The sequence below is a fragment of the Colius striatus genome, chromosome 9, assembly GCF_028858725.1.
Source record: "Colius striatus isolate bColStr4 chromosome 9, bColStr4.1.hap1, whole genome shotgun sequence".
NCBI lineage: Eukaryota > Metazoa > Chordata > Aves > Coliiformes > Coliidae > Colius > Colius striatus.
Genome location: NC_084767.1, coordinates 840858 through 981343, shown reverse-complemented (window position 1 = coordinate 981343; position 140486 = coordinate 840858). Strand labels below are relative to the sequence as shown.

The 140486-nt window shown below is 48.2% G+C and overlaps 5 protein-coding genes across 26 annotated transcripts; 2 read left to right on the top strand and 3 right to left on the bottom strand.

The window, feature by feature from the left end:
- Positions 1–32485: 32485 nt before the first annotated feature.
- MRPL22 (mitochondrial ribosomal protein L22) lies at positions 32486–41101 on the bottom strand. 3 transcript variants are annotated; one of them, XR_009819259.1, is made up of 8 exons: positions 41047–41101; positions 40918–40963; positions 38856–38991; positions 36960–37025; positions 36713–36790; positions 35839–35908; positions 34300–34702; positions 32486–32770 (listed from the first exon to the last, which is right to left on the bottom strand). XR_009819259.1 is itself a non-coding variant. In XM_062002433.1 (8 exons), exons 1-7 carry the CDS (start codon positions 41072–41074, stop codon positions 34494–34496), a joined length of 633 nt encoding a protein of 210 aa, XP_061858417.1. In that variant the 5' UTR covers positions 41075–41101; the 3' UTR covers positions 32490–32770; positions 34475–34493. The 3 variants fall into 3 exon arrangements, 2 of the variants coding, with proteins under 2 accessions (XP_061858417.1, XP_061858416.1); XM_062002433.1 differs by having other exon boundaries at positions 32490–32770; positions 34475–34702; XM_062002432.1 differs by lacking the exon at positions 32486–32770 and having other exon boundaries at positions 32778–34702.
- Positions 41102–41201: 100 nt separating this feature from the next.
- Positions 41202–59169, top strand: GEMIN5 (gem nuclear organelle associated protein 5). Of its 2 annotated transcripts, none has more exons than XM_062002356.1 (28): positions 41202–41360; positions 41583–41737; positions 42225–42406; positions 42983–43137; positions 43335–43463; positions 43630–43762; positions 44215–44374; positions 44967–45179; positions 45825–45910; positions 46417–46511; positions 47017–47150; positions 48292–48365; positions 48755–48936; positions 49039–49178; positions 49596–49767; positions 50244–50471; positions 50971–51084; positions 51530–51658; positions 52226–52321; positions 52616–52753; positions 53263–53410; positions 53534–53653; positions 54178–54388; positions 54945–55202; positions 55836–55998; positions 56583–57159; positions 57578–57674; positions 57978–59169. In XM_062002356.1, exons 1-28 carry the CDS (start codon positions 41213–41215, stop codon positions 58131–58133), a joined length of 4593 nt encoding a protein of 1530 aa, XP_061858340.1. In that variant the 5' UTR covers positions 41202–41212; the 3' UTR covers positions 58134–59169. The 2 variants fall into 2 exon arrangements, with proteins under 2 accessions (XP_061858340.1, XP_061858339.1); XM_062002355.1 differs by having other exon boundaries at positions 43332–43463.
- Positions 59170–60374: 1205 nt separating this feature from the next.
- Positions 60375–67517, bottom strand: CNOT8 (CCR4-NOT transcription complex subunit 8). 6 transcript variants are annotated; one of them, XM_062002853.1, is made up of 7 exons: positions 67500–67517; positions 66456–66655; positions 64681–64874; positions 63099–63260; positions 62049–62193; positions 61296–61406; positions 60375–61030 (listed from the first exon to the last, which is right to left on the bottom strand). In XM_062002853.1, the coding sequence occupies exons 2-7, from the start codon at positions 66570–66572 to the stop codon at positions 60881–60883; spliced, it is 879 nt and encodes a 292-aa protein (XP_061858837.1). In that variant the 5' UTR covers positions 66573–66655; positions 67500–67517; the 3' UTR covers positions 60375–60880. The 6 variants fall into 6 exon arrangements, with proteins under 6 accessions (XP_061858837.1, XP_061858835.1, XP_061858839.1 ...); XM_062002851.1 differs by lacking the exon at positions 67500–67517 and adding an exon at positions 67404–67491; XM_062002855.1 differs by lacking the exon at positions 67500–67517 and adding an exon at positions 67404–67471 and having other exon boundaries at positions 66456–66582.
- Positions 67518–67794: 277 nt separating this feature from the next.
- Positions 67795–87531, top strand: FAXDC2 (fatty acid hydroxylase domain containing 2). 13 transcript variants are annotated; one of them, XM_062002599.1, is made up of 11 exons: positions 71979–72054; positions 72212–72351; positions 74886–74967; positions 76042–76089; positions 79079–79170; positions 79276–79379; positions 80036–80157; positions 80477–80682; positions 81411–81516; positions 82536–82702; positions 83628–87531. In XM_062002599.1, the coding sequence occupies exons 4-11, from the start codon at positions 76042–76044 to the stop codon at positions 83782–83784; spliced, it is 1002 nt and encodes a 333-aa protein (XP_061858583.1). In that variant the 5' UTR covers positions 71979–72054; positions 72212–72351; positions 74886–74967; the 3' UTR covers positions 83785–87531. The 13 variants fall into 13 exon arrangements, with proteins under 13 accessions (XP_061858592.1, XP_061858580.1, XP_061858584.1 ...); XM_062002600.1 differs by lacking the exons at positions 71979–72054; positions 72212–72351 and adding an exon at positions 68243–69420 and having other exon boundaries at positions 74903–74967; XM_062002598.1 differs by having other exon boundaries at positions 71975–72351.
- LARP1 (La ribonucleoprotein 1, translational regulator) lies at positions 84919–131097 on the bottom strand. Of its 2 annotated transcripts, none has more exons than XM_062002594.1 (20): positions 130662–131097; positions 114021–114047; positions 101161–101222; positions 99551–99616; positions 98638–98806; positions 97910–98041; positions 97569–97712; positions 96763–96925; positions 96358–96502; positions 95996–96170; positions 94877–95046; positions 94225–94584; positions 92946–93069; positions 92224–92429; positions 92042–92148; positions 91547–91698; positions 91182–91326; positions 90833–90942; positions 90236–90363; positions 84919–89659 (listed from the first exon to the last, which is right to left on the bottom strand). In XM_062002594.1, the coding sequence occupies exons 1-20, from the start codon at positions 131011–131013 to the stop codon at positions 89438–89440; spliced, it is 3159 nt and encodes a 1052-aa protein (XP_061858578.1). In that variant the 5' UTR covers positions 131014–131097; the 3' UTR covers positions 84919–89437. The 2 variants fall into 2 exon arrangements, with proteins under 2 accessions (XP_061858578.1, XP_061858577.1); XM_062002593.1 differs by having other exon boundaries at positions 98638–98809; positions 130662–131096.
- Positions 131098–140486: the final 9389 nt, after the last annotated feature.

The window sequence follows — 140486 nt, the reverse complement described above, 5'->3', positions numbered from 1 at the left end:
TCTAACACCTCCCCCATCCCCTCCCTCACCCAACAACAGTTCTCTCTACTATATCAGCTGTGTGGGAGAGGAGCATCCTTCCCCTACCAACAGGACAAAGATAACCTTTCTTGTCTCATGTCCTCTTTTGGTGTCTCCAGTGGCAAGCTGCTCTCCTCATGCAGACCTCAGACACCAGCCTGGCCACCAGTCCAAAACACAACACAAGGTTTGAGTTGCACTGCAGTACTGTTGTCCTAATACAAACCCATTCTACTCCCTTTAAAGCAGTCTCTTGCAGGGCATTTTGATGCAGTTGATTTCTTGAGTAGTACCAGGCTCTGTCCAGCTGAAGAAATTTTTGTCATGAATATTTTGGGCGCATCCATTCCTTCACTGTCATTTTGTGACCTCTAGTTCTTGTTTTTGATACCAATTCAAAGACACCAGGAGCATCTTTCATTTTTATTCCCATCAAAAACATGTGTAGTTCAAAGACATGACTTTGGTGTCTGTGCTTCTTCAAACAACAGCGGCCTCGGTGCTACACCAAAACCCATGTCAACAAATCAGCCTGCTCGAATCTCTTCGAAATCTAATTCTTTCTAAATCTAATTCCCACAGATAAAGAGCAGAATAGTTTTATTCAATAAGCATTAATTAGTTCTTTTTTCTCCACTCTCCTGCTTCACTGCACTTTTAGTGTCCTTTAGCCCACAGATACTCTTCACTATACTGCAGCTCCCAGATTCTCCTGATTATTTATTAACAATAAAACTCAAGCCCCAGGTGCCTTTCCCTGATTTACACTCAGATCTGCAATTACGTGGCACATGGTCGCAGTAAACTTTAAACCAGAGATAGTTGGGGTTAGTAATTTAGAGGGAAGCAATGAAAACCCAAAGAGGTGCCAGCATCCTGGCACTACCCTAAACAGAATGTCTAAGGGAGGAAAAAAACCCACCACTAACAACCTGCAAGAGTTAAAGACGCAGCAGAGCTTTGGAGATGGGGTCCAAACCTGACCTTTGCATGGTCTCTACTAACGACACTGCTGCCTCAGATTCCTACTACTGTCAGCTGAAGGTCTGGCATTTTTTAAGACACGAGGGCAAAATGGTCTTGTCCATTTCAAGGCTAAAAAATAGAAATATTTTTGAATCAGCTGCAAATATTTACCAAGGTAATTGCTTGGTATCATTAGCAGATAAAATCTTTCATGTTACTTAAGTCATGCAGAGAACTTCTGGAGAGAGCCCAGTGCAGGGCCACCAAGATGAAGCAGGGACCACCAAGAAGAGCAGCTCTGCAGAGAGAGACCTGGGAGTCCTGATTGATAATAAGCTAAATATGAGCCAGCAATGTGCCCTTGTGGCCAAGAAGGCCAATGGCAGCCTGGGATGCATCAAGAAAAGTGTGGCCAGCAGGTCAAGGGAGGTTCTTCTACACCTCTACTCTGCCCTGGTGAGGCCTCATCTGGAGTCCTGTGTCCAGTTCTGGGCTCCTCAGCTCAAGAGGGACAGGGAACTGCTGGAGAGAGGCCAGTGCAGGGCCACCAAGATGATCAGGGGACTGGAACATTTTTCATACCAGGAAAGGCTGCAGGAACTGGGGCTGTTTAGTTTGGAGAAGAGGAGACTGAGGGGAGATCTTATTAACATTTATAAATATCTAAAGGGTGGGTGTCAGGAGGTTGGGACATCCCTTTTTTCTATAGTAGCCAGCAACAGGACAAGGGGTGATGGGATGAAGCTGGAACACAAAAAGTTCCACTTAAACATAAGAAAAAACTATTTCCCTGTTTCAGTGAGGGAGCCCTGGCACAGGCTGCCCAGGGAGGTTGTGGAGTCTCCTTCCTTGGAGGGCTTCAAGACCCACCTGGACAAATTCCTATATAACCTGATCTAGGTGACCCTGCTTCTGCAGGGGGATTGGACTGGATGATCTCTAAATGTCCCTTCCAACCCCTACCATTCTGTGATTCTAATCTAGGTGAATTTTTCTTTGCCACTTTGAAAAAAAATGGTTAGAGAGCCTTGCTTTGACAAATTCCTCCCCACCAGTCTTCATTTCTCAGCTGAAAACATCTGCTGAGTTCCCCACACGTTTGCAGATTCTATCTTCTAGCTCACCATCCTTCCTTAACGAATTGCTGCCCCCAGTTACAGCCCTGCCCAGTGTTGCATGAGGATATTATCTGTGTTGGTAACAGAAACCTTTTTTAAAACGCTAGTAGGCAAAGAAGTTCTTGATCTCATGATAGCTTATGTTCCTAAACAACAACAGGAATGCCTTAACTCTCAGTCTTGGTGCTCAAACAGTCCAACTGAAACCAATTGATGTATTTGCCCCATCGAGCAAGAAAAACTCCAGAAAGCGCAAGGGATCACAACGTGGCCTGTGAGACTCAAACAAACTCCTTAAAACAAAAAGGAGCAATCCCATGGGCTTCTGTGGGAATTCAATCCAGTGCACAGTTTACAAGGCACTTTCACCAAACGCCTTTCATTCGAGGCTCTCTACAGGATTGGTGCATCATTATTTCCTGTAACCCCAGAACCTTCCCCTGTTCTGTTTTTCACTATGATTCATTCCACTCTCTCAACGTATTCCCTAGCTGTGCATTTTCGTCCTTGGCATTGTTTTCTGTCCTTTGCATCCTGTGTGCTGTATTCCTCTGCAATTATTTATAGAAGGGACTCATCCACCCCCAGATCTGTGCCCCCAGATGCATGTCAGTACAGCTCCAGCTCTTTGTCTCCCAGGAATTCGATCACCTTTCTGCTCACAGGCTGTAGCTTGACATTCATGACAACTCATCCTCTCTGCTGAAGCAGAGCTCATTCTCTCAGATATAAGATTTCCATTTAGCCTCCATGAAAGCCATTTCCACATGGAAGTTTGAGCCCTAAGCATGTAAAAGTGGGGTCTGCAGCACCCATATTTTAGGCTATTAAACCTAGCACAACATTGAAGTCCTACCTTACTCTAACATAAAATTTGGCTCTCTATTCATCACAACAGAAAGTCTTATTTTTATCATGAAAGCACTTGTCATTATAAAAAAGCAGCTCTGAAAATCCCACATGCCCGAACACACCAACCTCAACATTGGGACAGACTCAGTCCCACTTTGCTACATAGACAGTCGCTTGTTCTTCTGTTCCATTTGATTTTTTCTGTTACTTCTTCCTTTCCCCTCTAGCCTTCTTTGTCTGTAAAAGGAGGAACAATTTTTGCCTTCCAGTGGAAGCTTGCAGCAACAGGGAAGGGAACCCATTAACAATGGGAAGGCAAGGACAGCCAAATACATTGGAAATGCACCAAAAGTGCTGACTCTGCTCCTGAAAGCCAGGAACAGCCTCCCAGCCACGATCCATAGCTCTGACCAAGAAGGATGCCCTTTCTGCAGAAGGCATATTGATGACAAGTGACCTTCCCATCACCACCCCTCTTGGCAAGAGGTCACTGCAAAACTTCCTCTCCTCTCACTCGCATCCATCTCTGACTCTGAGGAGATCCTGCAGATTACAGCAGAGCAACTGTATTGTTCTGGCTAATGAGAACATAATATTTCATTGCCGACTGCCACAGTCACTTAAATCTATCTATATCCAATTAATTTCACAAAGTAAAAAGAGACTAGTCAAACTCCACCATAGCCTGACAGCCAGTAAAATTATGTCAGTTAATGTTTGTTCAGAAAACAGACCAAGAAAATGTAAGGGAGGAGGGCAAAGAGGAAAGGATGAACAAACTACTCCATACGGGACTGACTGAATCAGTGCAAAAGTTGGGGAGGGCAGCCATGGCATGCTTTGACACTGCTTTTCAGCTAACAGGGAGGACAGACTCTTGTGTGGGTTGGCACAGCATTTTGAGCACAAGGACTCAGGCAACGACCACCAGAACTATGGGACTGACTTGGTTACAGCCCTAAGTTTCCTGTCCCATGGAAAAGGAGAGGTTGGCACACGTCAGACAGAGCCACTGTCATCTGCTGCTACCCACATAGGGATTTGTGAGCACACAGGAGGCAGAGACACTACAGAGACCCTCTACAATTGACATTTTTAGTAACATACTTGTAAAGTCTTGAGCTGGAGGAAAAGAAAATCCAAAACTCGCTGCTTCTTACCCCAGCCTTTTTACTTCCAGAGAAATATTTTGTGTTCCTCATCTGCACAAAAGCCAGCAAGTTGTTAGACCTACCTTTTCTCATTTAGAGAGACAGCACGTCCAAAAGCACTCAGAAGTCAACGAAGGGAACAGACTTCATTAAAGGGGTAATTAACAAAATTATTCGCCAAAACTTTGCCCTGAGCCTGGGATAGGTAAGGCAGGTGGCTGCATAGCTGCCTGTGTCTTGCCCTGAGCCTGGGATAGGTAAGGCAGGTGGCTGCATAGCTGCCTGTGTCTTGCCCTGAGCCTGGGATAGGTAAGGCAGGTGGCTGCATAGCTGCCTGTGTCTTGCCCTGAGCCTGGGATAGGTAAGGCAGGTGGCTGCATAGCTGCCTGTGTCTTGTCCTGAGCCTGGGATAGGTAAGGCAGGTGGCTGCATAGCTGCCTGTGTCTTGCCCTGAGCCTGGGATAGGTAAGGCAGCTGGCTGCATAGCTGCCTGTGTCTTGCCCTGAGCCTGGGATAGGTAAGGCAGGTGGCTGCATAGCTGCCTGTGTCTTGCCCTGAGCCTGGGATAGGTAAGGCAGGTGGCTGCATAGCTGCCTGTGTCTTGTCCTGAGCCTGGGATAGGTAAGGCAGGTGGCTGCATAGCTGCCTGTGTCTTGCCCTGAGCCTGGGATAGGTAAGGCAGGTGGCTGCATAGCTGCCTGTGTCTTGCCCTGAGCCTGGGATAGGTAAGGCAGGTGGCTGCATAGCTGCCTGTTTCACATGTACCATTGTGGGCTTGAAGCAAGAAGAGGGTAACAGATGCAGTTCTCAATCCAGTGAGACTTACTCGGGTAAAATGAACTTTTGTCTTGGCCAGGAATGCAGGCTGACATCTCACAAGGGAAGAAACCCCCAACTGACCCACTTCAGCTCTGTAGAAGCGGCACCACTGTCATCCTGCTGTTGAAAGGCACAGAGGCTTTTACGAGTAACAAACTGAATATATGTGAGCTAGCTGGACCTAAGGCAGCCACAGCCCATCTCAGAGAAACAAAATTAAACAACATTAGCAATGACCCATTTCCTCACTCAGCAGGGACTGGCAGAGCTAATCTGGCACCAGGAGGAAACATGCTGGTGTCTTTCCCACACCGAGAGACCACTCACCACAAAGGCACACAGCACATCCACTAATCCTCCTCGCCCCAGAGCGGTTGACCGTTTCTGTCTAAAGAAATAAGTGGGGATTAAAAGGAGGAAGCCTGAAATCCAACTGTCTCAAAATTAAACTGGCAGGGAAAGCGAGCTGCTGAGAAACAGCAATTTGCTCTGGAAAGAGATGCAGAGCTGCTGTGGGTCAGGGAGTTGTGCAGCGAGCGTAGCAGTTACATCCAAACAGACCCTGGACAGCATGGGGGTCTGCTCACTGAGGTTTTGTTTTCAGAGGTGAGGGGGGAAGCAGAAAAATGAAGTTCCTTTGTGTTCACCTCTGAGGGAGTGGGCTTAAACATAGCTTTAGCCACAAAGACAGAACTTCCACTTGTGCTTTGTGTAAGTGCTGTCCCTCAAATAATCTAAACTGCAGTGATAGCTGCTTCAAGTGTTTGCTGTCATCCTCTCCTCCTCACGCCACACTTTTACTTCCATGCCTAAATCTACAGCCATTTGTGTCCTATTTCCTACACAGTCACGTTTGCCCATATTTGCCTCTAAGAAGCAGACACCAGCTCCTCAGCTGATGCCGACTGGCAGAGACCTGTGACTGTAATCAGAGCAATGCTCATTTATTGCAGCTGAGGATCTGACCCCCAGGGCTCCCAATGTTTCAGCTGTAATAGAAATAGAACCAGACCAGGTCATTCCATGTCTGGGAGATGTCCAAGGCACTTTCAAGTGGTACAGAAAGCCATGCCAACAATTTTGCAGCCCGGAAGGATTTTACCCCTCTCTGAATCAAACAGGGGTCATCAGCACAGCGGGTATGGCTGCACAGGGACCTTACCCAGAAAGCTTATTCTTTTGATTTACATACATGCCAAGGCCTGCCATAAGGTTTAGTTGCAGGGTTAGGAGTCCAGGGACACACACCAGTCCTTTTTATGTTTCAAGGCTTTACTTCTGTTCAGGTATTTTGTTTTCAGTCCAAAAAGCAAGAGTGACCCTTTAAGTCAGATAGCTTGGGTGGCACTGCTGCACAGGCCAAGATCTTTAATGTGTGTCACTTTTGGCAAACAGGGCCATTTCTAGATTCAAATGTAAGTTAAATTTGGATCTGACAAGTTAAATTTGAAAGGAAGTTGAAATTACCTCAAAAATCCAATCAAAGGAAACATCTGAAACAAGAGAGGGGACACATTTCACAGCCAAGCATCCAAACACAAAGGCTTCACACACTCCCTCTCTTTCCTTCAGATTGTACAGTTTTGTCCCATTATCATTCCTGTTTCTATGAGGGAAAGACTGCTCATGACAAGAGGACCAAGACACTGCCTAATCATACATTGAACAGCTATATTTCCAGCAAGAGCATGTAGCAATTCTATTCATGACCCTGAAAGATGGTCTTCATTGATAGACACAGGCCAGTCCACAACAGACTATTCTCCAATATCTTTGGGGCTTGCCCAGGCTCAAATCTTTGGGCATAATAATGATCATCTTCCCCACAGTTATATCTGGCTATGAGACACTCCATGTTCTGCCTAATCCCCTCTACACAGAAGTCAGAAAACCTTCCCTTGGATATTAAAACACTTTAAAACTGCCACTTCAACTTTGTTTGACTGCTCTGACTAGAACATGCCACTACTATTTGTCTTGCAAAACACCTTATTGAGCAAACGAAGAGCAGCACAGGATGGCAGTAACACGGAATCAGCCTCGAACCAGAGCCCTGTATCAGTATGTCACTGCATACACATACCAGCAAAGAGCCTGACCCTGCAAACACTGGCAGCAGTTTTTCCTTACAGGAGGAGAATTCAGCCAAAACCTGACAAATACAATTAACAGGTGAGGAGAGATGTGTCCAAGAACAAATCCGTTTATTTGTACGGTTATTTTTCCATTAAGATGATGGATTCTGGCACAACTTGCCATATTCACCATTTCTGCCCCTTTCTTCAATACCTCTGCAAGTCTCCCTGATAGACCTGGAATAGGAATACAGGGTTTTTTCTAAGCAATCTCATTTCTTTCTTAGTTTGTCTATCGCTACTAATGTCTTGGGTAAACTAATTGAATTTGAGTTGCTTAATTGAAACATGTTAAGTGCAGTGCCTGTTGATAATGCAGCAGGAGGGGGGGAAAAGCCAAACACCCAAAGCAATGAGTTTCAGAGCTGTCTGCATTTGTCAGCAGTATATTTTTTTACCTTGACGTACAACAGGATGCTCAGGACGATATTATGGAGACTATTCGAATTTCTACCTAAGAAGGAGAGAGAAGATATTCCTTTTGTACAACACCACTCCTGTAAATTTTGTTTAGCTTGCGTGGGATACAGTTAATTACAGTAATTTATCAAACTGGCACAAGGTGGTATTCACACACAAAGTTTTTTCCTACAGTCAGAATCCTTAGTTTTATATGAGACTGGTTTGTGCTAATTGAATTTTCACTTGGGTAGATAAAAATCTTTAACAACTCCAGAATAACTAAGTGCTCTTTGTTCAATGATGTGGATCAGAATGATTTACAGCACCTTTCACATAATCATGCTAATTTTGCTTTCATATGATTAATTAAAACAATATGTTCTTTCTTCGTAAAATAGAATTAGTGCACCCAAGGAGACAGGTTTTATTGCAAACTTCTTCCTGGCAATAAAAGCAATTTTCATGCACCATCTTTTTGGCAAAGCTAAGTAAACATGCTTAAGTGGGCAAGAAAACTGCAGCTGGGGTCAGGTCCTTTCAAGGTGTACCACAAAAGGGTTTAGCAGATTGCATCAAAGATAGTTTAGTCCCAGTGCTGTGAAGCAGAGCATAGCCAGCATGAAGCTGCCCTGGACATCCCAAAGGCAAAAATCCCCTCCTACTGACAGAGTTTCCTATAGTCAGGCTCCCTCTCATCACATCTAGAGCCAAACAGAAGGGACATATCTGTAACAAAACAGGAATTCAAATGCCAAATTGGATCATGCTTCTGGTCCAAGCTCTGGATTCAGCAGAACCATGTGGTCTTTCAGCACCATTCCAGCACATACACAAGGATCAGACTGTGTTGGTCAAGCCAAGCCTGACCAACAGGTTGAAACAAAAATAAGGAAGGCTTAAATGGTGTTTGAGAAATCATCTGGTAAAACAAAGCTTACGTTCTGACTCCTTGTCTCTCTGCTCAACTCTAGGCATGCAAAGCCTCACTGAGCCCTACAGCTATTGGCAGGTCAACAGGTCACTTGAGCTCTTCTATGCCACGTGGCTCCAGATGGAATATTGGTATTCCCCAGCAAAACCAGCAAGCTGAGAACATCAAATATTGTTAGCAGCATTAAAGTGCCACATCTCATCAGTGCTGGGCGATAGGAAAGGATCAGCAAAAGGGAAAAAAACCATAAAGAAAAAAGCACGTGAAACTATGGACTGTGTTTGCTGTGATCTCTCTCACTACAGTGTCATGCCTCCTCTGCTTTGATCAAAAGCACCACTGTATTAAAATTCATTGCAGAAGAGTACAAGTGACTCCCAGGTCTGATCAGGAATGCAAGGAAGCAGAGGGGAATCATCCACATTCAATTCTGCAACTTTCCCTGCACAAGGCTTAGTCACTCCAGGTAAAAGCCACCAGTTCATCTTACATGGGTGCAGTCACTAATGGTATGAACAAATGATGAATTTTAACAAAAGACTTGGCAAAGACCTGAAACCATCTAGTTGCTGATGATCAAGTTCAACACAGGTTAATTCACCCAGAAAAGAAATCATGCTGAGCCAAAGTGTCAGACAAGAGCAGGGCACCAGCTTATTTTACAGCCTTTAAAGAAAGCAAAGGGGCTTCTCCTAATGCTGTAACCCCACAGACACACACACACCAAGTTTCTTCCACTTTCCTAATAGATATGAAAATCAGAATATAAAATGAGGTCTGTGGCATTAAAGTAAGAATGGGAATCTAAGCAAGAAATTCCAACAACGGGGACATGACTGTCTATGTGCATTCAGTCCTCACTGCCCTGGGTGGTCCAGCAATTTCCCAGCTAATCTGTGCCTGGAGGCAATGGACCACTTCACAACAAAGCCACTGACCACTATGAGAGTGGAAATTCTGGACAGCGCTGGAGATCACAGAATGTTTTGGATGGTAAGGGATCTTTAAAGGTCACCTAGTGCAACCCCTCTGACACAGACAAGGACACCTTTCACTAGAGGTACCCCTCGGCAGCTCCTGCTGCACACAGATCAACTGATAGGCACCACTCTTCACCTCAGATGGACAGATTAGCTCCCTGGGCAGAGAGTCTGGCAGTCTCCAGCAGTTCCTGCTGCTGAAGTGACCAAATTGTATGTGGGTAACTAAATTGTCAGTAGAAACTGTTCCTGCAGATACAGAAGTGGTCACTTAAAACACATGCAGGGGATGCAAGTGAACATGACAGAGCCTCACTCTGTGTATTGGGTACCCAAGAGGAAACTGTCGCATATTTACTTTTTATTGTCCCTTCCAGTATTCATTATTGTGACTTGGCAGGATTATTTAGATCTCCTCCTTACGTTAAATACTGATGAAATACCTCAGATGAGACCCATTACAAGAGAGTGGTAAAGTGAATCCCATGGGAGGGCTCTGGAGAAGAGGCAGGTTCTCTGGCTTATGGCAAAAAGCGAGGAGGGAACCTCAAGAGATGTTCTCATAGCACCAAAGGGGTGATTGTGCAACCTGATGCGTAGGAACATAGATTCACAACCATCATTACTGTTAATGGCAATCATGTGGATGGATAAACTCCTCAGATAAAGTACCTAATATTTACCTCAAAGTGCTCCCTTTAGTCTTATTTCACTTCAAGCCTGGATCGGGATGCTGGACAGCCATAGTTACAAAACTAAATGTTCTGAACACGTTAAGGTCATGCTATCACATCTCTGACTGCACACCTGGATCTAAGACTTTAATGCATGGAAGAATGAAGAAAGTCTACAGTGCTGAGTTACTTTCACTTAACCAATTAAAGATAGTCAAAACAAAAGAAGTTTCTTTTTGTCCATCACTCAAAGATCTCAAGTCACTTTGTCTGAAGTAACCATGTACACCAGTAAAAGAAAAAAAAGTCACCCTCAACTGTCAAACATGGGGGAAAACAGATTCGGGTGGCTCTGCTTCTTAAAGCAGGTGCTCTCATCACAAAAACAGTATAACCCATCTCACAGAAAACCAATGCAAGTCAGTAGGGGCTACACACGTGTATATCTAATCCTTGGAGCTCAGATATCAAGAAATACTGTGGTGGCAGAAAGCATTTCAAGAAGGCAACCCACCAAGCACACAGAGAAGCCTGCAAAGAGACATAAATACAAGGAGATTGAAGTCCAGCCAAAGCAATCACTTTGTGAACAGGAGGGACGTGGATCAACGCTGGACAGATTGAAACAGAATATAACTAGTACTTGAACCTTACACCAATGCTAAAATATAGCTGAAAGCTCGAGGCAGAAAACAAAATGCCTCCTGAAAAGCAACGATGAAAAATTTAGGCATCAAACAGAAATGGTCTGTCAGCAGGTAAGGGAACTCAAGAAATCAATCAAATTTAGGAGACACCAAGTATAGCTGGAACAAATACATCCACTGGTAGAGGGAAACACGAGCCTAGAAAAAGGCATCTTCTCAGGAAGGCAGTGCAGTTGGTATGGACACTGAAATGGAAATATTTAAACCCAGTTCCAATTCTTTTATCAGAGTGAGATGCAGAACAAGCAAGAAAAGAAATAAAAGGCAAAAATTTGCATACATGTGTTTCTGTACCTATCAAACTGTCTGCAAGGATGACTGAGTAGGTTTATCTCTAACAAAATAAGGGGTAAATCCTAGGATACTTTATCTGGAAGAGAACCTCTCAGTTCTAGAGTAAGTCTGACAATTGCAGGGGGCATGGTCTCCCCTTGTTCTAGTAATTTGTGAGCTAAAATATTTATATTGATTTTAAATGACTAGAGAATACCTTTTAGCTATATCTGTAGTTTTGCACTTGTCAGACTGTTCTACAGACAGACAGATACCATACTGGGGTCAGTGAAGTATCCATGACTGTATTTCAAAGTCATATTTGACTTCTAGAGTGAACAAACTTTAAAAAACAAACAAGCATACCTCACTTGCACGTGGCTTTTCCAGGTGTTCTGGCAAGCAACTGGTTAGAAACCAAAGCAGGTGCAAGCCTGCACCATTTGTAACTACATCAGCAGTTACCCTGGTTTTGGTGGAACAGCCACAATATGGAAGGCACATTTATTTTGTAGAATTAGGCACAGAAGGCAGCATCTTCTCAGGAACTAGTCAGAGCCCATGAAGTAAAACAGCTTTTGTGTGATTAAAGGACCATCACTACACTCTCTGCTTCAAGCACCTCCACACCTCAGCCCACTTCCTCCAGCAGACAGAAAGGTGTAAGGTTGGTTGAAAAACTCCTACCACTACAAATAACTCATCTTGCACACAGTTGTCTCCAGGGCAGAGGAGGAGCAAAACAGCAAACTGCATGTGACAGGTCACTTAATGCATTTCACAGCGATGCTCAGGGCTGCAGTCAAACTATCTACCATCAGACTCTTCTTTAGGCGTCACGACAACTTCTCTTCAGTAGCTGAGAAGCAAGTTGTTTTCCAGGAGCCCTGGCCAGCTCGCAGTCTCTGTGGCTCATGCCATACAACAGCTGTGGCAGCTAAGGAAGCTGCCCTCCCACACTATTGTGCTGAGAGCACTATAAAAACCCCATCTAGAAAAGTATGGGGAGAACAGAGTAAGGGGGCTGCTGCTAGCTAAGGGTGTTCTGGCCACGGCCAGGGGTGAGACAGCACGGGCAATCTGTCTGTCCTCTCGCTGCCTCCACCACAGTCCCGCTGGAGCCAGAGCGGGCTGTGTGCTATGCACCACTACCACCTCCTCCAGCAACTGGCATTTGCCACTCCTGTAAAATTAATTTGATGACTGAATTAAGCTAATAATTGTCTCATTCCCAAATATGGTCTCCAGGTGCACTTGTCTTAGAACGTGCTCCTCTTGGGAGGTACCAGGGAGATCTAGTTGTATTACTTAACAGAACTTGGACTAATTGAATTAATTTTTGATGGAAAGTGCTCGGTTTTGCAGATGGTAGCTGTCTGTTTCTTCTGTAGTCAGGACCACACACAGTTGCTGATAGCTTTCCACTTTCCCTTGTGATGCAGGATATGATAAAGGGCCCAATTAATAAAGTCACCTTGAAAGAGAGGCCTTCTGTTCATGGGAGAACCAAAAGTGATTCACCATTCAGGAGAACTCTGGTTTCCTTATTTCTATCCTATCAACCACTCACCCACTCACAATATGTCTCCTGAAAACAACTGAATGGGGAACCCATATGTCCACACTTCCACGGAGGCTTTCACAGCAAGGTAAGGATTACAAACACAATTACAGATGACATCCTGGATTTGTGCCATTTGCCTCTTTCACTGAACATCTCATTTGGTTTCACTTGCTCCCACGGGAGCTCGCCAGCCCCTGCTCACCAGCCCCACAAGCAGGAACAAGGCATTCACATCCCGAGTCAAAAGCCTGGGAACCTGAGTGCTGACCATGTAGAAACTGTGTACCAGAGCAAATAATAATAAACATTTGTTTCAAAAGTAAGCCTGTGCTGTTCAATTAAAGTTGATTTTACACTCCCCCCAGTCAAAAAAAGACATCACAGATCTCAACCCAGGAGCATCACACTTGCTTTCTGCACCACCCCCAACGTCCACAGCAGCCTCAAAGTTGTTGTCAGGGTTTCTAGGAAGCTCCCTAAGGAGGGCTGCTCCTCCTCCCTCTCTGCCTTACATTCCCTATGGAAAAGGGCACATATTTTTATTCCTTACCCTCTTGTCTCAGCTACCCAGACCATTTTTTCCTGCAAGACAAATCACAGCTCACAGTAGTTACATACAGCATCCAGTACTGCAAAATAAGAGGGGGCTCTGATTTCTCATGGGATAAGATACCAACAAGACACAAGCCAAATTAAATTGACCCAGTCAGCACTTAATGGTTAGTGACTTGTCAGCATGCTGAAGTGAGGTGGAGAGTATCATCTCATCCCCACAGCTCACAAGAAATCCTGACAGGCACTTCATTCTGCAGAGCACAAAACACGACAGTAAAGATGCATCTCGGAGCCTGGGATTTACTCTCCAGGGCAAAGTGGTTGAGTTCTGCTGAACCATGCCTAGCTTTGAACAGCATGGAGAATAGCAGAATCAGCTCAGCTGCTTTCTCCAGAAAAGATGCACCATATCTAGGTCATCATCTGTCAGAGACAGGGAGGAAACCTTCCCAGAGAAAATTAGCCAGAGGAGGAGAAGGAAGTCAGGAAGTGAAGATGAAGATTTTCTGCAAAAAATGAAGGGTAAGAAAGAGCTCTCTACGACAAATCACAGCTCTGGAGAAGAACAAAGTGATGGATTATGGTGCCACTACAAGCTGCTGAATGGTTTCAACCCCACTGCCAAATGTGGGTCGTTTTATAACTGACTGTTATTCCCATTTAAATCTGTTCTATGGTACCAAACCAAGATTTGTAGGATTTTATCCCCCCGGCTCTCTCAAAGCACTCAGTGAAGGAGCAGATGCAAAGGAAAGGGTGCACAGTGCACTGTGCCCAAGCCTGGCCTTGGAAACTCAGACATGCTCCCACGAGGCACTGGCTGAAGTCTGCCAGGGAACACACACACATCAGCAGAATTTAGGACATCTCCATGGCTTCTGGCATCTTCACAGCAGAGTATTTCACCGTGAAACCCTGGCAGTTATAGTTGATTTTCCACACAGTGCTTTCCTGTTTATTAGAGAGGCATAGGAGTCATAGAGTAGTTTGGGTTGGAAGTGACCTTTAAAGGTTATCTAGTCAACCCCCCCCCTTCCCCCAGAGTCTTGAGATAAGTGTTCATGCTGGACATTCATTTCTATCAATAAGGCTCAGGACCAGAAAATCCAAAACCAGAAGAGTGAATGCCCACACCCAGCAGCATCCACACACATTGGCAAGAGCCAGCCTGGTATCTCACCACTCCCCTTGGGACACAGAGGAGGGCTCGAAAGAGAAAAGATCAATCCAGCAGCACTGACATTATAAGACCTCTTGTACAATATTAAATTAGAGGCCTGGTGCTCCCTCTAGGACCACATACTGTTATTTGTAATACAGTTGAGCTGCACTTAAAATGAGGACTTGTGAAAGGAATGGACTGCCATAAAAAGAGTTCATTTTCTGTTCTCCAGATCAGAGCTGCAGCACTCAAGTGAGTCCTTTGGAAATGAATAACCAAAAAGCAATAAACCTATTAAAAGAATAAACTTTTACTGCACCAAAAGGGTGAAATAGTGACCTGCCACATGAACAACTCAGTTAAATGAATACATTTTCTGTTTTGCAAATCAAAGCACATTTCCTAGGCAAATGGATCTTTTTTAAACAACTGCTTCTCTTAGGATTAGGCATGTTGGAACTGAGGCTTGGACTTTACAACATGGCTGTGCAGTAAGCAGATTTTTATTAGAGCAAAGAAGTTATGGATGTAGTTAGTCAGCAAAAATTAAAAGAGGATGATCAGAACAGTTAGGCATTAAAGACCAAGAGAGAGACCATTCTGCATGCAAAATGCTCTGGAGCTGCAGCCTTCAGCCCATGGCAGAGCTTTGGGTGGAAGCACAGACCATTTTGAAGACAGGTATCCGATTTCCCAGTGACTGTTGCTGTCACCTGTTCTTTCCCAGTGACAGCCATAGAGTTTGCACCTATGGTAAGGCAACAGCAAGGGCACAGCCAGTTTAAATAAACCTCTGTTCCCTAAGTCAGCAGGGACTGACTGCTTTCACGTTCCAGGTAGGGACCTCCATCAGGTTACACAGGTCCTGTGCATCAGCTGTTCATCCTTTCAACATTCTTAGCCCCACTGCTCCAAAAGTACATGCACTTAGACAAAAGCCTGATGACAAGAAAAGCTTGGCTTTCCACCCAGCCTGTTGCAGACAGGTTGGATATTCACAATCCACCCATGCAGATGAAGGCAGGACATGTATCTTTAAAAACAAAACAAAAAGGTCATGTCTAGGAGCAGCAGTTTTCAGAAAGACACCAGGTAAGGACTCAAAATTAAATTGGCAGTACCAGCAATGGGTACACATACCCAAAACATCCTCATGGTGGTGAGAAGAAAGCCTGCCTCACCCATAGCCCCCCAAGAACTGATCCAGTCCCTCCGTTCTTCCCTAATGACTAGAGTTTATTTACAAAGGAAAAATAATAAGTATCCATATTTTGATGAGCTCTTGCTGCTTTTTAATCTGTCACTCAGGGAGCTGTTCTTGCAGAGTACTTGACACTGAGAGAGAGGCAGCAGTGCCTGGCAAAACCTGACTTGCCTGTTTTCACGGAGGCTGTGTCTGAGCATCCCTCAGGTGTGCTGCTCACACAGCCCAGCCAGATGCTGCTCTCTGGAAAGTCTGGCAGACATCAGTGTTGTCTCTCAGAGTGTTTTTTTTCTTCTCTCACTACCCAGATGAAGGAAAGACCCGAGGAGACAGTCATCCTTCCTCCCCACATTGCTTTTGCACCTCGCAGTTGTGGCATTACTGACTTCCACAAAGTTTCCATCTTCGGCTCGCTCTGAATGTGGAAAGGCAGAACAGTTTTTTATTCCACCTTTAATAACATGGAAACTGGCATTTAATTTTTAATGTTAGCTTAAAACCCAGGTGGTTGCTAGGCTTTACAGATCAGCAAAATCAATCTCCTTTTGGGCCATTTAGAGAGTTCAGGAATCGGACACTCCTGCCTGCAACTAATCTCTTCCTCCCAGCTCACTCAAACACCCTTTCAATTTTGTTAGACTAAAGGCAGGGGTAAGGTCAGACGACCAGTAGGGCTCCTGGGGTACTGCAGAGGCCATAAACCAACGGGACTTAAAGCAGGGTATGTATGGCAGGTTATCAAGCCCATTTCCTGGCCAGCACAGTTTAGTGGCCCACTACATATTCCCTTGTGCTTTATCTCCAGCTCTTGAATAGACCTTGCTACTATTCATTTCTGGTCACTAGGACTCTGCAGCTCTTAGAATGACCTGCAGGTTGGTTTGATCCTGCCTGCAAAGGCTATCTTGTCTCAGGACAAGGAAAAAAAGAAAGCACTTCAGTGTACAAAGGAATAGATGAGAACATATTCCTGCAGAGATGAGTCCCTGAGGTTTTAAGGTTTCATGTGCTACCAGCAAGTTCATTGCACTTGTGAGACGTGTCCATACCACCAGTGTTTTAAAACCTACATTAGAGGACAGACAGCTTTTTCTTCTCTCTGTATTTTCTAAAGGGAAAGATAAAGAGACTGAAGTGGAAGAGAGGGGAGGTGGTGGGGGGGAAAGCCACAAACAGGACTGGTTCCAAGAATATCAGCTACTTGTCAGTGCTGCAAAACAGCTGTTAATTTATAGAGGAGAAGTGTGCAGGTTCTTCCAGAGCCATACGTCAAATCTCTCTCACTACCAGACCTGGCTTTACTCGGCCTTCGTATTATGGACCAAATTGGATTTCTGTGGTTCTGGATGAACTGCACAAGGGTGATGTACACTGTGATTTATCGCCCTAAGCGCTTAAAATGCCTCCCACTAAATTTGTTGTGACCTTATCACACTATTAAAACCCAAAGTAAATAAGTGCACTGAGCAAAGGTTAACAACACACCAAATAAAACAAACGGCAAGCAGCGGGGAGAGATCGACCCGCTCCCACGGCTGGCACAGCTCCGGGCAAGGGAATCACTGCCTGTCCCGGGGAGAGACCGACCCGCTCCCACGGCTGGCACAGCTCCGGGCAAGGGAATCACTGCCTGCCCCGGGGAGAGGACAGACCCGCTCCCACGGCTGGCACGCTCCGGGCAAGGGAATCACTGCCTGCCCCAGGGAGAGGACAGACCCCCTCCCACGGCTGGCACAGCTCCGGGCAAGGGAATCACTGCCTGCCCCAGGGAGAGGACTGACCCGCTCCCACGGCTGGCACGCTCCGGGCAAGGGAATCACTGCCTGCCCCAGGGAGAGGACAGACCCCCTCCCACGGCTGGCACAGCTCCGGGCAAGGGAATCACTGCCTGCCCCGGGGAGAGGACTGACCCGCTCCCACGGCTGGCACAGCTCCGGGCAAGGGAATCACTGCCTGCCCCGGGGAGAGGACAGACCCGCTCCCACGGCTGGCACGCTCCGGGCAAGGGAATCACTGCCTGCCCCGGGGAGAGACCGACCCGCTCCCACGGCTGGCACGCTCCGGGCAAGGGAATCACTGCCTGCCCCGGGGAGAGACCGACCCGCTCCCACGGCTGGCACAGCTCTGGGCAAGGGAATCACTGCCTGCCCCGGGGAGAGACCGACCCGCTCCCACGGCTGGCACAGCTCCGGGCAAGGGAATCACTGCCTGCCCCGGGGAGAGGACTGACCCGCTCCCACGGCTGGCACAGCTCCGGGCAAGGGAATCACTGCCTGCCCCGGGAGAGGACTGACCGGCTCCCACGCTCCGGGCAATGGAATCACTGCCTGCAGTGGCCGCGCTAGGGGGAGAGCCTAGAGGATGCAGAGCTGTACAGAGATGAGGAATGGGGCTTAACTCCCTAGACCAGCCCCTCACCTTGCTGCCATCAAGCAGAACTGCTTTACAAGTCACTTCCCCCACACAGAAGCCCCTGGGTCAGGCCCCGTAGAGAAGGGTATCCCTCAGCTCCAGCCCAGGCTGGGTAAGGACAGAAGCGTGGGGGTTCATGGGGCTCCCTCTGCACAGAGAGCTGGCAGCTAGGATCAAAGCCCTGAAACTACTGAAGCAGTCTCTTTATGACAACATTAAGGATTACATGTACTGCCAGGAGGCCAGGGACTAGCAGACTTTGAGATGGACCTGAAGGGGACTGGACAACTTCTTCGCCTGCATTAGCTGAATCCCTCTTCCTAAGGGGTGAGAGGCTTCCCTTCCAGCCCACAGTACTCAAAGCAATGAGCCCGAGCAGATTCATGAAAGCACACATACCACAGATCTATTCCCCTTCTTCCCAAACAAGATTCCCCAAGCTAGGGGTTCCTCACTTCCACGCCCTCATCCAGCCAGCCCCAAAGGGCTGCACTCCTTACATACCAGAGGCGAGAGGGCAGAGCTGCCTGTTTCTGGAGCAGGCTTAAACCATTAGGTAAATAAACACCACAAAGTTACTGTGGTCCTCCTTTACAGAACACCAGCCAGTACTCCTCTCCAAGACAGAGCAGTAACTTCTTAAGCAATAAGTTTGCTGCCACAAGCAGATCCTTTAGAGAAAGGAACTTTACACTGCTGTCTGAAGATAGAGTCGTCAGGAACAAATCTAGCCCAGAGTTTTAAACAAGAGAATTTCCCTAAAGTAATTGGTTTAGGTTGATTTTCTAAAAGACCAAGCCTAGGTCATGCCTTCTACTGTCTCTCAAAGATTTACAAGTTATCAGACAACTGAATAAAATTAGTATCAGGAAGCAGAGAAGCATGAACAAATGTAGACTCAAAGAGAGAATCACTTAAACCTCTGATTTAAGCAGATTCCCTGCTGTTTTGTAGAGGGAAACACTCTCATCTCCAAGTGCTCATCCTTACAACCAGAGATAACAATAAAGCTCCATGCAACTCAGGACAGCATGATACACCTTCCCAACATCAAAGATTGCTCAAATGAAAACCAAAGGCATTTTTAATTAGAAATCTTAAAAAAAGTGAAGTCCTCAAACACAAAACAAAAAGGAAAATCCGAATAAAAGCTGAAGCAGGTTTTAGTGCTTTGGCCTCTGCATTCAGACTGGTTAGAAGAGGAGTTTTGTTCCAAAGTGAATATTCATTTCACATTTCAGGTGAGTTCTGAAAGTTTCTCTGCAAACATGAAACTGGCTGAATATAAAATCTAGCACTCCAAACCACATTTTCTTCTGATATATGAGCAAAGTCAGGCCATTACAATCTCTTTCCTTCTTATTCCAGCAGCAGTTGTGATAATAAGTTTATTTTCATAATTGCTCCATTATAATTTAGTGATAGGTTTGCATTAATTTCAAGAATCTTACTATGAGGCATTATCCAAACAAAATAAGAAACAATTAAAATTAATTTAATCTAAAATCCTACTTGTGAGGCATTACCCAAAGTAACATGTAGCCTGAAACTTCTCTAACGTTCTATTAAAAAATACAGCTTTGAGGCCAAGAAAAAGAAATGTACCTAAAAGCATTTTGTATTGTTGACTTTTTCTGCTGTACTTTTAAAGTGAGAGCAGATGGCCAGTCACAGTGCTCCAACAGAGATGCTGGGCAGCCACAGAGTCCTCCCCAAGGCTGATCCTGGAGCCCAGCAGCAGCTCACTTGAGCCCCCTCCACTCACCCAGCTTATCTCACCTTCTCAAATATTTTCCTCTAGGAATTCAGGAATAATACCCCACTACTCACTTTTGCCAGGGCAGATGAGGCTCCTGAGGAAGCTTCTTTGCAGGCTCCTACTGCCTTCAAGACTCAGGGCTGAGAAATTGCTTCTCTTCAGCTGCAGAAAGCACCATGGCTGATACTTTCCTCCTGCCAGCCCCAACAGATAACCACAGCCTTTCCCAAGCTGCTTCCCACCCCCACGTAGCAGGTTATCTCCATGCTGCAGGACAGCTGTGGGGAGAAGCTCTCAACCCCTGATCACAGACACCTGGTTTCACCTGTGTCCCACTTAGAACCAGAGCATTTTGAGGAGGAAAGGCTTTTAATCCACGGGAACTCGATGCACCTGTTTGCTTTGTGGTCATGCAGAAATCACAGCTGATTCTTATTTGTTCTCTAGGGCTTTTGAGATCTTTGTGGCACCACCTACTATCTTTAACCATAAACTGCTTTTTTATGTGCTGTTTTGAGGAGCAAGTAGCAAAGTCCTGCCTTGGGCTGCTCTTTTGAACATCCCTCCATTAGACCACAGCCACTTCTAAATTGAAACCCTGATTTTTCTGTTTGCCTGTTTTAAGCACATGTTGACCTGTTGTTGCTGGAGAGGGGTATTTTCTGCACAGCACTGGAACTTGTATTCATGCAAAACCGCCTTTTGTGTAATGAATACATAGTAACCCTAACACATTTCTATAGTGTGTCTGAATAACTAGGTCATATATACCATTAAAAGAAACACTACAAGATCAGATTCCCCTCTGCCATGCCCCATGAGGGGAATTGACAGCATCACTTTACATGATCCCAGCATCCAGTTTAACATTTGAGAACATATGTCCATGTTCAGAAACATATTAAAGCAAACATTTAACTCCACCCTGACAGTTACCTCCTGTCTTTGCCTCCCTGAAATGAGTCATTAACTGCATTTCATTCGTTCAGTTCCGAAATCCTCAAATTCAGCTGCAAAAATGGAACCCCTTTGATCTTAGATTGCCACTAATTCATAATTGATAACCCAGTCTGGAGGAAGGGAAAAGCTCTGTCTCCATTAGTCGTTTCACTAAATATGTTCTGGTGCTTCAATTATGCAAAACCCAACTCTCAGGGTCTGACTGCCTTCCAAAATGTAAGTCAAGGGGGGAAAGAAAAAAACCCAGATGGAATTATTCCAGCTGTAAATCTTTGTAATAGCATAGATGTCACGAGTGATATCCAACACTGAGCAGTTCTGTTTGTTTTCTGAGCTGTTGCTTTGTGGAATTCCCAAGGCATCCATTAATGACTTCAGAGAGCTCTCCCTCACTCACTTTTTGGTTTTGGCCGGGTCGTTAGGCTTCGAGCTGTAATGACCCTTTTTGGCCCAAGGCACTAAAAGCCTTGAAGTAATGTATGACCTGATAAGTGAGAAGGAATAATTAACACAAGTCAGTTTGCTCTTTAGTCTGCAGAAGAAACTGTCACATCTTTCTGAAGATGTCTGAATTTATAAATGTTAAGAATACGAGCACCATGAAGAAAACAGTAACATGCAGACATCACTGGGCCAAAGCACGTTCTACTGGGAGCCACTGGCAGAGGCAGGACGATGCACCAGGGAACTCAGCTAAAAAGGCACATATGCCCCCATCACCTCACATGAATAACCAGCAGTCAAACAGGTATATGACTGCACTGGTGTTCTGTCACCTGTTGGGCTTAAAGAAGAATCACTCGACTTGCATTTCCCTCAGACAAAACTGCACAGCACAGAGGTGCTGCTCAAACAAAAATAGGACATCCCACCGAAAGCAGAGGGATCACCTGCTCAAGACTTTTTCATAGTCTGACAGAATTCACTCTCATTAACACAAAAAGAGAAAAGGTAGATTGATTTTCTGCTGGCTTGTGTCAAGTGACTGCTAAGACTTCATGCTCTAGGAAGCTGTGAACTCCAGTTGGAAGTTTCCTGGAGCACAACCAGGACAAGATCTCTTTTCTGGAGGTCAGCACAGCTTTTGTTTTTCAGGATCTCTACACTATTTGTCACTGATTTTGTACAGACTTCATTCTCTTCCTCATTTTCCCCATCTGTCAGACTTGGTCAATGGGTCCCCACACTACTGGCAAGTTTGGGAGATACAGAGAAGGTTTGGGAGATACAGAGGGCAAAAGCATAAGCTTTTTTTTAACTTAACTATGCTAAGGAAAAACACAGGTATTTTGCAACAGAGATTCACATCCTCTTTTTTTCTCTCCTCTGATGTACAGTGAGTTTCCCATAGTGACAAAGTCAAAGGCTTAGAGAGCAAATGGAGGAAATATCTTCACATTGCATTTACTGCCAGAATATGTCAAAGCCATCACATAAACCTGCTTGTGTTTCCTAGTACATTTTAAGGGCTGAGCCATTAACCTCTTACAAGGCTCAATCTATTGAATTCTCCAGACTTCCCTTACTCTGTTCTTACTTCTCTGCTGAAAGCCTTTCAGTACTTGGCAATTGCAGGGCAGACCATGTCCTTTATAAATAGACAGATGCGCTTACAGACCATCCCCTTTTCACTTTTTGTCACCTGCTATAACCCACCTGCTGTTACTTTTGCCCTCCTGGCATTCTTATTCTCCTCGGATTTCCCCTTATTTCTCAAAAGAAAAATATGTCTCAGCCTTACAGAGGTTGCTGAGAGCAGTGAAAGGTCAGTGTGCTCCCTGGGGCAGTGCAGAGCCTTCCCCAGACCCCAGGACTGGGGCTATCCTGAAGGTGACAGGGGTTCAGAGCTCTGGCTTTGCTGGCAGACTTTGGGAATCCTGCCTTGTGGCCAGCAGGACTGGGACCCCTGATCCAGGGCCAGTTCTTGCCTTACATTTTGCATCTCCTTTGTGGCATATTCTCGTTTGTATTTCTCACAGACTCTCGGCAAAAGAAAACCAACCCTGAACCTCACAGACATTTTAATAATTCATATTCAGCTTCAGTTACTGAAAGTTTAATAAAAAAGTACCTATTAGAATACAATCATTTCTTCTTAAAGGCAGTTTTTAGGAACAAAATCACAATAATTACCTGTAAGAATGTGTGTGAATAATAAATGTTCAGTCCTCTGTTTTCTGTTGTTTCATTCATTTGCATGAAAGTCTTCCCCACTGTTCCCCTTGCCTTCATTTTCGCAGAGATTTTGCTTTTAATTGGACTGAATATTCAGCTGGGTTCAAACCCAAATTTGTATGTAAAAGAGCTATACATAGCAACCAGCTCATCCTAGAATCCATTAAAAACAACAAGAGGGATTGAAATGAGATTATTTCAAGAGCTCTCTTGCATTCATAGGAAAACAGATTTACTGCACTTGCAGAGGAGCTCTCAGCTCTCCCACATAAGGGACATAGGAAAGGGTGATAACTTGAGTCCTCCTGGCCTTTCCTCTTGTCCACAAAGCAGAACTTTGTGAATTCCCCAGCTGATTTCACCGCTGAAAAGCAGCTCTCTGGGTGCTGATAGCCTGCTACCTGCTTCTGCACCCAGAGCAGTGTCACTCTGAAGCAGACATAGTGACACTGTCCCTTTCCACCGCCTCCTTCCTTCAGCCCTCCCACGGGATGCTTTGAAGCCCAGTGGCCTCAGCACCAACACAGGGGTTGACCACATCCCTGCCACTCCCCCTGGCAAGCACAGTCGTCCTCTCATGGAGCTCCAATGTGATTTGGGCTCACATCTAAAATGCAGCACTTTGCTCAAAGGGCAGACCACAGTGCCAAATTGCAGCCTGCCACTCCAGCTGCCACCTCTCCAGGAGAATGCAGGCTGTGCTTTCGTTCCAGGGGAGGGTTTTTATTATTTCTCTCAGTTAAGAAATACCTATTTTCATAAAAAGCATCTTTCTTGCACTCCCACTCACAGCAAAAAAAATAAGAAGAGGAAAATTGACCCAGAGACTTTAGGTTTCTCCTCGTAGCACTTGACAGAAGTTTCTCAGGGAGAAAAAGAAACTCCACTTGAACAAGACAATAAATTGGGGTTTGGGGATGTGTTGTGGAACTGTTTAACCCAGGAGAACGTGGGTTTCTCACCAGGGACATACAATACCTTCAGAAGCCAGAGGCACACACCCTGAGGCTGTGGGTGAACTTTTGAAGGGCGAGTCTCGCACGAAGACTTGCCTTGCTGGTTGCCCTGCAATGACCTCATACAGCAGTCCCAGAAGAGACTCCAAAGTCATCATCTGCCAAGGCACAGCCTGGGATGGGCCTCCTCTGAGATAGCCTGCCTTCCTGAGGAGGACATACATTTAACTCCAGGGCTACAAACAGAGGCCAGGGTGAAGCAGCAGCATGTTCTCCCGTGTCAGGTAAAGAAGAGCCTTTCAAGTTGCTCTTAAAAGTGTTTTCCTTTGTACTACAGAGGCTTATGCAGCTCCAGCTTGGGTTACTGGCAGAAGGTCTGTGCTCAGAGAGGCCGTGATTAGAAGCCAAATGAAATAGGATGAATGTGTGGTGCTTGTAAGAGCTTGTTTTACTGTCACCCACCCTTAAGTGTTGAAAGTCTGTTCATCCCAAAAGGTTCAAGCCACTAAACCAAAGTCACAGGAGCCAAGGTTTTTGTCTTTGAAGTCTTGCTTCTAGTTATTTACAACTTCCAGCTCTCAAACTAAATGAGGTGAAGCTTGCCTCCCTATAGATAAAGGTACATCTGCACTGTACCAAAGGAGCTCCCAGAACACAGAGTCATTCCTCTCTGCACCATGCAGATTCCTGCAAGAGTTAATCACTGTAAAGCACTATGGGGACTTTAGGCGAGAGGCACTAAAGAAGCCAAGTTCCATTTTGTCCTTACAGGTTTCACATCTCAAGCTTGTTTGAGAGTTGGGTTGGTCTTTTTTCTTAAAGGAAACTGAAATGAATTGAACATTAGTGTGGCTCAGCTCTCTAGATCTGATACAAATTAGGAGCTGTGACCCATATTCCTAGTTCACATCTTGCCAACCCCGAAATGGGTATTTGGCTGTGGAACACAATCAAGACAACTACAGTTACCTACACAAGCCTTGGCCTCAACAAGGTTAAGGACTCATCAATTTACCTTCATTTTGATAGTCCTCACTCCAAAACTAGAAGAGGGAAGAAGTTTTTATTTCAGTATCTTAGCATTTGTTCACTCTCCATCTGGAAAAAAGGCAACATTTTACAAGAGCCTGGGACTTGTGTCTTCTGCCAACTCACTGTCCCTGCTGCATTGGCATAGAATCATGCTGGGGAAATGGAAAAAAAAACCCCAACAAAAGTAACGGCCCTGTTTGGATCTAACCCAGTTTGGGAATCCCTGGGATGCAGAGAAGTTTGAACTGGCTGCCCACTTACAGCTGTGTGAAGAAAAAGCAGCTCTGGCTCCTTTTTCAGCTTATTTATGTTCAGATGAAACAGACAGACTTCCAAGTGCTTTCCTTTAACTTTGATGTCTTCATCATTGACAGTAATCATTTTTATGTGCATTTAATATTACTTTTTTAGTCCAAAATGCTACACAAAAAGACCAACTTCATTTGAAATACGCAGCATTTTTGCTGTTTGAAAACTCTGCCTTTTTGTTTCTTATCAGCAGAGTGCTTCTGGGGTAAAGAGAACATCAAGTTTTTAATGCCTTTCAGTTGATTTAAATTAATATTTTATGTTTGTATTCAAAAGAGCTGGCTAATAGAAGGGTACTGACACTTTTTCACACTTTTCCTCTGTTATGTGTTATATGCAAAGCAATGGTTCTCTCTCAAATGTTTGGTGCTTTATTTTGCAATGAGTACCCAAAAGATGACATTTCTACACAGTTTAATCTCCTTGGATCATTGCTCCAAAGTCCTGTGCCCAAGCAGGGGAGGAGAGGTACTCCAACCTGCCAAGATTAATGTTTAGATAATATGTATCAACCCTTTGCTTCAGATACAAATACCCACCTTTGTGTGCTTGAAAGCTCCGTCCCCCCAAAACCAACAAAGCAGGGGAGCAGTTCCCTCTGTACATCTGTATTTCTGCCAAGCTCTTTTCCAACATGACAGAAAACCAGAGATAAGAGTGAAGCTTTTAATCAAAAGGGGTCTGGATGATTTCTATTGCATTTAATAACCACTTCATCGCTGCCACTAGATGAAAGCGTTGTATTGCATCCCACGGCTGACAACAGCGGTGAGGTAGAGAGTAGTCTTCAACTACGAAGCTATACCCCTCTCCTTTTAAAACTGATGGAGGAGGACAATATCTGAAGTTACCTTTTCTCTGCCAAAACCCCAGCTAGTTTTAATCTAGGTAGCTCAGAGGCTCAGGGGCTGGCAGCAATCTAGTACCAGCAGAGTGGAGCACAGTTGGTACTTATCAGAATTCAGGTTAGAGTGATGCCACGCTCGTATTTGCCCAGAAGTCTTCCAAGATTCTGTTAAGAAGACAGTACTAGATGACTAGATGCTAAGGAAGCTGGAAATCATTTCCAACAGGCATCTACTATCCAGAAAGTCTCTAAGTTAACTTAGTACCACTTAAATACCCAGATTTAACCTAAGGCATTTGCCAAACAGAGATGAATCCTGGGCTTCCAAAACCAGCTTTTTACGTCGAGACTCCTGTTTAGAGCACAACAACAAACCTTCAGTTCACTGAATCAAGAACACACCTTCAAGCAGGAAGAATTACCACTCTGTTCCTGATATACCCACATATTGTACCAAACATTTTGTGTTTGTCTATATGCACTGTTGCAGCCCTGAACTTCCCCATGGGCCTGACTACTCTGAGAAAATAATGAGCAGACACACTGGTTTTCATGTTCCTCGGCTGAAACTACTGGAGCCAACCCGGATGAGCTGCTAAAACAAGTCAGCAGAAGATCACCACCTGCTTTGCAAAGTCCATGCTGAGCATCTCAAGAGGGGAATTTCAGAAGTGCTCTGGAAGCATTAACTCTTCTGTCACTTCGGTTAACAGGGAGCAGTTGAATAGCTTGGAGAGGAGTCAGCAGAGATGGAAGCTCTCAAGCTATCCCTGCAAGCTCTCAAGCTATCCCCGCTATACCAGTCACAGGCTTTACAAATAGTCTGGAAAAGGAGGGAACTTGGAGGAATGTAACTCCATAGCCAAGTCCCATGCAGCACATTTTTAAACAAAGAATCCATCTATGCTATTATTCAAGAGGATTGAGTACAGGGGAGAAAGTTTTCCTCTCGAGGGCAGATGAAGGAGGAGGAGAGCACTGAGAAGCAATCATTAGTAAAATAATTGGCTGCCTGCTTTTCACAGTTGCCTCAAGATGTTTACATTGTCAGTCCCATGAATATGTTGGCCAAGGTCACAGCTGTGCCAAGAACTGGGGCTGCTGTAGCATTTCACCTTGGAGGTACACAAGGCACCCCTGGGTCATTGCCCCTATTCCCCTGCTGTCTCCTGGATCAAGCAAGATATATTAGTAGCCTCCTTCTGAGATCTAGAATTCTGGCCCCCATGACTCCTATCAGGAACAAATACACCATCTCAAATCCCCTTTTAAACAATGAAGATACTATATTGTCTGATAAAAGACCTGAATTAAGGGGCTTTCTTTTTAAAGTAGGAATAAGTCAGAAGTTTCTGTGTCAGAGAACAGGAAAAAGACCTGTGGGGTTTTTTTCCTGCTGTAGACAGAAATATGAATGTCTTGCATTCAAGGACAACAATCCTGGGTTTATTGTACTGTGTTGGACTAGGGTACGGGTGTTACTTCATGGAAGTATTTTTGTTTGCCTTTCCCCCTTGTTTTCCAACTAACTTTAACAAAGCACATCGTGAAGAGTGAAGGATGCCTTTGTTTTGTCTCAGAGATGAGGGATTTGATTCTGTGTGTGACAGAAAAAAAACCTCCAAAGAGACTCAAAAGGGGTTAACTGAGCAGAGGCAGTCATTGCAAAAATTTCATGAAGAAGCCTCACTTATCAGAGAGAAATCATATTAAAGAAGGACACGGTTTAGGAAGGAAAGATATGCACCACACAGTAACTTATTCATACAAGTCATGTGTAAAGAAAGCTTCTAAGAGCACAGTCCTGAAAGATGCTGCAGGCTCCCTGCAAGTTACTGCTGCTCTCAGTCAAGCATACTCAGCACACTGCAGGATTTACCTCTAATGGCTATCTGATCCAAAAGCCAGACTGTTAAATGAATAAAATCCCTGCATGCTAGCTCAGGACATGAGAAGATTGCTTGCGTTGCTGAGAGATTAAGATTATCAAGTGAATAAATCTAGCATGTGATAGATAAAAAATACCCATTAAAAATATAAATCTCTCGGCACTGGGAAGAGAAATGCATTCCCAGCACAGACTCTGAGAGCCTTCAAAAAGACAGGCATATCCAGCATCAGAACAGATGGAGAAGATGAACAATAATTGCTTTCCAAGCATCCATCCCCACAAAAATAGTGAGCACAGGCCCTGAAGACAGATAGATAATAAAAGCCAAAGGAAAATGAAGAGTATCTTTGAAATATCTAGAACTTGATGAGAACAGGTGGGAATCTCTGCTGTGAAATGTGACACACTACAGACATTTCAAGCTACTCAGCCAATGTTTTACCTGGTTTTGCCTTGGTCTTGGACACAGATATTCACTGACTTTTGGAGGCGAGACAGTTGTAACTGTACCAGACCTCTGACCCTCAGTCAGCCCAAGGTAAATACAAATTCCATATCATTTTATCCCTTCCCTGACTTTGGAAATCACTTTCCCCGTCTAAAGGCACCACAGTTCTGGTTGTTTCACACTCAAATTTTTCCAGATGTGTCTTGGTCAAGCAGATGCCATTCATGTTCCCTTCTTCAACTGTCAGCAACCTCATTGCTACACTGACCTGAGGCCTTGGGCACACTCAGGATAAAACAGCTATAGTGTTAAGAGGTTGTTACCAACAGGGAACTTGGTTGGCTTCCCCAACCACACAACAGAGCAGAAAAAATGTAGCTTAGGCACGTGCAGATATGCTATTATCAGCACAGTTCTTCCACTACTATAAGCTCTAAGAGGAGGTCATTCCCAGTGACTGAGCCTTTCCAGCTCAAGGTTCAGTCTCCACCTTGTCTTTTTCTATCAAGAACCACATTCCAGGCTCCAACCTGGGGCAAATCTGCCCCAGCACCGACCGTTGCTGCAGCCTGTGCTCTGAGCTGACAGAATACAGACCCATCCAGGCAGCCTTCAGCCCCAATATTGACTCAGCAAAACCCTGAGCCCAGTCCTGCTGGGACTGAGTGACAGCCCAGCATTCAGACTCGTTGAACTACTGACACATTTCAGGCCCAAAAGACACAGAAAAGGACTTAAGCCAGAGGAGAGAACCAGAACCTCAAGGCAGGTGTGCCACCTCCATTCTGCACCACAGCTACATCCTCTTACTGGTGAAAACTTCTGTCTCCTCTGATTTGCAGCCCTTTTAAGAATTTTCCAGTACACCTTTCTGTACCAGATTGATTCAGGGATTTCAGATTCCAGAAGAGAGAGGGCAGCAGGATGAGGCTCATTATTAACGATTTAATCAACCATTTGTGGGGGGTTCTGGGTTTGTGCCAAGTCTATCTTCAGTTTTAGGACACACACAGCATGAGAGGAAGTAGGACTTCTGTGCACTCTCTCAAGCTGTTCCATTACATCCAATTTATAGCATGGCACTGCTTGTTCTAGCCCATAACCTTGAGCTTGTAAACTACACAGGGGAAAATTTACTAACTCTGAGTTCATCTTAATACACTATTAGGAACTTTAGCTGGGGAAGAAAGACAACAAGGAACTGGGGGCATACAGAAGAGTTGATTTTGAAGAGCAGTCCTTTAACAGCCCACTGCAGTGCACCTCCCAGTCCACTCTGTTTCCATTTAAAGTTTTAATTTACACAGCCAGCATACAGTAAGGACTTACGTTTGTCTTGCTCTGAAGGAGATGATCAATAGCAGAGAGAAACACACATTTCACCACTTTTTAGCTGCATACACTGATGGAGTTTACCACAATACCATGTACAAATGCCCTTACTCCATTCTTAGGCAGCCTAAGAGTCTGATTAATAACAGAAGACAGAAAACTGGTTTGCAACTTTCCTACTAGGAAAGAAAATCATCATCCACATAACAGAACAATTTCCCAATGGTAAAGGAATCCTCATTAGTGTACACAGAAAAGCAACAAGAGCTGGAGTGCCACAGGTACTCACTGCAGTTCTGATGAGCCACCTAAAAAGGACCTGGGACTTGCATAACCGTCAGGCTGAATGTGAGGCAACAACACGCTGTCATCACAGACGCAGCAAACTGCATACGTGGCTCCCTTAGCAGCGTGGCCAGACGACCGAGGAAAGTTATCTCCTTCTCATCAAGTGCTGCTGAATTTGGTTTTAGGTTCCCCACAGCAACAGAGACAGGGAAACTGGAAAGGGTACAGCATAAGGGCTAGAGAACTAGATTTATGAGATGTTGAAGCTGGGCTTGTTCATCCTGACAAAAAAAGGCAGCTAGCAGAGCAATCTGATAGCAACAGGAGAGGTATAATGCAATCAATCCTTGGCAGCATCAAGCAAGAGAACAAAGAGCAACTACAGCTTGAGAGGCTCAGGCTGGGCTTGGCAGGAAGGAGTAGGGTAGCACTAGTGCAGCCTACCAGAGAGGTGGCTGGATTTCCAATATGGTTAGACAGAGACATGGGTGATAATGGTGCCAACTCCAAGCTTGTTTAAAATAAGGATATCACACAAACACAAATATGCTTTAAGTCTCCATTTCACTTCTTTTGGAGGACAGAGGAAAGAAAGAGAGCCTAGGATCTTATGTGACAAATTCATTTTACCATGCAAAACTCAGTGTCTCTACTGCTGTGCAGTACATAGAAGCAGCACTCACAGATGCAGTAGTTACTCAGATGCTCTGCCCCACCTTTTGTCTTCAGTTTCAAGAAAGCTCTGTCCAAGTGTACTGCATTGACTGTCTGATTCATTTCCACAGCTATTACTGAGGTGGATGCCTAATTTGCCCAGTGTAAAGTTACACTCTCCTTGGCTCGTTCTCTTCAATGGCAGCCTGCCCTCTGTATAACTTCCCTGAAACAAGAAGAGCTTGTTGGTATTATAGAGCAAATGCAAAATTAGCTCTGCATTTGCTGACTACTCCCAAGAGATACCTTGTTCCTTACTTCAGCCTGAGTACTCAAAAGTCAGTTCCTGAAACTTTACTCTTCTTTCACGTTATTTTCCCTAGGTAAGGCTCCAGCAAACAGTAAATTGTGTGATTATTATTGCTATTATGGTCTCTTTTTTCCATTTAATTAGTAATTATTTTAAATTACATGGCTGAAGTGCAGCTGGATAAATGTAATTCTGCAATAAAGGCTTGTTCTTTGAGAAGCTGGAAATAGGGGCAATTTCAGCAGGACTACAGCTCATATGGTGAGGAACGTCACATTTTGTTTCTCCGGTTCATTGAGGACATTAGGAGTAACCTTATTTCTATTTAAAGGATAATTCTGTTCCAAATGACTTTCCAGCATCCCAGCTGTGGATTCTCATCGGGACTGGCAGAAAGTAAACAGCGTTTCCTATGGTTCCTTCACTCCAGTGTCCAAAGGATTTCCCAGGCAGCCGCACAGCGCGGAGGCGCCAGCGCTGTCAGACACCTCCATTTGTGCAAACAGGGGAGATCTGCACTCCGTGACCTTGGTCCAGGCAAGCTCATGCCAGGTGGAACACCACAGCCAAAGCACTGGGCAGAACGTGGCTGGCTGTGCCCAGGTGCCACCTGAGCCCAACTCACAAGAGCAATTTCCAGTACAGACCTGACCAGAACCAGAGGTTCTTTACTGACCACTCATTGTCACATTCACATTTCTCCTCCGTGTTTTTAAAAAGGCTGCTGATCCCTTTGTAACTATATCCATGAGTCTTTCCTTATTCTGCCTCTCATGAACTACCTCCTCAATAACTGCCTGGTTTTAAAAAGGAAGAAAAACCCCACACCCAGAAAGACATCCAGGCTGCCACACAAATGGACTTTCTCAATGGAAACTTTACAGTGTTTATGAACAAGTTCACTAGCAGGTTTCTAAGTTTTCCCCAATTAAATCTCACCAATTAAACTGCTGAGCAAAACTCAGAGTCCTGCTCTCTTCAGGTTTCCCTGAAGCCTTACCACACCTCCACACATACCTGCCCCTTCTCTTGTTTCTGTAACAGCAACACATACATGCACAAGTGGTGAGTTTGCAGTGTCTCCAGATGTGACTCAAAATCAGCATCAAATAGAGGCCTGGGTGCCACTCCTCCTCCCTTCTGCTGACAGGTCATTTACAAATGTGCATTTATTGGAGGTCACAGTAATAAACTGGCACCTTCTGCTAAAGACTTGTTGCAGTTAACAACAAGAATCTCCTGCCTGAATCCACATCAAATACCTACCTGAAGTGTAGATATGCTAATTAGCCAGAAAGCACAGGAGAGTCAACATGCTCCCCTCCCCAGTTTTACTTATGTGTAGAACTTGACAGTATAAAGCTTTATCACTACATCTTATTGAATTTCTAAAAGGTTCAGCCAGGTTCCCATTCCAATGTTCTGATGTACCTATCACAGAAACACTTACCATCCCACCAGGGAAAGGAAGGGATCGAGTCAGTTCAAGCCCATCTCACCACAACTCCCATCATTGTATGATTACAGACATGGTTGTGGAGCTTCCTTAGCAAACACTGTAAGGGCACACGATGGGTTACACATCTTCAAGACAGAAAAGAGTTCTAAGGAATAAGAGGAATGCTGAAAAGCATGTCAGAAGGGTCTTCCAGCTTACTGTTTTGAGAAAGAAAACAAGAATGACAAGCAACAACCTTGTTTTTTTGACTGAAAGATTTTAAAAGCCCAAGCCTGTTTAAAGGTATGTCAGGGCATCACAAAGAAGCTGGGAGACACTCGTCACATTTGCACTTCTCTCCCTCTCTGCAGCTTCGTAACTAGAGCGGTGATATCCGTAAGGATGCAACCTTGTCTGGAGGTCAAGTAGAGGTCCAAAGTGAAACCTACGGCATGCAAGAGAAACAAGTGCTGGAATAAAACAGAAGCCAAGTTTTATATGCTTAGATGACATGTGCTTATAAAGCTTGGATTATTCTGTGATTCCTCAGCCTTCTCTGAGATCACTGACCCCAGAAAAGATTAATTCACTCACGTTTGCTACGAGATTCAGTGTGACAGAAGTTTAAACAGCAGCTGGCACAGCAAAGCACAGCTGTTTATCCCAGTACACCAGAAACAGTTCCTCAAACAATCATCAGGGACTACAGATATAGAGAGTTCTATCAGGAATGTACCTCTCTGACAGAAGCTACTAAATTGTGCCTTTAAAGCAAGTAATGCCTCTGTAAGTGCACTGCAGGATATCAGACTGCAAATAAGCACCCATTCATGGTTCTGAGCTATGCATGTACTTCTTGTGTAACTTCACAGTCCCCCAACACTCTTCAACACCATGAGATCCTTTCCTTGGCAGCAAAAAGAAACAGTTGTATGCAGCCCTCATTAGGACAACAGAGGTAATTTGGTTTGTTACAGGAACTGTCCCTTTGCCATCATTGAAGCAGTGATGCAAGTAAATGCAGTAAGAAAGGCTGCCACCAGTTGGTGTGGGAAAGAGACTCAAATGAGGCAGTCCATCTATCTCACACTCCGGAAAGCAAAAGAAAGGTCTAAATATCCAACATTTCCATAAACAGGCATCTGCTCTGTTTTTAAGCTGATGTGCATGATCTCTGGTCATCTGAGTAGAGAATTTGACAAGATGAAATGAAATTCCCCTACTGACCTCAGCCTTGTTCTCATCAAAGAGGAAATGATAAAAATGGGAGTGTTCTCAGAAAACTGAAAGATAGATTTGTATGTGCAACAAGTCATTCTATATTACATCCACAGAGCACTTTACTCTCCTCTATGTTATAGAAGCAATTTGTTTCCAGACAATGCAGAATAATTAGTTCACTCTTCACCAAGACAAGGTTTTCTCCATATTGTGCCTGTTGTTGATCCTCAGTTTCCACAGAGAGTTGCCTGAACTCTGTGCACTTAGACTATTAATGCCATGGTCAGACTCAAGAACAGTTTCAATACGCTTTAAGTTTTCACTGTTATTTCCCCTCTGACAAACTAAACATTGCCACCTACCGACAAAATCTGAACTTGGGATGATTCTTTTTGCCCCACTCGGACACAATGCCCAAGTTGCACAACAGAGGCTGTAAGGAAGGAGCACAACAACCTAGATAAAGAAACCATAAACTGATGCCTGACAATCTCAACTTGTTGTTACTTGTTTTGCTCCATTCTTGTAGCTGCTTTAAGACGTCAAATTTTAGTAACTTTAGTCCACATCTTCATGTTGCAGTGTGACTGCTGGGCACATACTTTTACAATGAAAGACCCAACCATACATAACAGAGACAGATACATGAATTTGAAGACAACCACAGTTCCTCACAAGCTTTGTAATGGCATCACATGTTCTAGATTTGACAGTCCAGGGAAGAGTTTGAATGCTGTGGTCTGAGTTACTCACAAAAAGTATCATCTGTTGCTGCTTTTCCAAGACTTTTCCACACCTCTGGCTTAACAGATTAAAAAAAAAGCCTACGGTCATCCCCACATCATTCAGCTGCAGCAGCACCAAAGACACAATTAAGACATCCTTTTAATTATTCCTGTATATAGTTACATTGTTAAACAAGAAATACCTATATAGTCACAAGTTTGTCACAGTGTATTAACAAGGGTTCTGTTTCGTAGCTGCTGTATATATTCCTTGGCTTGGTCAACACCCGTCTTTGGTGGCTCTGGAGGAGGAGGACCTTCCACCAGCTTCACAAAGTAATGGCACCTGACGATTTTCATGATGCCAAACATGCCTTTGCCATGGTAACGAATCCGCTTCACATAGCGGCCTCTGCCGGACATTGACTCCGCTGAAGGGAAAAGCAGGTGGGGAGAGAAAACTATTCAGTCAGGAATAAACAATTACACATCTGCAACCCAAAGGCTGTCTTGCCAGTGTGTTTTTTCATGACTGCATATGAAAAGTTAATTCTACCCAGGATTCTCTTCTCTGTCTCTCTTCTATTACATTTAACAGATCACTGCCAGAGGAAACCATGAGCTGAATTAACACTTCTCAGGAGCAGCAAAAAGGTGAATTTAGAAAGCACACATGCAAAGATAAATATGTGGTAAAGGACAAATCCAAAGGAAGCTTCACTGAGCACTTACCAGATTAAACAGTTCTTCTGAAGCTGGTATTAATTCCACTGCTTTTCAGTAGTTTGTTTCACGAATTCCTGTACAAGTCTTACAGACTTCATTTTCTCTCCTTTCTCCCTTTATTGCACTCATCATAGGCATTTTCATTATCTACACATCCACTCCTGCACTAGCAGATAAACCTTCTTATGGCAGAGGCCTGGAAGGCTGCAGAGAATTCTAATCAAGTCTGCTCTACAATCCAACTTTCTTTAAGCTTATGAGGTCAGCTTAATGACCTTTATACTGTACTTGGCAAAATGGGATTTTTTTCTTCGAGCCTAAAAACACCTACAGGAAAACGCTTCTCTAATATTTTTCCAGACAAGAAAGTGCTGCACTTATTACAAGTTTATCCTGTAATCATCTACAGCAAAGCTCTTTTAATAAGTCCACTGTTAATAGTCATTTACTTTTACACTCTTTCTTACAGAAATTCAGGTTCTGGTCCTAGCCACAGACAAAGCTTCCAGCATCTATGTTCACTGTCAAGACTAAACAGCAGTAACAGTTTGTTTCTTGATGTCTCGTCAAGCATCTTCCTCTTCAAGACTTTCTGTTCATGTAGGGAGCAGAAATACCACTGAGGAGAATGCATTTAAAAACAATGCATTTAGCACATCCCAAACACCAGTCAGACACCAGCTATAACAAACTCATGGCTGAATGTTCAACCACACTAAGTTTACTGGAGACTATCTTCTATTCCCTTTTGATTTCATGCAAGAAAACCTTAGTAAAGAGAAAGGTTTTTTTGTAGGGTAGAGTGACATTTTTCTGCACTGAATTAAGAAAAAATATGTACCTATGTGTAAATTTGATTTGAATTCCACGTTGTGTTTTCTTACTGCCAGTTCCTGTGCTTCTAAGAGAACCTGTAACAAAAGGGGTAAGAAATTGAAATACTAGCAATGCTATTTCTTATCTCTATTTCTTATCTTGCTATTTCTTCCATGTTGTTAGTTACAGGAAAAGTATTCTAGAGAGATCAAAAAAAATTGTTAAAAGACAAAAGACTTCTATGTAAGTATGTTCTCTATATAGAGACTGAAAAGGCTTCAGGACAAGTGTATGACATTTTCAGGGCAGAAAGGGAGTAGAAAACATGGTTCCCACCAGCATTTGTCAGCCTTCCATACACTGACCTTTGACTAATTAAACATGAGACTGGAAACAAATTCCAAGGTAGCTGAAAATATTGAATGGTCTATGTTCATTTTGCCTAATACAGGATACTTTGTCATTGTTATGCCAGAAATCAATGCTTCAGCCAAGAAAACGAGTAATTTGAGAGACTCCTAACAACTACAGTGTATCAAAAGCTTTCATGCCTTTGCAGAACTCAGTCCGTTCCCTATGATATCCTTCATCTCTTACAAGTGTAAGAGCCAAAGCACGTTGATGTAACAGCTGTTAGTGACAAAGATTCTGCATTATTCACCACACACCAAGTATTGTCAGGAAGGATAGCCACATTTATTACCATTACAACCCAAAACAGCCAGCACAGTGACCCCTGCTTATTTCTAAGTCACAACACTACCTGACTGCTCCAAAAACATGTTTGTGTGCTCCCAGTGGGCTTGAAACAGAAACACAGAAATATCTCAAAATTTCTAATGATCAGTGTTTATTTTAGTTTTATTGGAACTAGAGTGTTAAAGAATACTGCTACCTACCTCTTTGATCACTTTTGCTCCTTTCTTATCATTAAATTCCAGCTGAGCAAGAGCCTGGTCAATGGACATACCTTTTATCTGCAAGCAAAGTGTTCACGTTAACTTCTGCAATTACAAATATTTCCCTCCTCTTATTCAGAAGACAGTATTTAAAAGATTTTGTCAGTATAAAGAGCAAAAACACTTTAGTTTCTTAATTACCATTTCTTCAATGTAATATCTTATATACAAAGCACTTCTTGCTTACCAGTTTGGCCAGATACCACATCTTTTGATTGCTGTATTTTATTTCCCTCCGACAGTGATATATTTCCTAGGTGCAACAAAAAGTTAAAGGGTCAGTAATTTCGCTGCAAAAACAAGAATTCAGCATACACATCTGCTCTCCAGCCTATTTGCTTACTAGGATTAAATGACTGTCCCTGCTACACAATGACCACACCAAATCAGGCAAACCTCTGGCATTTGAAAGTAAGAGCATTAAAAAAAAAACCACAGGAGCGAGCAGACAGAAAAAAATTATAAACTAATTCTCTTTAGATTGTATTAACCAATGTCCTGAAAAGGAAAGGCAAAGGATTCTTCATCATATTTTCCTTTCCTCTTCCCCACCTTTTGAAGTCATCTAAGACTGACATGCCCATTAACTCTTCAAAATATTACTCTGCTGTCAAGTCAAGTTATGAGGACAGCAACTAAACAATATTACCAGAAAGAACTTAATTAGCTCTTCAGCAGTTAAGAGAGTCTCAGGTTTGATTGGCATGAAGCTGTCTCCAAAGACCCATTTAATATTATTATTGTACCAAAAGGGATTAAAACCAGCTAGTAAAATTTAACATCAATACAAATTTGAAAGAGGTGGCATTCTTTATGAACAGGTAAAACTCTGATTTAATCAGAGAGCTGGTCGATAACTGCATTTTCACATATATTGCATTAGTCAGCAGAGTACACAGCAGGTATTTCTGTGTCCTAGGCCATAATGTTCACAGAAGCAATAAATGCTCATGGCCCACAAAAGCAAGTGCCAATAAAAAAAAACCTCTCTACTTTTTGGCATGTAAATATTTATTTTGCTGCCTAGTATTCCCAACAGAGGCCACAACACAGTAATTCCCAATGAAGAGCAATTACAACAATGAATTCCAAAGCATCAGTTCTCAAGAGTGAGGAAATACTAAGAATTAACCTAAAATTCTCCCAGGTTTTGCTGTAGAGAAAGCAGCACCGATTAGTCTCTTCAGTGCCCAAATACACAACACTCAAGTTGCACATAAAACAGGATTGCTTCTGTTCCCATTTAATTGTACTTCCCACTTGTAAAATGATCAACGGGAGGAGACAAGGAGAAACAGGCATAAACCTGCTGTTATCAAAAACAAAACACTATGATTTCATTTTAAAATCTGACCATGTTACTCAGGCTGACCTTTCCAAGAGTAGCCTTGAAGAGACAGCAAAAGGCCCTTCACTGAGCATACAGGTAACAACAGGAGTTTAGATTCTTTGCTTCAGTTTATGGCTTAGTAAAACGTTATTGTGCAACAGACTGAAGAAACATCCCCACTGTACAGAACATATCAAATGGTTTCCTAAGAAGACTCCCAGAATCACATACCATACCTGACTCACAGCAAGAGGTAGCATGTTATCTGAGAATCCAACATGCAGAGAAACTACAAAATAGAGTTACTATTGTAACTATATCAAACAGGCACCATCAGCTCCACTAGTCAAAAAAAGTTCCATTTACATTTTTGCACATAGAAGCAACAATACAACCATGTTCTTCTCTAGTTACTTACTGCCAGTACAAACAGAACAAGTGTATAATGATACATCCTAGGTAACTTCTACCTCCTGATAGTTCAGACACTTCTCCAGAGGATGGTACCTTTGCAGCTTGCATCTTATGACAGGCAGATGATCAGCTGCAAGCAGTCTGAAGCTCCAACATCATTTAGAAATGGAAAACATTCAAAGTGATGTTAACTTGTACAATATAAATATGCCAAACTGACTACAATGTTAAATAACAAACCAGTAAGATGTCTACCCAGTGCCTTGTGGAGTCATACAGAGACAGTGACAGTCTGTTTGCAAATTGCTAAACTTGAACAGGTAACAAAACAATCCTTACCGCTGGTCTGCGGGGCTCTCCAGGCAGCTGCGGAGGGTAAACAATCCTGTTCTTTTTCTCCCACTTCCCCAGTTTCTGCAGGTATGTGCTCATGGGGATACATGACAGGGGAAAAAAGCTCCTGGCCGCTAGCCACCTGCAAGGAGAGACCGCAATCTTTGCTGCTGAACACCAAGAGTTCTTTGTGCCTGCCCAGTTTACCTGGAAAACTGTGAACTTACCTGTCTTGACAAAGAGAGCTGACACATTTGACTACTCACTAAATAACTCACTGTTCAAGTCCTCTATAGTTCCTATTGGATGGGATTTTTAACTTGACTAGAAGCTTTAGGCTCCTCAAGCAAACCGTGAGCTGTGACAGGGGTGCAGTGCCACGTTGAGGTATGCCCACATCGTCACACAAGACGCCTCTTTGTTCTTAGTGGGGGTTGTTACTCACACAAACAAGTTCTATATCTTTTCCAGGACTGGACAATACTTAAGTCTTACCATCAACGCTTTTAGCAGTAAAAGTTTCCGGTTTTTCAAAGGATTGAGTACCAACAAAGTATCAGAAGTTTATAAATGTTCTGAACTTTGAAAGGAACGCTGTTCTAGACTACTTTCAAAATGCAGTCCAGGCACTACATGACAGCCAGTAGCAAAAGCTCAAGTTTTCAGTTCGCTCAGCTCAGAGAAACAAGCTACATTTTGCCCCCTGCTGACTAGATAACGCAGTACTGGGCAACCACTGGTAACTACAAGAAATAGATGGGTTCAAGACCAGGTGTTGCTTTACTAATGCTTGAATAGCTTCATGTAGATAGTGCAAAGTGTTTAAAGAAAAACTAGTAAACAGAACATGTTGATTAGTTTCACAAAGGCACTGCACATCTCAAAGTTTTCACCTCCTATCAGTAGGTGATAGCATAATGTACACATTTCAATGTCATGGATTTTTTTTTCAGAGATTTACCAAATCTGGTTTATTTGCTTAACACTTAAAAACTTCATTCATCAAGACAACATTTCATCATCACCAAACATAATACCATTAATACAGGAAAATATTTCACAAGCTCACGAACATGACTTTACAGTTTAACAACTTCAGTAGTCACTAAGTAAGTATTGTCTTCCTGGTATTGGCACAACACCTTAACACATTCCACAAACTAAGGAATCTTATATTCCTCTACGTTAAGATAACTCATAACTTTAAGATGAAAGAAGATGCAAACATATTGTAAGCAAAGAAAGAAAACAGGCAAAAGCAACAAACAAAAGCACATTATAGATGGGTAATTAGGGGGAATAGAAAAGAGAAAAGCTGAAGACCTTACTAGAAAGGATCATGCACAAGCAGCAAGTGAGAGACACACGGACTAAAAGAACTAAGCTAAACAGTTGGCATGTAACTTTGCCCGACTACAAGGCAGGAAGCAAAGCATGGGCAACATAAGCCTAATTCTTCTTCCTTCATTGACATAGGTTTCTGCAATTTGCCTCCACAGGCTCTAGCAGAGCCCAAAGCTCTGCACTTTGAGAATCCACACCCATTTCTTCCGAAGTCAAGGATACAGTCAGCAGTGAATGATGTTTCCCCTCTGTCAGTACCACTCATAGAACCGTAGAATGGTAGGGGTTGGAAGAGACCTTTAGAGATCTAGTCCAACCCCCCTGCTGAAACAGGTCCACCCAGATCAGGACACACAGGAACGTATCCAGGATGGCTTTTTAAGACCTCTGGAGAAGGAGACTCCACAATAGCCCTGGGCAGCCTGTTCCAGTGCTCCATCCCCCGCACAGAAGAGCAGCAACTACAGAAAAGTAACGGCTAGAGAGAGCACGGAGGGGAGGTACTACATTGCCGTGAGCCACACCACAAAGCCAGAGGAAACCTAGACACCCAGTAGAAAAGGGTCGGGAGCGAAAGAGACGTCCATCGTGCCACAGTCTCCTAGTACACAGAAACACGCTACAGAGGCAGGGAGCGACCTGTCCCCACAGCTCCAGGGCAGGCCGATGCAGGCCACCCGGCTCCCAAGCTCCCGGGAGCCCATGAGGCGCCGGGATCACTCACCTCTCTGGCCGCGCCCAGCCGAGGAGCCCGCGAGCCCAAGCGCTACCTGCAAGGAGACAGCACAGTGAGCAAGGTGCAACGGCGTGAGAGCCTCGCCAGCGCTCATCTCCGCCGCGTCCGCAGCCGTACCCGCTCCGAGCGCCGTGCGCGCCGCCATGCTCGCCGCCGCGCTTCACGGCCGTCGCGCGGGCGCAGGCGCAGCCGGGCGCGCTGCGGGCGGCGCTTGGTGGCAGTTCGCGGCGGTTCGCGACGGCGTGCGCGGCGCTCGGCGGCAGCGGCGGGCGTGTGCGCGGCCATGGCGGCCGTGCGGGTGCTGCCCGCCTCGCCCAACTGGTACAGCAGCCGCTGCAGCGATGCCAGCGGCGACGGCCGCCTCTTCGGCTTCGCGGCGAGGCACCGCGTCTGCCTGCTGGATGTCAGCGCCGGCGCGCCGGCGTTTTACGGTATGGCCGCAACCCCCCATCTTCCCCCGTGCGGGACCCTGGGCCGGCCGGCGGCCTGCCCCGGCCCCTCGCCGTTTGTAGGAGCGCCGCGGGGCCGCCGCTCGGCCCGGGGCCGCCGCTGGGCCCGGGGCTGCCGCTCGGGAGCCGGGCGGGGGCGGGTTCGGGAAGGTGCCGCACGCTCACGCTGCGGGTCCCGGGGCGGTGTCTTTGCCGTGGCTGCAGGAGAACTCGTCGGGCACACGGAGAGGATCTCTGGGTTCACCTTTTGCCCCTGTGCCGGGCAGAGCAACCTCTGCGCCAGCAGCTCCGACGACGGGAGCGTCAAGATCTGGGACGCGGAGGCCCTGGCCGCGGTGGCGGAGTACAGCCGGCACCAGGTAGGGTGTCCTCTGCGACCAGGTGAAACGAAATGAACTCGCAGGGTGGGCTGCGTCTTTGTAGGTCTTGCACGCAAAGCAAGGTGATGTTCGTGAACTGCTGGTGGAATTGAAACCGTTGAATACTTCTGGCCAGGGTTTTCCTCCTGCCTTAGGCCTGCAGCAATGTTGTGTCACCTTAATAAGCTGTTGGTTACCACCAAAGCCTCAGTCAGCGAGTGTGCTTGTAGTGCGTGCTCATTGCCTCTTAACCCAGCTCGCTTCAAATCTCTTCAGCAAGGTATTGTTCCACCCAGGACAGAATAAGAATATACATTTCAACAATTACTGTGCCTCAGGACACCATATTTATAAATGCATCCATTGTGCCAAAGCTTAAAAGAACTGCAGCGCTTCAGCTGATGTTTGGGAGTACTCACGGGTACTTTTCTGCCTGTTATTCTGTGTGGTGAGACATCTTTAAACGTATTCAATTCTCTTTCTTCAGAATGCAATCTCAGCATTGCACTGGTCACCTCTTGTGAAAGATCTGATTGTATCTGGTGATGAGAAAGGTATCGTTGTTTGTTACTGGCACAACAGAAGTGACAGCCAGCAGTTCTTCCCAGAGCCTCGGACAGTTTTTTGCCTCACTTGTTCTCCTCATCATGAAAACCTGGTGGCAATTGGGTAAATATTCATTAGCATTTTGTTTTCTGTCCTTCCTCTGCAAGAACCTTGTGGTGAATTTTTTACTATGCAGTTATAAGATTAATTTCAAGAGGTTTTGGTGGCTGTGTTTTCTATCTGGTGTGCAACAAATTAGAAGTAAGATTCAGATTTGGTAGACCTGCAAGACACAGAACTTCACAACAGTGTAAGGGTCTGGGTTTGGTTTGCATCTTTCAAGTTTCTTAAGGCTGGGTTGTTTTTTTTAAGAAGACTTGCTTGAAATCTGTATTACAAATGATTGCTGTCATTCTAGAAGCCAAATGTACTGGTTAATCATCTTCAAAACGCAATTGCTGCTCAAGATTTGGCTTCTCTGTCTGTAATACAGTGAAAACCCACCTGGACGAGTTCCTGTGTGACCTACTCTAGGTGGTCCTTCTCCGGCAGGGGGTTGGACCTCTTTTGAGGTCCTTTCCAACCCTCAAAGTTCTGTGATTCTGTAATAGTGATCCTGGTAAAGAGCTTGGAGATAAACTCAGGTATTATCCACAAGGATCCCAGAATCTCTTCATTAATGTAAGGCTCTGTTTTTAGCTACAAGGATGGCATGGTGGTTATCATTGATATCAGCAGGAAGAGAGAAGTACTTCATCGGCTAAGAGGTCACGATGATGAAATACATTGCCTGGCCTGGTGCCCTGTGCCTGGTGAAGAAAAGTTCTCTGCTTGGCAAGATGAGCTGCTCCAAGGTATGTAGAAGTGATTAATAGTTTCTGAAGTAATTTTTAGTTCATGTCAACATCCTTGTAGAGAACCGTGTTCTTTACAGAAAGTCGGTAGCTGGGCAAAGGCAACTGTTCAGGGAAGTATCTTCTGATACAAAACAATATCTTTTCAGTTAATTCTTGTAAAGCTTTGAGTTTTAAAGTATAATAACTTTCAGTAGGTCCTTCAGAAGAAGGCAGAGTTCCAAATGGGGAGCTGACACAGGACACAACCACGAAGAAAGGTTGTTACCTGGCTTCGGGAAGCAAAGATCAGACCATACGAATATGGAGCTGTACTAGAGGCAGAAGTAAGTAAGGTTAATAATGTGAGCTAAAGAGTCACAAAGTGTTGGAAGAGCTCTTCTCTAACTGCAGCCTTCATTTGCTACATTGATAGTTTAAAGCATGAGGAGCTTCAGATTCCCAGGATTCCTTTTTCTCTGAGAATTTTGGTGACTTCTCTTGGTTCCATAGGTGTCATGACTTTGAAGTTGCCACCCACAAAGAGGAGAGGTGGAGCCATTGACCCTGCTGTTAAAGAGCGCATTTGGCTGACTGTTCACTGGCCTTCTGGTCGTTCCGCAGAAATTGTATCCAGCTCTTTTGGGTAAGTAGGACACCCAGGGACAAGAATACTGTCAGTAACTGCAGATTCAGTTCTTGATGCTTAACGAAGAACTGGGTGGGAAATGTTGACACCCTCCTTCCTTCTCAGTATAGCCGGAGGGAAGATAAGCCAAGAGTTAAAGTGGGAGTTCAGACTTCTAGAAAACTACTGTTTGTCCCATAATTTGTCTGATAATCTAACTTAATATTGACTTCTAATGTACTAATTGTGGGTTTGCTCATTACTGGGAGAAAATAATATGTCGGTTTTCAGTGTGGTTAACTATGGGTATCATTTGTAGGGTGATACTTGCACGTATGGCTGTGTGTAGGCATGTCTGTCTAGCTATAGTACTCTTATACTTGTGGTATGTACACATGTAATAGAGTCTGTTTATAGCCTGTATTCTTCTTTTGAAGTGAATAATGAAGTACACACTTGAAATTTTGCAGAGGAGAACTTCTACTCTGGGATTTGACCCAATCTGGAAAACGCAAGTGGACCCTCCTTGGATCTTCAGACGGACAAAATCACTCCCGGATTGTGTTCAATCTGAGCTCTGTGAAGCATCAAGACAAAGAGCTCCTTTTTTCCATCTCAATGGACAGAGATGTAAGAACCATTTCTAAAATTAACATAAAAATAGCCATATCTGTACAGTCTGACTGAGGCCACAGATTTTCTCTCAAAAGGGGGGTTTATTGCAGCATTTTAAAACTGCATTGCTTTAATTGTGATCTGTGGATAGGTTGTATATATACATGTTGGTTTATAAACTCAAGCTCTTACCACAGTGGAGTGAATGGTGATGACATTCTGAAGTTGAATGATAAGCATTTAGTAAAGGGAGTTTATCATGTTTTTCCTGTATGTTTCATTTTGGAGAGGTCTATTTTCCCTTCTTAAAGTCATTCCTGCAAACTAAAGCAGTGATGTGTTTATTTAACTTTTTGCCAAAATAGGAGAACCTCCTGCCTTGGAGTCAGAAGAGAACCATACTACTGAAATAGAGTCACTTTGTCTATTCTGTTAGAGCATTCCAACTGTTGCAGACCTGTCTGTGACCCATAATCCTCTGGGTGTAGCTCACATACTATGCAAAGCATTGAATTTGACCCTCCAATTCTTCATCTCACTCGGGCTTTGTTTTGTCATACCAGTCACTCTATATTTAATCATTCCCTGTTCCTTAAATACTCTCCAGGTGAAGTGCTGGGACCTGTCAACTCTGGACTGTAGCTGGACCATGCCCACACTTGGAGGATTTGTCTATAGTCTTGCCTTCTCCCCTGTGGACACGGGCTGTCTTGCCGTCGGTGTTGGAGACAGCATGATCCGGGTGTGGAATACTTTGTCCATGAACAATATTTATGATGTTAAAACCTTCTGGCAAAGCATAAAGTCCAAGGTTACAGCAGTAAGTATACTTTCAATTTCCCCTTCCCCTTTTGTTTTTCTTATCTCCTTTAGAATCTCTTTTTTATCTCTTTTTTTAGACATTTTAGAATCTGGCATCAAATTTTTAGGCCTTTTATAACTCTAGACACTTGCATTGCATCTAGTGAAAATGAGCTGGTGTCCAGCTGGCTGTTACATTGTGTTTTCCTTTTATCCTCCTTGGTAATCCTTCTGTGCTTCACCCATGGTTGCACTTGCTCTGCTAGGAAATTTGACATGCACAAAAAGCAACATGGATATCTTCAGCTTGGCTTTAATCTGGAGTTGGCCCAAGGCTCCTGCCCAGTAAAATTGCTGGCAGCAGTAATGCATGGTAGTTATTCACACCTGAAGTTTTGTCACCATTTGCCATTCCTATTTTGCATTGTAGATGTAAAACAGCATTTTAACTATTTTAGACCCTTTCATCTTATCCCATTATAGCTGGTAGGGCAGAACCTTTGAAAGCCGTAACAGTGATCAAATCAAGTCTCTCTTTTTGGAAGGGTGGCTATAACAGGATGGAGGTTGCTCATCGGTTTCAACCATTTCCTTTTGTTTTTTATTTATAAATAAAGTGTTAGTAGCTTCTGTTATTATAGGTCTCTGTCTGTTTTACTTGTAGTTATCTTGGCATCCAACTAAGGAAGGCTGCTTGGCCTTTGGAACAGATGATGGAAAAGTTGGCATATTTGACACTTTCTCCAGCAGGTAAGAAAGCTTTCACATCCATTACTGTCAGATCCTGCTGGTGTATTGCCATGCATAGGTGGTGTGGTCTTTCCTGAAGTATATCTTTACTGCTAGACAAGAGTAGGATTAAATAAAAACTAGTCAAATGGTTTGATTTTCAGGGCATCTTTTCATCTGTCTGTTAGTTTTGGGAGCTTCCAAAGTAATCTTTATTTAAGATAAACTTAAACTTGCAAGACCACAGATCACCTGTGAAGGGACATCAGTCAAAGAAATCTTGAGCCAGAAAGACATTTTCAGAGAATGAAGAGGTGATGCAGGTGATGATGGTCATCAGGACAGTTTTGCTGTGATTTTAGTAGTGTTCTACAGGAGATGTTAAAGAAGGCTTGACTGAGCCGTGGCTTTAGTATGTTAAAGCACCAGGTGTCTGTTTTTATCACTGAAAATATGTTGCTTTGAATTGTATTTTTTTCCCCTTTGCTGAAAACTGACTGTCCCTGCTTCTTTATCTTCCTGCCTAGTGCTAAGAATAAGCCACCTCAGATTTCCAGTACTTACCACAAGAAGACTGTATACACATTAGCCTGGGGCCCTCCAACTCCTCCTCTGTCTTCTGGTGAGTCTTCTAAAACCTTGTGACAAAGTAGAACCTCCTTGCAGAGTACACAGATGCCAGGAAGTTGATATGCCGTCCCTTAGGAAAAGGAGCCCCATTTGCTTGGTAGCAATCCTTTCTAGCAGCATTCTGCTCGAGGAATTGCTAATAGTTTTGCAAAACAATGTCTTCTAGTTTTGAATTCTAATAGGTTCAGGAAATAGGCAGGAGTGGTGTACCACAGCACCCTTAGCTCTTCTTACACAACATACACTGTTTTCAAGGAGCAAATGTTAAAAGGGAATTGTAATGCTTGCAGTGATTGTGCTATGGAGAGATCTGTTGGTAGAGATGACAGATCCTTTCAGAGGATTGTATTACAAGAATCTCTTGCTGCTGGATCCCAGGCAACTGAAGCACATGTATAGCCTTTTAAAAGAATGTTTTGATCTATAGTGGGAGTGATTACCTCTGGGAAGACTGGTGAAGAACATACTGTACTTAGCTGTTTTTCTCTGTTGGATAGGAGAGGGTGAAGGACCCTCTGTAACTTTATATAGTTGTGCTGGAGATGGTATTGTTTTTCAACACAACCCCTGGAATCTTAACGGAGAGGCAAATGACATCAACAAAGTCATCCGAGACACTAATTCAATCAAAGTGAGTATGATTTTGAGGGGGTTTTAGGGACTTGTGGTAACCATGTCGTAGTTTCTATGGCCATGTAGATTTCTGATTTTGCCTTCAGGATGTATCTGTAACAACTCACAGTTTCCACAGATGAGCCTGAAAAACACTTATTGACTCAAACCATTTAAACAGTTTATGTGTTTGCTTCTGAAAAGGGTCTTTTTTTTTCCTCCCATTGTCAATATGGCACATCTGTTCCTGAAATCAGTTACTTCATTTTCTACCGTGTCATTTACTTAAACAGAAGAGTTGAATTTAAGTATAGAGTATTAGAGCTATGTGTCACTGTTCAAAGTAATTAGATCACACAGAGCTTTCCAGTTTCAAAGCACCTCAGGTAATATCCTGAATAATGTCATAGCTTAGATCATGTGGTAGGCATGCCTGAGTTAACTACCTCATCTTCTCTAGTTCTCTTGTTTCAAACATTAACTTTTTATCACAAATTTTGCAGTAAAGGCAGTCAATATTCTTCAGGAGTCTGCAGCTAATGCAGAGTGCTTGGTGATATCTCACCACAACATCTTCTCCAGTCTGTTCAGTCATTTCTTAGTTGAATGCACAAAATAAGTGAAGTACGTAGGACCTTCAGTTGCTTCAAGTTAACATAAGACAAATGAAGTCAATCAAAATGTATTGATTTATATCAGCTGGGTTTTGGCTTCTTGAGTAGAAGACCCACTGGGGATTAAGAGACTAATGTCACAGGTGACAAAATCATCATTTTTAGATGTGTAAATTTTAGATGTGTAATTTTAGATATTTAAATTTTAAGTAGCTTTCCTCTGATTTAGGAATAACAGAAATAATTACAAGTAAAGTTTTCTTTTGAAATATGATAAAATTGATTTGCAGTGTCTGGAGCTTTCCAAGAAGCTTAAGGAGATCAAGCATCAAGGTCCTACTGGGATCCAGACAAACTTCCCTTCAAATGCTTCACCAAACCTATCAAAAAATAGTCACTGGTTCTTGTATTGTTTCATTCGGTCTCTTAATTGTTCAAGCTTCTGTCAGACTAATTACAACTCTGTCCAGTTGCCAGTCTTGCTCTATTGAATGTATGCAAGAGAGGTTTAAGAGTTTTGGCAACGGTTGTGTTTTCTTTCTACAGCACAAACTGCCTGCACATACAGAGATCAGCTGGAAACCAGATGGCAAACTCTTGGCTCTTGGCAATGAAGATGGGTATGTTTCACTCACAGGCTGAGGTGGTGTATGTGCTGATCTTGACTAGAATCACTCTAGTGAAGCAAAAGTCCTTTTTGCTGCCCTGATTTGCCTCTCTTCACTGTCAATGTATTTGAACTGTGGTAATATAGCATTCCTTGCTGTTGCTGCTTTAGCTGCATGGAGGATCCACATCATCATGTTAAATTATTTGTCAAGGATCCCCTCGTGGTTGAAACACACTTTTGCTGATGTGCTAAAGGAGGGTTTGAGTTGAATCCAGAACATAAGAACTCATTTAGTTACTCTATTTCATGTTCTGTTATTCTGCTCATGCAGGATAACCCAAAAAAACATCCCATTTTCACCCCTACCAGAATTCTTATACTGTTGTTCTTACATTTCAGCTCAATTGAAATATTTCAGGCACCGAACCTGAAGTTACTCTGCACTATCCAGCAGCACCATAAACTGATTAACGCTATCCGTTGGCATCACGAGCATGGGAGCCAGCCAGAGCTGAGTTACTTGATAGCTTCGGGCTCAATCAATGCCACCATTTATGTGCATAATCTGAAGAGCGTCGTAGGTAACAGTTTGCAGATTATATTCCAAGTCTTAGCATCTTGTTTTCCTTTGCTCCCTATTTGTCATGCTGGCTACACTAGATCATTTCCTTTTTCTCTCTCAGAGAGCTCTTCAGACGGTCCTGTGACAATAACAGAGCCCTTTCGAACTCTGGCTGGGCACACAGCTAAAATCACAAGCCTTTCTTGGAGCCCCCACCATGAGGGAAGATTGGTATCTGCTTGCTATGATGGCACTGCCCAGGTATTGTTCCAGAGCCACATTTCGTTTAGTTTCAAGCTGTCCATTCTACAGTGTTTTAGAACCATGCTGACTAAACAGCAAAGCATCTTTGTGAGATAAACTGTTGAAGTACTGCAGATTTACCCCGGTAAGCATTTCCTGACTGCGGATGTCTGCATGCTTTTGCAACTCCCAGATTGATTTGTAAGTCCAGGTGTTATTGTTTCCACATCAGCACTTTTGGACCCTTGAAAAAGAAAGGTGTCATGCAAAGGTATCAAAGGAAGCCCTGAATTTTCTCTGTTTGCATGTTGATATTTGAAATACGCCAGTCACACCCAGATAAAAGCTCCAAGTGCAAATCCCTGAAGAGAAGATGCAGAGTATAAGGGGAAGATGAGACTGTCTGAGTAATTGCATTTCTTTCATGTTTGTAAGGTATGGGATGTTATGAAGGAAGAGCCACTCTGCAACTACCGAGGTCACCAGGGCCGGCTGCTGAGTGTCCAGTGGTCACCAGTGGATTCAGATTCTGTTTATACAGGAGCAGATGATTTTTCAGTTCACAAATGGCACATCTCAAAGCAGGAACATACACAGCCTCCTCAGGGTAAGTATGTTCAAGCAGAAGATCCTTTCCTAAAGATGAATTTGGAGCTGGGAAACAGAGTTGCCATATTAAAATAGTGTGATAAGTCTTGTGCTGAATTCCAAATCTACCTGCTGCCTCTTCTGGAATGAACTGTGTCTAGGTTTAAATCAAGTTTTATCCTTCTTTGGAAACTAAATGTTGATCTTGTTGATCTCGAAGACCTCCAAGGAATGAGACTCCACAACCCTGTTCCAATGCTGCCCAGAGGGGCTGGGGAGTCTCCTTCCTTGGAGGTCTTCAAGACCTGCCTGGACACATTCCTATGCAACCTGATCTAGGTGGACCTGCTTTTGCAGGGGGGTTGGACTGGATGATCTCTAAAGGTCCCTTCCAACCCCTACCATTCTGTGATTCTATGATCTTGAGAGACAGACAGTTAATGCACTAAAAACCTCTACAGATAATATCAAGGTAACTTTTGCAACCTTTTACAGGCAAAAAAAGTATAGAATTAGAGAAAAAAAGAAGTATGCAACCAAAAGTGAAAAGCAAGAAGAAGAAGAAGCCAATAGGAAAGAGTCCAGCCAAGCAGGATCTAAGTGATGCCGTGAATGGAGATGAGAGCGCAAAGGAAACATTGCTAGAGGAAAATGGTGTGTCAGACCAGGAAGGAGAAAAAGCAGCTGAGGAAGCAGAGTTGCCTGATAAAGCCTCCACAATTGGTAATAATCAAATCACCTTAATGGGTCCCAGACTGTTTTGCCCTCAGAGTGTCACCAGGTTTAATATTCTTGTGCAGATTTTCTCATAATTGGGTTTTACTGAAACAGCCCTCTTGAAGGAAATACAGTTCTGGAATGCCTTTCATCATTTTCTAAACTAGTTTGGGACTAATTGTCTTCACCAAGATTCTAGCCTAACAAACAAAGGTCCTTTGGCTTGAAACGACATCATTTGTGATCAGTGTTGTCTTCAGGTAATAAGTCTTGTAATACTGGTGGACTTTCATTAGTATCTGTTTACATCTTCTTTTAGCTTTCTGACAGTTCTGTAATGTTTTCTTACTCTTTCCTTTCCTTAAAAGGCTATTAAGTTCTATGGCAAAGCAAAGCTTGGTTTCTGTGTATTTCAGAATTGATGTAATAGAATATGAACATGTCAAGTCTTCTGCTGTGGGCTTTTCCATGTATTATTTTTCTTTTTAATCATGTTAATCCACAGTGTCCAAGGATCCATCTTCATCTACATGTGATTACTCTTCATTCAGCTTGCCAAAGCCTTTTGTGACACAGAAAACCACTCCTGTGAAAAAGGATCCACCCAAAGAGAAACAAAGTAAGTATGTTGCAGGGATTTTTAAGTGCTGCAGCAAAGCAAAGTTCCTTATGCTGGGCTTCTGTTTAGCTGCAGCTTCCCTTCCCAATGTCACATCAAATAAATGCCAGAGAAAAGAGGAGCTTGCTTTCAGAATCTCTTAAACTAAGTTGCTTCTTTTTACATTTGCCCTACTTGTCAGGTCAGTTGAGCAGCTGTTTAATCTGGGCTTGGATCATGCCTTTTAGTTGCTAGTTTCATTCCAGGCAAAATGGACAGAAAAACCTGCAAAGCAATCACTGTCCAAAAGTCAGAGGTGTCATCATGGAGATTCACATGGCACTTGAGCACCTGGTTTTTGTTTTCCTTTGCCAGGAGGAGGGAGTTTTGGAATACATTGGAAAGTTCTGCTGTAGGAGACTCTTGTAGCTGCCCAGCAGCAACTAAAACGTGTCTGATTTTTCAGTTTCTGACGCCTCTCTGAAGAAGAGGAAGCCCCGTTCTATTCTACCCTTCAGCACATTCATGGATCACAGATCAAAAGATGAATTGTATCAGGACTGCTTGAAGCTGGCTACGTGTCTGAAAGCTAAAGGTATCAGTCTAGAACTAACATACCTAAGAGGGTAGGTGCTCTAAAGGATCCGCAGTCTTGTATCCAAGGACTTGAATTTCACCACTGGGCATTATTTTTTCTCTAAATCCTACCTTTATCAAAGTGTGTGACTAGTTGTGGCTTGTTACCTAACTTCCCTTGCAGTAGTTTAACACTCTGTAGCCACTCCAGGATCCTGTGTTGTGGAGGTGGAGTAGAATTGTCAGTGCATATGCAAAGTGGTTTTTACCTTCAGAAGTACAATATGAGCAGGAGAAAATAAGCCACGAGGGAGATGTTTGTCTTCTCACAGTATTGTTCCTTAGAGCATGCAAAGGAACATGCAATGTTTGATTGAGAATAAGTGTTCTGCACAAACATGGTCCTTCTCATCAAACTTAGATCTAAATTCCAACTGTTGATCTGCAAATCATTCAATCTGCTCTGCAGGAATGAAAGTAGATGTAAGTATTTGCCAGCAGTTGAGTGTAATGGAGTGGTACAGTGACTTGGCAGGTCTCAGTCTTGCACCAAATCTTAAATATGCATTCACTTTATCTGGTTCAGATAATAATGAAGATGTGTCCCCTGACCTGAAGGATCGCATCCACTTGGGGCTGTTCACAGACAGGGCTTCTCTGCACAAGATGATTGACGTGGAAGGTAAGTGAAATAATGAATCCACTTTGACAATACTCCCCTGTAACTTACTCCAAGGAGAAAACAAATCAGGAAAAACGTTTCTATTTTCTTTACTGTGCATTAAAGCAAAGGATTAAGAATGCAGGGTTGTGTGTAAAAAAAAGAAAAGATGTATTTTTCCCCAATAGTTTTTACATCCTTCAGATGCAAACCTGTCATACTTCTAGCTTGAAAAATCTCACTTTTGCCAAGTTATTTTACTGTAGCAAATAATGCTATTGCACTCATGCTGATAGGGGTGTTCGCTTCCAACAGGAAAGCATCACTTGGAGAATGGGCATCCAGAGCTCTTTCAGCAGCTCATGTTGTGGAAAGGAGACATGAAGGGTGTCCTCCAGGCAGCTGCTGAGAGGGGAGAGCTAACAGACCAGCTGGTAGCCATCTCACCCATGGGTATGTTTGTTCCTGTAACTCAGAAGCAGCTGGAATTGGCTGCTGAGGGTAGCCTCATTCTGATTGTTCTGTGTGGGAAACTTATCGTTGTTCCAGAGTGGAGGAAGTTGCTTCTTTAACATATCCTATTTATGATGAAGACCTGGATGCTCCTGTCAGCACCCTTATGTTGCGATTACAGGAAACAGAGTGGTTTTGGGACTTCTTGAAGGAGGAGCCCCATTCTTTCAAGCACCAAGTTGGTTCTTTGTAATAAGTAGCAGTCTTTCCAGCTTGCTGTTGGTTTAGATGTGTTTTACTTTACTGGTACTGAAGTCCCACGGTCGTGTTCAAGCCCTAGCTTTGCCCTGTTCCATTGCCTCAATGACTTACATTAGGATGGTTAAGAAACAAGAAACCAAACTGGCACAAAGAGGTACATGTTGAAGAGACCAGTGATGATGTCATCCCACGGGAATTCTTCCAGTTTTAAAACTTTGCCTCTAATTCTGTTGCCTTCTCTTTTGCAGTTGGATATCAGGCCTGGGTTTGGACAGTAGAAGCCTTTGCGAAGCAGCTGTGTTTCCAGGAGCAGTATGTGAAGGCTGCCTCCCATCTCTTGTCCATCCATAAAGTCTACGAGGCTGTTGAGCTCCTGAAAGTGAACCATTTTTACAGGTTGGATATATATTTATGTTTAGGATTTGCTCTTGTTTTCTGCTGGAGGAGATTTGAGAGTTTGGTTCACTCTTTGTACACAGTCAATTAACTTTTCTACCTGGTTTCTCTTACGTGCATTAGGGAAGCAATTGTAATTGCCAAGGCCCGGCTGCGTCCAGAAGATCCAATTCTGAAGGATCTCTACACCAGTTGGGCAGCTCTGCTAGAGAAAGATGGTCATTATTCCATGGCTGCCAAATGGTGAGTGCTACTGGGAAGAAGACAGAAATGCCTGAAACAAAGAAGGTCTTTGGTTTTGTATCAGCTGAAATCTGTTCACTGGTCTGTTTGCAGCTACCAAAATTACTAGTAACGCTTGAAATACTTTGGATGGAGCAGTGCCTTTTGCTTGATGCTGGTCTGGCATTGCTGAGAGTTTTGAAAGGATTCAGATGAAATATAGGGAAATGTTTATCTCTCAGATAAACTACTGCACATAACCTTTGTCTCTCGAATCATATGATTTCTGTTTCTCATCCAAGCCACGTATGGTACGCACACCACACTTGCTATGTCAGCCCACACTTTTAAGCTCTGTGACTTTCCCTGTTCAGATGCCTCATGTCTGTAGTAAACTTTGGTAAGGCAAAGGGAGGAGAGCTCTGAGATCCCATGGAAAGTACAGCTTTGATCTTTGTGTGCATGTTTGTGCGGTTGTGTCACAGTACAATTTCAAAACGGGCTTTTAGCATTAATCAAGTCGATTTGCTTTTATCTCTTTTCAGTTATTTGGGTGCTTCCTCACCCTATGATGCAGTTAAGGCCTTGTCCAAAAAGGGGGATGTGACATCCCTTAAAACTGCTGCTGAGCTTGCACTGATATCTGGGGAGGAGGAGCTGGCAGCGACTTTGTCTTTCAGATGTGCCCAAGACCTGCTGTTATCCAGGAACTGGGTGGGAGCTCAGGAAGTCCTTCAGCAACATAGAACTTTATTTGTGAGTCTGGTCATTTCCTTTCTGCTTTCTTTAGCATTGTCCCTCTCCAGATCAATTTGATTAATTTGGCACCACTTCCCCTTTGTTTGTAGTCCACAGGTTGTCAGTCCTTTGAACTGGTTTTGTCTCAAAAATGGCATTTACTACTGTGACACAATGAAAAAGCCTCTGCATGGGTCGGCTCTGTGCTGGGCGTTTACACGAGAGGCAGTTTTTTTCCTAAGTATGTAATACTAATCATAAGTAGAAAGAACCAAAGGAAGGTATTTGCTGCTTACATTAAAAGAACAGATGAGCTGTAAGTTCATCTATTGGAGGCTTAATCCACAATGTTTGTGTGGACTGAGCAGAAGCTACCTTTGCTCAGTCTGAGATTTCCTTCTGAAATACAGTCTCTTGAGTCTTTCAGCACTTTTCTTTGGTAGCTGCAGTTGTGAAAGAGTCTCTCACAAATCTGCCATGATGTTCTTGGATTTGTCCACCTGCTGTGGTCAGTAAGGGATTGCTTTTCTATCAGGAGCAACTCAGTCTTCTTTTTTTCTCTTCCTTTTTAAAGGGACAAAGACTTGTTTTCTGCCTTAATGAACTGCTTTGCAAGTGCCTTAGTGAAAGAAATCCCTGTGACAGAAAGAGCCCTGTGCCTCCCTGTTATCACACCTGGGAGCTGAACAGGGAGGCCTCCTTTATTGACATGGTGATAGAAGTATGGCAGAATGTATTTGGCATGGATTCCACTGAACAAGCCACATGTGCACAGGAGCAGCTGCGCAGTATTGAGCATCCTCCTTCTACCAACAACACACACCCGAAGCAGGTAAATGGATTTTACACCTTACTAGGGCACACGCAGGGAAATGCAGACACATCATGGCGTTGTGCCAGCCATTCCCAGGGCACTGAGCTCTGTGCCCTGCTGCAGGATAAGGTTATAGTCTGGGAGAAGTAGATGACAGGCAGGTAGTGTGTAGCTACCAGTTGGTTTCTGCATTTGTTTCTGCACAGGGTAAGTGTGATGAGTAGTGCCAGTGATGAGCACTGAGGTCAGGAGATGTGCTGGCTGGGGGAGCAATTGCCAGAGCTCAGCAGCAATTTAGGGTTTTGGGAGAGGCAGGGCTGCTTGTTAAAGTATCCTGGAGTTCAGAAGGTTTGTTCACAGCCTACTGCTTCTGCAGCTCTGCTCTATGTAGTGAGTCACTCACCTGGGGTGTGCTCCCACTTCTCATCTGTTTGGTTGGACACATGCAAGCACAGCTGCTCATCCTACAGTTACAAGTAAAGTAAAAGTACTCTGCCTCCTGTGTCAAGGAGACTATGTAAATTGCACTGTTATTAAAATTGCTTTTGGTTAAGTCATGTGCTTCTGGGCTCCTCCCCAGTGGTCATAAGCTGTGACTAATTCATACTTTGCAATACAACTAGTAATCATGCTCTCTCGTGCTTCCTGTAGGTGCTTTTCCACATTTCCCATGACCTGGCCCTTGCAGCCTTGAGCTATCAGACTGCAACCTGGGATGAGGCAGTGAAAAGTATTCTTGGAGCCGTGACCCGCAGTTATGATGCTGGTAATTTTACTCTGATGCAAGACATTTGCAGTATCCTCCTTCCTGAAGGTGAGTCTCTTCTTGCGTATCCCCTGGCACTGACAGACGGGAGATCCTTGGTGTAAGCAAAGCTGTGTGTCCATTGATATTACTAGGCATAGTAAAGCCTGGAAGGAGCAAGACATACCTGTATGTATGGAAACCTGTGGACTTGGGCTAGTGCGAGGGCTGCTGGGCAAGGTTCCAGTCTGTGCAAGGAAGCTCAGCAGTGCCAGCTGGTGGGGTGATGTAGGCAACTGAGCAAATTATGTTCTGGAAGAGAGATGGAGACATTGGAAACCTGTGTTCATCAAATCACTCCAGCTGGCCCTTCCCTTTATTCTCTGTGGAGCACACAGTGCATTTATTTTGTAGCTCTTGATCAGCTTGGGACCAAGGAAGTTTGCTGTAGTTGGTGAGAACAGGCAGTCTCATGCTAGCTAGAACAGTGTTGTGTTTAAAAAGATGCCACAGATGTCTGCCTTTGCTCTTTTGACTCCTGCACTTCTCAGCAGCATCTGAGGCAATGTCTGGTTTGAGGCTTCAGGACAGCTGCTCATTTACTGGATCAGGTCTTTTTCTTTGGAAATCTGTAATCCTTTTTTCCTTACTAGGCTGTGATAACCTGAGACACAAACTGGACAGCACCAATTCTCAGAGCATGGCTGCTTGCAGAAGCTTAGAGGCCTTTGTGGCTTACAGCCAGCTGTATGACCTGTGGTGGAACCCACCCAAAGAGTCCCTTGTCTTACAAAAGGCTGCTTTGGATCCTGTGCTGTGTCCCAGTGAGCAGACAGCACTCGAGAACAGTTACATTTCAGGTCAGTCCTCCTCTGAAGAAACTTCTGATCAAACTGCACTTGAGACAGATGAAAAGCTCTACAATACAACTGAAGTCTGTAGGCATGAGACAGAGGGCGATTCAGGAACTAGCTCGGTTGATTTGACAGACAGACAGTCAAAACTGAATGCCTGCAAAGTGCTTCTTTCAGAAGAGACTGCTGCTTTACAGAACACCCAGAGAGACATAGCTGAGGTCCAGCAGATTTTAGCAGATATGATTCACCAGCACCAGCAGCAGAGGGACAATCTCCAGGAAAACACAAATGGAAGCACCCAGGAAAGCACCATACAGCAGAGGTCAGAGACTGAATCAGACAAACCATGCTCTGAGAGCAACCAGATGAATGGGTAAGCTTCAGCCAGGAAAGAATGGATTCAAAGGCATGCAGGGGGGTGGGGGGTGTTTGTGCAACCAATTTCTTGTTTAGTTCAGATTGCCTCTAATCTCAAGCTTATCACCCAGGGATACTTCTAAATACAGCTCCAAAGTCCTGTATTTCTCTGGGGCTGAACTACACTGTGCATAAACTCAGTAGAGCTAAACACACAGGGTGTGTTGGTACAGTGAATAAACAAGGCAGGTTGAAAAAGGGAGGATAACAACAAGAACAAGCATTATCTAAAAGCCTGTTTCTTTGTTGAACAATTATTTGGGACTAGAGCAAGAAAAAGCCAGTGTTCAACACTTGTCTAACTCTCCTGTCCTCGCTGTATGCAGTCATTTAAACAAAACAGTTACTCATTACACCTGCTCTTTTCTTGACAGTAAAGATGAAATAAAGGAACCAATCACACTCCCTGAGCTAACGAAGCAGCTTCTAAAAGCAAAGCAGAAACTAGCAGAATTTCCAGACAATTTAAAGGTAAGTTTGCAGAAAAGGGTTCTGACAAAGACAGTCTCCCTTTCATACACAAAGGAACAGGGACTCTGTGATCCTGTGGCAATTTTGAGAGAGAGCTGACACATGACATAAGGGTAGTGTTTTTCTTCCAAGCATAACTTTTCTCCCTGCAGTTGGAAAGCACAGGTAAAGCTCCTGCGTGGGAGAACTCAAAGGGATGTTCTGTGTGAATCCCTCCCATGAATTTTATAAACAATCCCTTGCTACTTAGAATTACATCTTTTTAAAAACAGTAGACATCACCTCGTGTTCCCTTTTTTGCAGGTCTTCTCATTCCCTAACGTGCTGGAGTGCTGCCTTGTGCTGCTCCACACTGGATCCCAGTGCCCTCGTGACCTACACGAACAGGCACTGCATCTCCTGAAGGAACATGGTAGTGCTAATACTTACAAAAAGGCTGTCAGGAGGTTCTTGACATGACATTTCGAGACCCTTGAGCTGCCTACAGCTACGTGACACCAAGGCTGCTCTTTCTTCAAGTGAAGGCTTGTTTTGCTGGTTGTGCTTATTTTGGATACCAGGTTTATATACAGACTTGTGGTCAACTTCTACTACTTTAAGGGGATTGTGTTAAAAAACTGAAAAGCAGCAGGTTGTGGCCCTGAACCCTAATACATGATTTTTGTATAGTCTCCTTATTTGTTGGCAGTTACACTAATGAAAGAGCTTGCTATTTACATTGTAAGAAACAGTTTTGAGCAGCTCTATCAGCCTTTCACCAGAGGAGGAAGAGTAGCTGCCCTCAGGAAAAACAATGGTTTCAGTAAGCAGACTGACTCTTAAGTCAGTATTGTTCCTAAAAGCATTGTGATTTCATTTTCTCTCCTATAAATAAAGTCTCCTACCACCATGAATTGGTATTTAATTTGATGGATAGAAATAGGTATGAATCAAGGGCAGATGCATTAAAAATAAGCTTGTTTGGGTTTTTTGTTGCGTGTACTACACAAATCAAACTCAGTAGATAAAATTGATGTGTGTTGTGACTTACCTTTGCATAGTGAAGCCGCCTCTGCAACTTACAAAGCGAAGGCACGATCTTTTGTATTTGTTCCCAGCACGACTAGCAAGAGAAGGGGTTGCTGCAGGTCAGAAGTCCTTTCTTTTGGCAACGTCCACGGCTGAACAAACTGCTCTTTGCTACAGTGATGATAACTTTGAAGTATGATCAAGTTCTCTCACAGCTCTTCTAGAATAAATGTCAACACCCAAGCCCAGATTCTGGAGTCCTGAACATGCAACGATTCTAACAGTGCTGCAGCTTGCCCAAAAGCTTTGCCTGTCATAACCAGCCTTCTTCTTTCCTTAGGAAGAATTTTTCTAAGTCCTAGTGAACACAGCATCTATCTTAGTAATTCTTAGAAACAAGCTGTGAAATGCAACAGCAAAGCTGACAGAGTGAGTTGTGGATTTAGGAAGTTTGTAAGTAAAATAAAGATTATTTTTTAAGAAAAAAGCAGAGAGGATGGATTTATTTTAGATCAAGAGCTGTTCAAGAGCTTGCAATCAAGAGCAGATTGCAAGACTTGAATACTGATAGACTTCATGCTCCAAGCTGATTAATGCCTCAGAACACCTTGAAGAGCAGTAGGTGAAAGCCTACTTCGTTCTCAAAGACCCTTCTGTAATGGGTGAACTGCTGCCATTAACTCAAACTTGCTAAATTCTGTGCAAAGTACTTGAAAACCAGGAGGGGGAGCTAGGGCTTCTCCAGACAGGTCTCCTGCACTTAAAGCAAGAACCACTAGTTTAGATAGAGCAGGAAAATTTCACACAGGACAGATAACCAAAACAGATTTGTCACTTCCAATGGCTCTGCTGCACTGCCAGAACACTGCAAGCTGTGCTGAGAGACAGACAGAAAATAGAAGTCCCCCAAAGAGATCTTAAGCTCAGCTTTCATCAGCTAGGGTACAAGGTATTACTAAGAGCTACCCCAGGGGCATATCATAAATGGTAAAAGAAGAAAAAGACTCTTCAAGCAGGTATGACTTCCATCCAGATTCCAAAGCCTGAACTGATGGGAAATCCAAAACAAGGCCTGGTTAAAAAAAATTTATTTTACAAGAGTTAAAAACAAGTACTATTTACAAGCATTTTAAATACCAGCTCCAAACCTCAGCTCCTAAGAATGGGTTGGGTAAGCGTCTTTAAAATGCAAGACGGCCTTAAAAATGAAGTTTGCCACGTCCCAAAGGGTTTTTGTTTTCCTTAAGAAATGTCATTAGAGCTGTTGGGGAGGGGGGAAAGGTCCTGTAGCTCATTTTTTAAAAAGTCCAAATCCCAAGTTGTTCTTCCATCCTCTAACTACTTCCCAGATGTTTATAATGAAGAGAAATGGAACCAGTTTGCCTGGTGTTAAGTATGTAGTAAAACCAGGGTCTGGAGAAGGATGGGAAGAAGAGGGACAAACACTCATCTGCTGAACTACTTTTGTTGAAAGGAGAGGAATAAAATTTGTGGGTTAACTTGAAGAAAACTGAAGGCAGAGTATTGGTCCAATCCCCTGTCTGAGGTGAACCTCGAGGCCGTTTCTCAATACCCCTAAGATCCAAGCTGAGGATCAGTATGGGTCAAACCTGTACCATGAAGAATTAGAAACTAGGGAGGGCTGATGAAATCCACTCCATTACCACTGTTGTTAAAGCAAATCTCTCTGTATCAGCTGCAAGGATCGTTTTTAATGTCGCCCATTCCCAAACCTCTGCAGTGATCAAAGGGAGCGATTTCCACAGACTACACCAAGATAAAAAGAAGCAAACCATGAGGTGAAGCAGTCACCCTCACAACATGCAGAAGTTTTAAAATAAGCTTTATAAAGCACAGTTTGCAAATTTGTGTGCGTGTCTGTGTCCATTCTCACTGGATTTCCAGACCCTTAGCTCTACCTCATGTTCTACCATTAAGTCTTCCTTGCAGATTCTGTACTGTATAAAGAGAAAAAAACAGAGGTATACACAGTGGGTTCTGTCTTTTGTCCTTGGTATTAAAAAGATGGCAAAGCACAAATGCTAGCATTAGGAATTCAGTCCACTCTTCAGCAAAACTGCAGTCATTCTGCAGGCTGTGTACTGGAGATGCCTTTTGTCTGAGACACTTAGGGGAAAATGGTTGAGGATGGTAGCTGCCAATATGGTAACCACGGTCTGCTGAGGGGGTAGCACTTATCACGGCTGCATGTTGTTGATAATAGCCAAAATGCTCATTTTCTCTTGGGCTGAGTCCACATCTTCGTTTTGTTTCTGAGCCACTCCTGTGCCAAGGCCATAGAGCCGCCCACAATACTTCGCATCATCAATCGTATCCTCAAAAAACAACTGCAGATTAAAAAAGAAACAGGCGTTGTTTCATTGTGCCTCTAAATCAGAAAGCACCCCATCCACGTTAATGAAACAGCTTATTTGAAGTCAGACACCTCTCAGATGCAGTGTGTGAATTAAAATAAACACATGAAGGAGTATCAACAATTCCTGTTACTGACAGCTTGAAGTACGAGAGTCACACGGCTCAAAAAAACCCAAACCAAAAACCATTTGTGGACAGGAATGGGAGGAAGAAGAGCCAGAAACGGCACTGCAGTACCTCTTTCATTCTGAAGAATGCCATTCCTGTGAGCAGAGAGTCCGACCCTGCCTGGTGTTGTCGGCCAATTCGCTGCAAATCCAGCTGATCTGCCACTTCTTGAAGGCCACCCTGCAGCGAGAACACAACAGGTTTTATTTTGGAAGATCCACCTCTTACCAAAAATTGCCATGCTTCTCCAAAACGTGGGGGCACACACTGTCTACAATGAACTGATGCACATTCCAGCCATGCACACACCCACCAGCTGTGACTGAAACAGCGGCAAATACAAAAATGTTTATATACTCTTCTCAAATCTAAGTACCTTGCTTCCCTACTGCAGATACTTCAGATGACTGTAGGTACATTCATACAACTGCTGGCCTCTTCCCTCTCTTTCCACAAACAAGGCTGTGATTCAGTAGACAAATTCTTTTTAAGTGTCTACTAGTTAATCCAGTCATGTAGTAGTTCATGGAAGGAGAAATGCTCCACCTTGCATAGGGCAGATAAGCATACTGAATTATAATTAGCCCCTGAAATTACTGATACACCAACCGGAAGGTCGTGGGAATGTCCCCTGTATCACACACATACTGGTTTGAAAGTGGGGAGGCAGTACCTTAGTCATAGGCACTTGGATGTGACTAATAGCTTTTTTTATACATTCCAGTTTTAAGATGTGTGCAGCAGTTGTGTCCCCTTGGCTTATTGCACATGTACAGTGCTGATGCCCATCCATCCCTGGCTTGCTGGGGAGATACCAGTTACCTTGAGGTTTTTGCAGCTCTTCATTAAGTACTTTACATCATAGATGGATGGGAAGAAAAGATTCAAGATATGGAAAAATTCATGTTCCTCTTCTGGTAACCTGGAATCCGTCAACAACTTCACCATGTAGCCAAAGTCATAACCACTAAAAACAACATACACAAACCAGATAAGCAGGCAACACCAACTCTCTGTCAGTACCAGTATCTCATTTTTCACAGGAGTTTTACATGCTGTAGCTTTCAAACCCCACTATCTTCTGACATTCATAAAACTCCTCTGGATCAGAGCCAGAATTCATCCTGATCATGTCTCATCCTGATAACCATCCTGATCATGTCTCATCCTGATAACCATCCTGATCCTAGTCATCTTGATCCTGATCATCCTGATCAAAAGGACTTTTGAATGCTCCCCAGGTGCCTTCACTGACCTGTTGCACAACAGCTAAGCCATTGGGAAGAAGATACTGTTCTTCCCAATACTGCAAGTTTCTATAGGAAAAGCAGGAAACCTTGTAAGCACCTGCTGCCACCACCTCCTCCTACTCCCTGAAGTCCTTTCACTTGCAATGATATCAAGAACCAGAGGCTTTGTAGTCAAGTTGCTTGAAACAGTACAAGACAGACAACTACACAGATACCTTCCTCTACATAAACACAAGATGGAAGCTGAGACCATCACCAACATGGGAGAGGAAGAAACAAAAACCTTACTTTACAGCACACACAAGTTGCTAGGTGTAGAAATCACATTTCAACTTGTTAATAACCTCTTCCATAAACGAAGACTGTAACAGGGAAAGGATTTGCAAGCAATGCATCCACAAAATTCAGACCACAGTAAGTACTAGTAGAAAATGAAATGCCAAGGCTCTTTACTTCTTAAACATGCCCTTCGTATCTTTAAGCTTATTTTAAGCACTGCAGAGCTGCTAATTCTTCTTAAAATCCATGTCAGGCTCCAAGGACAAAAGCAGCAGCTTTTCACTGCACAAGAGATGTAGTAGCAGTGCTGAGGTGGTAGCAGTGCTGAGCCTCTGGGACCTACCTGTGGAAGGACAGCCACTTCACACTGTCACTGAGGACCACCCCAGATGTCATGAGCAACTCGGCAAAGTGCAGGGTATCAATCCCTTCTTCTTCATGCTTCTGGAACTGCAGCCCAGAGCTGGCAAGGAGGTCTATGGAATCCTGAGAGTACATGTCCTCCCTGAAGGAGAAAAGCAATTTTGCACTCAAGGTGCTACCAAGTCAGGCTCATTCTAGAAACATTGTCCCCATCCTGTGTTTTAAAAGTGGGAGTATCAACAGGCTGTCTCTGGGTTCCATACTTGTATCTCTAAAAAACTCAAACTGCATCAGTTTAATACCACTGCTGCAGCCTCCTACATCCACACCACCATTCTGCCGCCGTAACGAGGTAATAATTCCATGGCTAATGTAAATTGTGAAGAATCCACCTCCACAGAATGGGGTTTTGAAAATATCACTTCTGTAAGGTGAATGGAAGCACAGCAGATGAGAGGTCAGAGAAGAGAGGAGTTCTCTCACATAGGAAGACACCCAACTCTAAAAGCACTGAGCATCATTCCTGTCAACATTTTTCTTCACAGCACATACCACCAGATCATCATCTCTAGTTCCTCCCTGAGAGTTAACGAGGTTGTGTAACACTTGACTAAGGACGGAGGAGAGGGATGAGTGACGAGATGGTCGGGGGAGAGCTGAGCAGGAACCTGACTCCTAAACTAGACTGTTTAACGTGAGGGCGAGGGAAGGACAACAAAGCACAGAGCAAAACTCATGCCAAATCTGATGACTGAGCCAAATGAAGTGATCACACCGTGAAATCCACTTCACCCTGATTTCAATCTTTTCAGAGGCTCACAAAAAAAGTGGAAGTAAATGTTGCAACTTTTGGGTTCAAGAACTGTCTGATCTGCACATATCAGCTATCACCTTTTGTAAAGTTCTCCACAAAAATACCAACTGATTTCCTGTAAACGTGGTTTTGCCAGACAAATCCTCTTTATTTCCAGGCAGCTCTAGTGGTAATTTTGCTGAGTTTGTCTTTACAATTAGAGGGGTTGGGATAATGAAACTTGTTTCAACTGTAACCCAGGATACTGCAGTATGGAGGAAATGAGTAATTGCCAGACTGCATTTAATAAGATTCATTCTCCTGCAGGTGTGAAAATTACACCAACTGTTTTTTTAGATCCCAGTTTATATTTTAGCACAGATCTGTAAAGAGGCATTTTACTTTTTGCTCAAAACAGTGTATCCATTTATTTTTATCAGAAAGAGACAAATTTTTATATCTACAGGTAAAATATAAAGTTTCACACTATAAAGTTGTTGCAGATAAGTTTAAGGCACACAAGATTCTTTAGGAAAGGCCACTCCCCATGGGAAAGGTAACTGAGGACAGGATTTTAGCACGGCTTTGACCTCCAGAAATACTGCAAACTCTTGTTATGCCAAAAGAGGTTCCCACATAAGCTGCGTTAGAATCTGCATTTGTACTGCTCACAACCAGCGATGATGAACATACGGACACCTGCATTTGCCAAGGGGAGGCATCACTTCAGAACAGACCAGCTGATTATTCCCAAGCTCAAGAGACTCACGTGAGGTTGAATTTGAAGTTAAACTGCCAGGTGTTGATGCCTGAAGGATATTCTCCTTTCTCATTCGTGAACGTCAGGCCCAGCTGGATAATTTTGAGCAGGTCAACGTTACAGCGAAGGAGCTGGTACTGATAGTCGATGGAGCTGCGGAATTCACCAATGGGCCTCACAACTACTCCAGGAAACTCTGTGTCCTACAAGAGGAGAGGAAATCTTATTTCACCACTCTGTTAGGAGTCATTATTACCACTCTTCAGTTCCACACTTGCAGGTCTCAGCACTGCATTCAGCAGATTCCTCAGTTTAAAAGAAAACACTTATTTTTCTCTCCTTTTCCATATTCATAAAGATTTTAAACTGCTGCAAGTCAGACATTACAAAAAAACAGCAACCTACACAAGTTAATTACTGCAGCCATTCATTCATTCCAGCTAGCCTTTCCTTCCTTTTTGTTTTATTCCAAACTAAGAATGTAGTAAGTTCATCTAATATGCACTATTGTATAATCTAAGTATCTCTCCCTCACAACACACCAACTCTCATTTTCCCTAAATCTACTCAAATGGGCTCTTAAAACATTTATTTATTCAGTGTTCTTTCAGGTTCTAAATTTAGCACTCTGGCCACGTCCGTTCAACTGCCCAGACAGTGACAGCTTCCACTGTTCCTGAGGAACACCCGAGGCCTACACTAAAGAAAACCCAAAGTCAACCCAAACAGACCTTAACAACACAGCAGCCATTGATCAGATGAAGAATATTATACTTGGCCAGTGATTCTGTGGCGTCTCTGCTGAGAGCCAAGCTTCTAGCCTATTTTTACTCTCAACTTCTCACCAGAATGTATGCAAAACCTTTCATAAAGAAACCAGCACTGTGTTAACTGACAAAACTTCTCACCATCTTTTTGTTCACTCTTACAGCACAGCCACTAAAACAGGTCGTAAGCACACTTTCAATGAGATCAAACAGAAGCAAGAAAGCTCATCTCAATAAAAATATCGTATTTACTCACATAACTGCATTCGACACTGAAATGCTACACACTGCAGGGGCACGTGGTTTGATGGCACACTTTTATTAAGGACTTCTCATCTCTTGAGGTTCAGCAACCCTAAGCAAAGCTGGCACAACTTACAGTACCGTAACTACAAATATAGTTATGATATACTATATAGTTATGACAGTAATTATAGTTATGATAACTGGCTCCTGCCAGAGATTCTTGCCACCTGGGGCAAGTTTCTGGTGGACACATTGTCATACCTACAGCCAGAATATTTCTCTTCCCTAAGAATCAACATCTGACTTCAATAAATGGGAGGTGGCCCAGCTGACTAGTTGCCACTTGCAAGCCTTGTGTGCTACAGGACCATGGCATCTTCCATAATGCAACGGAAAATGGTATCCAAAGGGTAAATACACTGGTGGAAAACTAAAGGTTTAAATCCATTGTACACCTGACCTGTTTCAACCTGATCATTCTGTTGCACAACTAATACATCACAAACAGATAAATATTACATGAATTCAAGTTTTTAAGGTGGTCTCTCCCTTCTCTAGCTTCCATCAAAGCACATTGAACAATGCTGAACAAGCCAAGTCGTATCAAATCCTGGCAAGCTTCTGCTAAACTGCTTTCTAATTTTTCACTACTTCTATCTCAATTTGAAGGGGGATAGGGGGAAATTACATCTCACTCGGGAATCAACTTATTCCCTCCTACTCAAAAAAGCCCCTTGACTAAGGCAATTAGGTCAAGTGTAAAATATTTACCATTGCAATGTAGCTGTAACTCAGAACAATCTCTCGAATTTTCCTCATCTCTTCTTCCAGATTGTTCGCCCATACTTCACAGATAACCTGGCTGTTCTCTGCAAGGGCTGCTGGCATCTTGCAGGGGCTAGAGTAAAGGTAGCCAATGTTGAATTCGGATGACAGTGTAGAATTCCAAGCTGTGCAATCTTATCAGTGTGCTGCATTAAACAGATAAGTAAACAGTGCTTTATATGAAGAAAGGTCAACAGAGAAGCATAAAGGGTCTGCCGGAATCAGTCACTTTCAGCTTGAAACGGCCTACTTAACGCTTTGTTTTTTTCTCGCTTGTATCACTTTCCGCAAACACATTGAAGGAGAAAACCTACAAGCATCTGGGTACAGGAGTGGATGCACAACTAACGGCACAGCTATTTGCTGACAGAGTCTCAAAATCACAGAATCTTCAGGGTTGGACGGGACCTCGAAAGATCATCTAGTCCAATCCCTCTGCCAGAGCAGAACCAGCTGGAGGAGGACACACAGAGTTTCTTCCTGTCTTCCTCCTCCTCCTGGCCCAAGCTCTGAAACTTTGGGCATAAGACGAAGGAGCAGGGAACGTTCGCGCTCAACATTCAGCTACCGCGACAGCTTTGAAAGAGTTACCAGAATGCTCGACAGACCACGTCTGTAAACGTGAGCTTCTCTGATGTCACTGCGGAAACACTGGAGCCCAGCCTGGGCGCCGTCCCGCCCCTGGGACAGACCTCTGCTCGCTCCCCGCCCGCTGCGCCCGCACGGCCGGGACGAGCCCGCCCCCGCACGACGCGCTCACACCCCGCGGCCCGTGCCGCGACGCGGTGCCTCCCTCAGCCCGCCTCGGTACCGGGCCCTCAGACTCGGTGCCAGCGGGGCCGGGGCCGCGCGGGAGGTGCCGCAGGGGGAGCGGGGAGGTCGCGCCGCCCGCACCTGCCGGGCCGCCGCCAGGCCGCTGTCCGCCTGCGTCCCCCCCGCGGCCCGCGGGCTCCGGCGCCGCCATGGCGCGCCCTGCCCCCCCCACGCTACCTGCCCGGAAGCCGGGGCCGGGCCGTCCGCTGCCGCGCAGGCGCGATGCAGCCTCGGCGCGCGGGGAGGGGCGGGACTTCCGGGTCGCCCCGGCGCTCTCGCGAGAGCTATGGCGCGGCGGCAGGGGCGCGCGCCCGGGGCACGTTGCCGCGCGCGCCCCCGCGGAGGGGGGGGGAGGGGGCGCGCGGGGCTGCCCGCAGCGCGCATGCGCAACGCCGGGCGAGCCCCAGGAGCCGTTGGCCTCGCCCCGCCCCGTCTCCCCCGCGCGGCGCATGGGCTCGCCCGGGCTCCCCGCGCCGGAGCGGCGGGTGGCTCCAAACTCCCCGCGGGGGTGGAAGCGGAGGGGCGGCGGCGGCCCTGCTCTCGCGGAGGAGCGCGCAGCGGCTGCGCAGACAGCGCCTCAGGGACAGCGACACCGGGCCGCGGCGGAACGTCCCCGAAACGAGACCAAACAGCCTCTCCGAAAGGACAGGACAGCGTCGCGGCAGCGACCCGCGGGCTGCAGCCGCCGTCGGGCCTGGGCTGTGGCGAGGCGGGAGGCTCCCCGCGGCCGCACAGGCCCGTGCTGTGCCGCCCCGCATGGGCACGCAGGGCCGTGCGGCGGGATGAGGGTGTCTGCCTCAAGGCCACGCGGACCAACCGCTCCTGTCCTGGCACGTGTTGCTTGGAGGTACCGCATAGCAAGGTCATTAGTTGACGTTCTGCCTACTCCAGCAGCAGCTTACGAGTTGTTGTTCACGTATCTGTGGCTGCACACTTCTAGAATCATAGAATCACAGAATGGTAGGGTTGGAAGGAACCTTTAGAGACCATCTGGTCCACCCCCGCTGCCAAAGCAGGGCCACCGAGATCAGGTCGCATGGGAACGTGCCCAGGCAGGTTCCGACAACCTCGTGAGGAGACTCCACAACCCCCAGCCTGAGCCAGGGCTCCCTCACCACAACAGTAAAATAGTTTTTTCTCATGTGCTTTGAAGGGAACTTTTTCTGTTCCAGCTTCTTTCCGTTACCCCTTGTCCTGTCACTGGATACAACAGAAAAGAAGTAATGCCCCAGCCTCCTGACATCCACCATTTAGATATTTGTAAATATTAATGAGATTTCCCCCCCGTCAGTCTCCTCCAGACTAAACAGCCCCAGGTCCCACAGCCTTTCCTCATATGAAAGATGTTCCAGTCCCCTGATCATCTTGGTGGCCCTGCGCTGGCCTCTCTCCAGCACTTCCCTGTCCCTCTTGAGCTGAGGAGCCCAGAACTGGACAGGGAGTCCTGTTCTAGAAATGCCATTTAAATTAGGTCAGCAACAGACATTTGTATCTGGTATGGCAACATAGTGTAATTTCTGGTGTAAGATACCTGCCAACGCTTCCTTTGCTGGATGATGGTGGCAGCAGGTACTGAGCTTATTTGGAAGTTTATCTACTAATAATTAAGCGTAGATCTACATCTACAGGGTTGCATCTCTAATACAAAGTACTGCAGTTCTGGTACTGCTGCAGAGGTGTTACTTGCCCACCATTTGGGAGTCTTGTCCTCTCACCAAAGCTCAGCTACTTGCCTGTCATTTTGATACTGGAAAAAACAGTGGTATCTTTTACACTTCAGACGTGGTTCAGTGTCTCAGGTTTAATGTTCATACCTCAGCAGAAAAGTAACTTTTAAAGAAGAGTTTTCTCCAGGTACTGCTCTCTATCAAGTGACCTTGGTGCTGTCAGCATCTTATGACATCCCATTATTGAATGTTATTTTGATTCAAAGATTATCTTTACAGATGAAAGATAATGGCCATTTTGCCTTAGCTCTGCAGTCTCTTGTGTTGCGAAATGTATAATGCAGTGTGCTAGACTGGCAGAAAGTAATCACCTTTCTTCCTGTGGTCACTGGAGTTTGGGATTCGTGCAAGAAAACATACGTTGTTAGCAGGTAAATAACAGCAGGCTGGATTACAGCACTTGTGTAAATGTAAGGTTCTTTTCATAAAGTGTTCAAAATAAAATACATCCTTTTTCTTGCTCTTACACCCAGCACTGGAAGGTATGTTGAACCCATGGGTAAAAGGGAAAATGAATCTCCTTAGGACACCAAACGTCTGTGTGCCTTGCTGGTCTGATATGAAACGTTTTGTAGGAAGTAATCACTTGTGATAAATTACACTGGCCGGTTTGCATGTAGTGTGATTCAAGAATGTTTACAAGGACCAGCGCTGAGAACTGGAAATGTGTTTTGCTCAAGGAGATCAGAATTTGGTTTTTTGATCATGGCTGGTAAAGAAGAGTAGTAGCTAGAAAAGGCACCCTGCTCTTCAAAACAGACAAAAAAAGCCTCATAGTGCTTGTATTTGAGTCTTGCAGGTCCAGAACTCCAAAGCAGGTTCTTGAAGAGTCCTCACACCCTCTCTATGGTTCTATGAAACACACAGTTTGTATGGACACACTACATCCTAAGGTGGGATAAAGGGCTTTAGCTCAGCATTTTCACAGGAGACAGCTTGAGCTGCATGTCCTGGATCTGTCCTTCCTTCAGAGCTCAGAAACAGCACCACAAATGGCAGAAAACGTACTTAAGGAAACCTTAAAATGGGAGTTGCAAATTAAAAAGATGCAACTACTGCTGAACATCCTTGAAGCATAAGGGCAAGGCCATCGTTCCCATTTTCCTAACCCTTCCATTGCATCCACAGATGCTTCCAAAGTGTGCTGCTGCACTGCTGGGTGGTTGCACACGTGTTCCCCGGCAGACAGCAAGAAATACAGTCTGGAGTGCAGGGAATTAATGATTTGGTGAGATGTGCTGACTTCAGATTCCTCTTCAAGGTTAGAGGAACAATCAGTGTAGGTTTGTACACTCCTGAAGACGATTCATAGCTTTTCTCCTTCTGATGTTTGGGGTTTTTTTCCCCAACAGTGACCGTTACAAAAACTGTGGAGAGTGAACAAAGAGAAGTTATTTTATGGAGAGTTTGATCAAAAAGCCTTTCTGCTGAGAAGAAATCAGACACCTTACATGCCTCAGCAATGATTGCACTGCTGCTGAAGGGTTTGTGATGACGATGCTAGCGCAGGGCACAGGGTAGCCAACGGACAAGCAGCTTTTAGGTTACTGCCGACTTGCGCAAGACACAAACTCATGGCACGTTGACGTCCTTATGACTAATCTGCTGAGCTTACCTCTTAGAGGTAAATAATTCAGAGATAAGCCCTGTCAAAACTGAGCAGCAGTTAAAAAGAAACACTGAGGTCTGTGAAATTCACTGGCTTATCACCTGCTTTTGGCCATCAGATGAGCATTCCTCCCGGTGCAAGCTCCAGTCCAAGTAAAGAGCAGCTCAGGACAGTGTTCCTGTTCCCCCCTAAAACGCTGATTCCTACTTCCTCCTCTGCACGTGTGTAAATAGTTTGAAGGAATTGCATTCCTCCTTGCTGAATCTGCTGTCTGTGATAAACAACAATTAGCAGCAACAGCTAAGAATTACAAGCTCTTTCTGTACGTGACAATAGTGAGGATTAGTCAAGAGAAAGCGGCAATGAAAACAGTAGCGCGGACTTCAATCTGAAATGAAACAACAACAAATGTTTACCCCACTAAAAGGACAAACAATGTGAGGTTGGGAAGGGAATTCTGGGAGTACTTTCCTTCCAGAAAAAAAACCCCAACCAAAACCAAAAGTTACTTGATGAAGGTACAGATGTAGTTAGTGGGAAGCACGAGAAAGCGGGTGCAGACAATGAGGAACCACCATTCTTGGTTCTCTCAGATCTCTCTGCAGCTCTAGCTGCTGCTAGCTTGAGGTGTTACTTACCAAACGGGAGTGTGGTGTTTCACCTGCCAAGAGCCACACAAGGCTAACTGTGGGGCAGAGGGGATGTTCCTTGTTTTTCCTAGTGTGGAAAGATAAAGCTGTAAAGTTATGGCAAGTAGCACCCTCAGTTCAGAGCACCATGTATTGGGTAAGGTACATTACAGACACACAGACCAGTGCAACTACAAGTTACATCTTGCTTCCCGCAACACTATAGTTACAGACTTCAGAGTCTCTAAACATCATATCTAAGGACAGCTGAGCCCAAGCACATTCTAACCTGTTTGCATCTCATCCTTACAGAGGGAACCAATACCTGTAACTGGTTAAGGACACTATGGAGTAACAGTGTTGGTGTGATTTATAGACTCGATACAACACAATGAGAACAGGGCTGCTTTCTTTTAACCACAGTAACCCTTGTTGCTTTTAACAAATACAGCTTTGACCCATCCAGTTGCTCTGCCATTATCTATTTTGGGCTCGAAACACTAGTGAGCACGTTGTAAAAAATACTTCTCTTTAAGGTGTAAGTGGCTTTTTTATTCTCAGATACGGCTGTTAACTCTTGATGAAAAACTGTTACCTGCAGAGATGAATTCCCAGCGCTTAACTGAGAGACAGCCTGCGCATGTGCACGGGGAGTGCTGCCAGTACATGGCACTGGCTTCACGTGACTTGTCTGGGAGGGGACAGCCAGCTCCTGCTTGGAAACACACCCCATCATCCTCATAAAGTTTCCAGAGCAGTAGTCAAAGGTGAGGAGCTGAATAGACAAAAAGTGCCTCTCTTAGGCTCCATCAGCAGAAGGGGAGCAAAGAATGGGCAGCCAGACATCAGGGGTGTAGTAGCTTAGAAAGATAGGGTAGAAACTTTGGAGAAGTCATTAAAAGGCAGTTTCATGTGTCTGCATAGAGTACAATTGTAAGCTGTCATAGGAAAAGCTGCCTTCAGACCTGCACAGTGCTTGGCACAGTAGGACATCACCAAGAGCAACGTGTAGTCCAGTGTCTGGCCACATAGTGTAGCTGGTACGCAGCATCTCTGGTGACCAGGTAAGTTGTCCTTAACGTTTTCCTTTCCATAGTGTCATGGAGATCTGTAGCCTTTTTTCTCTCAGGCACAGCTGTTTTCCACTGTCTATGGGCTATAAGGGTTGATACCAGTGAAGTAATATCTACAACAGAAGATCAAGCAGAAGGAAAAAGGAATACCAAGAGTCTGGCAGGCAGACAGTCCATCCCAGCTGATGTACCCTGTTCCTCAGCAGCCCCCACAAGCAGCAGAACTGTGGCTGGTGTCAGGAGGAGGATGCGATGCCGTAGAGTACTGGGGGCAATACGAGAGCACTTGGGCAGCCTTAGCTTGGGGCTGTCGGGGCAACAGACAGCAGAGATAGGACATAAATAACAATGTAAATGTTCCAACAAATGTAAGAATCGGGACAGTTCTTTTCGGATTATGTGGAGCACTTTAAAACCTGACTTGGACAAACTGTCTTTTTCTAGTACCTGAAGTGGAAAATTCAGTGAAAACAGCTCTGTGACTTAATGAACAGCTGTTGGACAAGTGATGAAGTACATGGGAATGATTTTTTTACAAGTATTAGAATTCTTTACTGACTAGTGCATGACTAGTGTTTCCCCTTTAACATCAAGCACTTTTGCTTTTTAAACAGCACCGCTTCTAGCTAATATTTAGAAATAGCTGCAGGCAAGCAAGATCTTCACTGATTGCTTTGGGACTGTGTAACACCCCAACCTGAGGTCAGTGCCAGGCAGCTGAATGGCTTTTGTTGTTTGTCAAAACAGCCACGGTTACATGAATGGTGTTTTAATGTATTTGGTGTATTCTCAGTCAGAAGAGATATTATCCAACAGCAACAATAAAAAGGCAGGTAATGAGATGTTGGGAAAAGCCTCATCTATCAAAAGTGCATCTTGTTTTAATGTAAATACTGTCAATTGTTGTCCTGTAAATGTGACTTAGTAAAGGCAGTGTACTGAGAGTTTGGGAAGAGTTTGGGTGACTTGGCAGCACTCTTTCAAACTGGAAGTCTTTACCTAACCAAGACCTCTGTCATAATTGCATTATTTTAGAAGGACTGCTACTAGAAATGTGATTGTAATTTTAACCCTTTCCTAAACTCAGAGAATATGAGACTCAATCAAGCAATAGCTTTTTCCTCTTGTAAAAACTCAAAGCAGTCTCATTTTCTGCTGTGCCCTGCTCTCTAGCTCTTCACATGCAAAGACTGATTAGGGTTTGACTCAGCACAGTAAGGACAAAACGTTCCAGAGCACCAGCCTTACAGAAAGCAGCTACCTGAGATATGCCTTTTATGTCTGCCTCTCTGAGACCTAATTCTGCCTACTACAAGTTTATCAGAGTAGAATAATGTCTTTAACCACAGAAAACTATGGCAAACACTGTTTATAGTCCCATCCCAACACAATAATTTCATTTTTCAGCTCCCAACGGAGTGGTTGTAGAAAAGCCAGGGAGGAGCACAGCAAAAGTGCAAGGGGTTGTTATGGATAACAAGGGAAATTCTGAGGTACTGGGAGAGGCAGAAAATCACAGTGAAGGTGGTCAAATGCTGGAACAAATATCCCAGAGGAGCTGTGGAATCTCCATCCATGCTGAGACTCAAAACTGAACTGTTGAAGGCTCTGAACAACTTGCTAAGAAAGCTCAAATGGAGCAAAGCCTCAGAAAGGAATGGATTGATCAAGCTTGACATATTTCAAGCATTAGCAGTGTGTTTTTTCTGGAGACAGTGCTCACACGTGCACTGAGAGGATCTGTGTGACAAGATGGGTGTATAGTGCATGTTGCCTAATGTAAAAGGCTTTGCTGTGATCAGAGGTCCTTTGGAAATGAAGATAAGATCAATTTGTCCTGCGGCAAGGTACATACCCTGTTCTGTTCGGGCTGGCACGTTAGCTGTGGTTGCTGCTTATAGGTATCCTTCACCAGGTATGTTAAAGTCCAACTATGACATATTATTTCAATAAGGTAGTGGTTGGCAAAAAACCCATACAGAAGATCTCATAGATTTACTCTACTGTCTCACAAAGAAGAGTGAAAAGCTACATGGGGAAGGATGAGAAGCCCTAGGACACCGTGGCTGCCTTAACACAGTCTCATTTTAAGTGATGGCACATTAGGGCACCTCCCTCTACCGTTTGTTTGGCCATGGGATACAAAGCTGTTTATATTTTTAAGGCTGCTACCACAAGTTAACATCTCCCATGGGAGCACATAGAACCCTAGTGTGCAAATGGGTTGGAAGTTCAGGCTCATGGTTTCAAGTTTCAAATCACTTTTTGCCTGCTTTGGTTTGGTTTGTTTGTCTTCTCAGAACTGTTTAACATCAGTTTCTTCCACTAACATACGTAGTGTGGTGGGCTGGCCTCGTCCTTTGCTGTCCACGAGAGAGCAGCAACCCAAGCAGGAACTGAGGTGTCTGATTTTTCTGTCTTATAACAACACATAATGCAGAGAAACAGAGCTGGAAACACGTAGAGACTTGCATTTGTAAAAGCTGTCTTGTCAAAGCTAAAGTATAACCTCCTGGCAAATCCAGGCACTTCTTTTTGGCAGTGTATTCCTCCTTTCTGAAGCGCTGCGACAGGAGTACTCCCAAGAGGCTTCCTGTCATCATAAAGGTAACAGAATAATCACCTTTCTAATGAGTAATTTTCCAACTGATTCTTTGTACCTCAGACAGGCCCCTTTCAGCCTTCTTTGTTTTTTCCCTTGTTACCCTAGCTAACACAGTTTGCCTGTGCCTTAGTACTCCTCTGTGTATGGAAAGCAAAATGGATTAAGTGCTGCAATCCTCAGTAATCTGGCCTCCATATTGTTAGAATTCATGTGTTTGTTGTTAAAGACTGGGTGAAGCCAAGAAAACTTTAAGGAATGTCTTATTAGCTTTTGCTAATTGTAATTTATGGTAAGAGTGCAGCACTATAATCTCTAGGACAGCCACAGCATGCCCTGAAATAGAGCTTCCCATAGCCATGGACAGCAGGGAAGCACCAACAGGAGCAGCAACAAATGGTCAAGCCAGAGCCAACTGCAGGGAGATTTGTTACGAGGTGGCCACCTGTGCATTTAGGACTTCAAACCCTCACACTGACCACAGCAGGACTTGAAGCAGAGATGATTTTCTCACTGTGAGTCATGCTGTAACTTCCAGCTTTTCAGCCACGTGAGTGGAAGCTGTGTGGGGCTCCACTGTGGTAATTCTGTGTGGCATGAACTCACTTTGTTGCAGTCAGATTTTTGTTTTCATCCTGGTTAGTTCAACAGCCTGTTGTCCTTAGGGAAGGATCCACGTGCCAGGTCATCGTTTCCCTGCAGCCGTGCAGGGCTGACATTCCTGCTGCAGGCAATGCCTTCCTGGACCACAGCAAGGGAGGCAGCCTGGCCACAACACACCAGTGCTGTGATCAAAGGCTTTGGCTTGGGCTGCTCTCCCATTTTCCTTTGTTACCCTTGCACCCCTGTGAAGTCTTCTGGGACAATACCAACTCATCAGGAAATCAGGGGATTTTTCCTCTCAGGAGCTCAGCTTTGCTCAGTGGCCAACATGAAGGAGGGAGCAGAACAGACAGAGCACAGCATAGACATTGTACAGTTTTGAAGCTGAACTTCAAGGGATTTGCCATTGTCAGCAGTGTGTTGTTCCCCTCTCAAGCTGTACAAGGTTCACTTACTTAGATTACCTCTTATTTCAGATGAAAAGAGACTCTGGATATTCCACCATGGCTGAGCGGCAGAAGCAGGTAAAGGATCAAAGCCGCCTGTTACACAGGTGCTTTGTAAGGCTGGATGTGTTGAGTCATCTTGTAAGAGACATGACAGACACATCCACACTCTGGTCACTTTAGCTCTGCTCCTAGCACCGCAGCAACATTCTCCCAGCATTTTTTCCCCTTTCCAGCAAGTGACAACAAGACCACATCTGGAATACTGTGTCTGGTTCTGGGCCCCTCAGTTCAAGAAGGACAGGGAGCTGCTGGAGAGAGTTCAGCACAGGGCCACAGAGATGATTCAGGAAGTGGAGCATCTCCCTTTACAATGAAAGGCTGAGGGAGCTGGGGCTCTTCAGCTTGGAGGAGACTCAGGGGTGACCTCATTCATGTTACAAATACATAAATGGTGAGTGTCAGGAGGATGGAGCCACACTGTTCTCAGTGATGTCCAAGGGGCAGTGGGTACAAGCTGGAACATAAGTGGTTCCAAAGAAACACAAAGAAAAACTTCTTCCCTGTGAGGGTGAGGGAGCACTGTCAGGGGCTGCCCAGAGGGGCTGTGGAGTCTCTTTCTCTGGAGACATTCAAACCCAGCTGGATGAGTTCCTGTGTGACCTGCGCTAGGTGGCCCTGCTCTGGCAGGGGGGTTGCACTGGATGAGCTTTCCAGGTCCCTTCCAACCCTTAAGATTCTGTGGTTCTGTGACAAATGCCCCACTACCTGTGCCTGCATGGCAAGAGACCACAGCACTCCCTTGTAACCAGCAGCTGTGCCACCTGACTGTGCCTTGCTCTTAAAGTCATCCTGGTAAACAATACTTTACCCAGCTGATGTGCTCCAGATTCTTTACCTTGCAGGCAGCAATCCTGTTCTGCAGGTAAGGCATTTGGCAACTTGTACAAGCCCTTTAAGGGCTGTATCTCAAGCAATCAGTGTGATTATCAGAGTTTGGAGACTACTGTGCAGGAGCTTCTGCTGGAGTTCTCCAGCTGGAGGATGCTAAAGAATCAGAAACATTATTTGGCCTAACTAAAAATTCTGACACGTGTAAGACATCAGAGTTTTTCTTTGGTATGTTGTTTCTTCATCCCAGGAGAAACAAGGATATACAGGATGTGATTCTGTTAAAAAGCTCTGTATAGCTTTTGTAACTGCTCTTCTACAGAATACGTAGATCATGTTCCAGGGTCTAAGGATTAAGAAAGTCTATGTCAGGGTACACGAGACATAACATGGATGCAGTTTGAAGTATGAAACTGCTAAGAGAGCAGATCTCCAGCCCAGAGTCCAGCATGCATGATCTGGAGCTGGAAGAGGTGGCTCAGTGCACCCCGTGATGATACTGGCAACTGATTGCATTGCTTCTGATATAAAGGCGTGGGGTTCACAGTCATCAAGCTGTAGGGCAAGAGTCCTTTAAACTCCTTCCTGCCCAGTTGTTGAAAGAAAAAGAAAGAGATGATAGGAGGAAATGGTTGGTTGTTTTAACGAGGAAAGTTTCAGCACTAATGAGCAAAGTTCTGTCCTGGGACAGATAAATATTGCTGACAAGTCCTGGGCGGTGTTTAACATCACAGAGTCTTAAAGAAGCTCTTTAAGGCCACTGAAGGCCACGCAGAGAGGATTCCTCTCACTGCCTTACTGTAAACACACCTGCATTCAGCATCTATTAGTGAGCAGCTGCTCTTGTTTGTCCTCTCTGGCAGGAGACAGACGGGGCACCAACTATGAATCATGCCAGTTTTAGTCCATTGTGTTTGTGCAGCATACCACCACAGTTATAAAACAGGAAGGACCGAGTAGTGAACAAGTCACTAGCTGCTTATCACACTGCTGCTTATTTCTGAACTGCATTGATTGAATTTTTGTAAAAATTAAATGATAAATATAATGCATTTTCACCCAAGGAAACCTAAACTAAGATTGCTGAGCTCCAGAAGCAATTCCAACTTGAGCTACTCTACAGGGCAGGTAGTACATTGGTCATGTATTTGCTGAACAGCTTGGCTTTGAATAATGACATGCTCAAATATATTGAATAAGACTCTTTGAAAAGACCTGTTCCTGGAATCAAATGGTCTCCTTGGTAATGTTCTGACTCTCTTGCAGTTGCTTTCTATAGTTAAAAGTCCTTCCTGTGATAAGAGCCATGCCAACTTCACAGGTGCCCGTAGGCTGGACACAAGACTAGTTCTTCAGGAGGTATTTCTGTGACCAAGAGCAGGGATTTACAGAACTTTTTGCTTTTGAAAAGTTGAGTATTTTTTCTCCTTGTCAATGTGCAGTTGTTCAATACAGATGGCACGTGGTACCTACTAGCCAAGTTGTACTCTCAGTGCTAGAGCCGAGTTGCTCCTGTGATGACCTAAAGGCACAGCAAAGGGAATTATGCAGGGAAAGGTAATGTCCTGTATTAAACCTGTTGTACCTGGGGGAAAAGGCAAGCTGCTGAGCACGTGAGCCTGACTTCAGAATCAGTCTTCATAGCAAAGAGGAAATTGAGAAGAGTGGTTTTGTGTTAACTGGGGCTGTTGGATCACCTGAGCACAACAGTGCTTCACTGCTGTGGAGGGAAAACATACAGCATACCAGGAGGGAGAAAATACTGAGGGAGAGAGGTGTCGAGATGGAGCACCCTTCCTTACCCCCACATCTTCCTTTCCTGCCTCTCTGAGTTAACCAGAGCCCCTTATATCCCAGTCCTCCAGCTACCGTAAGTGCGCCAAATAACAACAAAGAGGGTCAAATCAGCAGTCCTTCCTCTCCCTCTGCTTATCCCAGAGATACTCCGTGTCAGTGACACTTCAGGCCTCCGTAAGCGTGGCAGATGGGTGTGCATGTGCTCCCCATCTCAATTACACACAATACCCCATAACAACTGTCTTACAGTGTGTTCTTCAGAGAGTTTGTGGAACAAAAGGGGTCATCATAGGACTGCCCTCACCTCCTGCCTTTCAAACACAAAAAACACCAGTGCAGGACACAGCAGCACACGCTCACTCTTGTTGCTTGCCCACAGGAGGAGAAGCTCTGGAATGCCATGAAGATCACTACCCATGTCCTTGGAACAAGTCTGCTCGTCTTCACTGCCTTAGTGAACTTCCTTCCTTGGTAAGGTTGTTCAAACAAAGGGGCTTGAAGAGAAACCTCTCTATGCAGAGGGGGAAAAGTGGATGATGAAAAAAGATGGGCAACCAAGAACACTTGTTCCCACAGGTACATGCAGACTATCTGGGATGCTTCAGGCCACTTCTGGCAAACAACATGGCTAAAGCTCTACTACCTGTTTGAGGGAAACGAGTGGACAATCTTCCTCTTTGGTGAGTTTTAGCAGCTCTCTGCTGGAGGAACCATCCTAAAATGTACTAAATCTAAATGGGAGACATGGATGTGCCTTCCCAAACTCACTAATCCTTGAGCCACAGCTGCTGTGGTGCCACTGTGCTGCCTTGGCCTAACCCCCACACAGGTTAAAAATGTGATGTTTTGCTGCTGCTGAAATGGCTTCCCTGTGAAGACACTGAAAGTCTCAACAGAATTAGTTACTGAAAATTAAAATCAGTGACTTCTACTCTTGCTGTAGCACCTATGAAACTGTTGTCTGAGTAAAATTAACAGCTGGTGAACAGGCCTGGTAGGAACCTTGCAAGATCCCAGGCATCAACTCAACCTTATCTTACTTGTATTTAAAAACCACCCATGGCAGGCACCCTCTGCCTCCCAGAGGAGCCTTTTCTTAGCCTCAGCTGCGGCAAGCTTCAACCTACGAGACATTAGTCTGCTCTAACCTCCTCCCCATTCCCCAGGTCTTACCTGGATGTCAGAACTCACCCGTATCTCACGTTAAAGCATCTCAAGGCAGCCCTCATCTGGATCCCAGCAAGGTCCTCTGGATACTACACCACTGTGTTTTGTTTCTGATGTAGCCATAGTTCTCGATTTATTCACACATCCCTGCCCTTTCCTCACACCACAGGGGCTGGAGCGGTGCCTACCCTTGCTTTCTGGTGCCTCAACGGAATCCTGATGGTGGCTGATGTAACAGGAAAGCCCACTTTCATTACTCGCTATCGCATCCAGCTGGGCAAGAATGATCCTGTAAGTATGTGCCTCTTCTGCTGGCTAAACACTTTGTGCACTCACTTAGGCTGGGAGCAAGGAGAAGAACCTGTTGTGCTTTCCTCTTGCAACCAGATAGGATTTCAAGGAGAATCAAGCTGAGTCTTGTATATCTGCTGCAGAGAGGAAGGCAGTTCTTGTAATTAGGCTACTGATCAGATCTGGATTGACTGCTTGTTGAAAAGCTGATCTCAAAATTGAGATGGCAGCTGCCTACAATTCTTAAAGCTCTTTATCCTTCTGTCTCAAAGCCTCCCTGCTTCTGACTTAGCCTCAAGTCCTGACTTCTCTTTTGCAGGTAGACACAAAGAAATTGTGCCAAGCCATCTACACAGTGCTGTGTAATCAGTTCTGTATCTCCGTGCCCATGCTTGTGCCCATGTTCTACGTCATGAAGTGGTGGGGCAACACCTTCAGCAAGGAATTACCCACCTTCCAGTGGTTGCTTGTGGAGCTATGCATTTTTATCTTAATAGAGGAAATTCTCTTCTATTATACACACAGGTGAGCTGAGCACAGGTACAGGACTGTCTGTTCTTCCTCCATGCTGTTAAGCTTATACCCACCCCTTGCAACAGCAGGAGTCCTAGTGCCCCCTCTTTCACCAATCTTGTATTCACGTGGGGAGACTTACAGGTTCTCCCTTACAACATGAGGCTCAGCTGCTGCCAGTACCCACAGTCAGCAAAAAATGGATACAATTACAAAGGTGGAGCAGCTGAGAAGCCAAGGGAGAAACAAAACAGGTAGCTTTACACAACAGCTGTGACCCAGCATTGTTTGAAAAGAGAAGGAGACTGACTGCCCTGAAAGAAAAATGCTCAGGAGGTCAGTGACTGATCTCCTCGTCGCTTCACAACACCTCCAAAACAGAGCCTGGCTCCTGACACCAACATGAGAGGGGAAAATTAAAGCAAGGAAGGACAGAAGCCTGCAAAAGACCCTGCAGAAGCAAGGGCAGTGTTCCCAGAAATATGTAGGTTTCCCTTTCATACAAATGCAGACAAAAATCCCCATGAAAAGCCATTTCTTACAAAGGGCCCGTGGAAGCTACAGTTCTGGCTCTAATAGTTACTGGTAGGAAGAGTCAAGAGAGTGAAAATACAAACCAAATCTTCCTCTGTGCATTGCTCCCAGGTTTGAGCAAGTCTCCGTCAGAAATCCTGTGCTGTGTGCCTCTGTTCGTTTCTTGTGGGGCTCAGCATCTGCCTCCCTGCCTTGTCTCTCCTCAGGCTCGTTCACCTCCCGGCCCTGTACAAACACATCCACAAGAAGCACCACGAGTGGACAGCCCCCATTGGCATCATCTCCATTTACGCTCACCCGCTGGAGCACATAGTAAGTGGACTCTCCCACAGCTGTCTCTAGTTCCTGCATGCAGCGTGATTCCCGTGGGATGAGGAGGAAAGCAGAGGTGCCTCAGGCTCTTGTTTCCTAGGGAGAGGGAGCCAAGCTGCACGGCCAAGTCGCAGAACCAGTGTGTCCTGGACTGGGCTACCCAAAAGATCACAGATGCAGGGGCCTCCAGCAGATAGGAGCAGACTGAACAGTGCTTCCTTGAGCATGAAGAGGGCTGGGGCAGAGGCAGTGCTTTCAGCATGAGCTGTGACACACGCTGGGTCACAGCACAGTCTCACAGTCCTGACGGGGTTTTGCTGCTGGTGGCTGGGATCGGTGTTTGCAGGAGTGTCCCCAGCACTGTTCCAGCTGAGGCATCTCACGAAACACATCCCACCTTCCGAGGATTCCACTTACAAGTACTGTCTGCTGTTAACAGTAGTCCTGGGCTGCAGCAGCAGCCCCGTGAGCCTCTGTAGCTGACGGTCCCTGGGCAGCAGGATGACCTGTTATACTTGAGGGCCCAGCTAAGGCCAGTGATGCAATCAGCTTGGACTGGGCAGCCACAGCCATTGTGCCTCTGGTGGGACACAATGCAGGGAGGCAGCCAGGATCATCCCATCCCTGCCTTGACTGCACGTGTCCCCATGCTGTGCCTTTCCACTGGCAGGTTTCCCACGAGCAGCTTCAACATTATTCCAGGGTGAAACTCAGACCTCGAGTCCAGGGTGATCAACTGGAATCACTTTACCCTCACACTCCTGGCTTGGTCTCACATCCAACTTCTACTACAAGCTTAGGGACCTTTGGCTGTGACCATGTTTTGCAGCGAGTAAAACTCAGCCCAGATTATTACTTTGATGAATTTTGGTAAGGTGTTTGCAGAGGCATCTTCCTTCCCTTTGTGCTCTTTGCACAAAACCAATGCAATGTACCACCCAGGTGAAACAATTCAGCTGCTAAAGGAGAGTGCTTGTGGTGGACCTATTAATGAGGTAGAGTTTGCTTCTCGTTTCCAGTTCTCCAACATGCTGCCTGCCATGACTGGCCCGATGGTCCTGGGGTCTCACATCGTTTCGATTGCACTGTGGTTCTCCCTTGCCCTCCTAACAACAAGCATTTCACACTGTGGCTACCACCTGCCCTTCCTTCCATCACCGGAGTTCCACGACTTCCACCACCTCAAGTATGTCTGGGCACCCCTTTCCCTCCTGCCTGTGCCCTGGCACTGCTGACTGGCAAAGCTCCTTTCCTGGGGTCCAGTGGGTCTGCAGACCCCTCACTGACATCTGCCCTTCTCCAGCACCTGACTTGGAAGCTTTCTCTAAAGCAAAACCCTGGCAGCTAAGGATGGGCATTTCAGGGATTACAGGGGAAGAAGGCACATAGTGCCTGAAGCAGCAGGTACCACCTGGACTGTCCCCAGCACAAGCACAAGCTGAGACAGTCTCTGCAAGGCTCTTCCCAGAAGATGCTGCATGTGGTCTAGAATAAAGCCAGAGCAAATCATGCTCCTGAAATAAATTGGCAGGGAGCCTCCCTCCCTGTCCCTCTCCCATGGGACAGGAACACTGCTACTAGTCTCCTATGGGATTGGTAACAGTGATCAGATAACACTTTTCCCAAACCTGGCAGCCTCTCAGCCCTGTCCAGCACTGCAGAGAGCAGAGAGCAGCAGCAGATTGTTCAGGGACACGTACCACAGCAGTGGAAGAGGTGTTCCTGTCCCCCTGGTCTGCACCAAATCCATTAGACTGCTTCCTCCAGCAGCTTTCCTCTCCCATAGCAAACGGGCGATGTGGCAGTGCTGCCTGGCGTGGCAGCACCCAAACCACGGTCATTTCCTGCAGAGCTGTGCACTGGGGCCAGGCCGTGGTGCGGCTCCCGCAGCTGCCCCCAGAGCCAGAGGGACACGTGGCTCAGTGCCACCGTGGCTGGGTAACAACGGGCACAGACAGGGAAGAAAGGTGCAGGAGATGTTTCAGGGCTGTGCAGCTGCTAGGGCAGCAGTCGCATGGACAGCTTCTCAGGGCTCTGGAGGGAGATGGAAACAGGATGCGCAAGGCAGCCTTGGTGTCCTCAGTGATGTTTATTCTCTCTTTGGCTTTCAGGTTCAACCAGTGCTACGGAGTCTTGGGAGTGCTGGACTATCTGCACGGAACCGACACGGTCTTCAGACAAAGCAGAGCCTACAAGAGACACAGGGTCCTGCTCAGCCTCACCCCCCTCTCAGAGAGCATCCCCGAGGCAGCCAGGAGGGCAGAGTGAGGCAGCCCAGCAGCCTGTGCTTCTCACAGCCACAATGCTTTATGCCAAATAGTATTTTAAGTGGGAGATAAGTTACTGTTCAGTAACGGAACCCGAAGCTGAACTTCAACATGCTGCTTCAAATGACTGCACTGTTGCTGCTGTTATTTTCTAAGGTACACACACACACACACACACACAAAATTGCTCAAAAGCTTTTTTTAAACAGAGTTTAGGCTTTTTTTCCCTAGTTACTTGCACTGTTCCTTGGTTCAGCTGCCTGTGCCCCAGCCAGACGCACTCTGGGAAGTTCTTGTGATGAAGGTTTTAACGCCTCAGTTTCCACAGGCTGTGCTTTGGCCTCTTTCTGCAACATTCCACGGAAATACCCAGCAAGATGACCACAACTCCATGGGACAGGATTAAAACTACTGCTTTTCTGAGCCTCAGAACACCTGGCATATGGGATGCAACCAGGTGGCAAGTCAGTCAGGCCACTGCTCTGGAAATGCTCTCTGCTGCGTTCCTCGTGTAAGGGGGCAGCAGGTCTCAATTTGAGGCTTCCATGGCCTCATCCACAAACTAACACCTGCAAACACAAAGGGAGTTTCCCTGCATGGGGCAGGGGAGAGCTGAAGTGCTGCGAGGCAGCAGCCCTGGCATGTCACTTCCTGCTGAGCCTCATCTTGCTTCTCCTGCGCCAAGAGGAGCCACAAACCGAAGGGAGCAGCTCTGTGCAATGACCAGCTACAGACAGACTCAGAGAGGAGTTATTGCTGTCCTAGCCTGGGAAAAGACTGCTAAGGAAGGACCCAACAAAGCAGCACCCGCCCCTGGGCACACACCCAGAGGTACCCACACAACCCATCAAGACACGTGGTGCATTTTCTCCGAGATCTTTTTCAGCCTCAAACCTTTTTTTGGGGCCTGGGATTAAAAAGCCACCTGCCTGTCACCGATGCTGGAGCCGTGTGCTGAGCAAGCCCTGCGAGGAGGGGACACGCACAGCGGACCTGCAGCCAGCCCAGCTCTGCCTGTGGAAGCCAACTTGCTCCTCTCACCCCCCTGCAGCCACACAGGGATGAACCCAGCCCGTTTGCTTGCCCACAGTCCCGTGGGAAGGGCAAGCTGGCAGGACAGAAAAGCCAGGCTGCATTGTCTTTTGAGGTTTTTATTTTTATACATTTTTTTTGTATTAAAAAGGAAAAAGCATAATTACCACAAATTACAAAGGACTAAAGCATTACTAGAATAATGAATCACATCAGCCTAGAAAGCAGATACTCTGAATAATATTAATGTTATAATACAAGCTCTCATTCAAGTATTTTACATTTTTCTCTTTTCCTTTTATATGTGACGATGATCCTAGCACATGGGTCAAAGATTATGTACTATCGACAGGAGATGGATCATGTACAGCGGGGCCGTATTCACAAGATTTTCCTCCCAGGTGATACATGGCCTGTGATGAGTCATTTTAAGTTTGTCTCTACGATAAATGCAGCTGAAGAAGGTTGCACACACTTTCTAGTTTGGGGAAACAGAAGGCTGAGGTTGGGACACAGAGGGTTTGAGAAGGGCCAGCACATCGAACCACCACCCCTTTTGCTCCAGGCGAGCGCGCCGAGGGCCACCCTGGCGGGCGCAGCTCAGCGGGGTGCGGGTCAGCCACGGAGCCAAAGGCTTCCAACCCCTGCGGGACCACGAGAGGCTGGAGAGGAGGGGAGAGGCGGCTGCACGCTCCCAGCCGCTCCCCCCGCCCCGCCGGCCCCTCCCTGCGGGGATGTGCTTGTCACAGATACATCGGTCCTATGTTCAAGTGTCTGCAGAAAGGGAAACTGTAAACTACTCACTGGAACGCTGCCCTCAGCCACCTGCTCCCCACCACCGAGATGAACAGTCTCTAAAAAAGAAAACCCAAAGGATCTTTAGTCTATTACCTGGATTGGAAGCTTTAGAAAAGCACAGTCAGTGAGGCATTTCCCACTGTAGCAACCCTCTGGCCAGGAGCCTCGCGTTTCCAAACAGTGACAAGTGACAAGCCCGGCCTCAGAGGAGCCAGGAGAAAGCAGGCGTTGCAAACACAGCTTTGCTACACTTACAGTCTTCCTTTTTTTTTTCCTCTATTTTTACCTTTCCTTTTCCTTTTGACAACATAAGTGGGAAGGTTTTAACAGCCAGAAGGGCCCCTCAGCACGGCCGTGTGCCACGGGGCAGTGTGCTGCTCCAGCGGGGCAGGCGGGGGAGCAGGCAGAGGGACAGGCAGGCCAATGGAGCAGTACCATTACCACCTCCCTGCCAAAATGAGCACGGCAAACAACAGAGCCTCCTCCGAAACACACCTTCCACCTCCTGACCCCAGGCCAGAGCTCTGTGCCTGCTACAACCGCCAGCATCCCCACACAAGGCTGGCACACGGCTGCGGCGGCCTGGGGCCCGCCGGGGAGGTGGGAGCACTGCCCTGGCGCTGCCCCCGGGCATCCTGGGGCCGGGCTGGGGCTGCAGCCGGGTCAGCACTCACGGGAGCACACACCTGACCACGAAGCGCCCAAACAAGAAGCACAACCAAACCCTCAGCAGGAGGCCAAGGAGGAGTCCCCCTCCCTGGACAGCCATCCCTCAGAGTGGCACCGACCCTGTTTGGTGTCCCTGCAGAGCTGTCCCCCCACAGGCCCAAGGCTGGGGAAAGCCTCTCCACAGCCATCCCACCTGAGCAAGCAGCAGCTGCCTCGGGCAAGGGCCGTCTCTCGGCCTTTCCCTTGCTCTCCAGCCACACGGCTGCCCCGCAGTCAGGCAAGGCACAGGGTCACACATCCAGCAGTGGGCACCTGCTGGGATCATGCTTCTGACCCCCTTCTCCCTGGGGCACTGGGGGGTGGCACATGGGGCCTTGGCCACACTGTGACAAACGACTGACTTGGCAGAAGGGGAACAAAGACTCTCCTATGCCAAGACCAGAGTCTCAGTCTTAAAAATCAAAAGGTAACTTGTAACTGATTCCGATTTTGGGAATTCTCTTGGACGTTTCTCTCACCTACCACCCCAGCAACTCCACAGCCTGCTCCACCAACACCACCTCCACGGCAGGAGCTGCTGTGCAGAGCTCATTCCTCATTTCCTACTTCCTTTGTTGCTAAAATGCAGACAATTGACTTGAAAAGAGAACACACACCGACGAGGGGAGCAGAGGGACACAGCAGCAAGTCCAGACCCGCTTCCACCAGCAACGCCACTCCGGCGTCCCTGACCGACCCCCAGCCCCCGAGGTTCCTCCCTCCCAAATCAGGGGCAAACTCGGGCTCACGAGAGGGGAGCTCTGGAGATAACAGTCACGGCCGCAGCGCTGTACGAGTATCACTTGCCCGCGGTGCCCTGCGAGCCCTGGGCTGGGGCTGACCTGCTGCAGCCAGGCGGGCGGCTGGTGTGAGGTGAGCGCCCTGCGGGGCTGGGCAGACCAGGCAGGATCACACGCCACCAGGAAAGGGCAAAGTAGCAGCTCCCCAGCCTCCCTCGAACCCAGCTGTGCTTTCCATCCTCCCTGTTCACGAAGCTGCTCCACGGGCACCAGCCCCCCATCCCCCACCCCATCTATTACAGCAGCATCTCGGACACAGCATCAGTTGGGGCCGGGGATCACCTCGGCCAGGGCCCACTGACAAGCGGCCCACGCTCATCCCCCAGCCCTGCAGAGGTGGCTCCTTCACCTCCTCCCAGCCGCGACACACGGCTCCGGCTCAATGAGATCCTTTGGGAAAGCCCCCGTACCAGGCTGTGACCGCAGAGGAGGCAATGGGCGCAGCTGCAGCTCTCGGCAGCCGCTTGTGGTGCCCGCTCCGCACAAAAGACGCTGTGCAGCAGAGCCACAAGCTGAGCGGCAGCGCAGCAGGTACCCCGAGGCGGGAGGGAACGCGGCACAGCACGGCACACGGCTCTGCCTGAAAAGGAGATTCTGCGCTTGCAGTGGGAACTGAGTCTCCAGCGCTGCCTCCAGCGCAGCAGCACACCTCACTCCCCCACACACGGCTGCCTGTGCGGGAGCGCAGCTCACAGGCTGGGGCACAGGCTGCCTGCCCAGCCCCTGCTGGCTACAGCGACCAAGCAAATGCCAAAGCAGCTCTGCAGCCATCGCCTCGGCTGAGCAAGGAGCAGCACGGTGTCACCTCAGCCCTTGGAGACACACGGGGACACAGCCCCGAGCAGAGGCCCCACGCAGCTGCCCACCCAGAGACGTCGCACAAGGAAACCCAGGCGAGAGCCCTCAGTCCCCGGGCAGGTCCAGCACCAGTCTCCCCAGCAGCCACAGCCCACTGAGGGCAGCGAGACACAGGCTCCTGGGACTGCCTCGCTCTCTCCTCAGGCCATTAAGTGGCCCTGGGGACACACTGGCAGCAAGGGCTGCCCTGAGGGAGCTCCCTGCTCGCCTGGCACCCACGCTGGAGGAACGGAGCGGGGCAGACACTCGCTGCTGCAGGGAGGACGCTACACCAGTATATACACAACAGAGCGGCTTCAGCTGCTGTGCGAGCACGAGTCTTGGACGTGGTGACCGCCCTCGGCACCTTCCCCCCGCGAGAATCCGGCCTTGGCAGAGGGTCTCCACGCTGGGGGAGGCCCCCGAGCGAGCTGCTGCAGGGTCAGGCGCGGAGGAAAGGCCGTGGGAAGATCAGCTCTGCAGCGGCGCCGTGAGGAGTCTCGGGGCAGGGGCCGGGCAGCCCCCTGCTGCAGGACGCCCGGCGGCTCCAGCTCCAGCTCCAGCTCCAGCATAAGGCAACTTTTTTTTTTCCTGTGTTTTTTCCTTTTTTTTTGTTTGTTTTGTGAGTTTTGTGGGTTTTTTTTCTTCAGTAACATTTCCAAGGAAGAAAGCAAAGGGAGATGTGTCTTTTTAAAAGAGTTTCTTTGTTGTTGTTTTTAGAGGGGGCTGGGGGGTTCTGTTGTCGTTTCTTTTGAGGGAAAAGGAAGAGAAAAGCTCCTTCTGCAAAGTCCCGTCTCTGCGTGTGGGGCAGCGGCTGCAGCGTCCAGGCAGGCTCAAGTCCAGGCGCCCGCCGGCCTCGCGGGAAGGAGTCACAACGAGCCCATCCTTGGCAAAGGTCCTTTGGTTGACTGCCAAACTGTCCGTGACGGAAGGGAGGGAGAGCCAGACCCTGGGGAAGGTTGGAGGTGAAGAGGCCGGGAAGGAGGGAAGCGGGAGGGCCGAGAAGATGCTGCTCTGCGCCGGCGGGTCCCGCGGGCCGGGGCAGGGAGGGAGGCGCCGGGGCTGCGCAGAGCAGACTTGTTTTGGTAAATCCAGACCAACTTCCAGCAATAATTTAAAACTTGATATATATATATAACAATAAAAAATCTCCCCTTTCCAACCCAAGCCAGGATTACTTTTGTTGTTTCGAAGAGACGCTAAGACACGAGTGTGTGCACAGGAGGGGAGGGAAAGCAAAGGGCGGGTCTGGCTCGGGTCAGGGTTCTACTAGCGAAACGCTGTTTTGGATGCAGATGGTCTTTGCTTTCCAGCCACAAGAGAAAAAAATCGTGTGCGTTGACGTTTCTCCCGAGCAGCCTGTTCCTGGGCACCCGCCTTCCAGCTCCCTTCCTGTCCCACCCCCTCGGCGTCTCCCCTTCCAAGCCAGCCCCCACCAACCCACCCCGTCCCCAGCAGGAAGCAGATGCTGCAGCCTCTCTACTTCCCCGCTGTCTGCGACTCTGCAGCCGATGGGGCCGGGGTTTGCTGGCTCAGGTTTTTGGCATCCTCTTGCGCAGGCTGGCAGGGTGAGGCGTGGGCTTGGCTGGATGGGCACTGGCTGACCGTTTTGCTGGAAGACTGGGATGGGTAGCGCTTCCTGCCGTCTCCCCCTGACATCGTAGGGTATCTCTTGTGTCCACCTTCCTCCCCCATGGGTGGCTGGAAAAGAAGCAGCCCAGGATGAGCAGAGCCTGCTCCAAATGCAGATGCCCTTCCCACTTATCAGAGAAGATAGCCCTCTCAGTAGCAGCTTCTCCCCCTGACCCTCAAGGAGCACACATACTCACCCCAAGCACACAGCTGCCCTCCCCTACAAACCTAACACTGCCAGATTTGCTGACAGAACGACAGACTGACTTCCAATCAAGCACAACTTTGCTCTCAGGCACCTCCTTTTCACACAGGGACACAGTCCAGAAGGCCATGAGTCAGAGCTTCACACCACACTGGCTCCACTCGAGCCAAAGCCCTGCTTTCCTCCTCCTCCCTCTCCTCAGCTCCCCAGAGAAGTTGGGCTCATCCAGTTCCCCAGAGAGCTGCTTTGAAGTGGATTTGCAACATTCGATCCCTGCAGCTTGTTCCTCACCCGGCACCAATGACAGGACACGACACTAGGTGTCACTGACTTCCCCTGCCTGCACTGCCTGGGGGCAGGCCCCCAAATCCTCCTCCTGAAGGGGGCTGAGGGGCGTTGCAGGGGCTGTCACAGCTAGTGCAGGTGTTGTGTCTACTTACATCCACTCGGAAGTCCTCGAGGCGCTTGAACTTGCTGAGGTATTCTTGCAGTTTGCTGTTAATGTCCAGATTTTTGGCTTTGGAATATTTTAAGAAGGCCCAGAACTTTTCCAGCCCATAGAGCTGTCCTGGAGGGGAAGAAAAGCAAACGAGACATCAGCAGGACAAAAATCCAACCACAGACCAGAATCTCTTCCTCCAGATCTCCCCATTGCTCGCCCATGGACCCTCCTGCCCCAATGGTGGGCACATCTGAGGCCAGGTGGAGAAAGTGGAGGGCAGAACCTGCATCAGTAATGGGCAGCACCCCTGACAGGGGATGTCCCCAGCCTTGGCTGACCTTGAGACATCCCAGAGGAACCGGTGCCTCTAGAGAAACGTTTTGGGAGAGCTACAGCCTCCCTCCCTGCAGCAGTCTTCAGGACAGCACAGAGCTGCCACTCAACCTTCTCCCACAAAGCGGGTGACGCGACGTCCGGCTGTTCCCGTCACAAAGGGTAATGCACAGCTAACTCCCCCAGGTCGTGAGGCCCAGAGGCAGCCATGCAGCTGGGCTACATGCTGCCAGCCCCAGGGCAGGCCAAGGGAGGCACCCACCAGCTTCGTAATCCTTGATGGTCTCTTCTTGAAAGTCCTTAAATATGTCTGGCCGGAATTTCTTCTCCAGGCCGTAGCTGTAGTATCTGAAAAGGCACTCCAGGCCGTACCTGGAACAGAGCAGCACGCAGAGCTCAGGCGCCAGCACACACAGCACCTGTGCACACAGGCTCCCAAGGCAAGAGCCCTGCTGTGCACCAGCAGCAGCCCCAGTTGATCAGCCCCAGGTGACCTGCCCCAGTCACCTTGAGGCGAGGCAGGCGCCGCCTTTGTTTTGCTGACAGCCAAGAAAAACCCTTCTTCTCTCCCTCCCCTCCAAGGAAAGGCCACGCTGCCCCTCCTCTCCTACCTGTATCCCTCCTTCCCATCCTCCACAGCCAGTTGCTTGAACTCCTCGTACATTTTCTTGTTGAAGTGATCTCGGAGGAAGAAGGACCAGAACCGGAAGAGCGTGTTCATCTCCTGAGACTGCCCAATGCCCAGCCGCTTCCGCTCTGTTGGGGAAGACGGGCTGATTACGAGGCAGACTCTCTCCCAGGGAGACAGCTCTTGCTGGGGCTCATGTACAAGAGGTCCCTGTGACTGTGCCCAGCTCCAGTGCTGGCCACCCCGAGGCCCAGCTGGCGCTCCTCACGATCTGTGGGGCAGCACAGTGTTCTGGGACCCCCGCTCCGGGCAGTGCCCACCCCCACAGCGCGGCTGGCCCGTCCCTACCGTTAAGGCAGCGCCGCCGGTACTTGTGGTAGACGTGTTGCGTGAAGCCGTTCTCCTTGAGCAGCTCGTGCGAAGGATGCTGGAACTTGGGCAGGGACTGTGGGGTGCAGCCGTAGCTTCCCACGGCCGGGGTCCCCTCCGAGGGGCTGGAGCTGAGCACGAGAGACTCCCGTCAGCCCCCTTCCTTGCCATCACCCAGCTAACAACGCAGTGGGGTCACACTCCATCCCACTTGTCTGCTGGTCCCGCTGACTCCCCGTGACTGTCTACTCTCAGTTTGGGACCTGAGCCACGGGGTATTCTCCTAAGAAGAGAACTAACGATTCCAACTGAGTCTCATCTCCTTATTCCAAGGCTTCAGACTGTGCTCAGCTCCTTCCAGAGCCCCAGTCCTTTCTGCAGCCACCTGATGGGACACGCCCCCTGCAACGCTCGCCTTTCCCCATCCCTCCCACACTTGCTCCCTTTCCCGTTCCCAGCCCCTCCGTGACGTACCTGATGGAGGCGGTTCGGGGCCTGTGCTCCCGAGAGTCCATCACCCAGCCCACGTGGCACTCCATCGGGGGGTTCGAGCTGTGCCTCGTCTTCCTCTTCCGCGGAGTCTGCAAGACACAGGGCATCAGGGACCTGCTCCGTTCCTCCCCAGCTCCCAGCCCGCGCCCTGGCCCGGCTCCCACCTTGGCGTCTATCGTCCTGCCCTCTTTCACCACGGGGTAGAAGCGGGGCGTCTGCGTCGGGTCCTTCAGCTGAGGCGTGCGGGGCGTGCGGGGCGTCCTGGCGTTGCGGTAGTTGGGCGACTCCGGCACAGTCGTGGGCAAAGAGCGGGCAATGGTGGAAGGCTCGGGGACTCCAAACAGCTTGTTAGCCAAGGCGTCTGTAGGTACTGCAGAGAGAAACCCCCCGTCCCGGGTCAAGCTGAGCTCACAGGACGCGCACCTGGCACGTGGGAAACAGCAGGGGCAAGAATGCAGGGCCACATCCCAGCCCTCCGAGACAAGCAGCTCCAAACCCAGCACTCCATCAGCTTGGGCAGACAGCCCGAAGCCTGGCGGCTCACGCCAAGCCTGAGCCTCCAGGGATCCCACACACTGCTTCCCAGTGGCTAATGGCAGCGACAAACCCCCGTGCCCAAGAGAAGGACGGGGCACCAGGTGCCAGGCACGGGCAAACAAGGCCTAGCAGGCAGCTGCCTTTCATTCACCTGAGACACTCCTCCTGCTTTTGGGCTTCTCTTCTGGAGCCCCAAAACATTCAGCTGGGAGAAGAGCTCTGCGAAAGATAATCCTACACACCTGTGGCCCAAACTCCTTTTTCTAAGTTGCCACCCAACCTCTGAGGACCTCTCCCCAGGAGGAACAAGGACAGACTTGGGGCCACCCATTCCTGCCCCATCTCTTACCTTGCTGGAACCTGGGGGGACCAGGAGGGACTTCTTGGTTCGGATCCACTGGGGGCTCTGGGGTCAGGGTGTCAAACTGCTCCCTGCTGATCATATTCACCTTCTTGAAGTTCTCCACCTCTTGCTGCAGTGAAGAGGAAGATGATGAAGCAACCAATTGCCCTCTTCTCCCTTCACCCCATCAGCTTACGGTGACCATCACTCTGTAACAGCCACCGTGTGGGGACCAAGTGCAGCCATGGGGCCTGGGTTCCCAGAAGGGCAACCTGCTGCACAGAGGTAGGAAGGGGAGAGGCAGCAGATAAAAAAATGGGCACTGCATGGGCCGTATCTGAGCCACTGGCTGCACCCAAGCTTTCAGAGATCCTACAAGGCAGTTCCACTACCACTTGCTTCCGTCAGGCTTTTAACCACCCAGGCCAGTGTCACTGCAACACGGTTCAAGGCAAGCTTCGTAATCCATGCTTGGCCAGGACCCCACTGCCCCTGCCACCTTCTTGCACCCCTAAAGCTCCCTCCCTGTGTTTGCACAACCACACTGGCCTTGAAGGACCTACATCCCCAGCATGCACTGTCCCTCTGTCACCTGCTCTCCCCACACCCTCAGCTTCTGCCACCCCATAGATGGCACTGCTTCAGCAACATGCCAGGCACTTGACATGGGAATGCTGAACCCAGCTGATAGCTCCAACAGCCCATCCCATCTTGCAGCCAAAATAATTTCCTTCACTGAATGAGTATAGGCAAGTCCCCAACCTTGACAGACACCAAGTTAGGACTCAAATGTTTCAAAGCAGCAGATGGGCTTTCTATAAAAAGCCAAGTCTAAGCAAACTGGCATCAAAACGGAGAAGAGCATAGGCCAGGTGCAGCCCAGCCATCTATAGATCTGTCCCCAGGAGGCACGGTCTCCAAGGGACTGTGCCATGGAGTAGTAGGCACTACGAGAGACACCTGGTTTCCCTCACGGATCTGGCACTGTCCACCATGAACAATGGGCCCTGTGTTCCAGGTCACCTCATTATTGGCACCTCATTATTACCTGGCTGCAGCCTTATGCCACGTTACAGAGCTGTGTTTATCCTTGATCCAGCAGAGCCAGGAATCCCAAGCTCTGCAAGAGGACTAATCCCAGTTTACCTCCACCCACAACTGAGCTGCAAGTTGCTGTGCTGCCCTCTCCACCCCACCCCACCCCACCCCACCCCACTGAGGTGGCCAGTCTGCAGCACAGCCTGTGCCCCACACGCACTCCCCTCCTCGGAACAGCCGCTCTCACCTTGATCTGCGAATACTCCGGCTCAAACTGCTCTGTCCACAGGTCCTGCTCATAGTAGTACAGCCCATCGTTGATCACCTTGGCCAGTTCTGAGCTCATCTTAGCCCTGGACGTGTGGTTGCCCGTCCGGTCCCCGCCAGGATGCCGGCGCAGGTAGGGAGGTGTCTGTGTCACGATGAGGATCTTGTTCACGTCCCGGTCGTCGATCTCGTAGTCCGAATCCTCGTCTGACCAGTCGGTGAAGGTGTTCTTGCGGCCATCCATCTGCTCCATCTCCTCGTCGAAGAGGAAGTCAAGCTCCTCGGGTTCATCTTGGTCCTTTTGCTTTTGCTGCTGCGGTGTCTTTGACTCCTCTGGTTTCTATAGGTGGGGGGCAAGAGTGACACAGGGTAAAGACTGCATAGCGACACAAGCCTACTGCATAGAGACCCAACTACAGCCCCTTGCTTCCTTACTGCAGCCAGAAGCTGCCCACTGGGGAAAAACAGCTTATTTATACCACTGAGGGGTAGCTCCAAGGGTAGTCAGGAGAGACTGAAGCATTGCTCTCATCATCAACAGGCTATTTAATCTGAAACCTGTCTATTTATGATGCAAGTCACTCAGACAACTGGCAGACCCCCACCCCGACAGCTCCTACATCATCGCCTACCTTGGCCCTGGCTGGGGACGGCCGAGGCCTCTTCTTCACTTCAATCCACGTCTCCGAATCCAGGTCTGGCAGACTTGCAGACAGGCCCTTGGGCATTGTCTTCAAGTTACTGACCTCCTCTGTTTTGGTGGGGACCGGGCTGGCGGGACGCGGGGAGCCAGGTGCAGACTCTACAGGCAACAGGAGCAACAGGATGCTTTAGAGGGAAGGAGGGAGCCTGGGGAGTGTCTACGTAAAGCATCCAGTGAAAGAAGTTGTTTTGGCAGCCTGGTACAGCTTGTGGGACTAGCTAGCATCCAGTGGCCAAGGCTTTCCAGCACCTTGTCCACGAGTGTTGGGGGTGGGGAGAAGTCTCTGGTTAGGGCTGCGATGACAGTGGTGCCACAGAGCTCTGCAGGTGACAGTTTCCCAGACACACAAAACCCTAAAGCAGATGCCCTGTTGCTCTTGGTGAAACTTTCCCAAGACAGTCTATGATCCGTGGGAATGCTCCTGCCAAACCTTTCACAACAGCACTAGAGATCCTTCGCTTGGGCTCCTGGGCCCAGGCTGAGCTCCTGCCAGCCCCCTCATGGGATGGGGTGACAAGAGCAGGGGCAGTCCATGGACAGCAGACCTTCTCCCAGCACTTAGCTCCATACCTGCTGCCCCACTTGTGCCCAGTACCTCCTCACCTATTAAGAAGTTGGCTTCACAAGTGTGCTCTGCTCTGACGATGGTACATCTTTCACTAATGGTCAGACACTAATTTTACGTATCGCTTGGCTGGGAGGTCCCTCTAGAAATAAACTTTGCTTTGGGGCCTATTGTTCAGGCCTCAGCACTTCATCTGCCCAGCAGCAACACGCTACTTCCCGGCACAGACAAGAGCCTTCCAGCAGAACTGACTTCAGCCCCAGCAGAGGAAAAGCTGCAGACTCATACTCTTTCGTGTTTCCCCAAGTCCAGAGGCAGCAGCGTTCTGTGGGTCTGAAGACAAAGCCCAAAACAGCTCCCAGCACCAAGAAGCAGAGCCCTGCCCTAGGGAACACTCCTGACTCTCTGGATCTCAGTTCTGCTGTGGTACCAACACTGCACCCCACACCTCCCTCCGCATCTCCACATGACTCCAGTGCTCACCTGTCTCCTTCTGGAAGCTCTGCCGCGGCACAAACTCGGGGCAGTTGATGAACTGCGAGAAGTCTGTCTGTGTGTAGTCTGCCATGGGAGGGCCAGGCAGAGCCCATTTTTCTGGCTGCTCTTTTCTCCTGATCTTCTCATCCACAATTTCCACCACCTTGCTGTCCTTCAGAGCCTAGAATCGAGTGATACCAGGTTAACTTAGGACCCCGTCCTTCCTCCCTAGGAGGTCCAAGGAGGGAGCAAGCCAAGGACAAAGGAAGGCTTCACTTGCACCTCACCCACAGCCCATCTAGAAAATAGATGTCAGACAGGCATGCTGAGAAGAGCAAGTAGGAAAGTCCGTATCTCCTTGGCCTCACCTTGATGATGAGGCTGATGTCGGTGGTGAGTGCCTGCACTCGGTGGAAGCTGGCGATCAGGGTGATGGGAAGGAAGCCGTCTGAGTCCATCTTGCGACGCAGGAAGAAATCCCGCTCCAAGTTGTCCACACTGAAGTAATATTCTCTGTATGGACAACACACCAGTGAGAGGGAGCTCCAAGCCACCTTCCTCCGGGAACCCCCAAGGAAATAACCCCCACACACACTTCTGCTCCCGGGTGCCTGGGCAGCCCAGACTCAGGGGGAGCTGCTGCTGTGAGCTGGGTGTCAGTCAACACCCCCGGGCTCAACCCTACCACGGGATTAGCCACACAGTCTCCAGTGAGGGCCTCTGTGGGCACCCTGACCAGCCACCCTCGGACAGGGAGAGGAGGTGCTGCTTACATCTGCCGCTTGATGTAGTCCTTGAGCAGCTCCTGGTCCACGCTGTAGAGCTCGGCGCTGCTGATGTTGTCGAAGTAGTAAGTGATGTTGCTGGCGTACTTCTGGGTGCGGGAGCCATCCGAGCCCTCGAACTTACGGTACCCATACTGGTAGTCAAAGTGGCCTGTGGGGCGGCAGGAGGGGTCAGCACAGAGCCCCTGGGATCTGCCAGACACGCTGTGCTGCCTGACAGAGTGGCCTCCTGCCCTAACAGTCGCCTCTGTGCTGCTCCCACAGCAGCCGGTAACGGGACGCTCACCCGCACCCCTCAGCCTTTGCCACAGAGGGATTCCAGGGAAGCTCCATCACACCGAGCCAAAGGCAGGCCAGGAGTCCTCTTACCAGGAGCAACCGGGCAGCCCGGGTGACACACACAGGCCCCACGCTGAAGCTGTGTCAGGGTCAGCAAAGGCACTGCCCTGTCTAACACCAGCTCTCCCCCACCTGAGCCATGACTCCTGCTTGGCTCTCCACATGACATAAAGCCTATCTAGAGTATCAGCACGCTTCAGCTCCTGTACATAGGGGTACTGCACAGGGCAGAAAACAGGAAGAGCTAGGCCTGAGAGCTGGAAAGACTATTGCCTTTAATAAAGCACTAATGAGAACAATTTGCTTTTACGAAAAGCAGCTCAGCTGATCAGCTAGGGTGACCTGCCACAGTATTTCCCTGCATCCCTACAGCCCTCTGCCCTCCCCAGCCTGCTTTGGAGCCCCATGTCTCCCCGAGCCCCGTGTGCCCTGTCACAAGCCCACACAGTCATCACCTCCTCTGCCACGGCCACGGCCCCTGCCCCGGCCACGGCCTCGGCCCCGGAAGGTGCCTCGCACAGCTCCTCCCTCGCTCTTCACGCTGGAGGTCTCGTCGTGGTCCTGCCAGCTGCGCTCATGCTTGTTGTCTGGGTGCCAGCCTGCAGCAGACAGAGGAGAGGTGGGAGGAGTGTTAGAGGACTAAAGCCTAAAGCCTCCCTGGAGCGAGCCCACTGTGCCCGGAGCCCTCTGAACGCAGGCAGCGTGCCCACCACCCCTTGCCATGCCTGGGCATCAGGGCTTGCTCTGCCCTGCAGCCAGGACAGGGAGTGTGGGGGTCCCCAGCCTGAGCCCCCACCTTTCAGCTCACTGCGGTTGTTGGAGGGGTGCCTGTGCTGCTCGTTTTGACGGTTGTTCCGAGAGGCTGTTTTGTCCCTAGGCACCTCTGACTTCATGTCTATCTGCAAAGGGACCCACTTGTGTTTGTTGCCTGCAAAAGGACAGGGTTTGGGTGTGACACAGGTTCAGAGAGTGTCTGCTTCCTCCCCCACAGCCCCCTCTTGCCACACAGCCCTCACATATGGAGGAGAGAAACATTAAGGCCTTTTGGACAGACCCTGACCTCAGACATCCCGCCAGGCCTCCCTGGAGGCCCCAACTGGCACTCTATGGCATAGAGGGACATGACAAAACCCTCCTGTTGCTTCATGGCACTTGTGCTTCTTCTGCCCCTTTCTGCCCACCAAGGCTCAGGCCTTACCGAGCCCCTGTGTCAAACACGGCTGATGTAACCCACAGTCAGAGGCTCTAATGTGCCACCACAGAGCACACATGAGGGCAGTCTATTGCCATGCTCCCCAGACACATAGATGACTCTACTTAGGCCCTGCTCCACCTGCCCACACCGAAATGACAGTTCCCTCTTGAAGCCTGCAAACACCTTTTTGCCACAGCTGTCCCCATGCTGGGACCATGACCTGCAGCAAAGCTCCCAGGGAAGGTGGTGGACGCTTCCACCTGGCTGTGGGTCACAGAGGGAGAGACAGGCTGAGCTCGGGGGGCTGTCCCCACCAGGTCCTGCCTTACCTTTCTTCTTCTGCGCTGACTTCTGGTTGTCATCGTCACCATTCTTCTCCTCCCCGGACTCATCTGATTTGGTTTTCAGGCTCTCTTTGCCATCGCTCCCATCCCCTTTCTCCTGCTCTTTCATGTCTTTCTTGACAGGCAGTTTCCGGAGGGATGGTGCTTTGTGTGGCTGCTGGAGACACACCAGTGCAGGAAAAACATGAGAGGTGGGAGAAATGAAGAGGCAGACCCCAGCTGAGCCAGCAGGAGCAGCAACGGGCGGCCTCTGGCCTAGGCTGGAAGCACCCCTGCTCCATGTTCCCGGGGAAGGGCTTATCTCTGAGCAGGGCGAGGGTCTCTACAGATGCTGGGCAGTGCTAAAGCTGAGACACAAGCCCCAGGCGCAGAAGTTACTGAGATGCACTGCCTAGTGTCCCTGGCTGATCCTACAACGGACCAGACTGGCCCAATGGCAAAAGAGTAAGTGACCTTCATACTCTGACATAACAGACAGACAGGAGCTGGCAAAGCAGCATCCAAAAATAGAAAGGTTTCAACAACAGCCATGGCTGTAGCCGGAGAGGAAGGCCACACACCAGCCCCTTCCTGGGCGTCTTCAGCCCCTCCTGTGGAAGCCTTGATTTTTACCCAGGCCACTTCATACACTGAGCAGCCCTGAGCAGCACAGGCCTGGGAGCTGCCCTACCTGCTTCACCCAGCCCAGGGTTTAGACTGGGCTCCTGGCTCCCAGAATAGCAGCGAGGGAGCCCAACACACAGGGCAGCCCTAAAAGGAAATTCCCTGCATGCTATTCCTGGCTGCAGCCAGGCTGACACTCAGCACCCCAAATGGACTGGCTCACCCAGTGCTTCCCGAGGGATGGGAGGTCTGCAAGGGCCTTATCCTGCTCATCAGAGTGGTTCTGTGTTCTCACCTGGATACTCTTGTGGGCTATTTCTCCAGGTGTTGGCCAATTTGTGGCATCACCGAAGTCACCAACCTTGTATCCAAAGAGAAAGGTCTCATTAGTGCAGAAGGTGCAGGTGCTGTTCCCTGCAACAGCAGGCAGAAGCCCTTCCAGCCACCACCCCCAGTGCCCTGCAGATGACTGTCCCAGGAGGTGTGGGGGTGACACCCAAATTGCACATACACAGCCCCACATCCCAGCAGGACCCTCAAATTAATCCCAAATAATTGCAGACAAGTTCATGTCTATCAAGGATTGTAATGAGGATGCCACTAGTCCCATAACTACCAATTCCCACCAATCATTTTGGCCCAGAAGCAGCATTTGGCACTGAGCTACCTCAGGTAACTCACTCACTCATGGGTACTGGCCCCTTGGTCAGGGAAAGCACACAGCTTGCAGCATCCTAAACCCACTTGAAGCTGCTACATCCCGTTAAAGAAGCTGCTTCCACCTAGTGGCAGTCACAGCCGGGCACAGCTTCCCTCAAGCACACAACTGCAACCAGGTGCTGGCAACAACAAAGCAAGGGACCACAAAACAGAACTGACAGGAAAGTTCAAGCAGCTATCTGACAGCAATGGGAGCTCCCTTGTTCCAGGCACCCCACACCCTTCACTGGGAAGCACCAGTCACTTCTCTGTTGCATAAGTGAGCTGGCCACTACCACCATTTCTACCTTCTCCAGGTTTCAGAGAGGAAAAGGCCAGAACAGTTGGCCAGCTGTATGATGAATTATGGCTGGGCATTGAGTTTAAGAATATTTGGGCACAAAAACTTCTCCTTGCCCTTGTGGGGGTTATTATTTCTAAATAATAACCAAGACCCCATGAGATCACATCTCTATATCCCAGTGACACGCTCCTCTCCTCCGATTTCCCAGGAAACCTGCCTCCCGTGCAGGACCATGCCTGGTTCACAGACAGAAGCACCTTTTATCCCCAGGGCCACCTTCTCCCCAAGATGGAACAGTCAAGTCTTAAGAAGTTTCAGATGCATCTGCACTGGGTGCTGGGAGCCAACACCAACAGCCCACATCTCTAACTGTGCTTCAGGTGTACACGACATCCTTCAGAAGCAACTGTCCCTCCACCCCCCATTGATCCCCAGGAACAGATTGTCCTGGTTCCTCCAAAGGCGATGCTTTGTCTGAGATCAATTACCTTGGCTCTCCACGTGCCAGTGAAGAACAGATTGCACAGGGAAGAAAGGGCGTGTGGACACACCTGCCCTCTCACCACTGCCCTGTCTGCGCTGCAAAGCGAGACACTGGCTAAGCCCACAAGCGACTTGAGGGTTCCTTGGGATGGGGGAGAGGCTTTCCACATCCAGTACTGTGCTTCGAGTGAGAGGGGAGGTGAGAAGGTCTCCCCTAGCCTAGCTGGGCAGAAAACCAGTCCAGGCAGCATGCAAGACAACTATAACACCAGAGAGGAGATGGAGAATGATTGCTCTCCTCCATGCTCCTGCAAGTAGCCAGGCCAGCACGTCAGCAGACCCTCAAGATGCTCAGGCAGTGCTGACAACTGCACCAGAAGCAAGTGGTCAGTGAGGGAGACAGCAGGCACAGGCCTTACCTTGCTCCCTTTCCGCTGTCTCAGGTTGGCAGCCCTCACCACTTTCGCAGGAGTTGTATGTTCTGCAAAGGGAGGAGAAAGAGAACAAAACTGTTAAAACACAGCTGAAGGTCACAGAAGTGTTGGCTCTGGAGGAAAGTAGGTAGGAAGCAATCCAGCTCCCCTTTCAGCAAAGGAGGGCTGAGAGGAAGAAGTGAACAGAAAACAGAGTCAGCTTCTGACCTGAGCCTCAGAAGGGCCCCATCGAGATCAGACAAATCCTGGTCAATCCAGGTGGCCAAGAAATGGACTTTTAACACCATGCTGCTGCGGGAAGGCACTCCCTGACTTAGCTCTGCCCTCCCCACCTGGCCTTGCCAGCTGGGAGGAGGGGTGGCAAGGAGTTCAGCTTGCTCTGTAAAGCACCATGCAGAACTTGATCTGCTGTGATGCACGGCAAAACAAACATGCCCTTGAACAGGCAAGGCCCATCACTGCACCGATGTGGCCGTCCCTCCCTGGGGAGCAGAGCAGGGCTCTGATGGACAGCCATGCCAGCCTGTGCCACACAGGCACTGCTTGTCCTGTGCTTTGATCTCTGGTGCATCCCAGCACAGGGCAGCAAGTTCATGAGAGGGAACATGCAGAGAGAAGGATCCAGACCTGGGAAATGCCTCAATCCTGCTAACCACCAAAAGTATTTAGACACCTGAGTGCCTCTGGGGTGTTTTAAGGTATCAGAATGCAAGTGTTGGGGTTCACACCACCACAGACTTTGCACAAGATCTGCAGCAAGTCAAGACCTCAGCCTCATCACAAACGGTCCTGGCTCCTGCTCACACACCACTTCCTTACAAGCAAAAAAAAAAAAAGACTTGTTTTCTCCCTCTCAGGTTTGGCTGCAAGGTCTCAGGTCAGGAGCAGGCCCACGCAGGGCATGCACAGAGTCTGCTTAACAGAAACCAGCCCCAACAGGGCCCCATCCAAGGGTCTCCTCCCCGACAGCGGTGGTCCACAGGGAGAGGACAGCCCCCTGGCCCCTGCCTCGAGAGGCAACCCATGCCAGTTACCATGCCAGAGAGCATTTCTGCTGACTCTGCTAGCTTTGTTTCAAAGAAAAACACCCCAGACTGGGGTGGAGGGTGAGAGTGGGGCAAAGAGAAGAGCCCTGAGGCACTGCAGAAGTTCTATCTGGGGAAACCCTGGGAAACACCTTATTCAGCCTCCCTAACTTCCCTCAAAGCTGGCTTTCATCTCCTGTGTAATGCAGGACAACTCTGCCTAGATGATCAAAAGCGATCCCCTTCCCAGCCTTGAAACCTGTGATTCATGCTGTAGGCCCAGCATTGCTCAGAGCTAGAGGCTTTGAAGTGTCAGTAGGCAGACATGTGCAGCACAATAGAGCCGTGTGCATGCCCCTTCCCCTGTTCCCTTCCCCAAGGCTCCTACATAAGGATTTCACTCCCAAGGGAGCCCAAGCTCTCAGCTAGGTCCTTGAATCCTCTCCGTTCCCCCCTAGGATCTTCCCAGCACACCAGCACTGCCTCCCTCGTGAGCAGCAGCAATCCCTCATGTTCCTCATTTATTCCACGTGCACCTCATTGAGAATCCTGGTTCCATGGCACAAAGCTTGCCACCTGCCTGCTAGTGTAGGGAGAGCAAGCTCTTTCAAAACAGTCCCTAAAATCCTCCACACACCCACAGATGTCACCAACTAAATATAGCTTCAAAAGGCACCAAGTGTTACAGCACAAACCCACAGCCAGCCCAGTTTTCCACAGGTACAGAGCACCCCTGCCCGCTCTGACAGGCACTAACGTGCCTGGCACCACGTCAAAAAATAACTGAACTTGCTCTGCAGGCTGATCAGGCACCAGCCCCTCTGGCTGTGGGGGGAGCAGGGCTCCCCATCTCACTGTGAGCATCCCACCTGGGCACCTACTCCCACCACTCTGCAGCTCAGTGGTTCTGGGCAATGGCATCCAGCCCTGTCCTGAGCTTCAGCTCACGAGCCTCACAGCTGTGGATGTTTGTGGGCTTTTTTGGGGACCAAAGAGAAGCCCCTTACAGCCTTCAGAGGAAGAGCACACAGGGCACAGGCTGCAGGGCTGGGTGTCACAGACTCCATCAGCTTTTAGAGGAGGGAGGAGATTGTTTGAAACAAGTTCTGCCAGTTTCCTTATCAGCAAGATAGGAACAGAGACCCCTTATCTAGCTGAGGTGCTGAGAAGACTCATTAGCATTTGCAGAGTGCTGTTGAAGACAAAACGCAAAGCAAAGGCAAGTGCTGCAGCCTGGCAAGGAGGCCAGCACAGGGCAGGAGCTGCAGTGGCTCCCATCAGCCTGCATGGAGACCTGCAAGTCACAGTGGAGACTGCTCAGATCAAGACAGGAGACCAAGGGAGCATGACTGCGGCAGCAGACAGGCAGAGGGGCACACCACTGCAGAGCTACGGCGAGGAGAAGCTGTGTATGCCTGGCACCCTCCAGGGCATGTCAGCCCAACCAAGGACCCCAGCTCTAGCCCATCAGCAATTCAGTAGTCAAGCCCCTGGACATCAAACCCAAACCTGCTCCTATTCCTTTGTACAAACTAGTTTAAAGAACCAAACTCACACATCTAAAACACATTAGGCTAACCCGAGTGTTCAGGTTTCAGAAGAAAACTTTGCTACAAGGCTTGCAACATGGCTTGAGGTGCACAGCTGAAAAGCCTCCCTGCCAAACCCCACTGCCCTTTGTCACTGCATCAACCTGGGAAACTGGGAGCAAGTGGGTGTTGCTCAGTCCCACACAGGAGCTCAGGACAAGCAGTGCTAGCAAGGGACACCAGACACCCCTCTGGTTCATAGCTGAGCCCTTAAAAGTTGCTGACAGATGTCTCAGACTTCCTCCTGGCATTTCATAAACCTCCTTTTCCATTTATTTGGTGGCAGTAGGTAATTTTCAGTTGCACTGAGCACAGCCTGACTGCCCTCCCCCATCCCTGCAGAGAACAGGAGCCCTCAGTGCGAGGGGACAGACCAAGCGGCTGCAGCAGGAGCTGGGACTTTGGTCGTGCGAGACTGGCAAGGGGACAGGGAAGGAGAGCGGCTTTGCCAGCAGCCACAGAGCACATGCTGGCACAGCCAGAACAGAAAAGCAGGCCTCATGTTTGGCTCTGCTGCCTGCAGGCAGCAGATTGTTTGCCCATGATGTTGCCCAAACAAGAGGAGGTTATTTCATAGAATCACAGAATGGTGGGGTTGGAAGGGACCTTTAGAGATCATCTAGTCCAACCCCCCTGCAGAAGCAGGGTCACCTACATCAGGTCACATAGCAATATGTCCAGGTGGGTCTTGAAGCCCTCCAAGGAAGGAGACTCCACACCCTCCCTGGGCAGCCTGGGCCAGGGCTCCCTCACTGAAACACTGAAATAGTTTTTTCTTATGTTTAAGTGGAACTGTTTGTGTTCCAGCTTCATCCCATCACCCCTTGTCCTGTTGCTGGCTACTATAGAAAAAAGGGATGTCCCAACCTCCTGACACCCACCCTTTAGATATTTATAAATGTTAATAAGATCTCCCCTCAGTCTCCTCTTCTCCAGACTAAACAGCCCCAGGTCCCGCAGCCTTTCCTCCTATGAAAGATGTTCTATACCCCTGATCATTGTTATTTCTTAACAACAGAGGGGCCAAGGCACAGGTGGGAGCACCACAGCCCCGAGGCCAGTACAGCAGCCAGACCTCTCCCATGGCCAAGGCACAGTCAAAGCGTTTGCTGCTCCTCACACTTCTGAGGAGCACCAAGAAGAGAAAGGCCTTGCAGAGGCCTTGTGCCTTCCTTCCAGCCCATAGCTGCCCACGGCCCAGGAGCACTCCAGGCAGGAGGCTCACAGGGGCATCCAGGTGAGAAAATGCTTCATATCTGGAAGGAGAAGAGTTGTTGCACATGGACCAGAGAGCCAGGTTAACAGCAGCTCCGCAGCTAAATGTGCTCCCCTGAGAGAGGCACGTGCTCTAGCACCACTGTGCTCAGCCTAGGAGACATACTTACCACCTTATCTGGGGAAAAAAATCAAACCCAACGCCCACTGATCTGGTTGCCTGCCTCTTCTTACATCCAATGCAGCTTGTAATGGATTTTTAGAGAAGGTGGGTGAAGAGGCAGAATAAATCTGCAGGGCTGGGTAGGGATCTCGTGTCATACTGCAGAAACAGCTGCACCTCTAGCAAGAAAGAGGTAGTGTCTGCTCCTGGTGTACTACTCACCTGCAACACAGACAAGGGCTCAGAGCACTCCAGCACCAGTTGGGCCAGCCTCGGAGGGCAGCCCAGGCTCCCAGTGGGAATGCAGAGCCCTCAGCTCCTACACTCACTCCATCCCTGGCACAGCACATCCCTCCTTCCCCAGCAGCCGAGTCAACAGAAGGGAGTCAACCTGCCCCTGAGCCCCTGCAGCCCACAGCCTGGCACCTTGGACAAACTGCTGATGAAGGCAGTTCTGAGGCCAAGAGCCTGGACTTTGTGCAGGAGAGGCTGTGGCAGGGACACACGTGTCGAGCCCCAGGTCCTGCTGGAGCTGGAAGAGCCAAAGTGGTACGCCCAGTTTCCCAGAGCCCTGGAGTGCTGTGTGGGACAGGCGGCCATGCAGCCACCTCACCCCTTGGTGGCCTCTGAATGATCCTCCCTCCTCCATGAGACAGCCTTGGCACATGTGAGGACCACAGCTCATAGTCAACACGATGGGACACCCAAGAGGTGATGCTTCAAGGTCTCTAGTCGAGAAAGACCCAGTGCAGCCTGGGCAAGGGTGAGCAGGTGTCTGGGCAGAGTGCTAGTGAGAGGGGAAACAGTGCCCCAGTCAAAGTGCCAGTGCAAGGAAAAAGTATTGCATTAATCTCAGAAACTAGTGGACACCCAGGTATGACATGTTCAGAGAAGAGACAGAAACCATTCCACAGCTTACACCAAAGAGGACTACTGCTCACTCACACTATTTGTATATACACAGTCACTGCCCAGGCAGAGAAAATTAGCCTGGGGATTAGCTGCTTCCCCTGGAGATAGCTACTCCTTCAGTCTTGCCAGGAGGGCAGGAGTCCCTCTTGGGCTCTGACACACAGATGTAGTGTGACAGCATCAACCTGCCAAGCAATTCCCATGAGGAAAAGAGACTCAGACCCAGCAGGTAGCCAGACGTGCCAGCATACCATGGGGGGGTGAAACAATTTCCTTACTGGCCCCAAAGGAGATCTAGGGAACCAACAGACAACCACCGCACAAAGGTGTTTCCCATGATGGGAAGATGGGGATACTCAGGGCACCAATCCTGTCCCTCTTCTTCCTCCAGGCCTCAAGCAAGCTCTCACCCAGGGTGGCCACATCTGCACAGTACAAGAGGCAAGACATTGATTCTCCTGTGGCACTCACCACTGCCCATGCATTCAAACTCCATGACTCAGGAGTTTGAGCCAGACTAAACCATCAGAGACACTGGTGGTGAGCTTCCTGCCCACCAACACCACACCTTCTCCAGATGAGTCCTGCAGCCCAGATCTGACCTGCAAGCCAACAACAGCCTTCCCCCTCTCACCAGCAGCTTGCCTGCTGCGTAGGTGAGTCCATCCCATGGAGGGCGCCCCCTGAAGTTAGAGGCAGAGAAGCCTTGAGGGACAGGCAGACATCTGCCCACCTCCTGTGGTAGCTGCACCCACTTCTTCATCAGAAAGATGACAGTGGTAGGCAATAAAGCCTTAAAGGGGCTGGGAAGCAGCAGCAGACAGGAGAGGACCTCTGTCTCCTCAGGGCGCAATTTGGTAGCACCCCTGTGTGCAGAGGTGCAGAAACCACCAGGGATCAAGCAGTACTTCCACCTCTGCCTCCTTCCCAAGGAGATGCTCCTAGCACTGGCCTCAGCCATGTGTCAGAGCTAATGCCAGACTGAGACAGAAAACACTTGTCTCTGCAGCTCCATGCACAAGCTGAAGAGCCTGGAATTTATAGCACAGGCTGCTTGGCATGCTCAGAATTTGCTGAAGATGTTGTAAGGTACACAAAGCTAGCAAGGTTCAGCACAAACACACACTGCACCTCCTCTGGTTCGCAGTCTTTCACAGCTCTACCTCCCACCAAATTGCAGTCATAGCTGGAGGTACATACATGCAGGGAGAAATTAAGGGAGCCCTGGATGGAGTTCTCCAACAGCTCTGAATGACGTATTATCACAAGGACATCTTCCAGCACAAAGGAGTTGGTTTCTCCACAACAGGGGCTCTCACTGGCTCTCCTGGGGTATGCGGATAGCCACAGCTGGCCCCACCACTTGCAGCATGTGGTCTTGCTGCTCCCAGCTGCCAGCACAAGCATCTGGCCTTGTTTGCAAAGGTAAGAGGGATATTTGCAATGCCTCTGCAATATCAGAAGTATCCTACACGTGGGCAAGGTCAGGACTAAGCAGAAGACCAGCTCCGTATGCTGCATGGCCGAGCAGGACTCAGGCTTGTAAAGCACGTGGGAAGCCTGTTCAGCAGGAGCAAGAGACAGGCTGCAGGAACCATGGCTCAAAGCCTTCCAAGCAATTTTCTGCAGCTCCTCAGCAGACAGCTCCACCTTCCAAGCTCTACTGTAACAGCAAAGGAAGCAAGGAGCTGCCTACACTACTCTGCAATTTAAGCTCTGCAACTGCTGCAAAGATCACTTGCTAAAAATAACTTCAAAAAGGGCATCTGACAGCAGAGAGCGTGAGAACACTCCCACCTGGGTGTCCTAGGCAGGCTCCCAGAGCTCAGGAGTTTGCCCTGGAAAAGTGTAGGGCAAGGCCAGGGCTAGAAGCAAGTTCAGCATGACAGGCCAGGACCAGCATCGTCACAGGCTGGGAGCATGGGTACCTGACATATATTCCCAGCTCTTCAAGCCCTCATATCTCTTGGCTGATACCCCTAAGACAGCTCTGGAGCAGGTAAAGCAGCTCAAGACAATTGCATACGCTGTCTCTCTGCTGACAGCACATTACAGGCAGCACAGATCTGCACAGGGGCATGAAATGTAACAGCCCTGGTCGCAGGCTGACAAGCACTACTGCTTTGTAATGCACGTTACCTGTTACAAGTGCTGCACATACAAGTTATCTGCAGAGTCTGACTTTTATTTCCAGGGCAGATGAGGGGCAGGAGGGCTTTGGACTTATCAAAGGTACACAACCATCCTCCCTGCAGCCCCCCAGTCCAAGACTGAAACCCTTCAACTTGTGGCCAAACTGCACTCCAGAAGGAGCGGGTGAAGAGATGCTGACAGGCATTTATAACATTAACAGCAAGGGCACCGTGGATTCATCCTGGCACAGGCAGCTACTATTAAAGGTAGCACCAAATGAACTCTCTTAAGGACAAGCAACATCTTTCCACTGCCTTTTCAAGCAACACTTCCCTGAAGAGGGTTTCTAGGAAACTTCTGACACGCAATCCATGCTCACCCCATCGCACCAATCCCCAAACATCACGCTTATGCTGAATGAAAAGCGAGACTATGAAAAGCTGAGCCTTAAACTGAGGAGTCTGCTGGGAAAGTCAGTGGCTTCCAGAGTACAGGAAGCATTGCACTGGGGACACAGTCAAGGTCAAACTGTCAAAATGAGGGAGCTGGGCTGGCTCAAGCCTCTGTAGTTGCTGAGACACCCTGCTGTCCCGACCACCCCTGCATGAGAGACTACTCAAGTGCCAGTGCCTGACCCAGCTTGTGTGGTGCAGACAAGTCTCCAGAGGTAGAGGATCCAGCCAACAATTCCTCTGCCATCGCAGAAGGGAAATAACCTCTGAGGATACCTGCAAACACTCTGTCAGTTCAAGGAGAGGGGGCTGGGAAAGCCAGTTGTGCTCCCAAGCAAATGCTGCGGCAGTCCATCGTGGGTGGGCTGAGGCCTCTGAGAAGAGGTGAGAGCTGCTCCAGCTGCAGTTTCAGGCAGTGAGGCACAGCAAGGACATCTCGGCCCTGGGAGGGGAGGGCACCTGAGACAAGGCTGCAGGGGTCCAAGGCATGCAAGCAGGCCAAATAGAAGAGAAGCCAGGCAGTCAGGCTCTCCTCCAAGCCAGCTCAGAAACCAGCTAGTTCATGACCTACACAAAACAAAACAGTCAGTGGGGGGGGGAGATGGAAAGGTGACATGAGCAGAAACTACAGGACAGCAAGGACAGACACACAAGGCATGGCTGGACTTGCAACTCCTCATAAAACACACAAAAAATCCCCCCTAACCCACTCACCTTTGGGGGCAACGGATTTGCAAACTAAAGGGAGGAGGTGTCCACCCTCCAGGAGGGACCACCAGCAGTTTCCTCTGCTCCTGCTTACCTCTGCTGCATGGCTTTGCCTGTTCTGCCAGGCTCTAATGAAAAGCTAGTTAACAGTTAATTATTACTCATTCAGACACACGATCCCCTACTCCAACTGCTGGCCAGGAGGGATAAGACAGTCACGTGATGCAAAAATCCTGGCCTTATGAAAGCACGGTCAACTATATTTAGTAGGAAAAACGATGACCTAGCGAGCTTGCACCTCCCTGGCCCCCCTTTGGAGGGCTGGCCTGACACCTCTTGAGATCCCACCTCCATGGTAGCTGGGAGGTCCCTCATCCAGTCAGGAGTCCTAACATTAAGGCAGGGACACCTGGTACAGCACTGAGCCCAGAGCACAGGCAGGAGCTGCGCTGGGAGGCCAGGCCAGCCTGCAGCCTGGGTCGGGGGGGTCCGTCCCTCCCCATCCTCAGTGCTGCAGAGTGGGTCACCTTGTCAGCAGCAAAAGCTGATAAGCACCAAGAGCAACAAACAGGGCCCAGCCCAAGGTCCTGGACCTTATCTTGAAAGCAGAAGGCACTCTGGGAATCTAAGCAGTGTGAACAGCACAGAGGTGTGTTTAGCAGCCATGTTCCAGTTGCCAGCCTTTGCATGCCCAGGGCTGCTGATGCTCAGAGCTGGCAACGGGAGTTTGCCTTGCCTGTCCCAGCCCACCCCTGTCTCTGCAGGGTGGCTGGGCAAATGAAACAGATCCTGCTGTGATGAGAAGGGAGCAAGAGCGAAGGCAGCGTGCAGCCACACGTGCTGCTGTCATGAAGGTCTCAAAGACAAGGTGCAAGGCAACAACAGCCAAGAGCACCTCCAGACCCCCCCTCCCACTGCAGTGGAAGAGCTTCAAAGAGAAGAACAAAAATAAAAGAAGCCCGAGGACCAGAACCAGACATCATTAATCTCTTGTCATCATCAGAGGGGTGCTCTCCCCCCGCACACCACTGCAGCTGATGAGACAGCACAACCAGCAGTGCCCATGGCGTGAGCAAGGCCACCACATCGCTGCCAAACCCAGGGTGTTACACTGGCGTGATCCCTTTAGTGGCCGTCAGCCTCTCCTGCAGCTGTATCTGGGGACTTGGAAGCTGACAAAACCCTTCCTGCGAAGCATCTGGTACATCTCACTGTGAATATTTAACAACCAAGAAACAGGAATTGAGAGCCAGGCGCCTGCCGTGAGACCCTCCAGCTCTGAGCTTTTGTGCTGTCTAGGAGCAGTCTGCAAAGCTCCCACTGCCTGGGCCAGTCATACAAGGGGGGCGATGGGTCATACAAGGCAAAGGCACAAACTGCACAAAACACACCTCTGGAAAACCCATCATGTCAAAAAAAGAGCCGGACTAGAAAGGAGACTGTGAAATAATTCAAATAACATCATTCTTAGTTCCTTGCCACTGTGATTCCTGTACCTGACTTTGGCTACTTCTGCAGTGGGATGTTTGCAGGACCTGTGCAGTAGCCACCTGCAAAACAACAGCTAGACCTTGTGCTCGAAACCTGCACCACGTCAGCTGCAAACCTGTCTCCCCAACCGTGTGTGACAAAAGGAAGACCAAGGAAGACAAAGTCATCAGCAGGCAGAAATCCAGCCCTGTGTTTTGGGGCAGGAGGAAAGCAATAGTGACTTGGTGGCAGAATCAGGTGTGACAAAACCCGTCTAGGAATTCAGGGAGGCCAGAGACATCTAGATCACCCAGTAAGAAGAGTGTATCTGGAAAGGTGAAGAAATGCTACAGTCACATAACTACCTGCATTAACTGAGCACAGGTATGGGAGCTTCTCTCCAAGTACAAGATGCAACATCCTAACTTATGTTCCCCACCCTAATCCAATGGCAGTGAAATTTAGGATTCTTCTAAATAACTTTGATACAACAAGTAGTGCTAAATTCCTTCCTGGGTGCACAATCATGTGGATCCTGCTGCATAAACCACGCTCTCCAACCCAGATAATCCCAGTGCTACAGGTGGCTGCACTCTGGCTGTCTCAACACACCCCACAAGAATATAAACACCCTAATCTGACGAGCCTTCCAAAAGAAAACAGGAACAGACAGCTACAAATGAGTGCCACGGTATTTTCTCTCCTAATTTAGGACCTATCTCCCCTCCTTTTCTTTATAAAGGATTAAAATCCATTTCCTTGCAGTGAGAGCATCACCCATACCTCTTCATGAAGAGCTTCACAGCATTCAATTCAAAGTGGCACTTATTACTCAAGAAAGACCTCAGCCACTGCTGACAATTCTCCAAAATGAACAATTCAGAGTGCAGAAGACTTACAAAACCAAAATCATGATGACAACATTTCAAATGGTTCTTCTGAACAGCACCCTACAGCTGCTGAATCCTAGTTGCTACATGTGGGAGAGGACCGAGGAACTGCTGTGCTATGCAGAAGGAAAGTCAGTCACCTCTCTCTGAGAACAGCTTGATTTCTAAGTGCTGTTAGGCAACCAGGACGCAAACACTGCTGCCCTTCCACCTCCATAGCACTCGCACGTGACATCAGGCTGAGGGCAGAACACCTCCAGTATCCATATGCTAACAAGCTGGAGCATGCTTTGGGGCATGCTACAGCTACTGTGGTAACAAAATGGCTGATTCTTGGCTCCAGCTCCCCACCTATGGAAGTTCCAGCTCTGTTACTGCCACTCAGCATCCTCTGTCACCATGCTGCTTCCTCGAGTGGAAGAACAATAGAGGGGAAACCAGCCGTGCAGACCCACCTGGATTTACAACATTAAACTTAAGAAACAGGCACTGACACAGATCTGGGAGTCCTGGTGATTTGCAGTAACAAGCATGAACAAATGGAATTTATTAGACAGCCTCAGCAATGAGAAGGAGGCAGTGGACTCAAACCAACAGCCTCAGGAGTGCACAGCTACCCTGACACTATGAGCAGGAACGCTCCTGGCAAACCTGCTGCCCTCGCCAGCCCTGCTACCCTGCCTTCACACTTCACTGGGTTTTGAGATAGCAGGGCTTCCAGATAAGCTTAGTGCATGGGAAGAAAAAGCATGGCACTAAAGGGGCTCTCCTGAAGAAGTCACGAGAAAGGTATTTGCAGTGTCCTGTGTGGCCACTCCTAAGAGGAATCCTGTTTTAGATTTCACTTATCTCTTTAAAAATACAGAACTGTAAAAAACCAAACCCCAAGCTCTGTAGGTAATGTTTTCTGCAACACCACTGACATGTGACATGGCCTTACCAAAACATTATCATCTGCTGCAGACAGACACACACTCCTGCCCCACCCCTGAGGCAGCTGCAAAGGACCCCAACCAGCTGGAGCGCAGAGGATGGAGTTGTGCCAACCAAAGGACATCTCCGAGCCTGCAGCACAGGCAGACAAACACCAGTACCCAATGAAGGCAGATCTTCAGCTAGATGGAGAGAAGTCTCATGAACACAACACGTGGGAATATACCTTTCCTTCTTCAAAACTAGTCTTAACACTTCATTCTCACAGATGCTACAAAAGCAAAAAAAACATTAAAGACTTACAAATGTGTTTTCCTGAAATCAGCTAATTTCTGTACTTCCAAATCCCGAGCACACAATGCCTCCAAGATCAGCAGCGATTTATCCTCATGCTATTGTGTGAACTGGGGAAATCTGATCCCACGTGAAGCTGCGACCAAGGCAGGAGGTAGAAGATACAGAGACGTGGAGGTCACACAAGGCCAAGCCAGGCACTGAGCCCCATTCCCAGTGCCTTTGCTATGGCATGTCTTCACAAGGCACTACAGCTCTAAGGCAGCAAGATCCTACTGAATGGTCTTGTTATCCCTGAGTAAAACATAAACCTTTTCCTCAATAACATCAACCTGGATGAAGAGCTCCCTGAGACTGGGTGAGGCAAGAACTGAGATCATCCATACCTGCTTTTAAAACCTACAGTCCCTTCCTGATTTAGGACCTATGCTGCCTCTCTAGGACACCATTCTATTTCTGCAGGATACTTCCTAGCAATGCTGCACACACAAAAGGCTGCCAGGAAATTTTCACTGTTTTTGCACGGATGGCAACACAGTGTGTATCTTGGTCATTGTTAACAGCAACACTCAGCAGCAATACACAGACCAAACAAGCCAAGGGGGAAGTCAAACCATTACAAATGCAAATATATGTCTTCAGGTTCATGGACACATCAAGATGTATACAACAAACGTACAGACTAACAGCAGCAACTCTGAGTTATATTTGCATCTTGACATGTTAATGTTTTCATTTATGTGTGATGACCAAGACCTCTTTCACCCTGGACCCCCAAATCTGACAGGCTACAACATATGGGAAGAAAGTAACCTTCCAGCAGCTGTGGTCATCACTACATGAAAGTGTAAAACTGTCTCTGCCATGAAGAAATAGCCAACTATTAGAGAGGCTTTTTTTTTTGTTTGGGTTTTGGGGATTTTGGTTTTGAAATTAACAGCAGTTGCATATTCCTTTACCAGTCCTCTCAATCTGGTTAACAGGGTCTCTGCAGAAAGCAAAGTGCAGGGCAGACATGGGAGAAGGAGGTTTGAGGAACCCCATTTTTAATTAATACATACCAGACTGGCCATCCGTTGGAAATATATCTGTAAAAGAAAAGACAAAAGAAAAGATCAGTACTGGTTGCAGTTGGAGTGCGAATCATATTTCAAAGGTCCCTCCTTTCTTTATTTGTTTGCTTTAGCTAAACAGAGGAAGTATTTTCTTAGTATCCCAAGTTAAACATCAATCCAGCTTGGAACCCACCTCAATTCAATCACTTGTTGATAGGTAGATTTTGAAGGAGACATTGATTACCCGATTGCATTACTCTCATAAGCAGCCTCCTATATTGGCTTCTAACAAACAGAAGTGAGGAATAAAAAACTCCACACAATGAGCTAGTCAGTGTCACCCCCATGACCCCCCCGGCCAGCACTATCTAATAGAAACCTGCACAGAGAACATCTAACAGGGTGACCAGCTGGGGAGCACAGGTGGCAGTCAAAGCAAACACCAAAAGAGCATGTTCCCGGTGATTCTTGGTTTTTGCAGCTCCAAGAGACATCAACAGCTGTGCCTGGCTCCATCTACAGCAGAGAATAGGCAGCCAGAAGCATGCACCCACCACCCAAACCAGTGCCTGATGCCTCAAGACAACACGCATCACCCCAGAGGAATGTCTTTGCCTTCTCCCTCCCATCTCAGGTGGCTCTGCCAGCAAGCACACTGCATTGTGCAGAGCTGCTGGACTCTGGAGGGTTTCAGATGACAAAAACAGATTGCTCATCTGTCACACTCTTCCAGTTCATTCCAGTTACAGGTCCGGGTCCTTTTCCTGACAGACTCTACGTACTGCTGAGAGGAAGAAGTTCCCTGAAGCAGCTGGGAAGGATCAGACAAGGTTTTGTTCTTTTGAGAAGCACACAGGACAGCTTATGTGGAGAAACCCTGTTGATAAAGGCTCCCCAAGAAGCTATGAAAACAGCACTTTTGACAGATCAACACATGTTTTCTTCAGTAAACTTGGAAGAGGAAGAAGGGAGTCTGCCAGCAAGCCAAGGTCCTCCTAGGACAGGGCCAGGTCCCTGGCTCCTGCTTATCAGCTCCCCAAAACACACATTCATCTGTAAAGTCGCAAGAGTTGCAGCAAGGACTAACCCCTTGGACAGGGCAATGCTCCCTGGCTTCAGTTCAACCAGTGTAGAAACAGCAAAAACATGCCTCCACCAAATAGCTCCTATTTATCTGCCTTGAGCAGTGCACCACAGTCAAGGCATCCTCAGGCGGAGATGCCTTCATCCCATTCATGAGAAGCAGGAAGAAGTAGGGATAAAAAAACAGGAAAAGATCAAAACTCTGTGATTATGCCTGTGATTATGTCTGTGGCCATGTGGAAGGCATGATCCCAAAGGAAAAACCAATACATGCAGAAAAGCCTCCAAGCACCTGTCTGTATCCTTTCCAGACTGCGTGCTCTGGTGCAACCCTGCACCCAGGCACAGCTAAGCATCTTGTATTTCCGTGATGGTTGCTGATGAGGTCAGGCTCCTACAACAGCGAGTACAAACACCCTGTACTTGACCTAACAGATCCCAAGCATGAGGCAATTTCTGCATTCTCCTACTCAGGCAACTCTCAGACAGTTTCTCCACAGAAGAACAAGGCAGATGCTGTTTGGATCAGCTAGCTGTACCAGCTATTACCAAAAAGTAAAACCAGCAAACAAGAATAATCTATTACAATGGCTGAAAAAAGGAATTCCTTTGTGCCAGCCAAGAACTTCAGGCCTTGGCAACCATTCCCCTTTGCTATATCCCTGCCAGGTGCAGCTCTCCAGTTTGCATTCTTGCTAGGCCATCCAACCAACTCTTCACCAAATACACGTTGTGGCCTGACCAGCCATCTACACAGCCAGTCAGCCTCTAAAAACTACAACAACTTGGTAATGGATTTGCCACATTTTGCTAGAAAAGCAGTGGAAGCTCCACACTTCCAAGGATCTTGCATGATAACCAGAGGCTCATATTCACCTTGAAAGGTTTGCCAGTGCAACTCCTGTGGAGGAAGGACACTTGCCTCCAGCTATCAGTCCTCCTGTCTGGAAGAGACTGAGCTTGTCCAACACATTACACCTATAACTAGTGCAGATTTGAGTCTAAGCTCTCCAGAGCAGAGCCCCAGAGTGCTGGGCTTACAGGCACCCTTCCATACCATTGAGAATAAGCACAGGGCAGTCTGCAGGATCTACTCTTCTGAAAAACAGGGTTGCTGGAGGGATGTGTATTAGGCAGTGCTGGTCAGGGACCATTAGGCGCAATGACCCTTTGGGATGCTTTCTTCCCTTGCAAGCACAAGCGACTAGATTAAAAATTATCCTGACAATTAAGGGCAGCACCTGAGGTGCCCAAGAGAAGTCTAAATCAGGCAGTGCTTTCTTTTCCCGAGAAAGCCATGGTGGGAAAGCAGCAGAAACACGTATGGCTGGCAGGCAGGGCAAAGATAAACCCCTAGGGCAGCTCTCCAAGGAGCCCATCTGGCACACTGCAGGACTAAGGTTGCCTGTCCCAGCACTCCCAAGGTTAAAAATCAAACAGGAAAGAACCAGGCACAGAGATCAGGCTGAGGTTTTGCTCAAGTAAAGTCCCAACACAGAAAGCTGAAGCCAGCAAGCCTGTCCCACCAATTCCTCCCACCACACACACTGCTATCCCCCCCGATGCTGAGTATCCTGATGAAGGCCAGATGCTATGGAGGACAATGCTCTGAAGCAGCTCTCCACTATCCCACTGGCCACCTGCCCAGCAGCAGGCACTTGCCATGTGAGGGTCAAGCAGCTCTGCCCCTGTCCACAACACACCTCCCAGCCAAATCCAGCTTGTCACCTGGGACAACACAAAATTGCCCCCAGGCAGCCGCACGAGAAGAAACAAGAAGTAAAAACATCGCGGTGCAGCAAGGAAGTCCCATGAAATTTGGGCCCTGTAGTCTAACAGCCTTGCAGGCAGATACTTTGATTCTCAGCATTCTCAGAAAGACCTGGTATCAAAACAGAGGGATTATAATCACCACAGGAACCAGTGATCACTTCATTGTAGTGACAGTCTCTGCAGAGACAGCTATTTCCAAAGCCCTTCAACATCCCCCTGGTTATCAGGGGGGGTCAACGTGGCTTCACCAAGGGGAAATCCTGTTTGACTAACCTGATATCCTTCTATGAGTGCATAACTGGCTGGCTAGATGAGGGGAGAGCAGCAGATGTCATCTACCTTGACTTCTGCAAGGCTTTTGACACTGTCTCTCACAGCATCCTCATCAGAAAGCTCAGGCAGTGTGGCTGGGATGAGTGGACAGTGAGGTGGATGGAGAGCTGGCAGAATGACAGAGCCCAGAGGGTGGGGATCAATGGCACAGAGTCAAGTTGGACCCCTGTGGCCAGTGGAGTTCCACAGGGATGGGTTCTGGGGCCAGTCCTGTTCAACATCTTCATCAACCCCCCTGGATGTGGGGACTGAGTGACCCTCGGCAAGTTCGCAGCTGGCACCAAACTGTGAGCACTGGCTGATTCCCCAGAGGCTGTGCTGCCATTCAGCAGGATCTCGTCCAGCTGGAGAGTTGGGCAGAGAGGAACCTGCTGAGGTTCAACAAGGACAAGTGCAGAGTCCTACATCTGGGAAGGAACAACTCCCTGCACTAGTACAGGCTGGGGGTGACCTGCTGAAGAGCAGCTCTGCAGAGAGAGACCTGGGAGTCCTGATTGATAATAAGCTAAATATGAGCCAGCAATGTGCCCTCATGGCCAAGAAGGCCAATGGCATCCTGGGATGCATCAAGAAGAGTGTGGCCAACATGTCAAGGGAGGTTCTTCTACACCTCTACTCTGTCCTGGTGAGGCCTCATCTCGAGTCCTGTGTCCAGTTCTGGGCTCCTCAGCTCAAGAGGGACAGGGAAGTGCTGGAGAGAGTCCAGCACAGGGCCACCAAGATGATCAGGGGACTGGAACATCTTTCATAGGAGGAAAGGCTGCAGGAACTGGGGCTGTTTAGTCTGGAGAAGAGGAGACTGAGGGGAGATCTTATTAACATTTATAAATATCTAAAGGGTGGGTGTCAGGAGGTTGGGACATCCCTCTTTTCTATAGTAGCCAGCAACAGGACAGGGGGTGATGGGATGAAGCTGGAACACAAAAAGTTCCACTTAAACACAAGAAAAAACTATTTCAGTGTTTCAGTGACGGAGCAGTGGCACAGGCTGCCCAGAGGGGCTGTGGAGTCTCCTTCCTTGGAGGGCTTCAAGACCCACCTGGACATGTTCCTATGTAACCTGATCTAGGTGAACCTGCTTCTGCAGGGGGATTGGACTGGATGATCTCTAAAGGTCCCTTCCAACCCCTACCATTCTGTTCTATGATTCTATGATCCTCCGCAGCTCTGTACATTATCCAAAAAGCCTACATCTCAGTGGAAACCACATTTCACAAATGTTCCCATTATCAGCAAAGGAGGGTGGAAGAAAGAGTGGGTATGAGGAGGTCAAGGGTGCACGTTGCAGATGGCAGGATGTCGGGAGCATCCCTTTCAGCAGTGTCAGGCAAAGGTGTAGGTGTGGTACAGAGGTGCTTGTTCTGAATACTGATACCTAGAGCTGCTGCACAGAAAGCCCAGGAGACATAACCAAATCAAGGGCAGACTTTCTTATTTGAGGCAGTGCTGGGGGGGTGGATACAGAATCCCAATTTTTGCCTGATTGTATTTTTACACACAGGAGGAGACCATATGCTAAAATGGGGCATGTAAAGAGAAAAGCTGATGCATCCACACACATACCCCTCCCCAGGGGCTATCTGGCCACTGTTGCTATTCAGGTATCTGGGACAGGTCCAGAAAGGTTACCCCATTTACAAGCCCACGTCTCCCCTCCGCTGCTCCCCTGGCTCACTGCAGAAGCATGCTGCTAACCGGGCTCCTCCACCCGTCACGCTTCTGTCAATACAACTCCCCTCACAGGAAACCTGCCTTCTCCCTGCTCGGGAGCTGCAACTGGCAAAGAGACCTCCGCCATCCCCTGCCTGCCCTCAGGCCCTCTTCTACCATGGATCCTGCCTCTTCCCTGCAGGGCCCAAGAGGCAGCAGCTGAAGAGCAGCTCGTCATTAGCCCTGACGCAACAGAAACGCTGACTCGTTATTACAGCGACCCACAGCCTAACTGCCGAGAGGGCCAGCGTGGCCACAGGAGAACCAGCTCCTGTGCCCCCCAAGACTGCTCTCCAAACTGAGGGAAAAACAGGCTCAGTGTGCTTTATGTCACTTGCCAGTCACCAAAGCACCTGAGTGCTGAGCAAGGGCCGCTCCTCTGCACACGCAGGTACAAGCACACATGGCAGCTTGCTCCTTGGTAGGACATGGGGCTCATCCACACTGACACTGCTATAGGAAGACATCAGGTGATTTGTTCTGGCTTCTGACCCATAAAGTTGTAACTAAACCATCCTCCATGTTTTGCTGACAGAAGATTTGTACATCAGCAAAAATTGACCTCTCCAAGGTCACACAGGGTCTGGCAGCAGAGACATGACCAGAACTCGGTCACGAAGGCTTGAAAGCTGAAGGGCTGTGCTGGCTGCCCAGGAAAGGGAAATGCTTGCAGACAGCAGGATCTCTCCTCCAAACTTGACTCGCCACCCAGCAGGACAATTCAGTTCTGCTCCTCTGCCCACGACAGCAGTTCTCCCAGCGCAAACTGCACAGGCAGGGAAAAGGTCCAAATTACATAGTCCAGTTCCTGCTGCAGAGACCAGTGCTGCTTGAATCTCTTCCCCATCCCCAGGCAACCTTTCAGCTCCAATCTGTATCACCTGGCTCCCCCCCAGAGGCCCAGGTAGTGCCTGCACAGGTTCCCAAGACAGTTACACAGTTCTTCAAAGCAACACTCAGTAGCGAAGGGGGCGAGGTCTTCTAGGAAAAAGTAGCAAAGCAAGAAATCCCAAACCCAAGGATTAGCATGGACAATTACATCCCTCCTGAGATCTTGCTTGCTTGCTTCCCAATCCCCTCCTTCATTACCTGCCAAGCAGGCTTGGGGAGGGTCTAGCTCTCAGCCACCCAGATCTTCCCACCGCTCCCCAGCTGCCAGGTCCCATGGCTCTTAGCACTCAGCTAACCGTAATGAGAAGGATCTTTACCTCCTCAGACACTGAAGCCTGAGATGGGTAAATGATCCAAGCCAGAGAGATCAACACTAACTTGATGTTGGTTAAGTCCTAAGACACCAATAAAGTCTGTGTAAGAAAAAGATAAAAAGCTACAGAAGCATTTAACAGCTCCCCAGTCAATCTCTCTGCAAGGCACCTAGATCACCAGACCTCCACAAGTGGTTTTCTGCTCTCCATCCACAGAAGAGCATTGGTTCCTTCTCAGACACCCCCACCACCTATACTAAGAGGTTGAAGAGCTGCAGCTAGTGTAAGTTCTGACATTAATTTCCCACAGACCACGTGGAAGCAAACACTTGAAGCAGGTTTTCAGTGTATGAACGAGTGTGGTTTTGGTGAAGCTCAGCTGGGGTGTCCCTGATAACTTCAAGTAGTTGCAAAGGGATGAAAACTTCCAGCATCACAGAGCTACAAAAGGAACATCCCTGGGAAAAAGAAAAAAATCAGCTACTTCAAATTCAGAGCATTATCTGTCCAAGCTTTAACTTCATACCACACACTAAACTAACTGAGTACCTTAATGCTGACACATTCACTCTCTTCCAGAAAGAGGGGAAGCCGAGCTGTCCGAGCAGGGCTGTGATTCTGGCTGAAGACACAGTTACCAGTAGGACCAGTACTCTGCCTGGAAATAGCACCTTTCAGAGATCTGCTTGGAAGAGGATCCGGTTCTCTTCTCCAAGTACCAGAGACACTAACAGGGTCCTGGGGAATGCATCTGGTCAGCCTGACCAGAAAACTCCAAACAGAGTCTTGTGAATCCAGCACTCACATATGCGCAGGCACACAGGGAATAACAGTAAGGTCACAGCTGTTTTTTCTCCCATCCACTTATCAGTGCTTGCACTGGAGAGAACAAACAGTGGGTGTTCTCTTCCATTAACCCCTCATCTCCACAATAGAAAAGCAGCCAAGTGCTTCCACACCCCAAGCATGAGTCCTAAAGCTCCTATTCACAGCTGACAAAAACCTGCAGAGAAAGTACAAGGCATCTTAAAGGTGCTCCATTACTGCTCCCATGATCAGCTGTGGACCCAGCTCTTTGCCCAACATCCTTTAATCACCTGTGAGCCTGACACCCCTGGAAGCCTCCAGACTTTTAGGAAACTGACATTACAGTAGTGCGTGACCACAGTCACCCTCCCTAAACTTTTATTTAAACTACTGGATGTTAAACAGGTAGTAAAATTTCAGACATGATCACGCAAAATTAGCAAGTCTCAGACTCTTGTTGAGGTACAGGAACTACTTTGGTTCAGCCCAGGAGCCAACTGGATACTGCACTGTGGAAACCGATACAGGATGGCATTCTCCTGATCGTGCTCTGCAACGTGCTTTTCTGTGTGAACACCAAGGGCAGGCAGTCTCAGACACCACAGCAAAGCTCTGTCTAAGCACAGCTGAATAAGCCGGGACCAAGACAGATCTTCCTCCCTACAGGAGGGAATCCATTACTGTAGCCAGAAATCCACAATCCAGCCTCTCCATGAAAAAGGATCCCTCTCCACTTCCTCAAAAACCCCAGTATCATGGGTATGCCCAGTAACATCAGGCAGGAATGCCATAAGTCCCTGTTAAAACCCCAGGAAATGAAAAAACACGAGGCACTCTCCACCTCAGGGCTTCGGGTAGAGGGCCAAGCAGGGGGTCTGTACGATACACAAGGCTGCACAGTGAAGACAACCCAATTAAATCTAACTGAATTAGAAATCATTAGTCTCACAGTCTGAGATATTCCCCCCTCCAGTCCAGGCTATCTGGTTGGTTTTAATCAAACACACAGCTTTTCCAATCACCCGCCAAAACCCTTGCTTGGTTCCACTTCTCTGCTGTTAATTAGATCAACTCAGATTTCAGCTCCAATTGAAGTTAAGAGGGTTGTCTGCCTGTCATCGGCCACATCTCTTCCAAATCATCTTCACAGCTGTACTTACAGGTTTCATTTTACATTTTAAAAATATTGGTCACTTACAGAAAATTGCTCCCTGCACAGCATACAGATGTCACTTCTGTCATTCTCCAATTAAAAAGGGGAACTACAAGAGCTCACCTGAGATTGTGAAGCCAGAATAAATCACCCCCTCTTTTTGTTCAGTTCAGTGCAAGACCCTCCGCAGTGGCAGAGGATTTCTGAGGATTTCTGAGCACTCAGAAGATGTGTTAGATTGCATTAGGTATTGCCCTGAGCTCGCAAGGTTTAGCTGGGAGTTGGGAAGTGAAATTTAATATGATTACAGTCAGGAAAGTCTCACGCTTTGTCACCCGAGCACATGGTGGAGCCACTTCCGTGACTCAGGGCGTTTTTTTTGTCTTGTTGGGTGGGGTCTCATGCACAAATACCCTATCACTTCTGTTGTTGTCACAGTAAAATCGCCTAACAACATTTCTGGGATATACCTCTCCACATTTCAGTATCTGCTACTACACCCTCCTAATTCCTTCACATCACGGATACTGGTGTCACACTTTACACTTAATTCTTTGCTCTGGTCTTCCCTTAACTTGTCCCCCTGCACAGCCTTGTAGTTGACTTGCCACGTGGTGAGCCCATCTAGAGGTACACAGCTATGGTGAAGTGGTTCAATAATCACTTATTTGCAGGACTGACCAGAAACTTCCAAAGGCAGAGTTACAAAGAGAGAGGGGGGGGAAAAAAGTGATTGACTGTGAAATGAAACAACTAATCTGCTTAGCAACATACCCACCTCCTGGCAGCACCTCCAAGTTACCAGGCAGGTTATCTCCCCACACATCTTTTCTTTCTCATCACCAAAACTCTGCCCTTTCCTCATTTTTGTGGCTTTTCCCATTTCATACTTGTTTCCCCACATATTTGCCCATGAAAAACTCACCTCTCTTCTCAGCATTTCAGAGTTCTTAAAATCTAAGATAGCTAGCCCTTAAAAAAACCCTTTTGTTCTCTCCATGCATATATCCAGCAGCAGAGTCAAAATCAAATGACTACCAGGAAAGGCGAAGAGATAAGCAGCCCCCCACACCCTCCCTGTGGCCGGCAGATCCCTCCAGCGCAGCCATGCCCTGCAGACTGCAGAGTCACTCTGCAGGAGCCGGCACACACCGCCGCTCAGCTGGAAAAACGTGCTCAGCAGTGTGCTTGGATGGACTCTGCTTCCTCCCACCACCCCCCAAACCTCCAGGGCTGCACTCGCGTACCTGGGCAGCATTGGGCCCCCTGAGGCTTACACAGCCCCTGCAGCGGCCATCGGGAAGGACACACAGCACATTTCCAGCCCTGGTCCAGCTTTCCAGTCGCGCCTTAGCTCTGGCTCATGTGTCAAGGACGTATGAGGTTCACAGGCCTCATTCAAGCCCCCTCCCCCAGTCCCCATTGCCCACTCTGACTATCCCTCTCACTTTCACCAAGGGATTTCTGCAGAGCTTGCCAGCAATGGAACAACAGCACAGAGCACCAGAGATGCTTCTCCTCCACCACCTTCCTTGCAGGCAGGGATTCCTCGCCTGGATTTCATCCAAGGCCAAGGCCACTTTGGAGAGCAAGCCAGGAGTGGAGAGAAGCACCTGTAGGCATGTGGCCAGGTCATGGGCCAGCTCTGCCTGCTAAAGCAGCAAGTTGCAGATCTGCTTCCAGCCACTTCAAGGGGTATCTGGCAGGAAGCGAATGTGCTTCCCCAGGAGCACAGGTTGGGGCAAATCACACCTCCCAGCATGCTGTGTGTGTCATGCACGCTTTAGAGGGAATTGGAGTAACATCTACATCAAGCAAAGAAAGGGTACCTGTGTCACTTCCAAGTGCCACCAAAATGAGACTGAGCATCACTGACAGATCTCAGTCACACCAACAGCCACCTCCATTGACCATTTCTAAAGCAAATGGAGGCTTCCACCTGATCCATTATACCAGACCATGCAACCCAGCCAGGGCCACCATGCTCACACACCATCAGCCCCAAGCTATCTGCAGAGATCTCTACCAATTTTTCCCACCTGGGACCATGTAAAGGAACAGGATGACTCAAAAACAAGCTAACAAAAACGGAATAAAAATAAAATCACAACCACCAGAGTACTGAAGCATGCTGTGCAGTACCATACAGTGCTGCACACACAAAGTGTCAAGGCAAGCTGCTGCTCCTAAGTTAGTTTTGCTCCAGAACACTGAAGGTAAACCACTGATAATGCAGACATTGAATCATCCAGTTCATAGCCCTTCCTCCATCTCCCTGCACGTCACAGCAGAATATCCCTCAGCAAACATAGCTTTAATGCTGCAGAAAAAGTTCCTGATCCTGGCAAAAGCGATAGTGAGTGTCACACTGAAGCTGGGATAGACAACTTGCTAAGGATGGCCTTGGCAGCTCAGTGCACAACTCAAACCACCATGCAGCAACTTGCTCAGATGAAGTATTCCTCCACTCAGGCTTGCCCACAGAAGTCTCCCAAACTGTAGCACAAATACAAGCTCTGATAAAGGAAAAGTTCAGTCAGAAAGATCTAGGAACCTCCAATTACACATAAGCCTCTGTTTAGAAACACACTGACATTTGACCACCATTTCCACAGCCCTTCTCAAAAATAAAAAGTGTACCTTGCACAGTATTAGAATTGCCATCAGCAAATTGACCTTCACCAAATGCCCCGTGCTAGTTTTTACTTCACAGCTGCAGGATCTTCACATGTGCACCCACTTCTTTCAGCCAAGCAATCCAGACCTACCCTGACCCAGGACTCTCCCCACAAGAAGTCTAGTAATTGATTTATTCAAGGCCCAATTCAGTTCCCTTTTGTTCTAGTCACCAATTACTGTTGCCTAAATACGCAAGTAGCTGCTTTAAGCTCTCATGGCATTGCATTAATTTCTTTGAAGCCTTTTCTTTTACCTCTCCTCTGACCTGCTCAAGTCATGCAGCTGTATCATTTGCTACTAGATATTCGGATTAGCCAGTTATTTCAATGCAAGGAGAAAAGTCTCCCAGCTTCACTCATCAACAAGCACCTGGATATGTAGAGTAAGTTTGGAACCAAAGCTTTGTCTCAAGCAAAGAAAGGGACAAATACAGAAGTGGCCATGCCAGAGACCACACATCCATACAGCTTTACCCAACCCCAGGAGATGACAATCATGCAAAGTTCCACCTAGACAGCATTACTACCATGAGAGAGCCCAGCAGCTATCACCAAGGTTGCAACCACCTCTTTCCCTGTGTGCACAACAAGCCAGGGATTTGTCAGAGCCAGGAGCACGGAGACTTAAGCCCTTGGTAGGAGGTCAGAAAAGGCTCTAATGCCAAAACAATCACTTTTAAGACCATAATGTAAACACATATCATGGTTGGGAATGAACAAAGCTCACGACTCTCAGCTGGACTTAAGGTAAGAGCAGAGCAAAGAGCTTTCCCAGCTCTCCTATCAGTTATCTGCCAGATTTACAGTGAGGTCACTGTACCTCCGCTTACCTGCCTACTGAGATGAGACCAGAGCTCCTCCAAGAGGAGCACCACCATAAAGGACACCACAATCCTCTGGCAATATGCATGTAAGTTTTCATTAACACGGTTTTATTGGTTTTTAACCCCTTGCCATTTGCAGCCATGATAACTGTTAAAGATTAAAACATTCAACCTGGTCTAGACATCATGGCTTTCTATTAAAATGCCCACTCCTTATTTAGCCAAACAAACACAACCACCAAAGTGGTGTCAGACATTCATTACAAAGCAGTTTCAAGTATGCAAAGAGTAACCTCACTCCATCCAAGTTGGCATTTGGTATTTCCCCAAGGATAATTTCACACTATTGGAGCACAGCGAAAGGATCAAGTGTCATAATTTGGAAGGGACTGGAGAGCACTGCAGCCCTAGTGCCCCCATTCCCAACTCTGCTTTTTGCACTTGATTTGTCTTCGCCTCTGACCAAAGTCCTTTTGCTGCCCAATCCCGTGATCCCAAATGCAATCCCAGTGGAAATCCTTATGGTACCACAGGTAGGAAACACCTTAAGAGAAGAGTTGTGAGGGTAAGGAGGTAGTTGGTGAGAATCCTCGAGCGATGCCTCAGTCGTGGCAACCTGGAACCAGAGGTCTCAGCAGAATCGAGTGCTAAGCCCAGCAACCAGGGCCAGTGAGTCAGCTCTCAGGAGCTGTGCCGCATTCCCCAGCCTTCCCGAAACAAACAGTGCAGAACAGGGCAAAGGTCCAGCACAAAGCTGAAGGGCAAAGGTATGCGGGGGAGGGAAAACACCAAGCTTCACCCTTTTTTTTCTGGAGCAGCGAGTTTCAGTTACCCTCATCGTCCCCAACAAGACGGGAAGAGTTACTCAAACGTGAGCTGTGGCATCGGAACAGAACAGTATTTCAGAGAGGAAACTTGGGGTGGTGGGGGTTTGGAGAAGACTCCTACTGTGATAGCAGCTCTGTTGCAACAGCCAGGAGAGCTCCACAATTACATGCCACGACAGAACGAGAATTGCCCAACACTTTGTAAATAGGTGTGTGTGTGTGTGTGTGGCACGACCAAGCTGAACAGCCAAGCAGGGAGATGTGCCATCTACTCTGAATGCAAAGAAATGCCAAATGTAAAATAAGCTTCCCATAGATCTTATCTCCTGTACTGGAGGCTGGTTTCAAGGCAAGCCCTATGGGCAGTTAGTCAGTGAGGGGTGAGAAGCTAATGAATCTTCCCCTGCCTTCTCCTCAGCACCAGTAGCCAACCCAGCCTCTGCTCTGGCATAGAGCAACACGTGCACTCTCGGAACAATAGTCAGCTAACCTTTGGTACTTGCTGCTAGCAACTGAAGTGTGCCTTCTGAAAAGTGCTGCTTCTCCACCCAGTGCATTTGCCAAAGAAACTCTACTCAAGAAATTAAAACACCTCCTGCATCTCCACTAGGAAATACGCTGCTTTCTCCTGGCTGAACATTAGCAAAGAGAATGAAAACCAGCATAAATTTAGTGCAGGCGAAGCTCAGGAATTGCAGTGCCAGCCACTAACTGAAACCTGCGTGTTCTGACTTCCAAGGCGTAAATGGCTTTAAAAACTGTGAAGTGCCAAGTGCTTTGATGCAACATTTCTTGAAATAAATCCAGCAGGTTTTCAAAACTGGGTGCTGTTAACACCTGTCTGCACCCATGCTTGCATCAGCACCAGCCCTGGTGCCGGGCTCAGCGGAGGAGTACAATATGTTCCAGAAGGTCAAGCTGTCTTAACTGCAAGCCACACTTCTCTTCTATGCAAGAGTTTGAGAAAATACTTTGGATTTGGTTTACAGCCAAAAATGCAAAGCTGGTTTTGCCAGAAAATGTTTCCTTTGCTACTGTGGACACACACACTACCATCATGCCTTTGCCAGTCAGGCTGCTGGCTGCATTTATTTACATGATAAGAACAGAACGTATAATAACAACAGAACAGTCACATAGGCCTCGTTACTAGATCATTAGAGAGCAAAAATGAGGCATCATTACCAGCTCCGCCAGCGTCCCTCACAAGCAGTGTCAAGTACAAGTCTTGCCACACAGGATAGAACTCTGTGTTATTTCAGGAATTACTGGATTCCCCTTGCTCTCCTGTACCCTGACTCTGAAACACAGAATAGAAGCACGCACCTTGTCATGACACCAGGAAAATTTTCTGTTGTGCCCCTCCAGCTGAGCGCCAGCCTCCACTTACAGCATCAGCAATATCACTGTTGTTTAACTCGATCTAATGGTTGCTCCACTTACTGCCACGCCATTGTGCTTTTGGGAGGAGTGGTTAAGGAGCAAGGAGAGGCTTTACTTCAATAGACCTCATTCCTGAAAAAGCAGCAACAATTACATAAACACCTTATTACAGACATCACTGCCGAACCCCGCGTGTAAAAATGCTAATCCATCAAAAGAAGGACACTGCTCTTCAGTCTCTACATCAGCACCCCAATGTGTTCAACTTTCCCAGCTGCAGCGAATCAAACAGCTCAAAACAACCAGAGGCAGATTTGTTAAGCTCTCCCCTAACCTGACACAGCAGAAACTCACAAAGATCTTGAAGGTGACTGTTTTCTCTGGGCCAGCGCTCAACGCCTTCACTTTTACAAGCACCAATTCCAACACAGAGACCATTACAGAATGAGTGAACACCTAAGGAGTTTGTCTTGTCCATTAGATCTGTTCTACGGGTCTATAATTAATACATCCATTATAAAAAATTAGGGCTTTCAAAGCCTGTAAAACAAGTCATATAGAGATCCCTGTATCTTTATAGAGCTGTCCTCACTAGGCTCCTCAGTCTCCTCACTACCTCTGGCAGGATCAAGGCTGGAAACATTTAATATCACAAGCACTGGGAACACTGCTGGATCACAAACCATGTTTTTCTATATTCTGCTGAAAACTCAAAAACATCCAGTGGTCACTTCCCAGACTTTAAAAGCTCTCCGTTCATTTCAAGTGTACAAAGGAGTCACTTTTCCTTAGGCAGTCACTGCAACATGACAACTCACCTCACCATCACTGTCTTTCACACGTACTCTGCTCCAGATCTTTCTTTTTTTAATGGTTTTGGAAGCATCTGCCAAAAGAAACCCTCCACCCAAAGCAGCAAAGACACAGCAGGAGCCTACAAGAAGGCACCTGGGCAAAGAGCCACTAGGCCAGGTCAGCTGCCAGCCTGCCTCCCGTGGGAGATCGCCAGCCCCCAGCCGTGTTTATTTTACGTGTTTTCTCTTCTGCTAACGAATGGGCAGTAAAAGAAACAATGCCCCAAGAGGGGGGAGAGAAGTGGCAGCGCCTGGGGCACTGCAGGAACCAGTCTGCTGCTGCCAAGCGTCCCCAAACGCACCACTAACCAATTCCATTATTTAAACACCTTTGAGAACGTCGGGACTATTGTGCCAGGCCCAATAAAATGCTGAGTGTGGCAGCGTTGCTCCCTTACCCTACCAGAAGGTGGACACTCTCTCTCAGGAGTTGCAAGGGCCCACTCCTTGGGTTGGGCAGAATGCCTCCTCTCTGGCTGGCTTTGCCGAGTCACCCACATTTGCAACTGGCCCAGCAACAGATCTGGACACACCTAAGACGTGAATCTTGAACAGGAACATTCAATCTTGTGGGTTTATGCCTTTTGGTTTATTTCTAGGGACTGTTACCTGAGAAGGCAGGACGACAGGAGTGCAGCTTTCACACAAAGAAGAGATGTGACCAGTTTTATGTCACACCCCAAGAGGCAAACGCAGACGATAACGCTGTCCTGGATTTAATTAAGTTTTGCTTGCACTGGTGTGTACAACAACAAACCACCGAACAATCTGGACACGGACTTTTACCTGGCACAATTAACTTCTCCTCTACTCCTCTCATTAAGATGACAGCTTTCCAGGTGGAAATTGCAGAGCTGTCCATCTTCCAAAGATCAATACCTCTGATGAATCATCATGTTAGGCAGTAACAGTTCTTGCAAAACACTAACATGTACAGTAATTGGGAATCTGATGTCATATCTGGCAGCACAATTTCAGAGTCAACTGAGGCAGGCCAGAAAAATTAAAGAGTCTTTCCCAAACGAGACACTTAGTAAAAACTTCTGTGTGCTTTGCTCTCAGTTCAGATTCACTTGAAGCAGGTAGGAGCGATGCCCTCCCGGTAACGGCTGCACCTATCCCAGCTCCCAAGGAAATGGTGTTCTGCAATTTCAGCCTTTGCTGACGACGCGCGATTTGGACAGCGTCGCCCTGTCGCTACCGCTGGCCGCTGCCTCCACGCGACTCCCCTTTTAGGGACACCGCCGCTGCCAGCCGTGCACGTTTCGCTGCCGACAACGTCTATTCACGGCCGCAAGCGAGCAAGGGCAGAGCCGCCCTCGGCCTCCGCCGCAGCCCCCCGGCCCCGCCGCCATGAATCGGCAGAGAAAGGCGGCGCGGCCTGCGCGTCGTGAGAGCGGCCGCGGCACACGTGGGCAGCGCCAGGCCGCGGCCCGGCCAAGCGCCCTCCGGGGGGCGGCGGCGGGGAGCGGCGGGGGCCGGGCCGGGCCGCGCTCCCGGGGGAAGCGACCACGTTGCCTGCGCTGCGGCGGAATGCTGGGAATGGCGCGGCGGGGGGGTGCGGGGGGTGGCGGATCGCGGCCGGCCGGGAGCCGCGTGCCCGCCGCCACGGCCGGGCCAACGGCCGCCCCAGCCCGTAGCCGAGCGCTCCGCGTCCCCCGCCTCATCCCCACCCCGCCGCCGCCGCATGGCCGCTGCCCGTGCCGGGCCGCGCTCCCCTCCCCCGCACACGCGCTCCTCGCCTCATGGCCACAGACGGTGCCGCCGCTTCCTACTTCCAACGGCCGCCCCCCTCCCCGCCGCCCCACACACACAGACACACACCCGCCACCCCTCCGCCCCACGCCGCGCTCCCCTCACGCGGGCCGCAGCCCCGCACCCCGGCAGGCCGCAGGCGCGGCGCCGTCCCCACGCCGTGCCGCATGGCGCGGCCGGCCGGGGCGCGGTCGGCGGCGCAAACCGACCCCCCCTCCTCACCCCCTTCACCCCGACCTGGCTCCAGCCCCCCGCCACCCACCTGGAGGCGACTGTCCGTTGACCGCCGGCGCGGCGGCGGGGGCGTTCTTCGTCCAGGGGTTCACCTTGGGCGGCGGGGCCTCGATGAACTCCCGGCGCCCCGCGCCACCCGCCTCGCCGCCGTCCTCCGCCTCGCCGCCGGCCCTCAGCAGGCTCTCCTTCTCCTGGTTGTTGCTCTCCTCCTTCTGCTGCTTGGCGCTGGGCGGCCGCGACGCCGCGGGACCGCCGTCGGGGCCCATGGGCGGCTCGCCCTTCTCCCGGCCGCCGTCCTGCGGCGGCTTCAGCACCAGGGCGCGCTCCTCGGCGGGCAGCAGCGGGGCGCCGGGCAGCAGCGCCTCCACCTGCGTCGCCATCTGCGCGCCCCCGCCCCGCCGGGGAACTCCGCTCGCACGCGGCGCCCCGAGCCCCGCTGCCGCCGCGCTACCCCCCCCGCGCCGCCGCCGCCGCCGCAATATGGAGACGCGCGGGGACCACGCGACTGCCGCGGGGGCGCGCGCGGCGCGGGCGCGCCGCCGGCGAGGGGCGGGGCGGGGCGCGCCCCCGCGGGGCGGCCGGCGGCGCGCACGTGCCTGATGCAACGCCCGGCCGCGCGGGTCGGGGCGAGTGGCGGCGGGGGGGGGGGGAGGTGGGCCTTAAAGGGGCCGTGCGGGCGAGGCGGGGGTGCCGGCCCCTTCTCGGCCCTCCCTGGCGGCCGGCAGAGGCTCTTCTCCGGTTCGAGGGGCTCTGGCCCGCTCCGGGCCGTCAGCGACGCGCCGCTGCGGGAGCGGGAGGGGTTGGTCGCGTGAGCCGGGGAGTAACGGCTGGCGCGGGGGGCTGCGCGCTCCAGCCCCGAGCCGCGGGATGCTCTCGGGTACCCACGCGCGGGGATAACGCACCGGGGGCAGCCGCGAGCGGTTTCGTGCCCAGTGGAAGGCGCGGGCAGGGACTCGGCGCGTGTCCGGGGGAAATAACCTGGTCTCGGGGAAGCCCCCCTCCTCTGGCCTGCTCCCGGCAAACCCTCAGACCTCCGTTTGAGGAGGTTAAAGTGTTGGATCGCTGTAGCTGATGGGCTGTCACGCTCGTCGCCGTCGCTAAGGTCCTTAAGATATTTGCCCCTTCATTCTTACATGCGATGAGGCGGAGAGTCCAGACCCCGTGTGTAAGTGCATTTATTCCAGTTGAACGCGTTCGAAAGGCAGCTTGCACACCGGCAGCATTTAGTGTAACCTGGCTAATTCACAGGGGCCTTCAGTCTGTGCCATTTTTTATTCACAGCAAGCCTCTGCCGGCCTTTGCTCTGTCCCTGTGCACGCCGTTCTGCTTTTCCACAGAAAGGTTCATCTGGCAGCCCCAGCACGTCCTGTAGCCCAGGGAAACACCTCTGCCAACCCCAGCGGCACCACCAGGCTCTGAAGTGTAGCTCCCAGCTGATGGTACTTGGAGAAGGATGAAAAGCTGATTTCACAAAGAAGCTGTTAAAAGGAAATAAGACGGTGAACGACAAACGTGAACTCAGCACCCTGTTGGAAGGGCAACAGCATCAAGGGTCTGGCAAATCCACAGAGGGAGCCTTGGGTTGTCAGGGATGCTTTGCTGGGACCGTCTTGGCTCTCTGCGTCCCTCAGCACCCAACCTCTCAGCTCAGAGAGCACCCTCTTGTGCTGCAACCTCAGGGATCATCAGTGTGTGCCACATCCCCAACACATTTAATAAATTGTCTGGTAAAATGCCAAAAGGAAGCTTATCTGTAACTCCAGAAGTGCCAGCTGCTGGCCTGGCTGAATTTCCAGAGGGGATCTGCTGGCACCCGAGTTGCAATAACACAAGACGTGACCTATACTCCATACAGCCCCATACCCCGTTTGCTGGGTATTGCTGGGGGGATCACTGTGCTCCTCATAAGCGCGATTCAGGGGCTGCTCCCGTCAGATTCCCTCCCACCAGTTTGGGCCACCTTCCCTGCCAGCCAGGCTCACACCTTTACTCTCGCCAGGAGCAGATCTTTGAGTGGAGAGAGTAAACCGTGGCTGGTTGAGGAAGATGGTCATGGCTGTGGAGCATGCAGCGCAGTGGGGTTCCCGTCCTGTCCCCCAGCTGGGACACAGAGCTGCTCGATGCCCTTGGGATGCTGCCCTGCCTGCCACGTGAGCGGCGAGGAGCCTGCGGTGACTGAAAGCCCAACTGGCTCCCCTCCCGAGCTGCTGAGCAGGAGGGAGCCGGGTAAGCCTCACCCTCCCACGTTTACTCAGTGGCCAGCCAGGCCAAACTTCAGCAGAGATTTAAATGTTGGAAAGTAAATGGATAGGCGAGGGGAGGAGAAAGGGAAGTGTCTGTGCAAGCTTTCTGCATCAGCCACAGGGACAAACTGCAGTGGCTGGTCAGTTCTCCCAACACTCATCCTTCACGTGAGGGGCAGCTGAGCACACGCCATCTCCAGCAGGTGTAAACACACCAGCCCTGCCTAGCAAGCTCTACGTGCCCCACTCCTCCCTCAGCGTCCTCACCTCTGCCAGGCCCATTCTCCCCTGCTCTGCCCAGCATCTATGGCAATGGGATTTCCTGCACCTCAGCTCCAGGGACTTGCTGAGAAGCAGTCAAAAAGATGCCACATTTCTGCAGCTCTTTCCCCAAATTCAATGAAAGCCTCTGTCGTCCCTAAGCCTGCTTCTCTACCTCATCACCCCAGATATGTCCTAGGGCATACCCAGGCCATGCCAAGTGGTGTTGGGTGCTGCGTCCCAGGCCTGTGTGGGCTCTGCACAGGCTCCAAGGAACCAGGCTCCGGGGAAACTCCTCAGTTGAGTAGTGATTTAGGCTGGAGCTCCCAACCTTCCTCACTCTGGGTACAACAGCTTACTTATTTCTCCCTGGATGAAGTGTGGCTTGCATATTTATCACAGATGCCTGCCTGCTTTGGTACTGGCCCAGAGGATTAAAGATGCTTTGATGATGGCCTTTAACCTCTTTGAGCATCCCTGGGTCTTGCCTGGACCTGGATATCCCCAGTTCAGTTTCTGATGGTCTGGTGATCTCACCTGTGGTCCTGACCCTCCCTTTAGAAACTGCTTTAAATTCAGTTTCCTGGAGCAAGGGGTGCACATGGGGAGGAGGTACAGAGGGAAGCACAAAGCAGACCTTAGCTGCACAGTCTCTCAGCTTGTTTCTCACGTTCTACTTGCCTAATTTTTCTGGCACTAGGGACAGGAGATCACCATTATACATGTTTCCCACAGCTTTACTTTTGCTCTAGTCTGGTCCCAAGGACTAAATGCCCATTGGCAGCTGTGGCACACAGAGACCACACCTCCTCTCCGTGCAACCAGAGGCTGTGTCAGCCTCACAGTCAGCTTGGAGCAGGAGCAGGCTTCCAAAGGGGATCTTCTCAGCACTTCCAGACCAGCTTGCTTGCTGTCAGCCAGTGCCAGTCACAGTGTTCCCTGGTGAAGTGAGAAAGCCCAAGCTTTACAGGTGGAAGGCAGAATATTAAGGCTTGGCTATATTTTAGCAGTTTGCAAAAGAGAAAGGATTTTGCTAAGAAAAACCCAGACTTCCTATCCCGAGTCATATGCTTTGACTTATTTATGTAGTTGTTACTGCCCTATGAATCCTGACAGGCAGGAATGTTCTTCATGCATTCAAGGCTGGGCAAATTTTCCTGCAACAGCCATGCAGTTCCTTCCTCCAGCAAACCCAGCTGCCCCAGAAGGGTGTTACAGTCCTGCTCCCAAGGGACTTACAAGTGCAGAAAGACTGACCAAACTGCAGGGCTACTTCTGGCATCCACAGCAGCAAAGCTTTTCAGAGGGCATCCAGAGCTCATTCCTAGAAGAGAAACATCTGTTTGAGAAGAGTGTAGCGTGATGGTGCAGAACCATTCCCAGGTCTCTGGACCACTATTTACAATCCTAAGACTGAACTGGGAACTTCCAATTCCAGAATTCCAATTCCACTGTCGGCTTCCCATTGAAAAAGTACCCAGCTTACCCTAAGGATTCAGTTTAGATCAGGTTCTCTCCCACAAAGCAGCGGAAGCCCAAATGCCAGTGCCAGTTGGCAGCTCCAGCAGGTAGTAGGGCTGAGGCCAGGCTGTCAGTAAGTGCCTGTCACCCTGCAGGTGCCTCCCAACTCCAGCAGACCCCTATTAGTGACACATTGTGGCCATCACAAAGGACTCAAGTACTTTTTAAAATGAGGCACCCAACCCTTTTATTCTACTGTCTCAAATACTGGTGTTTCAACCCAATTTAGCTCAGAACCAGAAGAAAGCACCCATTGCTGCAGGTTTCTGCTGGGGAGACTTCCTCCAGCATCTCCTTTAACCCAGATTTTAACCTTCCTTTGCTCTGGGTTTTTAACTGGGGAGAGGGGCCATGCACATCAGCATGACACACAGCCAGAGCAGCAACCTCTGTGCTTCTCCTGCCAGGGCGAGGGTATGGGAACACACCAAGTGCTCACAAACAGTCTTGTAGGTAGGCCTTTTTTTTTTATCAGCAGCCATGTGATCTGGAGAGACAGAAGATAAAAGCTCCTGGACCCTTCCAGCGAAGCATATGAACGATCAGCATGAAGAGCAAATGCGTTCACACTAATAAGTAATTCTCAACCTGCATAATAAAACAGCAGAACACTAACGAGTTCCATTACATCCCCATTACAAAGTGTTTTCTCTTAGCAGGGCTCCACGGCCCAGAGGCTCAGAAGTTTGCTGCCGCAGCCCAGCCGAAGGCACCACGCTGCTCAGGGCACTCATGCCACACGCCGGGTGGAAGCCAGCTCACATCAGCTCTGCAGAGCTGCTGGCCCCTCGCTGCCTCCACCCACCTTCTGCCCACGGGGAAGTGGTGCTGCAAACGTGTTTGTGTTCAGAGTTCTCTGCATGGGCTTTCCTGGTATGAAGAAGTTAGATTTAGCTGAGAGTAAATATCCTGTAATGAGAAATCTGAAGTCTGCTGTGCAGTTTTTGCATGTTTTCAACAAATGTATTGGTGAGGGGAGGGTATCTAATGATACATAACCTCTAGACCAGAACTGCCCACCTTGTGTATTTTGCTGTAGATATATTAGCCCAAAGTGGCTTAACATGTCCCCTAAGTCAACTCAATTTCCAGGTGCTTGTGAAAACGTGGCAGAAGTTGCCCACCGAGGCTGACATTGTCTTTGATGGATATTCACCCTCCGTGTCACTCCTCCGCTGTCAGAAACGTCACCGAAATTATTTCAGACACTTCTACAAAGAGAAATGAGGTATAAATCCTTTGCCATCCTTCTTCAAGATACCTTAAGCTCTCCATGTTTCAGATAATGTATCCTGCATCCCTCCTGGGTCCTGACTGCCTCTGGCTCAGCCCAGCTGGGGAGGTGCCATTCCCACAGAGAAATGAAGCGTGCTGGCAATGCGCCGCGTGTCCCGGGGCTCCGTGTTTCTCTGCCATCAGTACGTGGTGCCAGAGCTGGCTGGGGACATACATCTTTTTGCCTCATGCCTAATGTGCAGAGAGCACTAGCCAGAACCTACTCTACAGAGCTCAATTAATTCAAGTGGTGGCAGCTTGTGCAGGTGCCCTAAAAGCTTCCAAACACTCAAGATGAGAATCAATAAGATTTATGGGTGGGATTGCTGGGATATTTTCCTCTAAGCACCTAAGGATAATTAACAGCCAAAAGGCTCAGAGTCAACCACCAAAGTTATGAAATACTAAATCAGAGACAGCTCCTGGCAGCTTCATTCACTCCATTTGCAGGTTGTACCTCCATGATAAAACCGTCGGCCACATACGGCTGCAAATTCTCCCTTTTCCCTGCTCCTTTCGGTGGCTGGCAGTTATTTAAATATCGCTTTACCTCTCTGCAGTCACAGCAAAGCTCTGGGCTTTGCCATTCAAATCCTATCCTGACCTAGAGCACAATTACATGGCTGCTGGGTGTTTCTTTGGCGGACAACACAGTAGAATCTCTGCACTGCACCGATACTTATGGATCTGGTGGGTGCTCTTCTCCTCCTCAGGTATCTAGGGAACTGAGAAACCATGAGAAGAAAAGTTAAAAGCTTCTTGTCATTTCGTTTGCAAGAGTTCTGACTCCTGTCCTCCACTTCTGAAGGCACTGGGCATCCTGCCTCAATGCTTTCATGCCCACTTTTGCAGCCACATCGGCTCCAGCACCAGATACAAACAGACAGCAGCGTGGGCTCTGATGGGTATCACAGGGTATCAGAGGAGGAGGAACTAGGCAGGAACCCCACCAAGAGCCAGTTTCAATACTGGGGCAGAGCTGCCTGGCCGGCTCTCCCGTGCAGTGCTCGGCTCTCCTCCCATCACCTGCAGCGGAGGGTCTGCGCACACCCACTCCCTAACAGCTCATCCTAGCTGCCTGCCCCGAGCACCAGCCACCACACCATGGCTGGCAAAGGACCTCAGGAGGGACAGCACTTCTCTCTGTGACCAAAAGCTGCATCGTGTGTGTGAACAAAGGAGCCAAATTGGGGGCAACTCTACACCTGGCCCTCTACATTACTAAATGAGCTCCCTTTAATTACAGGGATGTGCTGTGTGGGGCTGGAGCATTCCTGGTGCCACAAGGATCTTCCTCCACTGCACGCATTTCTGCTCGTGTTGCAGGGAGGATTCCATGCTGAGTTGGTTATCCTGTCTTTCCTCCCCACACTGCCTTTTGGGGAGAGCTCCATTCTGTACACTCCCCCACCAGCCTGTGCCACTGCCCCACGCACCCAGCGCTGTGGGTGCAGGGGAACCACGGCTCCAGCCTGCTCTGAGCATCCTCTCATCTCCACTTGTGCCCTGCAGCAAGCTGGGCTCTCTGGCTGTAGCTCCCACTCAGCCTCACCAGCTTTGTGTTTGCTTTCCCAAATATTTTGACAGTGCAAAGGAAACATCAGCCTTCTGAATCGTGAGCTGAGCCACCTCCACCTCCAAGCTGAAGGCCCATGAAGTGGGAGAAGAAGATAAACTGGAAGCAAAGCAATGCCAAAGCATAGAGCAGAACACATCAGTCCTTCCCACCCCTCACCAGCCTGTCTTGATGCTACCAAGTCAACCTGGGGACAATCCTCTTATCCAGGACACTGGCACTGCCATGGAGACCACCACAGCCTCCTGATAACACCCTGTCAGCAGCTGATCAGCCAGTCAGAGGTAAAAAGGCTTCAGTAAAGTGCAGTGCCAGCACCCAGCCGTGGCCACCGTTGTACAAGCACGGTCCGTGGGACACAGGCAGGGGGATTAAAAGATCTGTATCAGCAGCAGGCCTATGTATACAAACAGGACAGCTAAAGGGGCTCGTGTTCATGCCTTGTCTCGAGGGAAGTCATCAGGGATGGGAACAGGCTGTGGAGGAGCAGACATTCAGCAGCCGTGTCAGTCCTCCCTTCTGCCAAGCAGCCAGAGGGTGACAGGGCTGGGGACAGCAGAGTGAGGTTGGTTTGGCCAAGGGAAACCCACCCTGTCTCCCCAGCTCCCTCCCCGCAGAGACCCAGACTGGGGATGTCAAATAACGCTGTAGTGCCTGGAAGGCTGTAGGGAGATGCCAGGCTCAGGAGGGTTGGAGAACCTCACCTGGTTGAGGAGATGGGAGGCTCATTGAGAACAGCAGCCACAAAGGCATTAATTAGAGTATTTCTAATAAAGTCCAGAGCACATCATGTCTGCTTTCCCAGCTCCAGAGATCAAGCAAGACTACAGGATGCTCATGGACATGCTCCTGTGAAGCAACCAGGAGGATCCTAAATCCACTGCCCACAGAGAGCCACCAGACCAGGAGTCCAGGCTATGAGAGATGGTATTTTATGACTTTATTCCTGCCTCTTCTGCCCCTGTACTTCTCAATGAGCTCCTGATGTTCTTGACAGACAAGCAAGCAATGAGGGAAAAAAGACTCACCTCAGGGATCTGAGACATCCTCTTTCTCCAACATTGTCAGTGGAAATCAATGTGGGATGGGAAGTTAATTGCAAAGCTGGGGATGGAGTGGCTACGTTCTGCATCGATGCATTCATTCCTACAAGTCCTGATGATGTTAGTTGATGGAGGTTGCTGCAGTAGTGACAACTACTGACCAGCTTCAGCCACTTTGGGGAAAAATGCAGAATTTGCAGGTGGATTTTGTTGTATTTTGGATGCCTGAGTACTCAGTGGAACAAGAGCTTTCTCTCATCCAGCAAAATGGATGGTGCTGACCTGTAAGGGAGTCTGATCTTCTGCCAGGCTGGTTGTTAGACGTTGAAGTTAAATCATGAGCAAAACAAATGCAATGTGAAGCTGCATGCAGTTGGAGCCAGGATTTCTTGCCTGTGTTTCAGTCTGTTCAATTTTCATGCTTCTCAGCTAACCCCGTTTGTTCCTAAACACATTTTCATCTGACAGCAAGTAGTGCCAGGACTTCAGAGTAGAAATAACAGAAGCCAGATAGGAGCTCATCCTCTTCAGAGACACCTCTCAGATCTTCCCCATCCTCAGAAACAAAACATCTGGAAAAGCTGGAAAAGCACATATTGCCCCTCTCTACCCCTTCAAATTGCTTCTAAGCTTCAACTCTCACTGCAAAATCTTGTCTCTATTTCAGTAGAGCCAGCATAAGATCAGCACAGGACCACCCCAAGGCTGCACTGAGGGCTTTCCAGCTCTCCAGAAACCCTTGGCAGCAATTTTTGTCCTAAACCTAAAACAAGCCTCCCAGGCAGGAGAAAACTCTTTACACTTGAAATGGGGTTTTTTTTTAGCTTGCTTCCAGTGTACAGCCTTATCTTATTGTTTTGTAATTTGTCTCCTAAAGATGCAAAACCAAAGCTTGTGCCAAACCAAAACATCTCCACAGTTTATCTGAGTGGGGAGGAGCGTGTGATGGTGGCCTGGAGCCTGGAGCAGGGTGGCAGCTGGAGCCTGCAGAGCAGCTGGGGATGGTTAACACTGCTGGGACTCGAGACATCCCCAGTACAAGACAAGAGAAGGAAGAAAGCCATGTTAGAGGCTGCTTTTGACTTTCTCTCCTACCTAGTGGGGTGAGGCCATCAGAGAAGGGAAAACCCAGGTCAGCATCAGTACCTACACACACATCCCTCCCCTCCTGTACCTGCCAGATCACCAACCTCCCCAGTCCAGCGGGTCCTGAGGTGGTTTTCCCTGGCACGCTCCCTTGGGCAGCCACGAGCCAGCCCACTCTGTGCAGTGCTGCAACTCCTGCCCCAGCACTGGTCTCTTCTGCAGGTGCACTATCTCAGCTGTTAATTAAATCATTTTCACCAGTGAGCCTCGTTAAGGCACCTCCTGCCTTTCTGCACATGGTGACAGCACATGACTGTTGCCAGCATTACTGGCAGAGGCCAGAGCATTGAGCTGCTGGTGCTCACACTAACTGTGGGACCCTCAAGCACATCATCTGCTAGGCCTTCACAGATATTTCCTCCCAGGACTCTCCAGCCTGTCTCCCCCTCCCCATGCTCCCTGGAGAACCAAACACTTCTATGCTGTCCCCTTTCCCAGCAGGGGATGCGATGACCGATGCAAGGGCCATGACTGCTCTTTGAGGCCTCTCTGGGATGGCACCATCCTTTCATGGGGCAGTGGAAGGTGCTCCTGTGGAACTTCCCCAAGTGCTGCTGTTTTGGGTGCTTTGCCCAACGTCACTGTTTTCCACGCAACCCCTTTAGTGAGCTGCTTGCTTGTATGATAAACCAAACACCAGGAAAACCCCCAGGGAAACTGTAGTGAGGTCAGATGCTCCCATTTAAATATTTTCTAACACACTGCATAACCCTTTCCATCCCATCCTGGAGGTCTGCTGGAGTGCAAATCTGCCTCTTCATCCCACTCCAAGGGACAGGACAGGGCTT

Bases quoted from the DNA above. Each gene is read 5' to 3' on its own strand.
- MRPL22 (XM_062002433.1), bottom strand. From the start codon at position 41,074: ATGGCGGCGCGCACGGCGCTCGGAGCGG. The intron at 38,992-40,917 runs GTGAGTGATCCC...CTCTCCTTGCAG, and splicing joins GGCTGGGCGCGGCCAGAGAG to GTGGCTAGCGGCCAGGAGCT. The intron at 35,909-36,712 runs GTAGGTAGCAGT...CTTTTGTTACAG, and splicing joins GAGCAAAAGTGATCAAAGAG to GTTCTCTTAGAAGCACAGGA.
- CNOT8 (XM_062002853.1), bottom strand. From the start codon at position 66,572: ATGCCAGCAGCCCTTGCAGAGAACAGCCAGGTTATCTGTGAAGTATGG. The intron at 62,194-63,098 runs GTAGGTCCCAGA...TGTTGTTTTTAG, and splicing joins AAGTGGCTGTCCTTCCACAG to TGGTTATGACTTTGGCTACA. The intron at 61,407-62,048 runs GTAACTGGTATC...TTCTCGCTGCAG, and splicing joins AGAGCTGCAAAAACCTCAAG to GGTGGCCTTCAAGAAGTGGC.
- FAXDC2 (XM_062002596.1), top strand. From the start codon at position 71,928: ATGTGCACGGGGAGTGCTGCCAGTACATGGCACTGGCTTCACGTGACT. The intron at 72,055-79,078 runs GTGAGGAGCTGA...GCTTGCCCACAG, and splicing joins TTCCAGAGCAGTAGTCAAAG to GAGGAGAAGCTCTGGAATGC. The intron at 81,517-82,535 runs GTAAGTGGACTC...TCTCGTTTCCAG, and splicing joins CTCACCCGCTGGAGCACATA to TTCTCCAACATGCTGCCTGC.
- GEMIN5 (XM_062002355.1), top strand. From the start codon at position 41,213: ATGGCGGCCGTGCGGGTGCTGCCCGCCTCGCCCAACTGGTACAGCAGC. The intron at 50,472-50,970 runs GTAATAATCAAA...GTTAATCCACAG, and splicing joins TGATAAAGCCTCCACAATTG to TGTCCAAGGATCCATCTTCA. The intron at 51,085-51,529 runs GTAAGTATGTTG...CTGATTTTTCAG, and splicing joins TCCACCCAAAGAGAAACAAA to TTTCTGACGCCTCTCTGAAG.
- LARP1 (XM_062002593.1), bottom strand. From the start codon at position 131,013: ATGGCGACGCAGGTGGAGGCGCTGCTGCCCGGCGCCCCGCTGCTGCCC. The intron at 97,713-97,909 runs GTGGGGGCTCAG...TGTCTGCTGCAG, and splicing joins CAACCGCAGTGAGCTGAAAG to GCTGGCACCCAGACAACAAG. The intron at 93,070-94,224 runs GTGAGAGCGGCT...TCTTCACTGCAG, and splicing joins CGGAGTATTCGCAGATCAAG to CAAGAGGTGGAGAACTTCAA.